This window comes from Periplaneta americana, chromosome 7, assembly GCF_040183065.1.
Source record: "Periplaneta americana isolate PAMFEO1 chromosome 7, P.americana_PAMFEO1_priV1, whole genome shotgun sequence".
NCBI lineage: Eukaryota > Metazoa > Arthropoda > Insecta > Blattodea > Blattidae > Periplaneta > Periplaneta americana.
This window is the reverse complement of record NC_091123.1, coordinates 160,579,773-160,693,691: the sequence shown is the minus strand read 5'-3', so window position 1 is coordinate 160,693,691 and position 113,919 is coordinate 160,579,773. Positions and strand designations below refer to the sequence as shown.

The 113,919-nt window shown below is 35.2% G+C and overlaps 2 protein-coding genes and 1 non-coding gene across 5 annotated transcripts; all 3 read left to right on the top strand.

The window, feature by feature from the left end:
- The first annotated feature begins 13,037 nt into the window (after positions 1 to 13,037).
- Positions 13,038 to 27,485, top strand: LOC138703654 (uncharacterized). The gene is made up of 4 exons (XM_069831716.1): positions 13,038 to 13,702; positions 14,763 to 14,895; positions 19,067 to 19,196; positions 21,242 to 27,485. Exons 1-4 carry the CDS (start codon positions 13,044 to 13,046, stop codon positions 21,325 to 21,327), a joined length of 1,008 nt encoding a protein of 335 aa, XP_069687817.1. The 5' UTR covers positions 13,038 to 13,043; the 3' UTR covers positions 21,328 to 27,485.
- Positions 27,486 to 27,839: 354 nt separating this feature from the next.
- PICK1 (protein interacting with PRKCA 1) lies at positions 27,840 to 93,192 on the top strand. Of its 3 annotated transcripts, XM_069831712.1 has the most exons (11): positions 27,840 to 27,975; positions 28,974 to 29,192; positions 35,877 to 35,975; positions 42,484 to 42,600; positions 66,402 to 66,513; positions 69,781 to 69,909; positions 72,569 to 72,842; positions 74,310 to 74,443; positions 80,205 to 80,398; positions 80,489 to 80,741; positions 83,423 to 93,192. In XM_069831712.1, exons 2-11 carry the CDS (start codon positions 29,080 to 29,082, stop codon positions 83,513 to 83,515), a joined length of 1,518 nt encoding a protein of 505 aa, XP_069687813.1. In that variant the 5' UTR covers positions 27,840 to 27,975; positions 28,974 to 29,079; the 3' UTR covers positions 83,516 to 93,192. The 3 variants fall into 3 exon arrangements, with proteins under 3 accessions (XP_069687813.1, XP_069687814.1, XP_069687815.1); XM_069831713.1 differs by lacking the exons at positions 35,877 to 35,975; positions 42,484 to 42,600; XM_069831714.1 differs by lacking the exons at positions 28,974 to 29,192; positions 35,877 to 35,975; positions 42,484 to 42,600 and having other exon boundaries at positions 27,846 to 27,975.
- A 12,141-nt stretch (positions 93,193 to 105,333) lies between these two features.
- TRNAC-GCA (transfer RNA cysteine (anticodon GCA)) lies at positions 105,334 to 105,410 on the top strand. Its single transcript has one exon. It is a non-coding gene; the product is annotated as a tRNA-Cys (tRNA).
- The last annotated feature ends 8,509 nt before the right edge of the window (positions 105,411 to 113,919 follow it).

Genomic DNA, 113,919 nt, shown 5'->3' with positions numbered 1-113,919 from the left:
ATGTAATTAAACAAATTTAATCTTACGGATTATTATTGCTCATTTCCTTTTATGGTACATGAATTTTATATCTACAGAATCTTACTTTTCGACTTACCCTTATATTGCGACAATACAGTAGGACCCTGCTAATCCGAAATAATTGGGATTGTGACCTGATCAGTTTATAAAATATTCGAATTATTCAAAATCATTACTGGAACATAACATACGGTCACAAAACTTGACAGCAAGTAAACTATAGACCTGACGAGGAAATCATATTTCTTTGCATGCACATGCAAGTGATTGATATTTGTACAAACTGATCTCTAGATAATCAAAGAACAATGGAAACTAATTTTAAAGGCATATTGGTTCCATTAAGTTCAATGTTAATTGATAAATGAGTTCTATTCAGTCAATACTTAACATAAAAACACAATAAAACATGTTATAACAACATTTAAACAGATTTAAAAACAAATGTTTTCGCCAATTTTGATTGGCATCTTCAGGTCGTGTAGGTCGAATAGAACATGTTATAATAAGTGAACACTTGGTATATAAAGTTAAAAACATAAGTTAAAACTATAGTATAACTTAGAACAGAGAATAGAACTTCCTGCTTTCCATAATCGGCCACACGACCAACCTGTCTGTAGCATCATCAAATCTGTCTTGAAAACTGTACCTGCAATGACGGAAGAGTTTTGCCATTCCCTTGGATCACACACGTCTCTTTCAACATAGTGCTTCTACATACATAGTGGTGGCTTCTTGCTAAGTTCTATTCTCTGTTCTAAGTTATACTATAGTTTTAACTCCTATTTTTAACTTTATATACCAAGTGTTCACTTATTATAACATGTTCTATTCGACCTACACGACCTGATGATGCCAATCAAAATTGGCGAAAACGTTTGTTTTTAAATTTGTTTAAATGTTGTTATACGCTAAAGATCTACTCACCCAAATTGGTACACGCCTACTGTCCCGTACCGGCGATCCTAGATGTATTAATTTCCTTCGTCAACGCATTGGAATAGCGGTTCAGCGAGGGAATGCTGCCTCCATCCTGGGATCATTTCCTAACTCTATTTCGTTAGAAGAGATCTTTCTCATTTAATGTGTAGCGTACCTGCTTGAGCACGGGTAGAAAGTTCACAAGAACAAAACTTCCACGAAGAAAGGAGAGAGGATGTCCGATCTTTAATGAAGCCATGGTCGAGAATATCCACAAGGCGAGGTGCTCCCCATCGGCAACATGAAGATCAACTCTATGTCTGAGTTACGACGGCTGGCCGGCGTCAAGAGCATGGGCGATGCGGAATGCCCCACGCTGCTGGACATCGAGATCTGCAGCGAGCAGGACGACCCCAGGCAGCGCCCCAACTTCGGCGTCAAGTGCAAGATCTTCGAACTGGACGCTTGCCAAGGCATCGGAAAGGTGTGTCTTTTGTACATTCACAAGAGCGAGTGCGAATCCGATCTATAACGAGAGGACCCCAAGATCTGGCTGCTGGACAGAAGTTTCGAGTGGCACTACCTGGCTGCAGACTTCACGCAGTACTTCCGCATGATGCTGGTACACCAGGGTCTCCCCCAGTGGCAGTTCAAATTCACGCCCATGGACCTAACGCCGTGGGCTGAGCAAATGTTCGTGTTGATCGCACCGCATCTGCTCCAATCTGATGTGAATAACCCACTCACACAGAGCGTGGACTGGTGTGACATGCCGTATAACCACCTCGATCCTGCGATCTCCAAGACGAGAGCGAAGAGCTCCAAGAAGAAGGCAGACCCAGCCAAGATCAAGCCATCCTGAGCAACTCTGCGGGTGTACGAGTCATAACAGAGCGGCAGAAACAACTTCTGTAATACGATTACCCCACAACTCCTCTTCCCTAATCTGTGGTTCCACGTCGCAGCTGCTCCATGCCGAAACAAGTCCTACATCTTACCATTATAATTGTTGTGTATAAACTGAAAATTCTTAAAATCGCTAAGTCTTCTTAACATTGTGTTCGTATTTTTCTGTCTTTCAGTGATGCATAATAAAGTTTACTTCTTGTGTTATAACATGTTTTATTGTGTTTTTATGTTAAGTATTGACTGAATAGAACTCATTTATCAATTAACAATGGAAACTGTTATCATACATTTTAACAAACTCTCTTTTTTTTTATGATTACAGTCATTTCGTTCCTTAAAGACAGTATTGGATTTTCATCTCTTTAAAAAAACATAGTAAAACCAGTTTTTTGTTGCAAATATTGTTATTTTTTTCTGTACTTAAGTTCAGAAATTTGAGGACATGTAACCTAACCTAACCCATTTCGTAATTTTGGCTTTGATTGGCGGGGTTTTACTGTACTTTGAAATTGAAATCATAATCATTATCTGAAAATATTAAAATTCAAAAATGCAATGTGTATATGTATATTTAAACCAATTCCCAGTGGTAAAGGAAGACATTGTTAAAATAGGATTTTTGTACAGTGGATATATACTTTGCTTAAAGAAGATACACACTTGGCTTTAATGCTGTAGGGGTAAAGTTATAAAACTTTCATCACAGCAAAATTAGCATATGTTAAGTACTGTTAAGTTTTATTGTATTATTAGATGTTTAAGTACACTGAAGTGTGCACATCTTATATTCTAATGCTGCTTGTACAGTGTTAGAGGTGAATGGAAGGCTGATATTTGTGTAAAATATATAGTTATTAATGACACATACTTTGCTACATAAATATTGTATCAGTGTATATCACTGAAAATATGTGTTCTACATATTCTTATTAAGACAAATACACATTTTCGCATTAAAGGATGTAACTTACTTCTGAATCCTATATCGTTAATAAAATTATTGTTGTAAATGGGTAAAAACTCTCGTCCTGATTATCTCGGTTTAAGAACGGATGCCAGGATGAAGTGTTCTATTCTTCACCTCTGACAGAGTGAAAATTATTAGTGACACTAGTTTCTGACTATTCACATTCCATATGAAATTACTTAAATAGACATCACCTTACTTTTGAAAATAAAGGAGTTTCATATATAAATACAAAAGGCAAAAGGGTATTTGTCGAATACAGGGGGGAGAGCCATTAATCCTTCCCATTGAAGGCTTTAAGGAACCAACCTGGACAAATACCCAATGTCCCATCCCTACCTTCCCGTGGTGCAGCTGTTAGTAAGCATAATTTTACAAGCTGAACTAAAGGGAGGGGCTACTCATCAATTAGCACTGGTCAGCTTGATGAGTTAATGATCGAATTTGGTATAATCTTCCTCTATTCAATACCTAATTCCATCTTTATCCTTTCCTATCCAGTCCTCTGATTGAACTCTTACTTTCTTCGACCCCGATGGTATTAGAGCATTCAAGGCCTAGGGGTTCATTTCACTTTCCTTCCTTGCTTCAGTAAAGTCTCATTTTACAAACCTATGGATCAACAATTGGCTCTCTTCTGACAAAGGAAAAATTTTACACTCTACACAAAAGACACCAAATGACCTGGAAATGTACAAAAACTTGCCCAGACATGTTCAAACTTTTTAACAAGAGCCAGAACAGGTCACATTGTCACTCAATTGTACCTACACCGATTTCACATTTCTGATAATCCTACTTGTCTGTGGTGTAATAATCATGATGAAGATCTGGTACACATTCTTCTATACTGTCCATCCATAAACCACAAAAGAAGTAAATTAAAGTCATCAGTACCAGTTGCAGAAGACACAGCCCTGCAGTATATATTGACTACACCCCAACTCCGGCTATTAGCAACAGGCATCTATAATGAACACCGATCAAAATACCCTCATTTCTCGTGAAAAACAACTGAATAGACTACAGTGGACTATAGTAGACTTTATGTTGTCAGCAAACAGCTGGATACATTAAGAAGATTGATTGATTCCTACTCTTTCTACTTTTCTGTTTCTAGTGCTGACCTGCTATGGCACTAAAATCGTCCTCCAGTGGCTTAAGAAGGGAAAGCAGGTGATCAACAAGGTCACTCGGGGGGGGGGGGGGTGTTGTGTGTGAAGTAGTCACCAAAACTTTAAAATATGGTGTTCACTTAAATAGGCTACAACTTGCCATTTAACCAAGGGAAAAAATGGAACACTCTGCATCATAATCCACAGTTAATTCCCGATTTACCATGCACCTCATCTAGCTGCATTTAGATTGGCAACAGGCCACGACTGTTTGGCCAAGCACCTGCATAGAACTGGAATATATCAGTCCCCTAACTGTCCATTGTGCAATTCAAATCAAGAAATGGATTCAGAACATCTCAAAATCTGTGCTTCAGTGACTGACCATGACAATATCTTTGAAAAATATTGGAGTGCAAGAGGTCAAATGACTTTATTGTCAAATGCCTGGCATTAGAAAACAACATAATATAATACATTTCTTTGTTCAGCAGTCGTGCAATTGCAGACAGTAATTCTCTACAAATATTTCTATAAACAAAGGAATGGCTTTGATATGGCTACATGTTTCAAGATCAGGGACAGCACTACAATAAGAACTGCAGAACCGCCATTTAAATGGACCTGAAAAAATTAAAACTGTAAAACGTGCTTTTATGTAATCTAGTTCATTGTTTCATTTAGTTTTCCAATTCTCCTTGATTCGAGATTTTACTGTCTGTAGGAGCCTTGAACTGCTCGAGAATTTTAGCTGTGGTGTACTTTTCGGATCTGTGATCGGCAGTTCCTGGAGCTCAACGTAGGGTAGTCGGCAGCAGAAAACTGGTTTTCTTCACCGTCCCATAAGACTGCATTAGAGCTGCAACCGAAGCAGCTCTCTCCAAATATACAAAAGAACCGTCAACACCCTCAGCTCTTTATGACCTGCGTTAGAACACATAGGCTTCTGGACTACTGTATATCATTACAGATCCTGTGTGTTATAGTACTGTGGGTGGTGCGATGTGTCTAAGGAAAAATTTTATATTAAAAATGAGTGAAATGAAAACCTAATCGACCAATCCTTTTCGAAATTGCAGTTTAACTTAAGAAATTAGGACGTCCTACACAAAATTTAAATATTGAAATTTCTGGAAAAAGTCGAGGAAATCGTGTAGCCTACTAGTCATTTTAATACCGAAATGTGTAATGGAAACAATTGGCTTTTTGCTACGCTCATGAAAACACTTTCTCCCCATCCATGTATTCTGTTTAGAGGAGAAAATACATGAACAAACACCGAAGTGGAGGATTTAGTTAATTTGACTTTAAAAACTAGAAAAGCATGTGAGGCACATCTCCACTACGTGACTAGTTGTACCAGGTGGGAGAGGTGTAGTGCACGGATGGTTGGAGTACAATTTCAGGTGCATAGTCAACTTCGAGAAGGGGCTGTAATTACACGCGTTATCTGATTTAGATGCAATAAACAGCATGCGTTTGCTAAATATACTATTATGCAGAACTGCCAATCTTTGTAACTGCAGGCCGCTACTGTTCAAGACGCTAGACGATTCAGGATGACTTCACAGACTGAATAGGAACAAATATTGCAACTTTTTTGCAGCCATTCAGTGTTTAAGAATGTCTCATTTTGGTAGTAAATAGTAATATCTAGGAAGAAAATAAAGAGGTTTTAACATAAAAAGAGTAAAGAGAAACATCAGGAAGAGAGGAAGAGAAGAGAAAAGATTGCTGCCTAACACAAATTGCCCAATATGCAAATTATATATGCACGGCTAAGAAGTCAATCAGTGTAAGTCACCAAATCTAGAGAAAATGAGGGTTTTATTGTATTTATTTACATTCCCTGGTATTCGTACATCACTTCACAGCTAGAATATGGAACATGTCAAAAAAAATCTTCATAGTACTATATAAAGTCCTAATTATATAGTCACAATCTAATTGAAATACAATATATACAGAAGAGTTTTCCAATATACTGGGTGTTCATTTCAAAGTGTGTCATGACGTCACTGTTGTGAATCAGCGATTTGAAGCGAGTTTAGCTTTTATGTCAGAGAAGTTGCCTATTAATCAAGGTGTTCAATCTGAACTTGAGAACGTGTACAGTATAACTTGAACGTCGTAGCAACAGATGGTGGTCTATAAAGTCTGTGTGCTACCATAACCTCTTTCGAACTGTGTTTTGCGCGGGCAAGTCGTAGGCAGGGTATTTGTTATAATCGGTTGCGTACGGCAACATTCCACAATCCAAATCAAATGCTCCATGTCCATGTTGACCGCCGAAGTTAATGTCAACAAATACGTAAGTAATCGTCTTAACCCTCTCCACATATCCCGATTAGTAAGAAAAAAACTCACCTCAGTACATGTTTCCAAACTTCACATTCCTGCCACTACAGGTGTTACCATACATATCGGTAAGTACTCTTCAGAATGAACGCTGTACTTGCTAGGCAACTTCTCTGGCACAAAAGTAATATGCCTCTTTGGAAGTGTAGGAAGATTGAATTGTCTAGGCTCAATGACTAGCCACATGACGGCATACAGTGAGCCATGACACACTTTGAACTGAACACGCAGTAGTCTACTAATACAATACAAGGTTTTAGTATCATACAAGACAGAAATATTCATGAAGCTTTGTTGAATGTCATAAATTCACCTACAGAATAAAAGACGTGGCCCTAAATAATCTTTTGTTTTGAGTTTGATTTTTGATATCCATAGGGAGGCTATTAAAAATTTTTACTGCCATATAACACACTCCTTTTTGATAGCACGATAGAATTGCCGATGGAGTATGAAAGTCATTTCTTTGATGCGTATTTATGCTCTGAACTGTTGAATTAGTTACGAAGTTTTCACGATTACATACGTGGAAGTTTATTAATGAAAAAATATACTGACAAGCCATGGGCATTGTTTGTAGTTTTTTTTTTGAAGTGATGCTATAATAAGATTCCATAGCTTTGGGACATTCTATAGTCTTTTTTTTTTTTTTTTAAGTCACCAAAATCCATACCTTACTAATAAGAAATTAATGAACTGAAAACTAAACTTGTGCATTTAGAGTCTCGTCAACCAACAATATCTGTAGGATCTATTATCAATGAGACCACAAGTATGAGAAAAAAAAGTCAATAATCTTCATGAATACTGTTCAACAAATTCATGACATAGGCTACTTTGCCCCAATAATTTTTAAGTTTTTGAACTTAGTATACTGTCAACTATCAATGAACTGGCAAGACTGTTAAATGTAGGTAACTCTGTACACAAATCAGAAATACTACTAGCAATGGCAGAGTTGCATTATAGCAACTACAGCAACACCCAAGTGATCATTCAGAAAGTTGAAAATGATCATAAATTTTTGTAGCACCATGTCACAGAGAAGCTGAATTCTATGGAAATATTCAGCTTTGAAAGTGAAGAAGCTGTTAGCATAGTTCAAGCTATAGGCCGATGTTCCTGTTGATTTGGAGCTCTGCTCATTAAATTTCTGCGTGGGCTGATTACCTGGTTTTTCCGAGGTTTTCCGCAACTGTAAGGTAAATGTCAGGTAATCACATGGTGAATTCACGACATCTCATGATCACAGATTCCACTGACACTAAATTAATTTCTCTCATTTAACGATGCTCGCAACTGCAGAGGTTATAATCAGCATTGTCATTGTGCTGGAATTTTGTCCTGCAGGAGTTCTTTTACATGCCACCAAATCTACTGACATGAGCCTGTCACATTTAAATGCCATCAACATAAGTCGGGATCGAACTTGCAACCTCGGACACAGAAGGCCAGCACTCTACCGACTTCACCACCCGGGCTGACTATACTAAATAACATAGTAGGCTTGGTTATAGAGTACGATGAAAGAGTAATGGAACAGAGAAAAATTCTCTCCGGCGCCGGGATTTGAACCCGGGTTTTCAGCTCTACGTGCTGATGCTTTATCCACTAAGCCACACCGGGTACCACCCGTCTCAGATTAAGCTCCAACTCTTGGGTTCCCTCTAGTGGCCGCCCTCTGCACTACGTCATAGATGTCTATGAACGTAGGACCGAAGTCCACACATGTGCTGAGGTGCACTCGTTGTGAGTGACTAGTTGACCGGGATCCGACGGAATAAGTGCCGTCTTAAATCACGAAGCGATTTACGCATATATATATTATTTTAATGTACCGAAGTACATATGATATTTCCATGCAGATATTCTGCGTCATTATACGATGAAAGAGTAATGGAACGGAGAAAAATTCTCTCCGGTATCCGGTGTGGCTTAGTGGATAAAGCATCAGCAAGTAGAGCTGAAAACCCGGGTTCAAATCCCGGCGCCGGAGAGAATTTTTCTCCGTTCCATTACTCTTTCATCATATGATGATGCAGAATATCTGCATGGAAATATCATATGTACTTCGGTACATTAAAATAATATATTGGTTATAGAAGTTTAGATAGAAAGCTAGAGTTCCTGCCCATTGACGTTATAGTAGGAGCCAGCGATTTTGGCAGACGGATTTTTTTATTCTGAACTCCAGAGCAAGTTACAGATGCAAGGTCGGCTGATATCTCTGCAGCAAGCAAACTGAAGCTGGAATGGGTAGGACATGGAAGTAAACGTACAGGCCTGAGATCCGAGTGGACTTAGATGGAGTCGCTTCTAAAAACTATGCACATAGCCTATAGCTAAACTATAGAACTACAGTAGTCTATGTGTGCATGTACGTATATGAAAAGGGACCAGTTTCCGGCACACATTTTTCGAGATAATTTCAGTTGCCACTGCATAATCTTTTCCTCGTTACTATAAAGTATAAAGACAATTTACATAATAAAAAAACTATTCTATAATGAATAGACTGATTCAACTTGCATATCCTTAAACCCTATACGTAGGTTTCTGTTAATCCTTATTTAATACTGAGTTTTACGAAATACGAACATTAAGAGTTGCAAAATGGGAGGCAGTAATGATCAAAATAATTATACCGATTTATTTTTTTTAACCAGCTTTTAAATTTAAAACTACGACTCTCTCATAAAATTGGGTTAGACTATTCATCTCATCTCTCAGAATTGTTTCTAAAATGTATAAGGAATGTAAAAAAATTCAATTTCATGTACCCCCTTCAAATAACTTTTTTTTTTTCACTTCCTAATAGAGCAGACAGGAGAGAGAAAGGAGTTGACGGTTTTAAAAATTCACACTACAATTTGTGCGATTTTGATATAGCAGTTTCAGTATTATGAATTATATTTAAAAAAAAATAAAACATTGGATAACGTAGATAGACATAAACACAGTATAGTATTTAAGGAGGTAATGCAACACATTTCGATAATATACATTTAGTAAAATCCAAATGTAATTTCTACATATTCTGAATGAATTTTGTATTGGAATTTAGTATAGTCATCAGCCAATACCTCTAGATTAACAAACAACTTTTTAGTATCCATAAAATATTTAATGTGAATGGTAATTATATTTTTCAATTGGTGCAATTTATGCAGGGAAAATTGGTTTCTCGGATATTTTGTACGATTTTGAATATTTTACAATGCTTTCTTCTCTGTTTTATTCACAATGTGTTAAGAAATTATTGCCCTTACAATATCCATTGCAATCCTATTTATTATACCTTTATATAAATCTGACTTCCGCGGCATGCAATTTTACCCAATTAACCAAATTAATATTTTGATCAATAAGAAGAATCGTAATTTTACTAACATGAATTGGTTACGACCAGTAAAAGATCTCTACATTATTACTGGACAAATCTTGTACATTGATCTGGTAAGGGTAGGATTTTATATATATATATATATATATATATATATATATATATATATATATATATATATATATATATATATGCAATGCTTTTTTCCTTTTAATTTAGAAAATGTAGGAGGCATATTGTAAAATTATTGGAAACAAAAGTCATTTACATGTTTTTAATGTATTCTTTGAATCAAACTGTACCATGATGTTTTTCATAATAGCTCCGAATATGAAAATATAAACAACTACTCAGAACATTATCGCCAGTCATTCATGCAGCTCACATAAACAATATTGGCTCGCCTACTGGAAATGTCATCAAGATCACCTGCCAAAATCGCTGCCTCCGACTGTACTATGCAAAGTTGTGAGCAAGTTAAGTCTGATGACTTAAGTTTGGTAAGTTCTCAATTACTTTACATCACTTTAGGTCAATATAGAAAGAAAATTACTTTCTCTTAAGGCACCATAGGCTCAGAAACAGTAAAGAGAGAGGTAGGAGCAGGCATGTATTCTTAGTTTAGCCACTTAAATCATTATTAGCTATTATTTAAGAGATAAGCTAGGATATAGGGATGTTCAAACACTATGTGAAAGACAATATTTTCACTTTTTTGGAATTTTTTTTATGGTTTCTTCTCTAGTTATTCTGCAACACATTCAAATTGCCTTACCTGTTAACACCAATTGCAACTCTACAGTTACTCAATAGTAACAGAAAATCAATTCATATGTTAGCAGAACTGTTTATTTACATTTAAATAGGAATATGGTATGTGAAATTCACAATAAAAAAAATTAGTCACCATCAAGGGCGCATGCAGGACCCAATCTCAGTGGTAGCAAGATGGTTAGAAAATTAGAGGAAAAAGATGGCCCGAGAGAGAAAACTGAACATGAAAAATAGCCAGTTCTGAAATCTAAATTATCCTGCGCACACATTTTTGTTGAATTGTTTACCGAGAGGTTGAGAGAACATGTATCGAATAAGTAGAGAAAAAAAAAAACAGCGTAAAAAAATAATCTCAGTGGTAGCAATTTACCCCCTGTGGGCACCCTTAGTCACCATTAATTTTCTACTGAACGTCTAGTAGGCCTACATCATGAGAAACAAGTTTAAAATGCAGTGTAGTATTCCCACTCATAGAAAGTTAATTATCACACGTTTTCTTTTCGGACACTATTCCTGAAACATAATAAAGATCTGTAGGTCTACATGTACCACTACAATGACACAAGATTCTGTTGGTGGTGAAGTTCAAATAAAATAAAATAAAAATACAAAGACTTGATAATAAACCAAATGTCTGGAACACAGAGGTCAAGATTTAATTTCTAATTTAAAAATTATTATTGCCCTATAAGTCTAGACCTACTCGACCATAAGAAGCTATGCTATTACCATATTACCACAGTCACGAAGCTCAATACGTAGTAAATATGCAATCATTAGATAGTTGCTCACCACTAGGATCGCTAATATCGCCTCATTACAGACAATGCGAAATAGTACCGGCACAGTCTATTGTTTCTAGCACCCTCAAAACTCAAGCTTCGTGACTGTATATAGTAGACTGTGATATTACCACAGTCTAGTATATAGTCACGAAGCTCAATACGTAATAATAATAATAATAATAATAATAATAATAATAATAATAATAATGATTTATTTAACCTGGCAGAGTTAAGGCCATACGGCCTTCTCTAACACTCAACCAGGAGTAACAGTAAAGAGTAGTACTGTAGTAAATATGCATACATTAGATAGTTGCTCACCACTAGGATCGCTAATATTGCCTCATTACAGGCAATGCAAAATAGTACCGGCACAGTCTATTGTTTCTAGCACCCTCAAAACTCAAGCTTCGTGACTGTGATATTACTGCAGCCCTGTCACACAATGGTTATCCAAACACTATTCCTTAGAAACAGCATTGTAGAAGAAATGTTGGACACAAATGCCAGTATCAGCACAACTTTTAATATTAAGTTCCTTCACATTGAAAAAATTACATAATTATCACTCCATCTGCCAATTACGAATTAACTAAAAATATAAATGTGTTATGTCCTTACAATGATATCTGTATGTTTATTATTCCATTGGGTACATAGTCGGAATATTATAGGCCCTAACAATTAAAATATACATAGATATTTAAGCAAACAACACTGCTGGTCTTCATCCAACCATTCACAATAAGTCCGCACCCTTACATCAAGGCATTATGTTTAATAAAAAATGTTGAGTGACTTTCTGAGAAAGCCGTACAAGAACGCATACTGCTGGTCTTCAACCAACCATTCACAATAAGTCTGCATCCTTACATTAGGGAATATACGAAATACTAATGTTATAAGTGACTTTCCAAGAAAGCCGTACAAGAGCGTAAACACTGTTGATAACACTTTTCAAAACCTTCATCGTTGTCATCGTAATAAGGATCTCTAATTATACGTTCCCCTTTCGGGTCGAAAGACCCAAGTAAATGTAACTGCGCTTTTGAACCGGATGGCTTTTCTTCATTCAGCGCTCTCATATTATTTTCATCCATTCCAAATATAAAATCAAATTTGTGAAAATCATCTCTTGTGATCTGTCGAACCCTGTGTGAATACTCAATGTCATGGTTTTTCAAAATTTTCGTTGCACGCCGGTCTGGACGTGAACCAATGTGCCAAGAGCCAAGGGCAGCACTATCTACTTCCCAGTCATTTTGTTTTCCATTTTCTTTAATGAGATGCAAAAACACAGCTTCTGCAATTGGAGATCGACAAATGTTGCCTAAACAAATAAATAATACGCCCTTCTTTGTGCTAGCCATATCTCAGCTTAACACCTGTAAACAATCTCACGACGAATACCAAATTGTGATATTGGCACAGCCAACAGCTATTATAACAAAAATGCACTTTATATACTGCACGATAAGCGTTCAGATATGGTTCACGTCACCTCAGACCATATGGCTCAATGTCACAGACTGACGTTATTTTTTCAATTATTTTCATTTCTCAAAGACAAAAGAAGTTCGATATCTGCTGACTGCTGATCATCGTTGTAACAACTAAACTTCCCTGCAATAACATTTCTTTTACATAAAATTCATGAAAATGATTGCATTTTATGTTTTAATAGATTACATGTGATTAATATAAAAAAACACCAATATTTACAAGTTTATAAATTCTTGTACTAGTTCATTCGTATAAAATATTATGAGGGATATTTTGAAAAGGCGGTAAAATTTAAGTTGAAAAACAATTGAACTACAGTTCCACTGGCTAATGTGATGTGCAATATGGCCGAACATAATAATAATGAATTATTAGAAGATCAAGAAAGTGTACAGATACTGTATGAAAAATTCGTAATTTTAAATAAGGATTTACTGAATTTTGGTGTCAGTATTGAAGATTTAAAGGAAATATGCTTTAAGAGGAGAAAAATAGATTTCACTGCAAGAAATACTGAAAAGAATGAACGGCTTTCAGGTTTGATGATAGCTGTCACTCTGGTTGTAGCAGTTTTAGTCAGTATTTTACTGAAAATAATTTTCGATTCCATAATGAAGAACACTCTCGGTACTCGATGTTTATTACCGAACAACTACTTCGTTTGGGAAGCAACTAGACCAGAGACTGACTGCAATATGTGCAAGGATATTAAAAGTGTTTTGGTGTTCGAAAACATCACACGAGAAGAATTTAGAAACTATGCTTATTCTCCTAGACCAATGTTAGTGAAAGGTGCAGCGTTGCATTGGCCTGCAATGCAGACATTTACGTACCACTTTTTAAAAGAAATTTATCAAAATGTTGAAGGTGCTTATGAAAGTGTAGAGGAAGAATGTCAAATTTTAACATTTAAAACTGAGTTTAAGTCATTACAAGATGTATTTTCTATGCCAGAATCAAGAGTTTTGCAGGAAGAAGGAGAAAAGCCGTGGTATGTTGGATGGTAAGTTGCTAAAAGAATTGGATAGTGGATTGAGTAATTCCATATAAGTTACCTAACTTAACTCTAACCAAATAGGTAGGCCTAACTTAGTATAAATCTGAGTGAGTAGATTTCTCAAATGCATTCATAATTTCTCTCAATGCTTATAGTAAAGTAGTAAATTCAGCTGTTGATTTGGTTGTGATAGTCCGTTACGGAATCATGACTATGTGACAAGGTTAGTGGGTTAGTTGAGAGTATATTTAAGTGATGCGAGGCCGTGTTTCTTAAGTCATCGAAATCTTTTCACATATTCTTCGGCCTCACGTCACTTAAATATCCCCTCGACTAACCCACAAACCTTGTCACATACTACCTTGTAAAAGACCAGGGGTTCTTTGGTAATTACCGTTGTTTGTCAAAAGTATTTTAACAAGCTCCACAGAAGTTAATTTTCTAGATATATTGACCCGAGTGATTATGTTACTTGTAACCAATGACTTTCTAACAGTGTATTCAGTGTTTTGCACTTAACAAAGCTATTTTTTTAAATATCGAACATAAAGTTATTAGCCTGCTGTAATTTTATCCGTACAGAGTAGTTTATCAGAAATCTCATTTCTAACATAAGATCATTAAGTGCTTACAGTAATAATTATATCAATGGGCATACAGAACAGTTTTAGTGTCTAATGTTTGTACTATGGGCAGCCGGGTAGCTCAGTTGGTAGAGCAGCTGGCTACGGACTGAAAGGTCCGGGGTTCGATCCCAGGTGGTGACAGGATTTTTTCTCGTTGCCAAACTTTCAGAACGGCCCCGAGGTTCACTCAGCCTCCTATAAAATTGAGTACCGGGGTCTTTCCCTGGGGTAAAAAGTGGTCAGAGCATGGTGCCGACCACACCACCTCATTCTAGTGCCGAGGTCATGGAAAGCATGAGGCTCTACCTCCATGCCCCCCAAGTGCCTTCATGGCATGTTACGGGGATACTTTTACCTTTTATGTTTGTACTATAGGCCTATACGAATCCTACATTTCTGAAATAGGCCTATGCCTAATTTTGAAACTTTTTTATTTTCAGGAGTAATTGTCATCCAGAAGTATTGGCTATAATGCGGGAACATTACAGTATACCTCATTTTTTACCAGAAGATGCAGAACATGCTAATATGGATTACATCTTCATTGGTTATCAGCAAGGTGCAGTGATGCATGTAAGTTTTCAATGTTAGCCACAAACATCTAAAACTGGATAAACATTTCTGACATGCTTTTTCATAATAGGTAGTGTTCTAAAACATCAGCAGTCTCTTTATTCGTCCTTCTGATGGTCAATACTGTATGGAGGAACAGGTCGAGCAAGTGTCTTGTAAATTTTAAGTCTGGTGTGTCTGCACCTGCCATTCTTATTATAAACTAGCCGTACCCATGCGCTCCGCTGCACCCGTTAGAAATAAATATAAAGTAATTACGTAATTAAAATAGGACATTTGATCCAGGGAACATTCGTGTTTGATAGAAGGATAAATCGTTTAATATGTTACTTAATTTAAATTGCATCCAAATAATTAAAATGCGATCATTTTGGTCTAGAGACACTCATTGGTGCAATGACAATTCCTTTAACATGTTATTAATTTTTATTACATGCAACCATAGTTTAATGAACATTGACATCATTTAGATTTAATGTGTATACTTTATTTCACTTGTTATAGGTTCCCATTGAATTATGGTAATAACTTAATTTTAACCCTTGTTTTCTACGTATTCAGTAAATGGCGTTTGGCCCACTATGGTTGTGAACCCTTCAAATAACTTAAATTATATTATATAATATTACATTACATATATTATATTACCGGTATATTATCTTACATTACATTACATTATATTATATTATATTATATTATATTATATTATATTACATTACATTACATTACATTACATTACATTACATTACATTACATTACATTACATCATATCATATCATATCATATCAGAAGTTACTGTAATAACATTATAGCATTATGTCCATCTAGAGAAACTACACTTTCCAATGGTGAAATAGTAATTAATTATACAAATCGGTTAATTTAGCTTCCAATATTACTTCATACAAACACAGAAACATTCTCTGTAGGCTATCTTTCATAGCTTTGGATTGTTGCTGTCCAAGGCCCCTTATAGACGAAGTCGTTTCTTTTTTTATTTCATTATACGGCCTTAGATGGCAGTTATTTTAATTTTAAAACTCATTTATCTCATTAAATATCAGTCCTATCAAAATTTTTTAAGGAATAAAACTTATCGCAAATTATTTTTAAAGAAACTTTTGTTATGTAACATTTTTCACAAAAATCATTAATAAGCGAGATATTTCGATTTATTCAATTCAGGCCCCTTATAACCACCCCTTTTAAATAATGTATTATGAATGCCATATAGCCTAAAATCTAAGTTACAACGAACATAATTTATATTCCAATTTTCATCGAAATCCGTTCATCCATTATCGCGTGAAAAGGTAACAAACATACAGACAAACAGACAGACAGACAAAAATTTCAAAAAAGCGATTTTCGATTTCAGGGTGGTTAATTATATATGTTAGGACCAATTATTTTTGGAAAATCGAAAATTACCAGAAAAATTTCGGCTACAGATTTATTATTAGTACAGATGTAATAGTTCCATGTTGTTGTATTTAATCAATAATGACCTAGCTAGAACATCTTAGCAGGTATGCAGTTGAGCGTGCTTCCGAACAGGGGCAGCGGCATTTCCCCTAAGGTTAGAGCCCAGTTTAGGTGTGTGTGTATTAATCGAAAAAATGTCATATAAACATGCGTCCTATTCTCAATATTTTCTAGCCCCTAAATTTTCGATTAATATACACACACCTAAACTGAGCTCTAACCTTAGAAGAAATACCGCTGCCCCTGATCGGAAGCGCGCCCATGCAGTTTCATGGCCTACTTGTTTTGATGTTAATTTTGACTTCGTATGAAAAGAACAAAGTAGCCTATTCAATTTGTTTCTTGCTTTAATTTATATGTAATCATTTACATCTGGCTCAGCCCTATGTTTGCTTATTTTTTCATTAAATTATAATATAGTGAGGCTGCTATTTATTATTTCACGTATGTTTATTTCATACCGGTACTTCTCTTTTAAATTCATCCATTCGTTATACTACACATAGTTTAATATTCTGCCATCTTTATGTTTGTAGCTTTTACTACCTGGTCTATAATCACAAATACTGGTAATGTTGAATTCAGTTATGGCATATCCTTAGGTTAATTGGACCAAATTACGAGTCCCTTTAGATCTGTTTCTGACTCTGTTACAATACGAAAGAAAAGTTTGTGAAAAAAATAAAGGGTAAATTTAAAGATACGATGGAAGGTTATGATGTCATAGAGGACGTCACAAGGTAGTTATAATAGTTACATACAGCCATATTGTTTTTTTTTTTTTAATTGACAATTTCATTACATATTGAGTTAATGGCATTAAATTAAGCGTATATAATATTTCGTACTCACCATTCTGTTTTATTCACCATGCACTTCGACTATTCCTTCACTAGTATAATCTGTAACTAAATTAGTTTCACTACTAGCTATTTCTGAAGTCATTCCATGAAGCCAACAGTATTTAAAGCAAGTATTATTTGAGGGGCTTAGAACAAAAAGCAGGTAAGTGACAGAAACCTAGTTTTGAGGAAATTACAGTTAAAGTTCTACATGCAATGAAATATTATACACTAGTTTGGTGAAATGATGCCCATATAGCAGCACTGCACAGTGTGATCACGTACCTGATTTTATCCCAAAGAAACATCCTTTTGGGCTATAGTATGTAGTGATGATATTATAATATGTATCCACTTTACTCTTGGTTCGAATCCCAATGTCGGGAATAGTGAGTGAATAAAATATAATATAGGTAGTTAATATATTTAAGAGTAGAGTGGAATTGTGGATATGTAAAAAAAAATTGTAAAGAGAATAAAAGAGAAAAAAGAAAGATAGAAGGAAAGAAGAGATGGTAAATAGACAAGGATGAGAGGGGGGAAAAAAAATAAGAGAATAATTTTAGTTAATTCTCGTATAGCGGTAGTAGTGATGTCACCTATGACATCATACCTTTCCATCGTATCTTTAAAATTACCAAATAAAGCTTTGAGTACAAGTGCATAGAAACCATATACCCTCATGAGCTATTTGATGAAAAGTCTGTTACACATATTTGCAGGCAGTATGGTTCCCTACATCTAATGTGGATAGAGAGAAGGACTTTTCTGTCCACACGAAGATATTCATTTACTGTCACACAAATCTTCGTGGATACTGTAGAAACTTGCATAGTTTATATTTTGGCAATGCTGATATGTGTAAAAAAAATGTTTTATATTAACATAACGTAATACATTTAATTGACAACTTATTTCACGAAATGACCACAAAAATAGTGGCAAATTTAACATCGAAATCACTGATTTTATTCCCACAAAAAATATACAAGTTATTTTTGTGCGCTAATATGTTTTCGCGGGATATGAGCCGAGTTAAGATTTTGGAATGCTCCAAGCTTTCGACTGCTATCTCTGCAGCCATCTTCAGGGAAGTGATGTCCGAACAGAAAGTCGAAAGGTAATATAGATGTTAGGCTGTCTCAGGTGAAACGGGACTGGTTGGCGGATCGGCCAATCCGGGGCCGGGAATTGTCATCTCTCGTAAGCTCCTCCCCTCCCGGGATTCCTGTGTGAAGTTTGGCGGGCGGCAAGCCCTGTTCCGCCGGTTGGAATCGGTTGCCGTCCTCGGTCCGTAATCTTCATGACTTTGATTGTAAGAGGGCCTAAGTTGGTCCAAGGCCGGTGTCCATGCCTGACTGAGCTGGAGTCCACTGTCTCTATGATATCAAGCTGGAGAAAAACAACTTTAACAGAGACAGTGGACTCCAGCTCAGTTAGGCATGGACACCGGCCTTGGACCAACTTAGGCCCTCTTACAATCAAAGTCATGAAGATCATGGACCGAGGACGGCAACCGATTCCAACCGACAGAACAGGGCTCGCCGCCCGCCAAACTTCACACAGGAATCCCGGGAGGGGCGGAGCTTACGAGAGATGACAATTCCCGGCCCCGGATTGGCCGATCCGCCAGCCAATCCCGTTTCACCTGAGACAGCCTAACATCTATATTACCTTTCGACTTTCTGTTCGGACATCACTTCCCTGAAGATGGCTGCAGAGATAGCAGTCGAAAGCTTGGAGCATTCCAAAATCTTAACTCGGCTGATATCCCGCGAAAACATATTAGCGAACCAACGCCGAGAAAGCCTCAAATCATACAAAGTTATTTTTGTGGTTTGCAGATTGATTATATAAGTCGACTTATGTGGCAAGCACAACTGCGAGGGCACAAGACATGGAAACTTATACCTCCACCTGACTGTGACCACATTTGCTCAGGAATCAGTTTCAGAGTTGAACCTGGTGATATTGGTAAGTTAAACTCAAAACAATACAATACTGCTATTTACAGACCTGTTACTAAATCTACGTATTACTCTGTGAAGAGATTTATTAAATCTACATACTTAGACTTCAACAAACAAAATTTGATAACACAATCCCAAGAGAAAAAATGGAACTCTCTGCATCAAAATCCACAGTTAATTTCCGATTTACCACGAAAATCGTCTGTAGCTGCATTTAGATTGGCAACAGGCCATGATTGTTTGGCTAAACACCTGTATAGAATTGGAATATATCAGTCCCCTAACTGCCCATTGTGCAACTCAAACCAAGAAATGGATTCGGAACACCTCAAAATCTGTGCTTCAGTGGCTGGTCATGATAATATCTTTGAAAAATATTGGAGTGCAAGAGGTCAAATGACTTTATTGTCAAACGCCTGGCATTAGAAAACAACAACAACAATATTCCAAAACAGTTCGATACAGAGATTTTAACATAAAGTAATAATTAAACTCTTCATACATTTCTTAAAGGCCCTCTCCAATCAAAAATTATGTACATTTAATTTAAAAATTCTTATCTTCCAAATAACTGCAAAACAAATCCGACATCTCTAACTTTATTCATAGACGTAGATGGGAGGATAATATTAAAATGGATTTGAGGGAGGTGGGATATGACGATAGAGGCTGGATTAATCTTGCACAGAATAGGAACCGATGGTGGGCTTATGTGAGGGCGGCAATAAACCTGCAGGTTCCTTAAAAGCCATTTGTAAGTAAGTAAGTAAATATCATCATCATCATCATCATCACTGCTATTATTATTATTTTAACTAGGCCTAGCTTTTTTTTTCTTGTATTATCTTAATAAGTGCTTCATAGTGTTCTTTGACCCTGTATAGGGCTTTAATTTAATTTGTATTATTTTTGTCAGTGTTTGTATTTTTTTTTTTTGGTATTTATGTGTGCTATGTGATAGGATGGAAGAGAAGGCCTTATGACCTTAATCCTGTCAGATTAAATAAATAAATATGTGCACTGACAAGGGAAGGGTTTCGGCTCGAACAGGAATTTTTTTATTAAAAATTTGTACAGAGGCTTACCTCACAATGGTGATGAAGTCTGTAAAAGCATTCATTTGTGTAACTCTCCGTTTGGTTGGTATTGGGCAATACACTTCTTTAAAAATGTACATGAGGATTCTCTATAAAATGCATGAAACAGCATGGAGCAGAGCAATAAGCACAACACGCAGAAGCAACACCTGAACAATCTTCTGAACCACACTCCAGTGCTGAGAAATCAAATGCCACCTGAATTACATTTTTGAAGTCTGAGACTTGTTCACGATTCATGTAACCAGCTGACTGCCAGGAGCACTGAAGCATTGGGCTGTGTACTGGAGCAGACAACTGGTTATGAACAACAGAGTGCATTTTCATTATAAACACTCGATTTTCCAAGTTAAGTTCTGGATTCTCAGCAAGAGTCCTTATGCAATCTGTTTTCCTCCGAGCATATGTTTTGTATTGTCTAAGGAAATAGATATCCAGAGGCTGGAAATATTTAGTTTTTTTTTTTAGGTGGAATGATCATATATTCTATGTCTTAGCCTTGGAATGATTAATTTATTAAGGTTGTGTCCTTGTGCGCATTCAATGACTCTCACAACAGTGTACACTTTTGTTTAGCTGCAATATTTTCAGACAACGTTGAAGAAAAATGTTCTTAAATGGGCTTTAGACATTTTACCACTCGCACTAGCTTCTAGGCTAGGCTAGGCTTACGGGTAAGGTGTCCCATCCCATTTATTTGTGCAGAGCACTCCCCACCCCTCAACTTGTACAGTACTCTAACAGACAAACCACACGTTACACAAACGAATGCTTTTGGGAGCTTTACAGAGATGTAAAGATGGGCCTGTATACAAAATTTTGATACGAAATTCCTGTTCGAACCGAAACCCTTCCCTTGTGAGTGCTTACTTAAAGTGGGGTTCCACTGTTCACCATATTTCTGAAATTTATGAATTTGCTATAATATAATTCATTTTCTTTGCTGTTACAGTTCTGGTAGACACTCGACAGTGGTACCACGACACTCATGTAGATCCTGGGGAAATGAGTCTCACTGTCAGCTCTGAATATGGTTAAATCTATTTCCAAATTCGGATTTTGCTCATTCTTCATCCCAAAGAACCTGAAATGTGACTCTTCAACTTTTCACCCACGTTACCAAAATTTACATCATTTCAAGAGATTTTTATATGAATAGTTCAAGATTTTCTATAGAACTTCCTTAGTGTTATTTAGATATCAGTCAGTAAAATATAAACATAGTCATAAACTTAATTCTGATTTTAATGTTATTTTGTATGATATATTTTAGTTTTATTGCCAGTTTATAAATGTATTGAAGATTAAAACTATATTTTATGATTGGTCTTAGTATGAAATTTTCATACATAATGGCAATCTAAAATTTATTTGCAAGGACAGTGTGTCCATTCTTATATTTTGGCATTTTGCACAATTACAAAAATATTGCTAGTCATTGGGGTTGCTTTAAAAATATTGTGTCAGCACAGAATGGGACAATGTTCAACATAGTCATACAAGACAGAAATAGTGACAAACAATGGCATCCACTCAACTCTCAGTTATCTGCAAAATAATCAGTATTCATTGTTTTCATAAAATGAAACTAATAACATATTTAATACTAATTAAATATTTTGGGTGTAGATATTTGTTTCATATATTTATTTGGAAAAGCAGAAAAGTAATACAGGTACAAAACACAAATATGAATCTGAAGACTTTCAGTATCAGCGTTCACTAATGTTTTCTTAAAAATATTTTCTGAGTAAACGAAGTAAGTTTGTGATGAGAGAACATAGTATTTGGTAATACAACACGAAGTGTTTACCAGGAATCTATAGACCATTAAATCAGTTATAAAAATATGCTCTACCTTTGTTCATAGATTATGTAAACTAGTGCTGTATGTACAGAATATACTATCTTAGAAGAACTGGAAGTTTTAAAACAATCTCTTTTCTTCCATACTGCTCTGAATTCATGAATTTGTGTAATTATTATTGGTAGCTATTCTGTTTTTAAATAGGATGTTTTTATGTCTTGAATCTTCATCATCTTATCTTTTAGAACACAAATTTCAGTTTTTCATTCCTTTATATGTATTTATAAACAATACATAATTTGGCTTCTAAACTACTAATATAAGTTATGCTTATTTCTTCTGTAGTGGACAGTACTTTTTAAATGTAAGAGGTAGAGCATTAATATTTTAATAACAATTTACTTAAATTATATATTATTTCGTCCATTAATTTACATAGTCTAATTGTATGTATGGTTCTTTTACTGGTCACCTCATGTTGCATTGTCTGTGATTTATTTCCATGTAACTGCACTGTAATAATTGAAAGTTGGTAATCCTTCATTATTTCTACCAAATAGCACAATAAGGAATTAATATAATATCAAGTTTTGTAATTTTTTTCACGTGTGTACTGTGTATAAGAACTATAGACAAGAATATACATTGCTAACTATTGCTTTTCAGAAAATTTCATGAATGAAATCTGTAAGCTGCCTGTTAGAGGAAGTGTCAGAAAACATTACCGTAAAATTTGTCAATAAATTTTTTGCATTTTATTTAAAATCGTTTTGCTCTGGTAGTTTCATTTCCGCACTTGAAACTTTTGTCTTCCTTTTTATGTGAACGTGATATCGAGTTTAAATAATGTGCAAGTTATGTTCATTGCGAACTGACGAATTAAAAATTCATTGGGCTTGAAACATTAAAGATAGCCTACCATATTCGTGTTAATAATTGATATAAACTTATAGCAAATGCAGTGATTTAATGGTAATTTCATTAGCAGACGAATTCTTAAAATACATAATGTTACTGACATAACTTTTAGCATACTTTATTTTGGTAGTTTGCAGTCTTAGTGTAAACTTAATGATAATTGAAAATTTCTAAAAGCTAATAGTATTGGCTGTGTATATGTACATATGATAACAGAGGGAAATAACATTTCATGAAAACAAGTGAAAGAGAAAGAAAATTAACTTTTTTCATTTTGTTCTGTATACTTGAATACACTCTTTTAACATGTATGTAATCACTGATGAACTATTCATTTATTTAATGAAATAACTTAATAGTTCATCAGTGATCTTATTTCGTATTAAGCCTTATTTCAGTGTAAAGATTGAAACTTATGCTTCTTCATAAGTCATTCAGTAAAATCCCTCATAACCAGCACCCAATGAACCAGCAGTACCAAAACAACGACATTTTTGGCTGGGCCGAAAAAAAAAATGTTTAAATCTGCCACATTGCCACAACCTGGGACATCATTAAGGAGTTCGCACGAACTTTCATGTTGAGTGAATATTCTAACCTAAAATTAGTGTATCATTTAAGTTGTGTGATGTGATGTGTTTAATAAAGAAAATTTACACAGTTGTATGCTTATTTAGTTATGATCACGTGATTGAGAAATAAAATTCACATAGCTACAGTTTCATAAAATGCGAACAGGTAATTTTTGTAAATATTTATTCAGTTATCTGGTAAAATGTCATATCCATAACTAGCCTGATCCATTTGATGCTGGTTGAGAGGGATTCTATTGTACATAGTAATTTTATACTGTTTTCACTGATTCCATTGTGATTGGCTATATCCACAAAATGTGTTCAGTGGAGATTTTTTGTTTCTGTCGTTTTGTTTGCAGGATTATTGAAAGAAAATATACATTTTTTTACAGAGGTTTTTCATACAATTAAATGATAAATTAAGTAACATGTTAACTTACACACTAAAGTGTTTTCCCTATCTTATCATATACTAGTAAGAAAATAATTAATTTAATTTATCTCTTGCCATTCTGATTTTTCATTTTTTTTTTTCGAATAATTTTATATTATAATATATTCAAGAGTTATATTTTTTAAAGGAAATATTTTAAAGAATTTGCTGTATACTTTTTTTTGTGTGTGTTTGATTTTGGGTAAACAATCCTAGTCATTTTTTCTTGCACTCATATTATAAAATATTGCAATACTATCAAAACTATTTCTCCAGCATATTTGTTCATGAATTAAATTTTTTAATATTTCATGAAAACAATTTTCTGGTTTTAGGGAAATACATATTACAGTATATAAATTAGTTTTAAGTTACTTATATCACTACTTATGTAGAAGTCTTAGAGCTTTCAAAATTATCTTATCACCTGTTTAAATGTGAGAGTATTACGTTAATAATATGTGGGAAATGGAAGCCATGTAAGGAATAGTTCAAAGATTTTTATTTTTAATAAGATTCTTGTGTTTGTTCACTACTATCTTCAGCAGGTTTTATTGTTTTATAATATAAAAGTAGTATACTTTTAAGTCATGTTTAGTTACCACTTTCTTATATTTGTGTTAATAGTATTATATTTACTGAGCATAAAAAGTTGTAATATATATAGAAAAATAGCTTAAAGATAAACTTTAGAGAATTATTAATGATCATACTTAAATAAGAAAACTAATTAACACACATTTATCCCTTTCAACATACTTACAACTTTACAGCACTTAAATAAGATATCACCAGTGTATGACTTCTATTAATCTTATTTCATTATATTAAGTTTAAAAAGAACAATGGATTTGAAGAAGCTATTTATTTCATATGCTTGTGTAGTATTTGTCTGTTTATAATACACGATTAGACATTGAAAGAAACACTGCCAAAAATTATGTATATATTCATAAAAAAGAAGTAATTATTAGCCGAAAATGAAGTTATAATTCAATTTAGATACATACGAGGTGCGTCCATAAAGTAACTTTCCCACTCGTCCCACAGCTAGCAAACCATATGTTGCGCGAAGCGACTGCGTGTACGTGATAGAGTAATGTCCTGGCATGGTGCATGTGCTAGCGGAACTTCCCGAGTGCTCTCAATAGCTTCGTTGCATTGGTTGAAGATGGACGCTCCTATTCCAGTTCCCGCCGTGTGTGAAGTGCGAGTTTTTGAATGCACAGGGCGTAGCGCCGATTGAAATTGATCGTCAGCTGTGCCAGGTCTATGGGCAAGCAGATGGTGCGTTGCTGGTGTAGACCATTTTCAGCAGGACACCAAAATGTGCATGACGAGGAGCGCAGTGGGAGGCCAACCATCATCACAGACGACCTTGTGGAGCAACGCACCATCTGCTTGCTCATGATGTTAGGCCCATAGACCTGGCACAGCTGACGATAAATTTCAATCGGTGCTATGCCCTATGCATTCAAAAACTTTCACTTCACACGCGGCGGGAGCTGGAATAGGAGTGTCCATCTTCAACCAATGCAACGAAGTTACTGAGAGCACTCGGGAAGTTCCGCTAGCGCATGCGCCATGCCAGGACATTACTCTATCACGTACACGCAGTTGCTTCGCGCAACATATGGTTTACTAGCTGTGGGACAAGTGGGAAAGTTACTTTATGGACGCGCCTTGTATTTAGTGTAGAATTTATAGTATATTTGCATGTTTGTCAGTTCCGTTTCTTCAGTTTTGTTGGCATACTGCCAACTTCCACAGCAGTCAATTCCAATATGTTTTTCAGCAACACATTACCTTAGTTAAATTTTATTAAAACAATTAGTTAAAACTTTTTCATTTCTAAACAAAATAAAATGGAGAATACTTTGTTATCCATGTAGCATGACATGACTTTTCATTTGTGAAATAATTTATACTTTCAGTCTGTCCCAAGCAGAAACTACTCATTATTACCATGTTGGTACCACATAATAATGAACTTATACTACTTTCATTATAATATATGAATTATATTTCGTTAAGCTGCCATACACATATATTTTATTTGTAAATGCAATAATTCTTATAACTCTTATGAAAGTTCAATTTCATGGACATAATTAAGTGGGAACAATCATTGAAAATAGATATATATAGAATAAATTACTAAATCACTGTAATTCTATGGTGACGTTGCTCAAAAAGGCTTTCAAATATCTTATGTTTATTTCGATACTATAGATTTTTAGAAAATTCTTGTAGTATTTATGTTCTCTGACAGATCTGTAAAAATACTTCTGTACTGTTATGTAAATATGACTCAGATGTCATACCACTTCTGTGTTCAAATGAAACTTATGATGGACCCATTTTATGGATAACATTATTGTGTTTAGATGAACGTGTGAAGCTGTTTTCCAGTCATAGTGTCATGTGTTGCAATCAAATCAAAAAAATAAAACAATTGGTAATTAAAAAAGTAAAATTGAAAAAATCGTATTTCCATTGTTTCTATAATTTTGAGTACCATCTGATATTATATTGTTAATTAGCTAGATCAGTTGTCATACAAATTAGATTTTTTTCAGTATAAATGCCAGTTTAATCAAATCTCTGTACATACATAAGGATTTTTTAATAAATTTCATGATTAACTAAAAGCTAAATATAATGAGTATAGTGACATGGAGTATTAATACGAATGATAAAAAGATTACTTAAATCAAGTTAATATTAATAATCAAATGTTGGAAATTTGCTCAGACATCACTGCTCAAGTCATGTACAGTAGGCATATACGTAATTATATGTAGGTAAACTAATTTGTCAAATATGGGTTCTAATATTAGAATATTAAATAAGCATATGGCTGATGAGAGATAGAGTTTAATGACATTGAACAACTATAAAAAAATCGTTTAACTGTTTCTTCATTTCCATAATTTCATATGCAGCTTCCAAGTTCTTCCTCTCTGTTTTGAATTGATATAATTTATAATGAAATGAGATGATTAAAATATGGTCATACATTATTTGCTGTGTTTATGGAGTGACGTATGTTTGTGTGTTATGAAAGGTGAAATGTTTTAACTAATTATCGGTACTTTTTTTTTATTTATCAAAATACGTCAATAATATATATATGGCCAAATACAATAAAGCCATGTGCCAAATTTAAGAAATGTACAATATAAGAACAGGCCAGTAAACAAAAATCGATATAAAACAGTTCTGTGTAGCACAAGTTATTTTCTTCTTACGTATGTTGTACTCTCTTTTATCAAAGGTGGCTCTGTTTACGATGCTCAATATAAATTATCATTATAAAATGTTTTAAATGGGTGGTCTATTATTCTAATATATTTGTTCTTGCTAATATATGTTTCTAAAATACACATTTAAAATGCTTCCAGTTATATTGCTAAATATATTGCCAAAACTGTTCTGTTAAATTGAAATAAAGATATTTGTTTGATAACAAGTATTTTAATTTGTAACCTATATGTCCCTATATAGAATTGTCTTAGAAAAAAGTTGTTGCACAGATACTTTACAAGTCCCAGAAAGGAGGCAGTGTGCATGATCAGAGGACGAGCGACCTGGTTCACAAGTAAAATTAGTTTTGTTTCGTTGTATATCTGATATGCGCACTGCCTCCTTTCTGGGACTGTGCGACAAAACTTTTTTTCTAAGACTACATTTCACTGCTACGGTATATATATATTTTTTATTACGTACTGCACTTTTGGCAACGTTGGTGCATACCAACTTGAGAGGATAAAAGTACCAACTAAATATCGAGCTATCGATTCTCCTGTAAAGTGTAAACTTATCGAACTGAACTGCGTTTACCAACACGTCATGGTGGAGGTTTGTTTTGTATATATCTTGTAAGCAAGATTTTTATTTTTTGTTAATATGCTTGAGTATGAGGATGATTATTTTTTGGAAGAGGATAAAATGTAAGTACAAGACAATAGTGTCCTACACATTTCAAAAGAATGTTTCTATATCTTAAACAGAAACGTTCAGCACGATGAGTCGCAAGCATATTCTATTTGTTAAATTACAAGGTGTTGCCACATAGCCTATTACATTTTATGATTTTTGCATGCATAATTGCCTGGTTTGTAGACTGCTGCTCACATTGTGCGGTAACTCTGGATCCATAAATATTTAACTTATAATTGCATAAGTTTACAGTGTGGAGGTGAGGACTGAACCACATAAGTAAATCAAATAGGATTACCTATAGGCCTATTAACTTGACGTGAGACTGTAATTTAGACGATACTTTGGAATATAAAATTGGCTTGTATCTTATTAATTTTCATTCAATATCCTTTAGTTTAATGATTTAGGCATAGTGGTAATTAGAAGAACTCGGATAAGTAATTTTGTGAATTCGCTTACAAACGTGATAGGCCTAGACTTGTAATTAAGCCCGTTCCAAACAAAGGTCTGACTAACACATGTGTCATTTTTGTAAGAAACTCATGTTACTAATTTATCTCCTCACCAAAGCCTAGCTACCCAACCTTGTCACTGACAGTGGGACTTCTTGCCACTAATCTACCTCGTCATCAAACCCTCCCTAACTTTGCCACTATGGTTGAGAAGGGGAAGAGAATAAAACCAAATATGGACTGCACAAGTGTTTGTTATTTTCAAGTAGAATAATTTCAAAATTGATAAAAATTAAGGTCTAATGTGACTGCAGGTTTTGCTATTACAATTAAGTCCACTTGTTATGAGTGTCAGCACGCAAGTTAAAGCATGTTCTCTTTTATAATGTAGTTAGTTACTTTTGTTTTAATTTATATTGAATAGGCCTATCTGCTTGTAGGACTAAGTGTGAAGATCAGAAAACGCGCCTTTCATTTTCAAATTAGTAATTGCATCGCTTCTTAATGTAATTTCATGTTCATTTTGTTTGTTTATTTAATGTATTGTGTTTCAGCATGAATTTGTTGCAGTAGCACTTTTGAACAGCCTTCGTAGATGTTGTCCTCGCTTTGAAGTGGACCTTTGTCGTTTTAGTTGTCCAGTTTCTTCCAACATTGTGAATGTGGGCCAGTTACTCAGAATATCCATATTACACCCCTTTGCCAAGGACAGAAGCAGAGTACAACATTTTGTACCGTGATCTTCACTCTAGTGCCACCATGGAAGATCGAATGTATGTTTATTTACCTTAAAAGATTTTTTAATTAACTTATTTTTATTACTAGACAAGAAATGAACGAATTCAATGAGAAATTATCGAGATGGGCTAGACCTATTTGCAATTTAATTTAGTACAGATAATACAATATAAGTAATATTTGTTTTATTCAGTCTTATGACAAATCAATTATTAAAACAATGACATATATTTCATAACATGTAGTCATTGAGTTTTATACAAAGTAAGTTACGAACGTTTTCGCCCATTCAGGCATCTTCAGGTTCTGTTTAGGCTACAATATCTCATTATTAATCTGTATGATAATTACAATGATAGTCGATGAGATGGACTGTTTAAAATTGATCATGATATATAAAATGTACAAACATATGCATAATTAAAATGTAATCATGTTACAAGGTCATAAAATTGTGAAATTTGTGAACACGTGGTGTTTTACATTTTAAACTTCGTAATACTCTAATGGATAATGGCATCCTCAATGAAAATTTGACTCAAATCCGGAATCCCCTATACAACATTTAACCCCATCACAACGTAATATCCTTCTGCGTCAGCTGTCTACACGATCACATACATCGCTCGTGTCACATTACCCATAGTATCTAAAGCAGCAAGGTCGCCTCTTGTCTTCGTAAGTATGTTCACATAATTAGTATATTTCAATACTTTAAAATTTAAAAAAAAATTTTTTTACATTAAAGTTTTCATTACAGATAAACACTACTTTAGATCATAATGGTATATCACAACAGCCTATGCAGTTGCCACGTTTTAATAACGTGAGTACATTTGATAATTCAATCCAATCACACTCTTAAGTTTGAAGGTTTGCTCCTTTCTATTTCATAATTATATATTTCAGATACAATTCATATTTTTAATGGAATCTACAAAACAAGATCCACACTGAGTATTACGAAGTTTAAAATGTAAAACACTACGTGTTCACAATTTTCACAATTTTATGACCTTGTAACATGATTACATTTTAATTATGCATATGTTTGTACATTTTATATATATCATGATCAATTTTAAACAGTCCATCTCATCGACTATCATTGTAATTATCATACAGATTAATAATGAGATATTGTACACAGAACCTGAAGATGCCTGAATGAGCGAAAACGTTCGTAACTTACTTTGTATAAAACTCAATGACTACATGTTATGAAATATATGTCATTGTTTTAATAATTGAGTTGTCATAAGACTGAATAAAACAAATATTATATTGTAGCCTATTATCTGTATTAACATTAACAATCTGAATATTTACAACATGCTTTCTAAGTTAATTTAATTTAGACCTACACTGAAACTTATTTTCGTAGTAATGTCTATTTAATCTCATTTGTATGAGTAAATTCGTTTGATATGAGTTTTCTTGAAATAGATGAGGCTAATTATTTCTGTTGGTATTTCTGTATTATTGCGTTCCCATGTTAAGGTACAAATGTATTTACATTCTTGGCTTCTAGTCGAGCCATATGTTCGTAAAAGAAAAAAAAATGAGCGCCGGCACCACTTTAACACCGAAAATAAGGGTCGGAAGTTGCTGTGAAAGTGGAGACCTGCAGAGAGGTGCGGTAATCTGTGACAGATTAGGTTCATTTAGGCTTTTGGCATGCCTTGCCAGTTGTCTAAGAACGCGCCCTTTCTTGGTGTCTGTCTTTACGCTATTGTAAAGATTTACTTTTTTATTATTTGATGTGTAAGATATGAAAAGTAGGTGTTGCCTTGTCTATGTTTGTATTTTTCTATTTATTTTCGTTTTATTTGTAACTGTTTTGATTACTATCATTTCTATCTTTCGTGGCGACTGCAGTGCACTGGAAACTAATGGATGACAGTTCACGCCATTCAAGTTTGCAACTATAATAATCATAAAATTAACAAAAACAGTTAAGAATATCATGTATTGTATATATCTGAGCGATTTCACATTATTATTTTCAGCTTTTCATCTACATCTACATCATAATAAAATAAGCCTGTGAAGATATTATTTCTTACTATATGATACCTTGAAATGAAAACCAGCTTTCGTCGTTTATATTTTTTATCTACCTACTTTTGTAAGATTATAAACAGAGTACAGTATTTTCGTCTTTTTACAGTTAGGCCCTAAAGGATTTCGAGTCACAAAGTTTTCCTGTAATATAGCATGAAAGGCCATTGTCATCAATAACATCAATAGTTCATAAATATTTTCAACCAGCCACGAGATACATTGAGTCAAGCCTAAGGGATTGGCACTACTGTGTCTTGGTACTATAGTCTGGCAAACAGCCATTTCTCGCATTTAATGTTCTTACATTTTCACTGCACTACAATCAAGCAAGTGATCTTTCAAGTAACTAGTGCAGTATTTATTTACTGAAGTGGAGAGAATATTACCTGAACTTCGGAGCAGTTGCTCAAAATGTCCTCCATGACATTCTGTACACTTAGTGCAGTGATTCATGAAGTTTTGGGACACACCATGCATGAGATTGAGAAAACTGAATGTATTAATTGCCACACCGCAATCTTGCAGTTTAGTAAAAATACTGGCAACTTAGGTTTAAGGTTGATCCAGGACACAATGTGTGGGTTTTTCTAATGAGTTGTTATACTACGCTTGTACTTCATATTGTCAATCTCATTTAATCAGCTATCCGAATTCTATTGAGAAATATACGTAATTTTAAACATAGTTAGATACATAGTATAACAGCGCATTTTTCTTGTTGTAATGTATCTACTGAAGAAGATTTTGGAGCCATCGGCATAGCTCTGTCGGCTAAGACACTTGTCTGCCAGTCTGGAGTTGCGGTCGGGCGCGGATTCGATTTCCGGTCGGGCTGATTTACTGATTGGGTTTTTTCCGAGGTTTTCCACAACTGTAAGGTAAATGTCAGGCGAATCCTCAGCCTCATCTTGCCAAATACCATCTCGCTATCACTAATCCCATCGATGCTAAATAACTTAGTAGTTGATACAGCGTCCTTAAATAACCAAGTTATAAAAAAAAAAAAAAAAGAGAAGATTTTGTATGAGTCGTGTTTATTACGCAAGTTTTGGCGTTGCTTTCTAGAGACTATAGAACAATCAAAACATTCTGTTGAGAAACAGGTTGTGTTCTTGATAAGGATAAAAGTCGTACTGTACATGGATGGCTATAGTCCCGTCGCTCTAATTTCCGGCAGCCAATCATGTTGCAGGTTGGCTACATTTAAACTTGTGTGTCTTGTGATTCGCTGATGAAGATGTTATGCATTTCCTAAGATTGGATAAATACTTAATATAATCGCCCGCCATTTTGGCTCTTTTGTTGGCATTCGCAGAAAGCACACGAGGACGTTATTTGCTGCTCAATTATTTGCTGAATTACAGTGCGTTTGATTTATTATCATAGGAGCTACGACATGATAATGTTTAACGGTGTGGCAAATAAATTCCTCGTCTGGTAGCTCACCAACGAAAGAACAAAAATGGCGAACGATACTATCTACCTAGATTTTATAGAGCCTCCACTTCCTAAGACGTAAGCAAAGAGAGGAGTCACGCCGGGAATAACAGTGTCGCGACTATAATATGCAATATTAGTGAGGGTGAGGTGCAGCAAGTGTCCAGAAATTCATGCATCACTGGACCATGTGTATAGAACATAATGGAGGACATTTTGAACAACTGCTTTGAAATTGAGATAAGACTATCACCATTTTCTTAAATAAATAATTCACTAGTTACCAGTATGCAAAAGATCACCAAGAAATGGCAGCAGTGTTGGTCTCTTAGGTTTGACTCATCTTGTATTGCATTGAATTTGGATAGAAGATAATGCCATTAATTCCCAAACAAAATGATTTCTATAACAAAACATCTGTATTCAAATATGTTGTTAAATTTACAGCATACATTTGGTCCAAACTTGAGTAGTTTTCATTACTCTAAACATCCACTTTGTGCTGAAAATTACTATCACCATAAGCTTTAAAAGAACTCACGAGGTTTCTTAAATATTTTAGCTGGTCCTAATACCGCCCAAATGCTGAATAAATGTGACACTGATGGCCTAAATTTCCACACCGTTTGTAAAATTAATTTGATATTGATTTTCGAAACTCAAGTCTTAATGCATGCTGTGATGAAGTATGTATGATTTACACTACCATTTTTTTTTATTCATAGTAGCCTATTTCTTTATTATTGTTGTGCACTTTGATGTTGAGATATTGCATGAGCTGATACTTCTCCTCTCTTTCTCCTGTGCATGAATTTTTGCTTTTCGTAGGAAAAATGATAATCATTAACTACTTTTTCTTATACTCGAATAATGCTCCTTCACCTGTGACTTCTATAATGTAACTGTATAGGCTCATTCACAATGAAAATTACGGTAAAATCAAGAAGTCATACCATCATTCACGATGTGAACATAAATATAACAGCAAACATACTTGGTAACCATGACAACGACGCCATTTCCTCATATTCTGTCGTATACTTCAGTGCTCCACGATTGTGTTCTGTTTGCAAATCACATAAGCATAAGCAAGAAAGTTTGGAGTTTGCACACTTTCATGTTAACGTCTTACGGTAATGTTTATGTCAATGCTTATGTGAATCATTGTGAATGATCCCATTTGGTAGCCTGGGCGCAAACTTTTGTGTTTATGTTACGGTTATGTTTAATTTTCATTATGAATGGGCCTTAACCATTACAGAAACAAAGGGAAAGGGGAAATATTTTTCTATAAAATAATTCAGAAATATATTATTGTCCCAAATAATTTAAAAGCGAGTCAAAAACGACCTTGGGGATCTTTATTTATAAAAGTTTCATCTCCATTTCATTTGCTGTTACTCAGCTGTAAAGGGTAGTAAATTGTTAACCTTTATATGTCAGATGAATGTTTATAATAGCATATTATTATTGTTTTAAAACTTTTCCTTCAGTGGTTTTCTTCCACAGTAAATTATAAGTACTACGTGTGAATTGACAATTCCTGTGAATTACGGTATACTTAATTGAAACTTACACTTTATGTAAATTAAGTCGGATATTTACTTACATGGTATATAAAAATGCTCACATTGTATATTTTATAATTTACCCCAAGACCAGCCTCATGGTCTAGTAGTCAGAGCTCCTGGCTGAGGTCCCGGGTTCGATTCCTGGTTAGAGCACAGGAATTTTTCCTTAAAGGGGATTATTCCTGTGTTCGTCCATGGTCTGGAATTTTGGTTAAGTTTAGATTTAAGACCTCTCCTGGCACCACATTATCATAATCATCCTATCACATCATCGGGGTAATGTAACTCCGCCTTCCAGGTACCCCAACCTCAGAAGTGGGTTACAATTAAGCCACGGCCAGGAGAGAAGACCAGAAATGTCGAAAAAGACAACCTGGTGGCATTGGATTAAAAAAAATAATCTACCCCAATGATTTCAAATGTGCTATAAAATGGTGTACCCTGGTTTAACTTTCATTAAGGAAAGAAGGTGTGAACATGATATTTTCTCATTATGCTGTACATTTTATGTGTCACAGAAACAAAGTGACACGAAATGCATAAAATATATAGTGTAATGAAAAAGTGTCATGTTCATAACATATTTTTTCGTTTTCTTCTTGTTTTAGTTATCTTAATGAGTCTTACAATTTATTGTTTGTGTATATGTATAATATAGAGTTTAGGTTGCTTAACTTTAAAATTTATCACGCTGTCAGTTACATTACTAAAAGCATTTAAATGTTGACGTATTTATAGTAGTAGTAGTAGTAGTAATTTATTCACCATAAAGATCTTTACAAATCATGGCTTCGTCAATCTTATTTCTAAGTCTTAATCTAGTTTCTGATTATACTATGGACATATTTATGAATTTGTAGCTTTGTTATTGCAGGACATCTGCTGACATGATACAATTACACATTAGTAGGCACTTTCTGCAAGGTCTAAAGACGTAAATTCCTCTACAGTATATGGCATATGATGCAGCAGCAACCTGTTGACCATGCTTTTAAACTTCTTTTGTTTACTACTTATTATGGATCTTGGAATTTTATTATACATATTTATGCCTCTATGTAAAATACTTCTAAGATTTGTGGTTATTCTATGGGTGGACAGATGGATATGACTTGATGTTCTTGTTTGATACATGTGGTAGTCTGAATTCAATTTGAATTTTGCTTTGTTTTTATGAATGAAAGACACTGTTTCTAGAATGTATATACAAGGTACTGGCAGAATTTTGAGTTCCCTAAAAATTTCTTTACTTTGCGACCTTATAGGTGCTTGTTTCATAATTTTTATAATTTTCTTCTGTAACTTAAAAATTTCCGTAATTTTGCTTGTTGCGCCCCATAATGGTATGCCATACTGAATCTGGGAATGTACATAGCCAAAATACATAGATTTGAGAACTTCATTAGAGGTTGTTTTGTTTAATATTCTGAAAGCATATACATAAGTTATGTATATCATGAATGTCGTAATTGTTAATTTCGTCAGTATTAGAATGTTTTTGGTATAACTTAGCATTGGATTGTTTTGTTTAGTATTATGAAGTTGATATAAGAATAGATAGAATACTGTTTATATTTACGTGAATCTGGTTTTTGAGGTTAGGTGATGGTATCATAAGAGTGACTTTTTAACGTAACTTTTCATAAGTGACTCCAGTGCACTAAAGAACATGGAAGTGGAGAAACATTCTAACTTGCATATGAAGAAAGTAGAAGATGATAATGAAGATGATGAGTTGATAGACATGTAAGTAGATATTTTATTTTAAATTGAATTTTAATATGTAGAAGTTAGTTCTGTATGTGTGAAATACTGTATTTTAAAAAGTACTGTAGTCATTTTATGTTATTTTGGTTCCTTATTTAAAAATAATAAAATTTGATCGAAGACCTGGCAATACGCATTTCTCAACATCCTAGACTTAGTGGAACTATTCTTTTATCTTATTGACAATCGTATTGATGCTTTCAGTGCTTTAGATACATGTAGAATCTTTCAGCAATGAAAAATAATCTACAGATTAACTTAGTCCACTATTTAATTTGTATGTATATTAATTCCCATCCAAACCACTTAATTTGTATGAATATTAATTCCCATCCAAACCACAACTAAGTTTCTTTTGCTATGTCATCTACAGAAATACATAATAAACAGTTATACAAAGTATATCTAAGTAGATGTTACAGAATGATAGAGTGGGTTTAGAACACCAGTATAAATATTTTCCGTTGAATAAAATATGTTCAATTATACATAGTTCCGGTGCTGTGCCTTTCAATCTTGCCAATTCATAAAGATTTATGGGTCGCATGGAGGATGTTCTAGAATTTTTTTTATTACACACTTGTTTCCATGATGAAATGTAAGGTTACTCTGTATGGCATGAGTAAAATATTATTTATCACTAGGGGTGTGATTTTCTTATATTAACGATATATGCGAAATGTGTGAAAAACTTAATTTTATGTAAATTGTAAATTATGTTCTAGTTAATGACACTCGGAACTGCCGAGGTTATATCAGCATTGCCGGTGTGCCAGAATTTTGTCCCGCAGGAGTTCTTTCACATACCAGTAAATCTACTGACATGAACCTGTCGCATTTAAGCACACTTAAATGTCATCGACCTGGGCTGGGATCTAATCCCAATCTTGGGCATAGAAGGCCAGGACTCTGTTGACTTTAATTTTATGCATGGAAAATGCAAATTCCTTAATGAAAGTCCAAAATTCAGTGAAACATATCCTCGAATTTTCGCGAAATTGATAAAAAAAATCCACGAAATTACTTAATAATCACGATATTTAAAAAAAGAAACAGGCTTTGTGAAGAATTCGCACAAAAAATTACTCTTTCTTCAAAATAAAACGTGAAAATTTTCGTTATAAAATATACAATGAATATTTCTACATATTTGATCATTCAGCATTACATGCATGTGACATCTGGCAATGATGTATCCATAGTTTCAGGGACTACTTCCAGGGAGCAGAGAAAACAGACAATGGTTGTCTTTCTTCAACAACTGTCTTTGTGAGATCAAGAAGGTAGTGGCATCACCCCCTCACAGTGGAATGAAGTTGAATTATGAATTTACCGTAATTAATGATGGAAACAATTTTCTGTTGGTTTCAAAGGGATTGTTCCGACATTAATAAAAAAAAATGTTATTTTAATATTTTTTAAGTTTCTTTAGGGGGCCAAATATGCGCGAAATTGCTTGTTTTTTTTTTTTAAACAAAATATTTACCGAAAATAAACCATTTTAATCACCAAAATCAGAGTAAAATAATCACCATAAAATCACATCCCTGTTTACCACTAACAATGTTACACAAACAAATCAAATTAATTGCCTTTGACATCAGCACATAATTGTTCAGAGCTTTGGCAGGAGACTATTGGACTCAAAATGCCTAGAATATTTTGCAATATCTCAGGCCACAGTGATCCATTGTTGATATATCATCAACTGACAAGTTTCTATATTGATTTGTGATAAAAAAAGAAAATTTATTCCTGATAGTGGTCATCTTTTGCTCACATAAAAATACAGACGTGGACAAATTATTAGACAAAAACTTTTTTCTTGGAAACATAATATAATTCGTCATATCAACCATCAGTATAATTCACAGAGTCTCTATTGTTGTAAATATGATTGTTTACATCTTCTGGTATATTTTTCCAATGGTTAAGTATATTTTGTCTGGCTGTGTTGGTACTACTGGTGTTTTAATTATATACTGCAGAAGATGTTCAACAGTCTGTTCTCCTATGGCCTGCAAGAAGACCGGACATGAACGAAATTGAAAATCTGTGATCTGTACTGAAGAAGAAAGTGAACAAAAAGAGGCTTACAACAAAATATGGACTCATTTAAGCACTGTCTGTTATGTGACTAAATTATGCTGATATTCAAAGAAAGTGTCAAACTTTGGTTTCCAGCATCCCTGACAAAATCAACGTGTTAATAAAGAATAAGGGAATGTTCACAAAATATTAGTAACCTCCAGCCTCAATTTTCTGTTCATTATTTCTGTGCAAAATACATTTTCGTTCGTTATTTCTGCCGATAAATATAGCTTTGTTGCACATATAATGAATTTAGTCTAATAAATTGTCCACGTCTGTAGTATGCTTACATTTCATCACGAGAACATTAGTGTATGGCAGCAAAAACTCTGTGTCACATCCTCCATGTGTTTCAGTGATCTACACTTGCTGCCAAGGCCAAGGGAGCCAGGACCAAAATGTCACTTAATTGAACATAGATAGTGTAATGAAACATATTTGTATTGCTGTCCACCCACACCATCGTTTTGTCTTAGACTTACAAAATAACCATGCAAATGTGCTGTTACGAAGGTAAGATTATTATTTGTTTCTTTATTTAGTGTTGTAATGGCTGTGTTTTACTGTAACAGTATTTTCTTTTTTCTGTTACCATCAGTCCTTTTTAATATTCCTGAATATAATATATACAAATTAAGCACCAGCTTTTTCCTGGGGGTAAAAGGCAGTCGGAACATGGTGCTGACCACCACCTCATTCTAGTGCCAAAATAATGAAAGCATGAAACTTTACCTCCTTGCCACCCATGTACCTTAATTCATATGTGTGGTGATTGTAGTTCCTCAAATAAACATATATCATACTCATATCATGGAGCAGCACTAAGGCTGGTTCACAATAAACCGGAAACGAGAATCGAAACAAAAACGGTAAAATTGTTAAAATGTGTACAATTAAATGTGAGCATTTACAATTAACGAAAAGCTTGCCATAGCCCGGGATCAGAAACGGAGAGTTGGCCAAGTTTCAACTTTGGTGTTCACGTTTTCGATCACAGCCCACTAGATTCATTCTATTGCTATTTTGTCGTCTTATATTTGTATTAAGAAGACCGTGACATAACCTATGCATTATTTTATTCTGTGCTGTGCATCATGGAGCAAGTTTTATTTGATGAGATTCTAATATTGAGTGTTGAGGAAAATCCTCACGTTTACAATAAGCAGCGCGCCTCGTATAAAGATGAGAAAATGAAAGAGAATACGTGGCTTTCAATAGCTGCATCTTTGAACAACGATCGTAAGTGAATCATATTTTATTACTGTATTGGTTGTATTACACACTACATATTCATGCTTCAATTCAGTAACTACTGTTGTGTTCATTTTTGTTCCATTACAAATGTTTCTTCTCTAATTATTTTACGTTATGTTAGACTCAAAATAGGTTGTGATAATAAAGATGGATGGGCATATTTATAGTACCATACCTAATGAAATGTTTCAATTGAAATTTCGAAGTTGGTTAACCTGTGTTTATGTTGGCTGCCTTGTACTCATGAGAGAACGCCATTGGTCAATTATACACAAATAACATCAGAATGCGTAATATCTACTTTACATATAGTTATTGATATGCATATCGATATGCATAGTCGTCTACGTTCTCGGTTTATTGTGAATCAAAAATGTTCATATTCACGTCCTCTGCTTCTCGTTTTCATTCTGGTTCTCGTTCCCGGTTTCTTGTGAACCAGCCTTTAGTCAGATGGCTAGTGCATCAGTGTGTTGCAGTTTTTGACCTGGTTGAAGGTTTGCACACCCACTATCTTTATTATATTCTTTTAATTGAATTCAGATTGAATTTTTACTTCTTCCAGTAGCACTTCAATTAACTCTGTATGAGAAATTATTCATTTAACAGCGACACAACAGAAATATATTGTAATTTATTCCTCTATGATTCATTTCTATTCAGTTCAGCGAAGTGTGACAATTGGAATTCTCACTTGTTTCTTGGTGCACACTCTACATAGCAGTTTCACAAATGAAGCCATTAAGCTGTGTGTTGTTAATGGTGGTGGCAGTTGACATACAACCTAATAACAGAATGATGATTCTGTACATACAGGGTGCATAAAAAACACCTGACGGTTTTTGCAATGCAGTAGAAATCATACCCGCTGAATGTCGCTGCTGTAGTGGGTGTCCTTGTGTTGTGTATGTTTTGGAGTTCGGTTGAGATGGAACGTTGATCTATTGAACACCACATTGCTGCAGTAGTTGTTAAGTAATTTTTTTTCTGAAGTTTAGTTATGTAATTATCATTTTCTTACAATCCTGAATTTTAGTCCCTTTGTAGACAGTTGTGAAATTAGAGCATGTATGGCTTCCCTGGAATCAAATAATATGACAGCATTTTGGAATTTATTTAATCTGTAAGAGATTTTGCAAATATATACAGGGTGTTTCAGAAATACTTCGACAAACCTTGGGGGCATGTTCCTCACACCAAAACAAGAAAAAAAGTTCATATAAACATATAGGGTGGCACACGAAATGTCATACCATTTATTTTACACGTAACGCCTATTGATTTGTGTTAAAGCTTTACAAAATTATACAGAATTAATATTAGGATTTGGAATTTTATCTCTAATACAGAACATGTTCCATATTACTGCCGTTTTGCCTCATAACCTCTTGCAAACGAACCCTTACATTCGTCACCACTTTTCGACACAAGTCTTCAGATAGTGCACGGTACAACTCCACTAGAAGGGCTCTGAGCTGCACCACATTTTCTGGCCTCCTTTGGTACACTTTCTCTTTTAAGAATCCCCATAAAAAGAAATCGCACGGATTAATATCTGGCCTATGAGGCGGCCACATTTTTCCGCACCCATGTCGATGTGACATCACACGAAGATAAAACATCTCGTGCAGGTAATCCAGAACGGTGTTTGCAGTGTGTGGACGGCTCCATCCTGCATGAACTACTGAGTTTCCATAGGGAGACCTTTTGCCATGAGATGGTGGATAAAACGGCTTTCCAACATGGTTTTGTATCGAACTTGGTTGACAGTTTCATCGAAGAAAATTGGACCGATGATTTCGTGAATCGAAATTGCGGCCCATACAGGAACTTTTGCCCCAAACATTTCTTTTTCATGCAGCATGCGAGGAGGTTTCCTAGCCCATAATCGAATGTTTTGTTTACTCACAACACAGAATAACTTTCACCTTGTGTTCAACAGTCAATCGCCCGTTGTCCGCCATTTCACAAATTGATGTTTGTGCTCGTAGCTATGGTTACATCCAAACTGTGATGCTACCTATCGGATTTTCCATGAATTTTGGCATCCACTAGTGCAGTTAGAAACATCGAAACAACAATATCAAAATTTTTATGTGATAATTAAATGGTATGACATTTCGTGTGCCACCCTGTATGTCCGAAATGCTTTAGTTTTTTTAGTTATTAATGAAAGAACATAATGAAATATCTGTTAGATATTGTCAGCTTGGTAGCAAGTGTTGCAACTTTAATAAATTCAGAAACTCATAACAAATGTTCAAAATGTTCTCCTCTTGCTTCCACACATCCGTTGGATCATGTACTCCTTGACAACACATACCCATCTAGGTTACAATGGGTGCATCAGCAGACTTGTATCGATAACATCATTCGATTATTATTAGAGGGATAGGTTCACATAATTGTCTTGGAGTTATATTTAAAATAAAATTGGAATAGGAAATAAGAATTTATAAAACAATGTTAGGAAGTATAACAACTTATGGAGCAGAAGTTTGCGAGACTATTGAAGAAAACAAACAAAACATAAGAAACCTGGAAATGGGTTTTTGGCAATGTTGTTATCGAATAACACTAGAAGACCATATAAATAATGAAACAATTAGGGAATGAATGGTTATAAACACTTCAGTTATTGATACAATAGAAAAAAAAAGCTAAGATCATATGGACATGTACAACGGATGGGGGAAGGTTGTTGGCCAAATAAAATGATGGGATGGTGTCCTACATAACGAAGAAGAAGGGGAGCACCAAGACGAACTTGGTTAGGTAGCATAAATACTGCTACTAGTGCCACCATCTCTTGTACAGAAATTGATCAGGTTTAGGATTTTGCTAAAATGGGTTGTGTATTTGCAAATCTTTTCAAATATATTCCTTATTTGCATGATTTTCCTTCAAATAGGGTTCCTTAAAAGTGGGAATCAATTACATTGTTTTAATAGTAGTTCTACAAGTTACAGTACAGATTTATTAGTCTGGCGTCGTACATGTTTTCTTTAGGGTTATATTTGATAATATAAAAAAAAATGAACCAAACATAGCTTGCTTTGAATTTGTGCCTGTTATTGCATTTCATTGTTGATTGTGCTGTCTTCCTTCATGTGCTGCTTTCCTGATGTCAATTTTAATAAAGCAACCAAGATGATCATGATCACTCAGAAGGTGGTCATGATGATGATGAGGAAGAACAGAAGGCTTTGTTGGGTTTGCTGCGAACGCCACTGCATCTTTTGGCATACCAGAACACCATGTAAGTGAATTATCTCCTCTTGCAGGACTGACTCATTGCTAGCCTACTCGCTTGCTTAACCCATCCCGACATCAGCTACAGTAGCATGGAATTGAGTAGCGAGCACAACCTGCTATGCAGCACTGCGCCTGCAAGGAAGAAGCAGCAGCAGACCAATCCATCATATAGAGATTGCATAGGGTGCACCAAAATTCCAATGTAAAGTGTTTAGTTTTGGATAAAATGCATTTTTTACATTTATTCATTGCATTGTGAGCTGGATTAATTTTAGATTAATATTTAGAAGCATTCATAAGTAGTGTTTTAATACAGAGTTTTCGCACCCTTGCCGTATGCTAAGCATTACCGCTATTTTGACGTCATTGATGAAAGCCAATCAGAGCCATTCACCTCACATTATTTCAGTAGGGGATCCGCTGTCTCTAGGGGGATAACATGGACATGAATGAGGTTTACCATAGGCCTAATTCGGTGTTGTTGTTTTCTAATGCCAGGCGTTTGACAGTAAAGTCATGTGATCTCTTGCACTCCAATATTTTTCAAAGATATTATCATGGTCAGCCACTGAAGCACAGATTTCGATGTGTTCCGAATCCATTTCTTGGTTTGAGTTGCACAATGGGCAAAAATGGCAAGTTGTAGCCGATTTAAGTGAACACCATATTTTAACGTTTTGGTGGCTACTTCATTCAACTTCACACAACCCCCAGAATTCTGGAGGACCACACCTGCTGTTGGTCGACGGGTCCATTGGACCTAGCTGGGAGATCTTGTTGATCACCAGCTTTCCCTCCTTAAGCCACTGGAGGACGATTTTAGTGCCATAGCAGGTCAGCACTAGGAACAGAAAAGTAGAAAGAGGAGGAAGGAAAGTGAAATGAACCCCTAGGCCTCGAATGGTCTAATGCCGTCAGGGTCGAAGAAAGTAAGAGTTCAGTCAGAGGACTGGGTAGGAAAGGGTAAAGAGGGAATTAGGTATTGGTTAGAGGAAAATTATACCAAATTCAGTCATTAACTCATCAAGCTGACCAGTGCTAATTGATGAGTAGCCCCTCCCTTTAGTTCAGCTTGTAAAATTATGCTTACTAACAGCTGCACCACGGGAAGGTAGGGATGGGACATTGGGTATTTGTCCAATGTACGATGTATGTTATGCTCGAAAATCCTATTAGGCATTAATAAATTTAATATACAACGACATTACTCCTTATGTCATAAAGAACATGATGAATTAGAAGATAAGACAAATTAAAGTATGTTGTAATTACCAGTACCTAGTTGACAACTTTTAGTTTTATGTCAGTCATCATCAGAACTGAATAAACTGGAAGAACCAAAGACCTCACTAGTTCTGATGATGAAACTAGTCAACTAGGTAATTACAAGTTAAGTATATTTTAACACATGAAAGTGGTTATATTAACTATATTCCTAACCAATATGAAGTGTTAAAAGTGTGTAATCAAGATGAATAATCCAATTATTAGTGTAGTTTATTGTTAGAAACTTCCCTGTCCATTGTGCAACTCAAACCAAGAAATGGATTCGGAACACCTCAAAATCTGTGCTTCAGTGGCTGGTCATGATAATATTTTTGAAAAATATTGGAGTGTAAGAGGTCAAATGACTTTATTGTCAAACGCCTGGCATTAGAAAACAACAACATTTATTCAGTGCATTGTGAGCTGGATTAATTTTAGATAAATATTTAGAAGCATTCATAAGTAGTGTTTTAATACAGAGTTTTCGCACCCTTGCCGTATGCTAAACATTACCACTATTTTGACGTCATTGATGAAAGCCAATCAGAGCCATTCACCTCACATTATTTCAGTAGGGGACCCTCTGTCTCTAGGGCAGTGATGGGCATCGTGCCTCACTTGAGAATTTTTGCCTCATTGACCTTCACAGAGCTTATCGCTCTGAGTGACATCATCTTCACAGTCCCCATTCCTCCCTCACGTAGCTCGTAGGCGTGGGCAGGTTCTATATCAGTTTCATAAGCAATATCAGTGGTGGCATAATGGCATTATGAAAGCAGTGTGTACGCGTTAGAAAACGATTATTTCATGAGAAATGGGAGGAAGAGTTTTTTTGCTGTTTAGAAGGGGAGAACATACGATGTATGTTATGCTCGAAAATCCTATTAGGCATTAATAAATTTAATATACAGCGACATTACTCCTTATGTCATAAAGAACATGCTGAATTAGAAGGTAAGACAAATTAAATGTTATTTTTCGTACTATTCCGAAGAAAGTTTATGATCTTAACATTTGCATAGTATACTAAATACGACATTATACCTTAAACACGCTGCACTAAAAGGTAGCCTACGAGGAATTAAATGTTGTTTGTACGTATTATTTCCAAAAGAAATTTATAAAAATCAAAATAGCAAATGTGCGTAGAAAACGAAATATGATTTTCTGAAATTATTTTAGGTCGAGAATGTGCAAATCTATTAAGTAATCTTGAGAAACGCCAGAATATTCAAGAAAATAAACGTAGACAACGTGATGGAATATTATTGGCTAGTTACGCAATTTATCGCCTGTGATTTAAATCAATTCAGCGACGGAGAAACAGTAAAGAGGTTTATGATTAAAGCTGCTGAATTAATTTGCCAAATTGAATAAAAGTTTTCGAGTCTCTCACATTAACTAAGTGCTTTCCTAATAATAATTCGCCACTGACCACCTTAGCAATTATGATAAGGTGACGCAGGTCACAACAGTTTATATTTCCCATCCTATTCTGCAGTCTCCTCTGCTAGTAAACAAACTATTTCAAATCGAGTGCCTCACGTAACTGAAAACTGTGCCCATGTATGCTCTAGGGGAATAACATGGACGTGAATGAAGTTTACCATAGGCCTAATTCGGTGTTAAAACATGGCATCTCGAGATTTATCACTGTGGATGATACTACTCTACTTAGAACAGCTCAGGATGGATAAATTATTCAGACTGAAGTACAAGAAGACTCAGGAAAGAATTTTTCGTTGAGATTTCAACAGACAAAAGGTTAACTTGTGAGTACTCCTCCAAGCAAAAACACGCCTTTAACTCGCCATAACTCAGAAACCAATAAAGATTTTGAGTAACGACTACTTTTAAAAGTAATTTACATTCTTTCTCAACATTTCTCTCGCTTTGACTCCCCATCTGACATGAAAAATAAAAAAAGTTTACCACTTGTCAACTTTTGAAGATGTAAATGTCTATTCTGAACAGATCACATCGAAGTTAGTATATGTTTTTCTTACTTTTCAAAAAAGATTTTAATTTCGAATTTTTTTTTTTCTATGTCTTTCTTAGACATGGAGCTATCAATTAAAAAAATTACAGTATGATTGATTGGCTATTGTAGGAGTTACGACATGATAAATGTTAAAAAAGAGTGGGAAATATCTTATAATGATTCTTTCCGAAGTTTTACAAATGTTAATATACGCCACCAAATACGTCATTATTAAGGGGCGGATGTTGATGACCTATAAATCTACTTAAAATGATAAATAAAATGCTCTTAAAATAATGGAAAAATGACATAAAATTAAAAGAAAATAACGTTTAAATATTATCACTGTAGGCCTACTCGCACCACAACTTCTTAAAAATTAGTCACCTTGTTTCAGTGACTACCCTGTAAATGTCGGAGAGAGGAGGCAACTTCCTGGAATTTGACTAAGATAAAGGAAAAGAGCATGCAAAAAAAAGTGAAAGTTTTAAGGGAAAACTATAGATTTTAATGTTTTCGATCAAGGGTGGTCCATGTCATGCATTCTCCGTCTCCTCCTCCTTCTGCTCTTCATTTTTCTTACTAGACCTTCCAGATGGGGAGTATAAATGACAAAACAAATTGTGGACGCACCATGCATTTTTGCAGTCTTTGTATTAAAAATACTGTCTACTGTAGTACATCCCTTCCGAACCATATTGGGGACACAACGTCCTATTGTGAACGTGAAAGTTTCCCCCCTTCCAAACAAATTCTAAAGACACTCTCATACTGACAAAAGAACAGTAGCTGTCAAAACCCTCACTTAAACTAAGCTGTTGTCAAGCATTTTATATTACTCCTGTTGTGTGAGGTGAAGCCTTCAGTGAAATGAGGGATGGACTTTAGAGTTTGTTCCAAACTATAAAACTCAAACTACACTGTTATTCACTTATTCAGTAGGTAATTATTAGTAGAGCCTGCTATTCATCAGTTTGCTTAGAAAAAGATTTAACAGGCCTATATGTAAAGAAGGAAGTAAAATGCATTCAAAATGATCTTAAAGTTCTTCAAAGTATTAAAAATGCCGAAAAAAAAAATAAAAAATGACCTATTAGTTCAAAAACGTCAAAAATGCGTTTTAAGAAATTACTTTTTTACGTTGATATTAACATAGAAAGGATTTCTATATTAATAGGCATCTTCCTAATGTGAAAAATAAGAAGATGACTTTTCATCAACATCCACCCCCTAGTCATTACTAACCTCAAAATAGCGTTAACATTTAGCAAATGATGAAGGTGCAAAAACTCTCTAATGTCTTATATTTTGCACGGTGATTTGTTTAAAATTCACTAAGAAAGTTGAGGATGTTGCCTACCTTCAAATAAAGACAAAGTTTATGTTTAGAAATAATGAATGCATTTAGTGACATATTTGTAATTCTTACATACATTTTGAATCTTATTTATTTTAATCCGTTTTACTTCTCACGTAGTTGTCATATTTTACTTTAAAGGTTTTCTCTTACAGTTAATCATAATCAGTTATTTCACTTCTCTTTAAAAACACAAAAAAGTGAAGAATTTAATGCTAAATTAGCATTCTGAATATGACTGCATAATTTGTTAGGTTCTATATTGTATTTTCTCTGATGTACCATTGATTGAATGATTAGACCTTCGGTTTTCCATACTGGTTACCCAGGTTCGAATCGCTGCAGGTGCAAATGGAATTTGTGGTAGACAGAGATGGTGCTTGGTGGTGGGCTTTTGCGGGGTACTCTTTTTCTCCTATAGGCATTCCATCATTGCTGCAATAATCATAATTATCATGGACTGCTATATACAGGGTGATTCATGAAGTTTCTCCCCCCCCCCTTTGCAATGTTGCTTTCATTTAGAGTGGATTTAAATCACATTTTCGAAAATGCCTCCCTGAATCTGAAGGCAATGGTCCGAATGGGTTTGAACTGCATGTGTAGCATTTCGCAGCTTCACATGTTTGCTCCATAGTGTCACCGTGGCATCCAGAATGCGTTGAAGCAATTCGCGTGTTCGACCTTAACCTGATACTCGATGTCTTTCATCCACCTCCAGATGCAATAATCTGAGGGTGCACGTAGTTATGGCAACAAACATGCCTGGTGCTTTATTCATTACTAGCCGTACCCATGCGCTCTGCTGCACTTGTTAGAAATAAATATAAAGTAATTACATAATTAAAATAGGACGTTTGATCCAGGGAACATTCGTGTTTGATAGAAGAGTAAATCGTTTAATATGTTACTTAATTTAAATTCTACTTAAATAATTAAAATGCGGTCATTTTGGTCCAGAGAGCAATCATTTGGTGCAATGACAATTCCTTTAACATGTTTCTTAATTGTTATTACATGCAACCATAGTTTAATGAAGATTGACATATCATTTAGTTTCAATGTGTATACTTTATATTACTTGCTATATGTTTCAGAAGTTACTGTAATAACATTGTAGAATTATGTCCATCTAGAGAAACTACATTCCAGTGGTGAAATAATAATTAAACAATTAATTAGCTTCCGATATTACTTCATACAAACACAGAAACATTCTCTGTAGGCTATGTTTAATAGCTTTCGATTGTTGTCCAAGGCCGCTTATAGACGAAGTCATTTGTTTTTATTTCCGTACAGCGTCTTAGATGGTGTTATTGTAATTTTAAAACTCATTTATCTCATTAAATATCAGTCCTATCAAAATTTTGTATAGAATAAAACTTATCAGAAATTATTTTTAAAGAAACTTTTGTTATGTAACATTTTTCATGAAAATTAATAATAAGGGAGATATTTCGATTTATTTAATTCAAGCCCCCTTATAACCCCCCTTTTAAATAAAGTATTTTGAATGCCATATAACCTAAAATCTAAGTTACAACGAACTTAATTTATATTCCAATTTTCATATAAATCGGTTCAGCCATTATCGCGTGAAAAGGTAACAAACACCCAGACAGACAGACATACAAACAAAAATTTCAAAAATGCGATTTTCGGTTTCAGGATGGTTAATTATACATGTTAACACCAATTATTTTTGGAAAATCGAAAATTACCAGAAAAATTTTGGCTACAGATTTATTATTAGTATAGATGTCGCGTTTCGAAAATGTGTTGTAACACCGAATGTGATGCCATTAATTTATTTAGATTTTTTGTTCAAAATAACCTTAGTAATCACCTCCATAAACCAGGAGAAAACTTTGTGAATCACCCTGTAGATCACATCCCATGGTGCACTGAAGGCATTGCTATGGTGACAAAAAGATCATTGGATTAAAAAAAGTACGTTTTTTGTTTGTTTTGGAAAGCTCTGGGTAAATCTGGAGTGTAAATATATGTACACACAAGCTTGATAGCTAAATTAGTATTTCATATTGAAGACATAGGTTCAATCCCAGCAGGTCACTTTGAAATTCATGAGATAAAAATATTACTGGGGAAGTTTTCTCGAAGTATTTATATTTTTCCAGTGAATGTGCCAACATTTCTCCAATTAGCTCATTATATCATATCATTGGAAAAGAGAATGGATCTCACTAGTCACGTGATATAAGCTCTGAAACTAAGCAATCACAGAGAAGTAAAAATTTTTAGTACTGTTCCTTCTCCATTTCAAAGCGAGAAGAGTTGACAGCAAAAAAATAATTATTGCTGAATGTACCCTAGTAGCTTCTTAAGTTATAAACATTATAACTTTATAAATATTCATCCAACTCACTCTGTAAACTTAAATTTGAATAAATTCCATGGAGAAGTGACTAAACATTTTAGTAATTTTCTAGGTTCTGTTGCTCTGTAGTTCAGGGCATACATTGTCAGAATTAGATGCAACGCAGTAGAAAATATAACAAATATATTTGTTTAAATATTCTGTAGTATAGATGTGAGTCTTATCTACTTCTGTTATTTGCCCTGGACACTGACTGTAACAGTATCTAGAAAATTAGCAACATTTTTATATTATATATTTGGTGCACCATCTGCAGCAATAGTGTAATATTTCTGATAGAAACAATTTGTATAATGTTGAATTATTCTTAAATTTATATGACAGTGTTTATGTTCTTACAGTTTTTAGATATTTTCTATTGCCGAAATATATATATTCTTTTAATAGTAATTTATGCAATTAGGTTAGAGTACCCACAGTGAAACTTAGTTTATGCAGTTCTCATGTATATGTATAAAATTAAATCAATCCAAAAGTTTTGCCCCAGAATTTATTCTTGAGTGGAGAGTGGCGAAATTTTTTTTTATTTTGTGTGTAAAGTAGTTGCGTATTTTATTTACATACTTCGATTTTTCGAATGGTCCTTTGCTTTTTTTTTTTCATTCCATCTGAAAATAATAACCTATTTTTCTTGCCTGTAAACTTTCTGCGACATTTGTTGAAGCAATATTTTTACTGCTGAACTGGAGAATTAGCACGTTAGATTTGAACTGTGCCGTTACGGTTACGACCAAATTCAACTAAATACACAATGTTGCCAACATAAAAAAATGACTTTGGTCTGTAGTGTCATTAGAAGAAGAAATTTGTTTCTTTTTCTCTCTACCTCCTTCGTTCTGAACATTACTAAGAGATAGCACCACTGTTACTTTCATCTATTTCAATGATTTTTCCCTGGACCACCAATTTGTTTGGACGACATTTCTACATGAAGATTAAGACAGATCTTACAAGCGATCTCCAGTTACTAACAGTATGGTCATCAAAATTGTGTGTCCATTTTATCTCGAACTAAAATCTCTCTCGCATTTTCTTTAGTTTCATCACAGCCGAATGGATTTATCTCTTCGGTATCGATGTTTCTAGTCGGTCATGGCCTTTATGACAGTTTTTGTTTCGTAATATTGATAAACAATAATATAATTGAAGCAGGGAATAATTTCATGACCCCTAATTTTTTTTTTTCTTCGTAAAAGGCTAGGTATTTTATCTAGGCCATAAATAAAACTTCAACACGGTCGTAATTATGTACTTAACGCTTTGGCGAACATTAACCGGAAATTTACTTTCCGTTATTTAAATGATATTCTGTGAAACACATCTTTTTTCCCCTTTATTTCGTTGTTATCTTACTACATATGCATTTTCTTTTAGTGCATTCAAAACATCGTCATTGTACTGCATAAACCTTGCACTTGACTAATGGAGTGATTTGTTTAAGAATATAGTCGCGAATTTTACTACCATCATTTCGATTGTCTTTTGTTTGACACGGCTCAGTATGGCCCGGTGACTAGTGGCCAGTGAGTAATGCCGACTATCAACATTGCTCTAGTCTGCGTATTATCCAGTTGTTCCATTTTTACTTCTGGGATAAATTTCATCATCTGATACTTCTTTCACTACATATAAAATTCATTACAATGAAAAGATGGAATTTGAATCAGGTCAAATATGGGCTGTGGTGTGAGTTGCAGCATCACACATATTCATTTTCATTTCGCTGAGATTTCATTGGCAGATTTTCAGGGGAGGCATGGGAGGCTGTGCCTCCTCTAATATTTGCCAGAATACAATGACAGTATTGATTCCAGCTGAAGTAAGATCATTGACAAGTTATAGCAAATTACGGACTTTTTTCCTTTTATATTAATTTGACTATTCAATATGACTATGTCAAGCTGACCAGTTGGTGATGCACGCTCGCTATAGATAGCACAAATAATTCGTACCAAAAGAAGACAGATAGCGCTGTAACCTGTACAATCAACATCGAGCAGTCTGCAGTGTGTATGCAAGAATGGGACAGCAAAGACAACTATATGACTCTCCTTCCCAGTAACCATGACAACAGCAGTTCAACCAATAAGATAGCTGGTTAGCGGAGTGTTAAACCTGACTAGAACTCGTGAGAGGAGGAAAATTGGAGAAATCCTACTCACTGCTGACAAGCGTACTGCTAGTCTTGGCTGATTTCAGCTGTGTTCAGCTGTATTGGCAGCTCTTTCTCTCTTTCTTTCTTCTTGGCTTTAGAAAATCGCGTCATGTACGTGTATTGTTAGTTTTCTCTCTTTGCGTAAAGTTTTTCTCTTGTTTGCGATGTTCCAGTTTTTTTCTTTTATGTTATGAGGTATATTTATTTAAACAGTATATTAAATATTGATAGTTTAGAACTAAATGTAGATTTGTCTCTGACCTAATCAGTTTGCGAAGGAAGAGGATTGTTGAGTGAATTTGGCCCTAAATTTTTTAATGCATAAAATGCAACCTTTCAACACTCACGTCTTGGCCTTCTCAATTTTCAAAACCCACCATCCGCCACTGAGAGATTCCGACAAAAAGTTCCAAGTTACAGCATTGCATGGTAGATCTTCACTTTCTGCGGATGCAGTTGTGATGGGACAGATCAATAGGCCTATAATTTGTAAAACTTGGAATAGTTCCTGGAATGCCAAACTCATGCTTATATTCTGTAGTTTAGAATATAGGTCACACACGTTTTGATTTAATATTTATTGATTTCACTAGGGAACACTGTTTCTCTAGAAGTTGTTTATGTTTAACACACAATTTGAAGATCCATACAAGTCAGCCAGTTCTCGCAACATCCTGAAGTTCATGAAATCAGAAGACTTTGGATCACAAACTGATACAGCTTCACAGAAAACAGGATTTTCTTCAAACTTTCTTTTTATTTCTGATATGACATTATTGAGTATATTATAAAAACTTGCTCTCAGCAAAACCTTATCTTGTTGCTCTGAATCGGAACTCTTCAGCATAGCACCACCATCATCAGTAACGAAATAGTCTTTTATCAGAGATTGAGGTGGTTGATGATTTCTTTTTTCTTGTGCAGAGTTATTGATTTCGGAAACGTCTGTCATACAAACAGCACTAGAATAAAATTCTTCGAATTTTTCTTTGTTTCGGAGCTTTGAAAAGTTTTCTATCATTGCCTTAATGAGGGACGAACATTTACTAATATTCATTTTTGAAGACTGAGGTGCTTTCCATAATGAATTAGCAAGAGCAAGAATATCGTCTATATCAAATAAATTAAAGTGTCAAATTTTTCTAGCTGATGTAACAGTCCAGTAGCCTTCACAGCTTCTTTCTTTTTATCGCTGTCAGTTTTTTTTAGGCCCAACCTAACACAGTTAAATTGGCTCTTGAAAAAATGAACTCATTTTTGACTTTTTATCTTAATTCTATCGATTATAATTGTTGCTCTGGATCCATGGTTTATTTTTAATGTTGAGTGTTTTCCCTTAAAAAAACTAAAATATTTGCAAATTTTTTGGGTGGGCCTGGGCCCACCTGACCCACCCGCTGGCTATGTCACTGAATGTACTATAATTTCTCAAATGTTCTTCACTTAAGCTTGTGTGTTTATCTGAAGCACATTCTTGAACACAGAAAATGTTCTTTCTATATTACAAGAAGTGACAGGTGCATACTAAAGTGAAGAAATTTGGGACAAAGTGAGGTCGAATTGTAAGTATTTTGCATTTCTGCATGACCATGACCCCATCAGGAATTGATAGAACCCGCAACCTTCCAACATTGCAGCATTATGCCTGAACCGCGACACTATCATACGCCCCAAAATACACAAGTATTTACTTACTGGCTTTTAAGGAACCCGGAGGTTCATTGCCGCCCTCACATAAGCCCACCATTGGTCCCTATCCTGAGCAAGACCAATCCAGTTTATCATCTTATCCCACCTCCCTCAAATCCATTTTAATATTATCTTCCCATTGACATCTCGGCCTCCTCAAAGGTCTTTTTCCCTCCGGCCTCCCAACTAATACTCTATATGCATTTCTGAATTCGTCCATACGTGCTACATGCCCTGCCCATCTCAAACGTCTGGATTTAATGTCCCTAATTATGTCAGGTGAAGAATACAATGCGTGTAGTTCTGTGTTGTGTAACTTTCTCCATTCTCCTGTACCTTCATCCCTCTTAACCCCAAATATTTTTCTAAGCACCTTATTCTCGAACACCCTTAACCTATGTTCTTCTCTCAAAGTGAGAGTCCAAGTACGTAGTCTTTATTATAACAATCACAAAAACTACATTATCATTCATCTTTAGAAATTCATTTCCCTCAATGTATTTGCAGTTCTAACAAGAGCTGTATCAACACTTCACAATTCAACACAGAAGTATGCTAAATTGCAGTTTGCAAGCGTGCTTCTTCTGTCTTCCTTTTCTTTCAGTATTTTGACCTCAGGCTTGTGATGAGCAAGAGTTGGGGTTGGAAATTTTAGTGTAACAAAGAGACAATTTAGTGGAAAGTCCAAAGACTAGCTGATGTCCATTGTGCTTTCTCGGCCATATATGTTAAATTGTTTGTAAATATTGAAAACATCATACTATATTTGACATGTATTGTTGAAAACGAAACACTAATAACAATCTTGATCAAATTCAGTTGGCGCACTTTTGTCCTTTTTGCTGTGTACACAATGCCACTTTTGAAATTGCATGCAACTTAATTGGCAAAATATGATTGGCATGTGCAATTTTTGAAATTGCATGATTGATTGTTTACATTGTGCAACTCGACATTGCAAGCAATTTAATTTGTATCATGAACGAACACCTGAACATAAATTCTACTAATATGTATTAATCAGTGATGTGAATTAGACATACACTAGAAACCTCAACTAAATGCAGATAATCATCATCAACGTCCTTGCAGGTATTAGACCTAGTGGCCTGTTACGGTCTCCATCCATCTTTTTCAGGGGGTGTCCCAAAGATCGTCTTCCATGTGGTATATAGCGGAGAATTTGTCTTGGGAGTCTGGAACGGTCCATTCTATTGACATGGTTAAGCCATTTTTGTCTATAGTGGTTGAGATATTCATAAATAGGTGTAATTTTCAATTCTTTTGTAATTGGTTCATTCCTTTTGTGGTCAAGCAAGCTGTAGCCAGCAGTCCTTCTTAGAAATCTCATTTCCGCAGTTGTTAGGCGTTGAACATCTGAGTTTCGGACGGTCCAGGCCTCACTACATGCTAGAACTTTATATGCTTTTAACCTGGTATGTTTTTGGGTTTTCGTGGTTGTGAAAACTTGATGCAGATAATATGCAAGGAAAAAACTGATATGCTTCAGCCAGTATAATTGGTTTCCATTTATGATTTGATTTTTAAACTTATAATACTATTATTCATTACTGTCACCCTTAGACTTCATTTTCAGTTAAAAATTGTTTCAACTATTTTTTTGTGGTGATACATAAACTTGGTTTCACTGTGTTAGAACATTGATATAGCAATGACAGTTTTTTTTCGGATTTTACTTTTATGTCACATATAATTAACCACTATTTTATGTAGTAAGATATAAGAGAGAGATATAGAGCGTCAAAAAATATTTATTTATTTTGTTAAATGAGTAAATACATTTCAGTGGCATGAAGGCATATTCAGTACTTAAATAAAAATAATATTATGCTCTGTTACAGACATTTACTTCTTGGCGCCATAAGTGCTTATTATGTTTCTTACGAATTTTAGTTTTCTCTCGTCCACATCTGGAACCAACAAATATGAATTCATGTTGAATCTTTCGTACACTACTTTTAACACTTGAATATAAATAATTGATTAAATGGCGATCTTACTCGTGTTAATTATGTAAACATGTGCGGCTTACAGCTGTTTCGGTGCTACTTGACACCATCCTCAGAGCCTTCTGTGTCTCGGCGTCATCTCAACTTCGTTGCCTGTTGTGTGGGTGCGTTTGTGTGATGAAGAGTTGTGTCAAATAGTGTGTGTGTTCTGAAATTGATCTGTTTGTTGAGTATTTGATTAGGGTGTGTTTCAGTGTGTCTGTATATTTGATATTGTTCTAGTGCGTTGAGTTTTTGGTTTTTGGGTTGTATGTGTAGGTTTTCCATGTCTGTATTTATGTTACTGTATATGTGGTTGGCATTAGTTATGTGTTCGGCATATGTAGATGTATTGTGTCCTCTGGTTATTGCTTTAAGGAAGACAAAACAAAAACTCAACAAACACAAAACACAACACAAACACAAGAACACAAGAAATACATCACACTAACACACGAAAACAAGAACACACACAAGATCGCATCCTCATTCAGAAAACAGAAATACAACATAGCATACAGAAGAGAAAACACACTACAAAGACATCTCAATACACAAACAACGCAAACAAATAAATACAACCACACAGGCATATACAAGCTCACATGCAGTAGTTGCGACAGTTTCTACATTGGACAGACAGGCAGATCATTGCAAACTCGATACAAAGAACACATTAAAGCAATAACCAGAGGACACAATACATCTACATATGCCGAACACGTAACGAATGCCAACCACACATACAGTAACATAAATACAGACATCGAAATCCTACACATACAACTCAAAAAACAAAAACTCAACACACTAGAACAATATGAAATATACGGACACACTAAAACACACCCTGATCAAATTCTCAACACACAGATCAATTTCAGAACACTCACACTATTTGACACAACTCTTCATCACACAAACGAACTTTCGTGTATAACACTGCCACCGGGTGCATGCCCACTTGCAGTGTAAATAAATACATACATACACATACGAACACACCCACACAACAGGCGCGAAGTTGAGATGACGCTGAGACACAGAAGGCTCTGAGGATGGTGTCAAGTAGCACCGAAACAGCTGTAAGCCGCACATGCTTACATAATTAACACGAGTAAGATCGCCATTTAAGCAATTAATTATTTAAATATAAATTGTAAGATTGCCATAAATTGGGCATTTATATTTATTTTGCTATTCTGGACTTTGAGTGTATTCATGCAAATATATTAAATCCAATAAAACGGTTATAACAATTTTAAATATATTCTTTAAAAAGGCTTATGCTTTCAACCATCTTGAGACAGCTTTAATAGTAAGAATTTTAACAGGATTTTTGTAGTCCGCCTGACCCTCCTTCTCCAATAACAACACTGAAAGCAATGTGGGGAAGAAAAGTGGAAATATTCCACTACTTCCATTTTTATTAGAAATACAGGCTTTGCCAAGATGTGAATGTTCCCTCTTATATTATTGAAAGGTTAGCAGCTTCCAGCTTATTCAGAAACTGATATCTTTGCGAAAATGCCCCCAAAGTTGTATATAAATATTATGAAGCAGAATGTATATAGAACTTCTTAGTGATACTGAATGAGTATAAATTAGTCCCATTTAATCGTCATTATGCAATCATGTAAAACATTATGAAGCAGAATTCGTAGAAACTCTAATACTAAATATAAATTGGCTGAATTATATTATTTATCGATTTTGATTCAGTAGAAAATTTTATGAACATATTACCATAAAGACAGCATACCTATTGTTCTCAAAAATGTATTTTTATGCCCATAGTTTTCTCTCTTTCTTGTAACATATGTTGGTAGTGTGGAAAAAATTTCATTAATTATATTACCTAATTACTTTCTGATAATCATAATTAATTAAAGTTAAAAAGAATACATTGTAAGTAAGCATATTTTCACTATATACAATATTGTATTAAGATACATATATTTATGTAAACATGTTATACAGCCACTTGTTCATACCTGTTATTTTTTTTTTTTCTTTTCTCTCTTTTTTTAATTTCGAAAATAAAATGATTTCTTGTTACTTAAAAATTAATTTTTCCAACTGCCAGTTATTACCATGTTATATCTTAGTTTAAAAGTTAATATTCCTACTTTTGAAGTTTTAGACTGTAGTTAGTAAAATTGTAACATTGTCATAGCAAATTAACATTAAATAGATTTCCTGTTTCCTACTTTAGTAATACCAAAATGAGTTGTGTGCTAGCTTATATCATTGAAGTTAGTGACTATTTATATTCTAGTGTATCTTACTTATTTTCAAGTAGTCAATAGATGTTTATAAAATTTTATTGCACCTGTGACAATCAGTATAGAAGAGTGTTATCTCCTGATTTGTAAGGTTTTAAACAAATCTTATATCATTTCTTTATAGTTGATAACTTGATTACATTTTTAAAGATTCCGCCTTATATATTTTAAATTAAATACTAGTGAATTTCTAATAAATGCAGTTTTCATTGAATTTTTAAATCTCTGTATACAGTTGTCCACCTGTTTAGAAAATTGGGAATGTCAGAGGATTTATTAAATGACAGGAAAATGTCAGGAAATTGAGGAAGAAATTTGGAATTTTATTCTTCTACCAAATAAAATGAACGTATTTGCCTGTATCTGAAACAAAAGTAATTTTACCGAATTTTTAATGTTTAGATCTTCGATTGACCATAAAAATTGTGTCCTGTTGGCAAGCCTGATCAGTCATATTGCATTCACAGCTTTCCTAATCGTCCTTTATTTATGCAATAGATTATTATTATTTTTTTTTTTACTGGAGAGACGATAAAAGGCTGTAATATCACACATGCACAGTTTTGTGAATACAGAACGGGATTCAAATAAAGTGTCATTACATTGTGAGAAGAAAGTTGTTTGGAGAATTTGAATACTCCATTTTTTATTTTTAAATTAATTTAATTGGATTAAATTTACGTATTGAAATTAAATAAGCATTACATTGTGCATTTATTTTTTTGGATATCAAGTTTTAAAATGTATTTCAGAATTATTGTCATGGCCAGAAACTTCATTTCCAATTTAATTTTTAGTAATTTTGTGCCGGGGGGGGGGGGGAAATAGTTTTTGTGTCTGGAAAATAGAGAAATATCAGGTAATTTTAAATTTGGTTTGGGAGAACACCTTCTGTATACTTTTTAATTTATGAGTCCTGAACTCCTCAGTGTGAAGTTTCTTAATTTGAAATTAAAGATATAACTTACTGGACCTCTTTTGCTAGATAATTTAAAATCACATCATTACTTTAGCATTTATTTATCGTGAATTCGAAATCCATTTTTGTAAATGACAACAATTGATCATCGAGATATTTTATGAAGTTTAAAATATTTTATTAATAAAGAGTGAGACTGTACGATACTTCTATGCCTTGTCACATCTGTAGTAAAAATTATTTTTGTATTTGAAAACAAACTCCTCTACATAGTGATTCAGTATTACCATATAGTAATATAATAAGTAATTTTGTATGTTAATAGCTCTATAGTTGTAATATTAACTATACCACTGGACATTTTTGTATAGTGTTTTTCTACATAAGTTCCTAAAATGCTATATACATTTATAAATCAGTGTATTTATTTTACTAATAAAACTATATTATTATTTCAGATTTATTTTATTTCATTAAGAGCTATCATTTAAAAGCATCATTTTTAATACTTCTGAAATTAGCTGCATTACGTATCATTGTTGTTGGAGTGGTCATTTTCTGTGTGAGATTTCATTCCATTTCTTGGCTAATCATTACAAGTGTTCTCGGGAACAATTTTAGCCTAATATTTTATGTTTAACATGCGTGATACTGCGTTTTATGAACTTTTTTTATATTAAACAATTTGTCTTTTTATATTGTCATTTGGTTTCGGGATGGGGGAGGGGATGAGAGCAGTTATACTGTTATATTTTTAGACTAATATATTAGTCTGATCTTTCTAGGAAGCTGATTGTGACATTAACTTTGTAGGGATCATTATTTAGTCTCAATTTTAGGAAGATCTGTAGTGAAGGATATTTAAAATATGACACTTAAGAACATTTTGGACAGGAAGGAATTAACTAATAGGAAAATCCGATATTTAACTACATTTTATAAGTGGATAGTAAATTGTTATAATGTACTGTAAGACACAATATCTTTGGAAGACTAAAATCAGCATATTAAATGTAAAAACAACATTGAAATACACTTGAGAGATGTTGAATTTGAAACTTAATGTTACTGATAATGGCAGATACATTTTAGCAAATTGAATGCCTGCTACCCTGGATAGCATACTGATACATCCACGTGACAAAAATAACAAAATGTATTAAAATACTTGGGAGCTTTCCTTGATATCACTGGGAAAACTAATGGTCTGTACAAGAAGGAAATAAATTGTGTAGCTTAGAGAATACTGTGTGACAGTGGAATTAGTTTACAAGATCATCATGACGAAAAGAGGTACACTCAACAGATTGAGGATTGTTTACTGTATCTGTTACACAGCTATATTAGTAGTGATCCTACACTTGATATGATAGTATCATATATCAGACATAGTGCACTATATTTTATTTCATTCTTTTAAATATGATGGTACATAGCATCAACATGCAATATGACCAACACTATGAGATGCACTTGGGAATGATTTTAGTTGTCTTTTAAATTTTTTAACAAGCATAGGTTGGACAGGAATGTGGAGACTTAGAAAATATTGTTGTTCTCCAGATCTTATTCATCTGGAAAGTACATTAAATATGCAGCATGATCAAGTGAAACCTATTTATTCCACTTCATGGTGTCTGCTGTTCTTGAAGTATGACCACATGGTAATGTGACTTGATGGTCTCGTTATGTAAAGCAATCGAGAACAGTCACTCATAACGAGTGCACCTCAGCACATGTGTGGACTTTGGTCCTACGCTCATAGACATCTATGACGTAGTGCAGAGGGTGGCCACTAGAGGGAACCCAAGAGTTGGAGCTTAAACTGAGACGATTCTGTCCGACACCGAGATGGGTATCTGGTGTGGCTTAGTGGATAAAGCATCAGCACGTAGAGCTGAAAACCCGGGTTCAAATCCCGGCACTGGAGAGAATTTTTCTCCATTCCATTACTCTTTCATTGTATGATGACGCAGAATACCTGCATGGAAATATCATATGTACTTCGGTACATTAAAATAATATATACGATATGTGTAAATCACTTCGTGATTTAAGACGGCGCTTATTCCGTCAGATCCTGGCCAACTAGTCACTCATAACGAGTGCACCTCAGCACATGTGTGGACTTCGGTCCTACGTTCATAGACATCTATGACGTAGTGCAGAGGGCGGCCACTAGAGGGAACCCAAGAGTTGGAACTTAAACTGAGACAATTCTGTCCGACACTGAGATGGGTATCCGGTGTGGCTTAGTGGATAAAGCATCAGCACATACAGCTGAAAACCCGGGTTCAAATCCCGGTGCCAGAGAGAATTTTTCTCTGTTCCATTACTCTTTCATCGTATGAGAATAGTTTTGTTGTATATACAAGAAGTGAGTCTGTTAATATGGCTAGTGTTATTCCAAATCAGCCCAAAGGTGACTAGTGGCTGTGATTTAATTCTTAACAGCAGAAGCAATCAAAGATGTGTCTTACAGAGCAAAAAGCAAAGAAAAAATTTCAGATTTCTTTAAAAAATAGATGTATGCAGTAATATTATACTGCATTAAATATACTTCTGCAGTATGTAAGTACATAAATGTATGATTTATTATATTTAGTTCCTTTATATGTTACCTCCTAGTATTATCTTGTAAGTGAAATGGTACTCTGCTTGCACTTTTTATGTTATATGATAAATCGCAGACTCTCAAAATAACAATAACCCTGATATAACAATACAACTTGCTAGGACCCACAAATATCGTTATGCGGAGGTTCGACTGTATAAAATTATCACTTTATGTGGACTAAATAAAATTTAAGTATGGTTATAGATTACAGTGGCTCACTCAAATACGTAATTAAGTAATAAAAATGTTTCGATAATATATCAAGTTTCCTGTGCGGGCTATTCCATATGAAATCAATCAGTAAAAAACCTCGCATTTTTTTTATACTCTAATTTTTTCCCTATTTATACAAGGTGCTGAGGAGAGTGCATTTTCAAAAATATACTATCGAAAGTCAAACGGTTTTCGTACTATTGAGCGACAAATTTAGCGTATTTTATAAAAACAAGCCTCTTTCAGTGCTCAGAACTCTGGAACCATTTACTGCAGAACATTGAATGGGAGCTCATTTTGAAGCTGACATTTGATAGGTTATGTTAAGAAGTAATCCTTATTTTTATTGTACACAGAGAGACAGATAATCTGATTTTACTTACTTTTAGGCTTTTTGCCAATTTGTAAAAAAGGTAAAAAATATTGAGAAAAAACCTTGCATTATTAAGAGGGATTCGGCATTGTTTGCTTAGTGGTATGGCAATAAGTTTCGAGGGTATTAAATAGATTATTTTCACATGCCTGGACTTGAACAGCGCAGTACCGCACGCACTGGCCGAGAGCTGAAGATAAGCGAGCGTTGGGCGTCATTTTACTCCTGTGTTTATGAAAACCTGTGATAAAGCTAGCACAGCCATGACTGCTAGACGACACATCATGTGTTTATGTCTCCTGGCCTTGCTTGTCTCGGCTAGCTCCCGTCTCACAGTCAGCTGGTTAGTTCATGCGCATACTATTTATTTTCTTTATTTGATATTTTCAATACTTTCTTATCAACGTGCCATCAGTAAATAATATGTGTTTATTTTTACGTTCAATGCGGAATCTAACTATATATTTTTAAAATATTTTTTCCTAGGCAAAGGCGTCTTAATGAGGAAAAATCTAAATTTCTCCATTTGCATAAAAAGTAAGAAAATCTGTTTATATGTCAATATAAACTTTAATTTCTCAGCATCAAAATAAACCATGATTTTGATCGTTGGGTGAAAGGGTTTCAGAGCTACAACAGTTTAAAGTTGCAAATTTGATGAAAATACGATAAATTTAAATATTTTTAATTTAAACACTGTGAAGTTCTGAGCATTGTATCACAGTTCTCTACGTACAAAAAAAGTTTAATTGTATTTAGAAATTGTAAGGTCAGTTTTCTCTATATTTCGGTCGATTTGAGATGGAATAGCTCATGCATAAGGATCTGTTTTAATCCTACCATATTGCGCATTTGTGTTAATTCCTCGATTTGCTCTGTTACCATAATGATATATAGACTATGTCCGTCCAATGGTGAAAGAATTATCCAAATTGGTTAAGTATCTTCGGACATTACTTCGTACATATACACACATACACTCTCTCTCTTTACATATTAATATTGATAAACATTTAATATTCATATAGATTACAGTGATATCCATATAACAATAGTGTTAATTGAACATCTTCTGTTTGTTGTGCAAGGCTGTCTGAAATAAATGCAGAGTCTTTTGTTTTGAACTCATTGTATTAGTCTGATTGAGGCGGCATTGATGTAGAAAGCATTGTTATTTTAAAACTCATATATCTCGTTAAATATCAGTCCTATTAAAATGTTGCATAGAATAAAACTTGTCGGAAATATTTTTTAAAGAAACTTTGGTAATGTATAGGCCATTCCCTATCTTGTGGAACCTACTTGCGCTCGAGGGGAAGAAACAGTGCACTGGGACGATTTCCTCTCTCGTTACGTTCTCACTTGTATAGTTTACTTACTCCTACCATAGGATTCTTATTATGAGCTATGGCACATGTATCCATTTGGTTTCACGAGATAACAAATCAATAATATGCGAGATATTTTGATTTATTGACTTCAGGCCCCCTTATAACTCCCCTTTCAATGAAGATATTTTGAATGTCATAGCCTAAATTCTAAGTGGGATCCAACGTAATTTATATACCAATTTTCATATAAATCGATTTTGCCAGTATCTCGTGAAAAGGTAATGAACATACAGGCAGACATACAAACAAAAATTGATTTTTGGTCTTAGGAGAGCTAATTATGCAAAAGTGAAAATTACCAGAAAAATTTGGGTCACTTCTGTTATTACGCTAGTATCTATTCAGCCTCTTTATATCCAAACATTTAATCTATTTTATAAAATAACAACACCGAACATTTTACATTTAATATTATGTTGTCTTTTAAATTTGTTACTGTGTTTTTTTTTTTTTCGGGCCCTGTATTCCCTAATTTTGTTCTATGTATGAATTTTCGTTTTGAAGTAAGTATCATTAGAGTTTAAGTTGAATTTTAAAATACATTACCTTTTTGAATTTGGAGTTATTTTAATGTTGTGTTTTAATAAAAAAAAAAAAGCTGAAGCCAAAAGGCTCAAATAACTGCTGCTCCGTCCTATAAACTCACCACTACAATATACATTGAACACAGTGTTTAGTAAATTAAAGGATATTCTATGTAACGTTGCTTGGCTTAGCTATTTCTGTTACAACATGTTTACCAATGGCATTAAACTTCATTAAAGATTAAGATGGTTCGGCCACATAATCATAATCTCAGATGAAAGATTAGTCAAGGTAATGTTGGAGTGGAAACCAATAGGAACAAGAGCACAGGGAAGACCAAAAATCAAATGGAAGGATGATATAATAAACGACCTGAAAGAAATGAAGATTAAAAATTAGAGAATATATATACAAGATAAGAAAGAATGGCGGAAAATTGTAGAGAAGGCCAAAGTGTTCAGCAAATGCAGTTGTAGAGCCTAAGAAGAAGAGGAGGAGATTAAACTTCATAAATTTACGTACTATTTAAAATTTACACTATTAAAAAAAAACTTGATTCTCTCTTATTCAGTAGAAAAATATAGAGTAGTACATAATACTCTTATAGATACCATCTTCTGTTTCTTTCTTAATCATATCGATGGTGTATAGGTAAAAGGGCTTATCCCACAAAAGAAAGATTTTGTCTGGAACAACAAAAATTAAATTTTAACACTTGTTAATATATATCGAACATGGAGTACAGTAGCATGCAAATCAATCCGAACAACGTAATTACTTATGCAAAAACACTCAAACGGGATAAAAAAAGGATCTAAGACATACCTCAGTAATCTATGTGGCCTCCCTTGTTCCTAATAACAGCTCTGAGACGATTTGGCATGCATTCCATTAATTTCCCGCAAATATTCTTCATTTCTTCATCGCGAAACCATACACCAATGAGGGCAGAAATCATCTTCTCCTTTGTAGAACAATTCATTTTTTGCATTCTTCTTTTGCAAATTGACCACAAGTTCTCAGTGGGGTTGGTGTCGGGTGAGTTGCCTGGCCAGGGGAGTACCTGAATATTCTTCTTGTTGAAGAATTCTGTAGTTTTTCGAGACGTATGGCATGGTGCCAGGTCTTGTTGGAACACACCTCTGCCATCCGGAAATGATTTTTGCAGCTGGGGTACGATTCTGGTTTCCAATAAGTGAATATATTTGTCAGAATTCATCATTCCCTTGATAGGTATTAATGCTCCAGGCCCTTCATGTGTAAAACAACCCCAAAACATTACTTTAGGGGGTATTTGGGTGCTTGTTGGAGATGAGCTGCTGTTACTTTTTCGGATCCTTTCTGTACGTAAGAAACACGGTGGCCGTGGACCTCGAAATGAGACTCATCGGAAAAAAGTACATTCTTCCAGTCATTCACTGTCCAGTGTTGATGTAATTTTGCTCACATTAAGCGTTTTTTGTACATAACAGGGGTTAGCAGTTGCTTCTTAATAGGCTTACGAGCCCTTTGTTCAGCTTCCAAAAGCCTACACCGCACTGTTGTGATGTGAATATTCGCCCCAGTGGTAGCCATTAACTCGCGGGTTAAGTCGACAGCAGTTAGTCTAGGATTTAATTTATTTTTCCTGACAATTAAACGATCATCTGCAGGTGAAGTCTTCCTTTTCCGGCCACAGTTTCCTTTTTTCTGGGGTGTGATGGATCCAGTCTCCCTGTATCACTTTATAATCGAATTAACAGTAGCCAAATCGATGTGACATTCTGCAGCAATTTGCCTCTGTGTCATAGAAGAATGCTCTGCTAATGTTATAATTTTAGGCCGTTTTCGTGGAGTTGTATCCATTTGTGAAGACGACAGAATGTACACAGGATTGCTGTATTAAGTCTTCAACACAACTGAAATGCTTATAAGTACAAAACGACAGGCAAAATGTCACATATTATAAAAAAAATAATGACAGACCTTGAACAATGGAATTACACATACTACAGATGTCAATTAAAGCGGTATGAGCAGCTGTGAGGCCAAAAATGACAGAAAATGTAAAAATATATCGTGTTCGGATTAATTTGCACGCTATTATAAGTCCACTAAGGGAAAGAGGAGAAAGAATCGATCTGGTTCTGGTGATTGAGCCTCGGCATATCTCAGTGGTTAGAGCGCCCGGGTTCGATCCCTGGTGCCAGAGTGAATTTTTCTCCATTAATAACTAATGGTAACCATAACAGATAATTCTGTAGGGCCAAAAATTAATCTTATGTACAGTGTTATTAGTTACCTTATATGAAGGAATGGAAATATAATTATTAGAAACATAGCTTAACATTTTGTAATTAAATTTTAACAAATTACAGCAAAAAAAAAAAAAAACTCAAATTTAAAGAAATGAGGGTTAAGTTCTTTCACCAAAACACCACCGATATACTATAATGCTGGTGTCGAACTATGCGAAAATATTCATGTCAGCTAATTTTTTGAGGTTCTGATATTCTAGTAGGAAAGGCATACTTACAACATTATATTGAAAACATTGGTCTACTGATTTTTCGAAGTGCTTATTACTAACCGCTGTTATGTAGTTTAGCTTCTAAGCATTTACCTAACAAGACTATTGTTGATTTCAGGGGAATGACAGTTACCTCTGGTAGTGTCACAATTACTAAAGACAACTCCAATTTGATTGGCATCAGCATTGGTGGTGGTGCTCCTCTCTGTCCATGTCTCTACATAGTACAAGTAAATATGCTACCTTCTCCTCCTCCAAAATAAACTTCGTTGTCTGATCTGGTGTAGGATGCTTACACTTATTGTGATATTTGTAAGAAATAACTTCGTGAGTAGTGAAACTATTTTCCTTGTAATAAATTGTGCCATTATGTTAAAATATTTTAATTCCTGTATTTACACCATCTTCGTTACGGAGTATTTGTATAAGGAAAACTTGCACACCAAAAATTGATGTTTTTATGCTTAGGTTATTTTACGACGCTTTATCAACATCTTAGGTTATTTAGCGTCTGAATGAGGTGAAGGTGATAATGCCAGTGAAATGAGTCCAGGGTCCAGCACAGAAAGTTACCCAGCATTTGCTTATATTGGGTTGAGGGAAAACGCCGGAAATAACCTCAACCAGGTAACTTGTCCCAACCGGGAATCGAACCCAGGCCACCTGGTTTCACGGCCAGACACGCTAACCATTACTCCACAGGTATGGACTTATGCTTAAGTAAATGCTGTACTATTTAAGAGTTGTATTGTTATGTTAAGTGTTACATTTGCCTTTATTTACCACATAACCCATGTTTAGTGAATTAACGGATATAAACAGATTTTCTCCTACCTATATTTGTTACAATTGAGATATTTTTATGACACATTATTTAATGGAAATCTGGCTTTCAGGTAGTAGCTTCCTGTAAAGCAGGTTTGAATAATTTCAAGGAAAAATTATTCCGGGGCCGGGTATCAATCCCGGGACCCTTCACTTAGCACGCGAACGCTCTACTGACTGAGCTACCGCAGGAACCATACACTACACCATCACAATTTTTCCTTTGTATCCACACAACTCACATTCGTTACTGTGATACATTAACAGAAAACCACAATTTAAGTCACACAGAGTATTGTGTGCACTCATAGATGAGTTCTGGCGTCTTGTCAGCTCACACATTCGTTACTGTGGTACGTTAACAGAAAACTACAATTTAAGTCACACAGAGTATTGTATGCGTTCATAGTTGAGTTCTGGTGTCTTGTCAGCTCACACAGAGTATTGTGTGCACTCATAGTTGAGTTCTGGCGTCTTGTCAGCTCACACATTCGTTACTGTGGTACGTTAACAGAAAACCACAATTTAAGTCACACATTCGTTACTGTGGTACGTTAACAGAAAACCACAATTTAAGTCACACAGAGTATTGTGTGCACTCATAGTTGAGTTCTGGCGTCTTGTCAGCTCACACATTCGTTACTGTGGTACGTTAACAGAAAACCACAATTTAAGTCACACAGAGTATTGTGTGCACTCATAGTTGAGTTCTGGCATCTTGTCAGCTCACACATTCGTTACTGTGGTACGTTAACAGAAAACCACAATTTAAGTCACACAGAGTATTGTGTGCACTCATAGTTGAGTTCTGGCGTCTTGTCAGCTCACACATTCGTTACTGTGGTACGTTAACAGAAAACCACAATTTAAGTCACACAGAGTATTGTATGCATTCATAGTTGAGTTCTGGCGTCTTGTCAGCTCACACATTCGTTACTGTGGTACGTTAACAGAAAACCACAATTTAAGTCACACAGAGTATTGTGTGCACTCATAGTTGAGTTCTGGGGTACGTTAACAGAAAACCACAATTTAAGTCACACAGAGTATTGTGTGCACTCATAGTTGAGTTCTGGCATCTTGTCAGCTCACACATTCGTTACTGTGGTACGTTAACAGAAAACCACAATTTAAGTCACACAGAGTATTGTGTGCACTCATAGTTGAGTTCTGGCGTCTTGTCAGCTCACACATTCGTTACTGTGGTACGTTAACAGAAAACCACAATTTAAGTCACACAGAGTATTGTATGCATTCATAGTTGAGTTCTGGCGTCTTGTCAGCTCACACATTCGTTACTGTGGTACGTTAACAGAAAACCACAATTTAAGTCACACAGAGTATTGTATGCATTCATAGTTGAGTTCTGGCGTCTTGTCAGCTCACACATTCGTTACTGTGGTACGTTAACAGAAAACCACAATTTAAGTCACACAGAGTATTGTATGCATTCATAGTTGAGTTCTGGCGTCTTGTCAGCTCACACATTCGTTACTGTGGTACATTAACGGAAAACACAATTTAAGTCACACAGAGTATTGTGTGCACTCATAGTTGAGTTCTGGCGTCTTGTCAGCTCACACATTCGTTACTGTGGTACGTTAACAGAAAGCCACAATTTAAGTCACACAGAGTATTGTGTGCACTCATAGTTGAGTTCTGGCGTCTTGTCAGCTCACTTGAGTTGTGTGGATATAAAGGAAGAATTGTGACGGTGTCGTGTATGGTTCCTGGGGTAGCTCAGTCGGTAGAGCATTCATGTGCTAAGCGAAGGGTCCCGGGATCGATACCCGGCCTCGGAACAATTTTTCCTTGAAATTATTCACATTATTTAATATTTTTTGAAGAGATTGTTAAAAAAGTATGTCTCGGTAGAGAGATAGCTTTAAAAATACTTTTTACATAATTTCCAAATGAAAAATGCATTTGTACATACATAGATGGATCATTGCATGACCCATATAATAAGAAAACAATGCTGAGGTAGCGACAGCATGTCACATTTTCTCACAGAAATATCTAATGTACACTTTCTCAATATGCATATACATAGGTCCACCACTGTGGAATAACGGTTAGCATGCCTGACTATGAAATGAGCGGACCTGGATTCAAATCCTGGTTGGAACAAGTTACCTCGAGGTTTTTTCTGGGGTTTTCCCTCAACTCATTAAGAGCAAATGCTGGGTAACTTTCGGTGCTGGACCCTGGATTCATTTTACCTTCATCTCATTCAGACGCTAGCAGTTGATAAAGCATCGTGAAATAACTAATTTAAAAAATTATATAATCTAAAACATTTTACCGTAAATCTCTACTCAACACGTGTGCTCAGTCATTAGTGTTCCCCTCAGTTTCAATAAATGCTAACATTTATAGGAACTACCTTTTCCTCGAACTAGAGTCTATAATGTACTTGTAATAAGATCTGAGATTTCAATTCTAATCCTGAATAAATTCATATTATATTTCGTAGTCAGCTGAGGTAACTGTGCTTTCATAAAACTTATTGAACTCTCATATCTTTTTCTCAGTGCCTAATATTCTATGCTGCTCCAGTGTTTTGTCTGTGCTCTCACATCTGTAAGTGAAGTAAGCATAAAAAAGTATTTTGTAATTTTGAAGTGATTTGTGAGTTATAAAGTTTTTTTCTTGGATTGCCCTTCAATTAGGTATTTGATAACACTCCGGCTGCAAAAGATGGCACATTGCAAAGCGGAGATGAATTGGTGGGTGTTAACGGAGCTTCTGTTAAGGGAAAAACTAAAGTTGAGGTGGCTAAGATGATACAAGCCTGTAAGGTGAGAAATTTATATTAAACCTAATAATAATGTGTCATTTAATATGGTTGAGAGTGGAATAATTGTCTTGATACTCTGTTAGGCATTGAACATTTGAAATATTGTATAAATATTCTTTACTTTGACATTGCCATTTGCTAGAGCAGGGATCCAGAACTCACAGGGAGAGAGGTGGAAGCATGGGGAAAGCATTGGTTCCTCTTCCACAGTCCACTGGCGTTGAATGACTTCTCCGTGACTCGTCTACAATCATGTGGCGGATTACAATAAAAGTGCTCACGGAAAAAATGACGAAAGTATTTCCGACCATAATAATTATAACTAGAGCCTGGATGTTAGGCAAAATGCCTTTTTTAAACTGAGTGTATGTATGAAAGACCTATTAGAGATAAACACATTTCCACACATTTGGGGATGATAGACTCAATTTTTATTTTGCCTTTTCTGCCTATTTTAGCTTCTGTTGCCTATTTTAAGGTTAAATTCTTTTTTACCCTTTTTACGTCGTTATTGTATATTTTCCATATTTTTAATGCATTTAAAATAAACCGCACATAAATTATATTAAAAAAAAAAACAAAAAAGAATGGTTGTACAAATTAAAAATATATATTCACCTCACACAAATATTTGCTGAGAATCTTATTCTCCAGCAATACATAATATGTTTCCAAGAAGTCGTAAACTTTTCTCCCCTACCGATTCCATCCTTTATGTCACTTAACAAAGATGTTTGAACAGTATAACCCTCAATGCTCAGTAATTTCGGGGTTTACCAGCGAAAGAAAGGGGATGAGGAAAGTATTAAAAGCAAGTCTCCAGGTCTCGTTACTATTGTTGCTTGCTCACACAAGTCACGCGTACTTTAGAATCTCTAATCCCTTCTCACATCCCTCTTTTTGAGACAATACACAGTCGGTTTTTCCCGATCTCTGAAAGAAAGTAGAGACAGGAAGCTATAGCCGCTTCACTGTAGCAATTAGAATACTATGTTAGTTTGGAACTGAACTTGTATTAAACATCTCCAGTTTTCATGATTATTGCAATATTTATCATGCCGAAAGTGAGTGCATACTTAAGTAATAAACTACATGGTTATGTCCGCAAATTCGGTTCAGATACGCTATCTACTGATAGTACTATTCTGATGTGCAAAGTTTGTGAAAAAATAATGAACGATGAAGAAAGTATTTTATATTTCAACATTTTGCAACAGCGAAGGATATGACTGGAATTACCAAAATGGCATAGTGAGTTGCCTGTCAGAGAGAACGTTTTTCTTGGTGAAAAGATCTTTCTACTTCTAATGAAGTACTGTATTTGTCTATTTTTTGTCTGTTTCCGTGATTAATAAATACCTATTTCACTGCCTATTGGCTTCATAATCGATCCCACTATAAGATTTGAGGGTGCCGAATTTCAACCACAAGAAGTAGATCTGGAAAAGAAAAGACATTATGAACCCTGCTTTCCTTATCTGGAAGGGAAATACTGCATACCCGTTTGTCGCTGGGAAGTAATTGCCTTGCTCTTTGGTGCAAGGGGCACTATATCAAGATTTTGTATCAATTTCTTTCATCATTTCCATATCGATCTTTTGGAACTTCATGATATAGGCATTAATGTTTTAAGACATTCCTTGTTAATTGTAAATAACCATCTGTACAGCTCTATATATGAAAAATAAATTATTCATGTCGAGGATAGCTGCCCCCCAAAAATAAATTAAATTGAAATAAAATTTAAATTTAAAATAGAATATTGTTGATCTACAATTAATTTAGGTGCTGTTACCGCTCAGTACCCCTTTTTCAAGGGCAGCTATCCTTTTTCGATTCTTCTCTCTTAGTGCCTATATGCCTGCCAATTTTAATCAAAATAAATGCCTAAACATCCGGGCTCTAATTATAACAATTAACTGTTCACAAATGAGACAACATGCTTTGTGATTATTTTCCCCTTTTGCTCTTTAAACTAGGACTTTCCGACCAGTATTGCTTCGAATTCCACCTCTAGACAGTGAATACAAATCTTCTGTACCTTGTCATGTGGATGATGCGTGGCCTTGGGGAAGGAATGAATGACGTAGTCCGGCTCATGATGTATGCTACAGTTGGAGCACAGTTCTGCATCGCTGACCTAGAGTATCATTGTCATTCAGGCCATGGTACCATGTCTAATTATATTGTCAATGTTTTTAACATTGTAACATATGCAATGACTCAGACAGTCATGTGTGAGAGTAGTTGTTAATGACAGTTGGAACACTTGGCACTGATGATGTAAACATATTCTTATGAAACTGTTCCTTTGAAACTGTTATTTTGGAACAGTTTCGTTCATGAAACAGTTACAGTCGAAACTGTTTCTTAAAAAGAACAGTTTATCCCATCTCTACTTCAGACACCAATTAGAAGAATTATATAAGGGGAAAAATTTGACTTGATATGTAGGTTTTGTTTAGTCAACTGTCTGAAGACAGGTTTGAACCTCATAAATGTAGGTTTTGTTTAGTCAACTGTCCAAAGACAGGTTTGAATCTCATAAGTGACACCAATAAGACATCACTCATGAGACAACTAAGCCAGGAGATAATGGATTAGGGTGGCCAGTTCCTTTCCCTCAATATGAAATATTTAATGAAAAAATTCTCTTCCAGGACGAAGTGACAATCAATTACAATAAACTTCATGCAGATCCACAGCAAGGAAAGACATTAGATATTGTTCTGAAGAAAGTGAAGCATCGACTTGTAGAAAATATGAGCACAGCAACAGCAGATGCTCTAGGTCTCTCACGTGCCATCCTCTGCAATGATACATTGGTGAAAAAGTTGGAGGAATTGGAGCAGATAGAGATGATGTACCGAGGTCTTGTTGAACATGCCAAGAGAGTTCTGAAGGCCTTCTTTGATCTCTTGCAAGTTTACAAAGGTATCATCATAATTTATTACTGTAATTTCTTTATGGTTTTATTAATCCATGTTGAATCTTTCGTACACTACTTTTAACACTTGAATATAAATAATTGATTAAATGGTGATCTTACTTGTGTTAATTATGTAAGCATGTGCGGTTTACAGCTGTTTCGGTGCTATTCGACACCATCCTCAGAGCCTACTAGATCTCGGCGCTATCTCAACTTTGCTGCCTGTTGTGTGGGTGCGTTTGTGTGATGAAGAGATGTGTCAAATAGTGTGTGTGTTCTGAAATTGATCTGTGTGTTGAGAATTTGATTGGGGTGTGTTTTAATGTGTCTGTATATTTCATGTTGTTCTAGTGTGTTGAGGTTTTGGTTTTTGGGTGTGTGTGTAGGATTTGCATGTCTGTATTTATGTTATTGTATGTGTGGTTAGCATTAGTTATGTGTTCGGCATATGCAGATGTATTGTGTCCTCTGGTTATTGCTTTAATGTGTTTTTGTATCGAGTTTGGATGATCTGCCTGTCTGTCCAATGTAGAAACTGTCGCAACTATTGCATGTGAGTTTGTACAAAGACATCTCAACACACAAACAAATACAACCACATAGGCGTATACAAACTCACATGCAATAGTTGCGACAGTTTCTACATTGGACAGACAGGCAGATCATTCCAAACTCGATACAAAGAACACATTAAAGCAATAACCAGAGGACACAATTCATCTGCATATGCCGAACACATAACTAATGCTAACCACACATACAATAACATAAATACAGACATGCAAATCCTACACACACACACCCAAAAACCAAAACCTCAACACACTAGAACAACATGAAATATACAGACACATTAAAACACACCCCAATCAAATTCTCAACACACAGATCAATTTCAGAACACACACACTATTTGACACATCTCTTCATCACACGAATGCACCCACATAACAGGCAGCGAAGTTGAGATAGCGCTGAGATCTAGTAGAATCTGAGGATGGTGTCGAATAGCACCGAAACAGCTGTAAGCCGCACATGCTTACATAAGTAACACGAGTAAGATCGCCATTTAATCAATTATTTGATTTTATTAAATCTTCTTTGTGTAGAGCAACATTACTCAGATTTGGGCCAGTACCTTACTCATTGTTCTGACTTTGTATGACAACACTAAACGGCTGATCATTAGCATCAAAACAATACAAAATGTTGCTTATTTGAATTTGAAGTGCACATGAATTAAAATTACACCAATTTTCCTGCAAAGTATGATACCGGTACAAATATGTTTTATTATTAAAAGATATGCTGTCTATATGTCGGTTCCTTGTGTTACTTAATGTCATTGCATTTTAGTAATTTAGGTATATCTCTCATGAATTAATACACTAGTACAAAACTATATTGTATATAATTATACAAGGAAAAGTCCTAGACTCTTCTTGATGCTCATATCTTGTCTTATTCAACAGCCTTTGGAGATACGTTTGCTGGAATTGGAGTTCGAGAACCCCAGCCTAGAGCTAGTGAAGCTTTTCGTCAATTCGGTGATTATCATCGCCAAATGGAAAAATGCGGTATAAAAATGCTGAAGTCTGTTAAACCTGTAAGTTAAATAAGAAGCATGGAAACTTATTTAAATTATAGACATTGGTATTCTTGTCAGATCAAAGTGTTTCAATATAACTTTTATGTAGCCTTCCCATTGCTTCAGTAATATTTTATAATTCTTCATTTTTGTTCCTTTTATGTATAAACCTGTTCATAGGCCAAGAGCGAAGCATCCATATAAGCATTGCTTGCAATTTACAAATGCTGCAAACTAAGATTTATTTGCCAACTGTAACACAATATTACACAATGCACCAAGTACCATAATGAAATTATTATGGTATGTAAAAGTACCATAGTTTTATTTCTACCAATAGCCCAATATTATGCCATATTTTCAGCAATGGCAACATTTACGATTAAGAAATTTGGTTCCCTAGTATAATTCCATAAGTTGTAACTTTTATTACAAAACAACAATGTAACTTTATTGTTTCAACAATAATCACTTTCTATAATTGAGTTTAAACACTTCCGTCAACAATGGGATTTCCACTCCACACAGTAACACAGTATTCGTTATTGCACTCCACAGGCGACAATGACAATTTACTTGGATTATTGAGAACAACAATGAACTGTTAATCTTAACTAATGTTCACAAAGCACTATTTACAACACAGAACTGTCAGTTCTCAGTTCACAGTTCGTTTGCCTTGGCTAGTTCTCCTAGCTCAGTCACTCAAGTTCACAGTATCTCGAACCCAAGACCTTCAGAGACAGTCCACTGAACTTCGAACTCAGGTCCCCAACTGCGGTCCACTGCACTCGAACTCAGGACTTCGGACGCTCACACAGCTGCGGACACACTCAAGTCGAACTCCAGTCTCGAAGCTGGCTTCACTGCTACACAAGACTGGCTGGCTTGCTGTCCAATGATTACAACAACAACTGCTACTGCATCTAACTAACTGCTCAAGTTCACTCGCGTGTCGTATTTATAACTAAACCATAGTTTCCAGAGAATACGATTTCGCGATCAATCTCCAGATACCGAGAAGATGGTGCCTCTCGATTTCTCTGGATTTCTCCCCTCAGTCGCAGATGCATTACTTCCCCCCCTCTGCCGCGGTCGCCGTCTCTCCTCTCCTCTCCTCTCTATGCCACAGCACATACCCCAGGAAGCAGATGCGTGCACAACTTCATTTGCCACGCCAAGCCACCACCAACCTTGCCCTCCTTCTGTCGGTCGTCAGATCATATCCCGGCTGTCACAATACCTAAACTTCGTATGGAATAAGTGTTCGTAATTTACAGCTTGTTATATTGTTGTCTGTCATGAGCAGAAGTATGACGTAATTTTTTTAGTGAGGAAAACGAACAGAACCCCGCGAAATCTCGTGATGAGGAAACAGGAGGTTGTGTAAAACAGTTTTTACAAGAAATAACAATAGTAGGCTGTGATTGTGTCAGTGTGGTAACAACTTATTAACCATGTCAAGATCAAAGAGGATCAGCAGGCATTTACCCTCTGCAAGAACATTAATACATGTGTGACAGCTAGGGGTGTGATTTTATGGTGATTATTTTACCCTAATTTCGGTGATTTAAATGGTTTGATTTTGGTGAATATTTCGTAAAAAACAAACAATTCGTACATATTTCGCACTTTAAAGAAACTTAAAAAATAATAAAATAACATTTTTTAAAATTATTATTGAAACAAATCCCTTTGAAACTAACAGAAAATTGTTTGCATTATTAACTAAATTCATAATAATTATGAATTTAGTTATAAATTTCATTTGGCTGTGAGGTGGTGACAGCACTGTCTTCTTAATTGCAGAAAGGCAGTTGTTGCGGGAAAGAGAAATGACTTGTCTGCTTGCTCTGCTCCCTGGAACTGTGCATAGATTGTTACCAAATACCACACGCATGTAATGCTGAACGATCAGATATATAGAAATGTTCGTGTATATTTTGTAACTAAGAAAATTTTCACTTTTACTTTAAAAGAAAAGTCCTGCGCCGCGGCATCGCGGTCTAAGGCATTCCGCCTAGGACTCGTGTTACGGAATGCACGCTGGTTCGAGTCCTCATGGGGGAAGAAATTTTCTCATGAAATTTCGGCCAGTGTATGGGACCGGTGCCCACCCAGCATCGTGATGCACTTGGGGAGCTACGATAGGTAGCAAAATCCGGTTGCCAATATCAGCTATAACGGCTGGGGGGATCATCATCTAGGCCCTTCACGGGCTGTAGCGCCACGGATTATTATTATTATTATTATTATTATTATTATTATTATTATTATTATTATTATTATTATTATTATTATTATTTAGAAGAAAAAATAATTTTTCGTACGAATTCCTCCATGAAACGTGTTTTTTGGTGAAAATATCGTGATTATGAAGCAATTTCATGAATTTATACCTATTTCGCGAAAATTCGCGGTTGTATTTCACTTAATTTGGGGCTTGCATTAAGGCATTTGCATTTTCCACCCATAAAATTAAGTTTTTAACACATTTCGCTTATATCGTTAATACCAAGAAATCACACCCCTAGTGACAGTACATCTCTTTCATATGAGTAAAAACATAAGAGACAACTGTCATTCCTGAGCCAGATAATGCATAACATACTATAGTGAAATCTGTTCAAATCAGAATCTGAATAATCCGGAATTCTATTTCAGAACAATTTATTTGTCGAATAACTCTTCTCGGGTTCTCAGCCAGATGAGTTGGAGATTTGCTTCCAAGCTTTCGACGGCTAGCTCTGCCATATTCTTCAGGTAATGAAGTGATGTGGAACCATGTCTAGCTGGTATATATGCAATAGTAGGGCTTCCCGCTGCCCTTACCCCAATAAGTCTGCAGTAGTCCAACACAGCCTAGAAACTGGTCACAAGATAGATTTCGGTGCCACCACCATCTTGGACAAGACATCAGGTTACTGGGATTTGGTTATCAAGGAAGCCATCGAAATCCAGCTAGATGGCAATAATTTCAACAGAGACGGGGGTCTACACCTGAGTACAGCATGGAAACCTGCCATCAATACGCTTAGACCACCAGCACACGGCAGACAGTCGGGACCAGCAACTAGCTCCTGATTGGCTATCGCTTCCACCAACCAGAATGTGCCTGGCAGTCGGGACTAGGAACTAGCTCCTGATTGGCCCGCAGCGGGAAGCCCTATTATTGCATATATACCGGCTAGACATGGTCCCACATCACTTCATTCGGCTGCAAAAGGGTATCTGTCGGATACAGGGGGGAGAGCCATTAATCCTTCCCATTGAAGGCTTTAAGGAACCAACCTGGACAAATACCCAATGTCCCATCCCTACCTTCCCGTGGTGCAGCTGTTAGTAAGCATAATTTTACGAGCTGAACTAAAGGGTGGGGCTACTCATCCATTAGCACTGGTCAGCTTGATGAGTTAATGACTGAATTTGGTATAATTTTCCTCTATTCAATACCTAATTCCCTCTTTACACTTTTCTATCCAGTTCTCTGACTGAACTCTTACTTTCTTCGACCCCAACGGCATTAGAGCATTCGAGGCCTAGGGGTTCATTTCCCTTTCCTTCCTCCTCTTTCTACTTTTCTGTTCCTAGTGCTGACCTGCTATGGCACTAAAATCGTCCTCCAGTGGCTTAAGGAGGGAAAGCTGGTGATCAACAAGATCTCCCAGCTAGGTCCAATGGACCCGTCGACCAACAGCAGGTGTGGTCCTCCAGACATTCTGGGGGTTGTGTGTGAATGAAGTAGCCACCAAAATGTTAAAATATGGTGTTCACTTAAATCGGCTACAACTTGCCATTTAACTCCAATATGAAATGAGTATCATTAAGGTAAAATTATCCGGAGGTAAAATAGTCCTCCAATCAGATCTCTGGGCGGGGACTACTTTAATGGTACAGAATCATATTTATTGCCCATTGTGCAACTCAAACCAAGAAATGGATTCGGAACACCTCAAAATCTGTGCTTCAGTGGCTAGTTATGATAATATCTTTGAAAAATATTGGAGTGCAAGAGGTCTAATGACTTTATTGTCAAACGCCTGGCATTAGAAAACAACAACAACAACATCACTTCATTCCCTGAAGAAGATGGCAGAGCTAGCCATCGAAAGCTTGGAAGCAAATCTCCAACTCACCTGGCTGAGAACCCGAGAAGAGTTATTCTACATCAAACGCCAGGAAAGCCTCAAGTCATACAATTTATTTGTCCTGGCGAAGTTGGTATGTATTATGTGTAGTTTTTCGTGAATAAAACGGAAACAATATTTTGTGCAGACTTTATTTTGAAACAGCTTGTAATTTCAAGGAATATACGAACTATGCAGGTCACTAAAAAGAAAAAAATCAAGTTTTCTTTGCAAAAATTTAGAGGGTACGAGGGCCTGTCAGTCAAATTTTGTTACCCTGTTGACTAGGCAGACGAGTCCATTCAATGATTTTCACACCCATATACTGTTGTAGCTAGACAGAGCGCAAGCATAGTGATTTCCTGGTGAAAAGAAAAAGTTGCGTAAAATGTGGCTTTAACATTAAGTGATGACGTAAAATTTATCGAGTTAGAGGAAAATTAGAAATGAAGTGTATGTGAAATAATCTTGAAGTTCAGGTGTGACACTTAAAAAAATAAAGACCGTATCATGAATGAGTGGCTTGCGTCCAATATTGGTGACATAAAAGGAACCAGAAAGCAACTGTTTATGTGGAAATAAATGAACTGTTGTGGCAGTGAGTTCTTCATGAACTTTCAAAGAACATGCCAGTTTCTGGATCTATTCTGCAAATAAATTGCCCTATTTTTAACTCGCCTATCTGCATACCATTTCATGTCAAAATTTATATCTCTTAAGGTATGGTCACACATCGCTACTTTTGCAGCGTTGCAGTACAAAAAACTGCGCAAATCTCGTACTGCGATGTGTGAACAACGGTGCAACCCGAAAAGTAGCGGCTGCAGAACCTGGTGCCTGCTACTTTTTCATGCTGCACGCAGCTTAAAAGTAGCGACGTGTGAACAGGGTTCTCAGGGTTGCAGCTGCAGCATTTTTTATATCGGTTTTGTTGAAACTTTTGCTGCGGTTGCAACCAGTGTTGCCACCCAAATGTGCCAATGATACTTTTATTGTTTGGATATATTTTAATGTTAGATGTAATGAAAATAAATTATTTGTAACAGTTATTAAATGAACAACACAGTCTGAGCATATTTGCTGACGATATAATTAATTTTTTTAATTTTCCGTAGCGTAGTTTCAAACAGGAGAGTTGTCAACATTGATTACTTGAATATGCTGTTGGTTATCATTTAAGTATTTAGGAATTTTTAAAAGCTTTATAGTAAAAATAATGTCAATTTCTGAATACTAGTTAGGACAGAAAAGCAAATAATAGATAAGTAAGCTTTCGCATGAATTTCTTAATAATGCGAACATAACCACAAAATGTATATTGAAAAGTCAACACAGAGATGGAAACCTGCAGCATGACTGCAGCTGCAAAAGTAGCGCCTTGTGTGTGAACAGACTTGCAACCTCCAGTTGCAACTTTTGCTGCACTCGGGTTGCGCAGCACGAAAAGTAGCGTGAAGCATGCTACTTTTGGCTTACGTGTGAACACGACACGCAACTTTTGCAGCTGCAGTACCAAAGTTGCACAGCAAAAGTAGCGACGTGTGACCGTACCTTTTATGTTGTATTAGTTAAGTGCAAACTTAGTTAACGATAATATTGAAACACATGCTGCTATAAGCTACAAGAAAGTAATATTAATTTTTTTGCTCCAGATTTTATCAGACCTGGGCACATATCTGTATAAAGCCATACCTGATACAAAGCTGACCATCCGCAAATATGCAGATACCAAGTTTGAATATTTGTCATATTGTCTTAAAGTGAAAGAGATGGATGACGAAGAGTACAGTTATGGAGCACTCCAAGAACCTCTGTATCGTGTAGAAACTGGAAACTATGAATATAGGTAATAATCAAACATTTTTTTCCAACAGTCTGTCACATATTAATTAATTCTTTTGTATCATACGTTTTAAATATTTATTTATTTTTTTAGATTGATTCTACGATGTAGGCAGGATGCACGAGCGAGATTTGCACGTCTACGTTCGGATGTACTAGTGAAAATGGAGTTACTAGACAATAAACACGTGCAAGATGTAGTATGGCAACTTCAACGACTTGTGGCTGGGTTGGCTGAATTTCACGGAGAGACTCTTACTTTGCTTCAGGGGAACTCACTGTTTCCGATAGAAGTTGATCTAGCAAGATCAGCATTTCAGTACAAGTCTACTAGTCCTGTTGTCCAGGTCAGTGGAATGATTGTACATCAATTCTTTTTTTTATACTTCCTGTTTGTTTGGAATTATCCAAACTACTACAGCAGGAAGTACAGCGAATCAGAAAAACGAAGATATGGCACTGGATAGACAAGCATCATGGAAGGAAACACTTAAGGGCTAGACCAAAAAATACTTTTCACACAAGAAAAAAATATATATATTTTTTTTTCTTATCACCTTATTAGCAAGGTTGATACTGTTTATGAGATTATTTTTGAAGTAACTGTCTCTCATACAGGATAGCTTCTGCCTCAGGATTTGCATGAATGAATTTTTTATCATTATTCCTGCTACCCCTCTCATATTTTATAATCCTGTTGTCTGTGTTCTATACTGTTCTGATAAAAGTTACCTCCATTTGTGTTGTAAACTGCCAAAAATATCCTCACTACAAAATTAGAAGAGGGATAATGTGATGTTTTTTTTACAGTTGCGTTTCTGTAATGTTCTTCTCTTTCTTATTATCATTCAGATAAATTCCTGCAGAATTCTTATTATTTTATTAGTTTCATCATTACAGTTCTATTATTTTAATTACTAAGGCTAGGATTTTCATGATTTAACATATTTTTCTTTATAAGTTCAATGAGTTGCTAAAATATACAGAAATCCATCATGTGAAAAACAGTTAAATTAAGATCCTTTATTAGAGCATATTTGTGCATATTTTACAGTTTTATCCTGATATGGCATGTTTTAATGATCTATTGGTCATATTCAGCATATTTTTACCTTTTGAAGCGTTTTATACACTTGTATATATGCGAGGTTGGTTTCCTTCATTCTTTGTATTTCTTAGAAGTATATCCTTTAATTTTCCTCCCCTACTCTGTGAAATATGGAAAATAGACTTGACCCCAAATGGGCATGGGTCACAACAAATGCAGGTAGAGAAAGAAGTTGCTAGGCATCTCACTTGAAGCAACTGGATCTGAGAATAGGCAAAACTACTTTGTTATCAGATTTTAAAAAGAGAAGTTTTGTGTGAGAGACAGCAAAAGAGGTACAGAATAATTTTCTTTTGTTACCACAGCTAGGGCAGTGAAGCTTTCTATGTACAAAACTTTGTTAGCTGATAAAAGAAAATTATTTTCATTTGAAAATTTGCAGAAGGTATTCATTGCAACTCAGGTCTCATAATATAGATATAATGAAAGTTTATGAAAATAAGTTACCATTTTCTGTTTTGAATAAAATTTATATGCCTAGAATTTTTTTAAATTTCACCTTTTTCTCTTCTGATTGTCATTCGAGGTACAGTTTATACCTACAAAGTAAGCTATAAAAAATTATTTGAATTTATTATGGCATATTTTTAATATTATAGAGCATATTTCTGGAATTTTTAGGTCGTAAGTGCATATTTTATAGTGTATATTTTGGCGATTTTTAGGGCATAAAAATCCTGGCCCTAGCAATTACTTGTATGACAGTGTGTAAATGAAGAAGCTGAAATATTATGAATATGTATAAAATGTTACCATCACCCAAATCTCAGTAACAAGTTACATCATGTTACTAAATACAGTTAGTTGCTTGATTTGAACTAATTATGTTAATGTGCACTCTTTTAAGTTCTATCCCTGAATTTAATATTTCCTAACATAGCATTGTTAGATATAATTCTTGTCTGTCTTTTCCAGCCACAAAAATTTATTTCTTACATATCCATTGAATATTCACATACCATACAAATAAAAAATTATTCATAACATATAGTCATAAAGTTTTAATTATTACCTCGAAAAAATGAAGCTGCGACCATGAAACTTGGTGATGGTGTTAGTCCTTTTCTACATATTCACCCTTCAACGCGACACATTTTTCTCAATGATGGATGACTTGATGGAGGGCTTGGTTGTAGAAATCTGCATTTTGGCTGTTCAGGAAACTTTCCACCTCAAAAATCACCTCGTCGTCATTCTGGAAATGCCTGCCACGCAATGGTTTCTTCATCTGAGGAAAGAGGAAGAAGTCACTGGGTGCCATATCAGGAGAATACGGGGAGTGGAAACACGTGGATTCACCACCACCGAAAAAGGCGAAGACCCAACCATCATCAGGCAAGGTGATGCTGAATGTTTTTTGGGACATCCAAGGTGTGATGCTGACAGATTATGCTCAGAAGGGGCAAACCATCACAGGAGCATACTACCGAAATCTCCTGACGAGGTTACGGGAGGCTATCAAGACGAAGCGTAGCGGGAAGCTGTCCAAGGGGGTCGTTTTGCTTCATGACAACGCCCCAGCTCATTCTGCACAGGACACAGTCACACATGCTGCTTCTTTAGGCTATCAAATTTTGCCTCACCCCCCGTATTCTCCTTATATGGCACCCAGTTACTTCTTCCTCTTTCCTCGGATGAAGAAACCACTGTGTGGCAGACATTTCCAGAATGATGACGAGGTGATTTTTGAGGTGGAACGTTTCCTGAACAGCCAAAATGCAGACTTCTACAACCAAGGCCTCCGTCAATTCATCCATCGTTGGGAAAAATGTGTCGTGTTGAAGGGTGAATATGTAGAAATGGACTAACACCATCACCAAGTTTCATGGTTGCAGCTTCATTTTTTCGAGGTGATAATTAAAACTTTATGATGACCCCTCGTATCATTGCAGATAATTATTGTAGATTATTTTTGTATAGGATGGAGCTGAAGATGAAGATGACGATGAATTATTACAAGCAGATGAAGCCAAAGAGGAATTTGTTAGTCTAATTCCCGAACTCGGAGACTGAATTCTCTTCAAAGAAGTACAGATGTTACTTGGATATGAAATGTTGAAGAAAAGTCATTGAAGAATGTGTGATAGAAAATTGGCATAAGGAAATGTAATTCGTACATTTCAGAACCAGTTGATTTCTTTAAAGAGGTTTTCTTTAGTCTTGCTTATTATCCATCCTCTACTTACAATATTTTTGTGAAAAAGTATTGTACTTTTAAACCTTGTACTGATATTAATGTATAGAATTGAAAGCAGCAAGCTTCTCAGATAAATTACTGCAACAGTTGTATAACTGCTTCAAGTTACCATATTTTACTGAAATGGGGTTTGGATAAATAAAATAATTATAAAGAATTCTTATTCATTATACTTTATCGCACTTATTCTTTTCTAATTCAAGTATTTTAAATAATAATAATAAGTACATTAACATTATATCTGCATATAGCGTGTTTTTTTTTCTCCATTTCTCTGTACTGTTTCAGTTCAGAACTTTCGCCATGTTTGATAGCAAATACAGGTTATGAATATGACGTCAGTAATCCAACATCATCTTGACATGGTAACTCAATAATCATAAATCAGCATGACTGTTAATCAAAAGTTTTATCAGCAGATTACACATTTTTTAGAAGCAAATCCAGTCAATTGAGTGCAGTGGTGAAGCGAAGAAGTAAATACTGGGTAGACTGAAAAAAAATCTTCTTACCTTGCATCTTTTTATACAGGAGATGGTAATTTGGAGAAAAGTAGATGCTAATTGTGAGAAAAATAGATGCTAATTTTGATTAAAATAGATGCTAAAAATTCAGGTCCCTACTAAATGGATAGAGACAGTCAAAATTCTTGAATAAAAGGGGCTAAAATTCTTGGTTAAAAAGGATAAAAATTCATGAGTGAAAACGAAAATTTCTTGAGTAATCCTGAAATTTTCACCCTTTTTATTAAATTATTATGTTGCTTAAGATAATTGACAATTATAATTATATATTCAAAGTTTTACGTTGACAACAATTCTTAGATACTTAACATTATGTTTTAACATTGAAAGTTGTGAAAGTCTCAGGAATCTTCAATGCCACATCAATAAATTTAAGAATGCAGTTATATTGTCAGACTCCAAAGCAGCTATTCTATCAATAGTCTCTAAACACACACCTTCATCTCAAACAGCAGAAATAACTAAAATCACTCAATAAAAGAATTGTATTCCAATGGATACCATCCCATTGTGGAATCCTGGGAAACGAGAATGCGGATGCATTAGCAAAGAAGGGCAGCGCTGCTACTTACAGGCCTGTTACTAAATCTACATATTACTCTGTGAAAAGATTTATTAAATCTACATACTTAGACTTCAACAAACAAAATTTGATAACACAATCTCAAGGGAAAAAATGGAACTCTCTGCATCATAATCCACAATTAATTCCCGATTTACCACGAAAATCATCTGTAGCTGCATTTAGATTGGCAACAGGCCATGATTGTTTGGCCATATACCTGCATAGAATTGTAATATATCAGTCCCCTAACTGCCCATTGTGCAACTCAAACCAAGAAATGGATTCGGAACACCTCAAAATCTGTGCGTCAGTGGCTGGCCATGATAATATTTTTGAAAAATATTGGAGTGCAAGAGGTCAAATGACTTTATTGTCAAACGCCTGGCATTAGAAAACAACAAACAACAACAACATTGAAAGTTGTACGCAGACAACAGTTCTAAGTTTGTCATTGTAAGGTTTGTTCTTCTATTTGTTAGCGCACACGAGAACTGTGAAAAAAACGTTCACATTCAACATTAGAAACTGGAACCCATATAGCTTGGAGTGCTCCGTCCACAGAATCACTGTGATCGTCACGTAATGACAGCAAACCTTCTCGCACTGAAAGTCCAGGATTATTTTTAACTATGTCCTTCAGTTCATTGTATGCATGTACTGCTACGTCAGGTGACAGATTCTTTAAGGTTGGCACCTGATCAAAGAGAGGTTTCAAACTGCTTTCAGTTGCATCAGTGCTTAACAAACTGTAAAACAGTTGTGATGCCGGTTGAAGAAGTTTACGAGCAGGATCTTCCAGCATTAGTTTGCCTATTTTAACCTCCATTTGCCTTGCAGCACTCTTCATTTGGCTTTTCAGCTGACTTAAGTTCTGATTTAGCACACCACTGAAAGTACCCTCCGAAACCACTGCTAGTTGTTTCTTAAAGTTTTTCATCTTAGGGTGAACTTCCCCAGCGATTGGTTAAAGTTTGTCTCAAAATTAGTGAGCATTGGCTTGAGGAGAGAAGACAGTGACTTAACAAAAATAGCCTTTGCATGAATGATTTTCCGTTCATCTTCATTGAAACTATGGATGTGCATAGAAGCAGCACTGAAAGCTTCCCTCGGTCTGATTGAAGGAATTTGAAGAGAACTTTCCAGTTGTCTGCCAACCATTCTACTGATTCCAGCCAAGAGTTCCACCTAGTTGGAACAGGGAGAGGGAATAGATCTGCCTTGGAGCCTTTCAGCTGCAGAAAGTGCTGAAAAGAATGGTTCTTCTCTCTTGCATTTCTCAAAATTATTTAAGATGTGCCTACTTTTCTTTCTTTCAGTCGATAATTTAATATGCCCTAATTTTCTGGGGAAATGGAACCAAAATTGGAAGCGTCTTGATTTTACAAAAGAAAGCCATTAGAATTTTATGTAAATCAAACTATGTGGAACATTGTCGGCCACTTTTCAGACAATCACGGATTTTAACAATCATAAATTTGTATATATATGATCTAGTACTTTACACTCGACAAAATATCGACAGTTACTCATTAGTGGCCAATATACATGATCATGAAATTAGAAATAGTGAACAAATTAATATTCCATATTGTAGATTACACAAGAGCAACACAAACTTTTTAATTATGGGGATGAAATTATATAATAAGCTCCCCAGTGAATATTATAAATTACCAACCAATAGCTTCGAAACTAGATTTTACAATTGGTTATTAAATAATCCTTTTTATTCTGTTGCTGAGTTTTTCAACACAAATTTGTATGAAATTTTATTTTAATAAATAAGTTTAATTGCAATTTAGTTAGTTTTCTTTAATTTAAAAGTTTCAAATTATTTAATGTTTTCATTGTATTATTTAAATTTTACTGTTTCTTTTATTAGTGTTTTTTAAAATGTATTTATATATTTTTCAGTGTATTCTGACGAAGCCTAAAACTGTATGTCTAATGGCCAAATAAATTGAATTGAATTGAATATTAATTGCTGAAAAATTGCGAATAACGACAGAAAATATGCTAAATTCGCGAGTCATAGGATTTTCGCGATTATTTCGCGAGTTGAAATGTGTAATTATATGATATTTTTTATGTGAACCATGTTTTAAACTATGTTTATTTGGTATCTAGGTTTTTCGCGATTTTGCGAGTCACGAATTTTGACTGTCTCTACTAATGGAGTGTAATTCTGATGTTGGTGATAAATGATAGTGAATTTGTTGAAAGCCCTCTCATTAAAGAACATTGTTTTAATACATAATATAAATCTGTGACGTGGAATCCCTTGCTTTACTTTCCTTCTAATAGAAGCTGTGCTAAGAATTTTTATTGCTCTTAAAAATCCATTGTTCCCAACCAGATTTGAATTCGCATACTGGTGGATATGGTAGTCATTGCATTACCTGGGACAACTAAAATACAAATCTGTCTAGATTGGTGTTTCTCAACCGCCAGGCCCTGACATCAATTATACTGAGCCACGAGATATTCTCCTGGAATTTGTCATTTTATTTTCCAAACACTTTTCATGAATAAACATTTTATAGTCTAAATATTTTTTAGGAACTAAATAACGTCTATGTAGCAAATATCAATCAGTGATCAGGACACTTATTTTTGAATGATTGAGAATTTTTCAGACTTACAAACGTTTCAATATATTTTCCCACCACATATATTTGTGAAAATGCATTTTCTGCCACTGTGATTTAAACGAAACAGAGGAACCACCTGCTGCAACTTTATGGTTGTCTGCTTTTGGATATCACTTCGATTCATCCCAGAATTAACAAGCTAACAGACAGAAAACAGCAACAAAGTCTCACTAGCATCGCTAAAACCTTAAAAATTCTCAGGTGCAATAAAAAATATAATATATTATGCATTAAGGTTCACTTTTTCGATCTACAGTAGAACCCCAATTATCCGTCACCCTATTAACCAATTGGCGGATTATCCAACTGTTTTTGTTTCGCTTTTATTTCAGAACTAATTTACACGAAATACTGTTTTGTATATTATATTAGTACAACCCTGGCATAAGACTGGAAGTTACAGGATCAAAGACACCCACAACCATGTCCTTTTCGCTTACACCACCTTATAAACAAACGCAGAATAAGGCTCTTTGCATCAATGGTGGATTTTAGATGACCAGCAAGAGCCGTAAGTTCGTAAAAGCCTGATACAATCCATCACTGACTTCCTCTCCGCTCATACCATACCGAAACAAAACTGTCTAAGCCGGGGAATGTGGAGTTAAAGGGTGATCTGCAGTGACTCAATCGAGTTAATAATGCCCAGGTCTGTATTAGTACGTATTTTTTCAAGAGAGCGTTATGACAATCCTTTATCGTTACACACTATGGTCTACTGTTCGAATTTCCGTACTATATAACTTTTATTTTCTTTCAATTGTTTATTTTACGACGGTTTATCAACTTTTAAGGTTATTAGCGTCAAAATGAGATGAAGGTGATAATGTTAGTGAAACGAGTCCAGGGTCCAGCGCCGAAAGTTACCCAGCATTTGCTCTCAATGGGTTGAGGGAAAACTCCGGAATAAATCTCAACCAGGATTTGAATCTGGGCTCGCTCGTTTCACGGTCATGCGTGCTAACTGTTAGTCCACTGTGGTGGACCTACTGTATAATTTCTATATAAAATGTCTCCCACGGGTGTCAAGAGAAAATGTATTGAAAAACGTGCAAATAATTGAATGGTTTGGGAAAGGGAAACTATGGCTCATATCGCATCAGAATACGAGATTGGAGTTATAACTGAGATATTTAATAAAAAAACAAGGATAGAGTATATAAAGTATGTAAATCTACAATTGAGACCATTATTCCTATTTTTCTGTAGACAGCCATTATAAAGAGTTTTCTTGCCCCTTAAAAACCCGTTGTTGACAACCAGAATAAAATTAGTGAACTGTCCACTATTTAGCATCTTAAACACAACACCACGGAGAAAATTACGAAATATTTATGGTATGGATTATCCGATTTTTTCGATTAACCGTTCAGCCCATCCCCTTCATTACCACGGATAATAGAGGTTCTACTGTATTATAATTACTGCTGTGTTAATCTGCTACGTTTTTAAATTCATAATATTAATTAGTGTTGGAAGTACTGTTTAAAACTGGAAGATTCATACATTTTATACTTACATTGCATATAAAAACATTTGGCATGTACGTGTGTAATAAAGTGTTTCGCCAACATATTGACACCGTTCTGCTACTTTCCCTGCTTAGCTGACTTCTGTGGTGAGTTAAAGTGCATAATCATTCTTTCCATTACCTTTTCTTTTTCAAACCAACATCATTAAAATCAATTTAATAATACAATGATTAGTGTTATAAATTTTATAATTTTTTGGTGATCAGAAAGGGATAAGAAGTCAATGACAATTAATTATCATAAATTAATTTATGCTCGACCATGCCGAAATGTAGTAATTATACATCTGATAGCAGCCCTTTAATGGACCTCATTAAAGTACACCTATTCACTAAAGTTCAGGTGTTCCACCAATCAGAAAACACCATTGTAGCAATATGAAAGCGCAAGTATCAATTATTCTCGGATATGCAATCGAAAGACAACTAGCGAAATGTCACGGAGGCTGGAAATCCAATACTGTCGCAGAAGGTTATGTTCTGTTACTATAATAATTAGCGTTAATTGTAAATAATATTCAAATAAATTCAATTTGTCATCTCGTTTTTCAATGTATAAATCAATTTCAAGGTTATATCAAGATTAATGTTTATTTTACTCTCTAGATTATATCAAGGTCAATATCGACATTTGTTTCTCGGAAAAAATCAATACTTTCGCATCTGCGCACATCTCACAATTTACGAGATATTGCACAAGGTCAGTTCCACTCCCCAGTCAGATAAGAATAACATGAATACTTATGAATAATTTAAAGTTAGAAATATAGTCGAGCATAAAAAGTCGTATGAAACTTGCCTATAATGGTAATTAAGATGCTCGTATGAAAATTATGAAACTCGCTTGTGCTCGTTTCATAAACATACTCGCGTCTTAATTACTGCCATTATAGGCTCGTTGCATAATGTACTATAATGATGTTGGCTTGAGGAAACTACAACATGCTACAAAATTTAATTAATCAAGTAATTGATAATTAATTAAATTATTTGTCAACATATTACGCCATTTTCATTGTGTACCTATACTCTTTTTATATCTTATGATTACGCCATACTTAATTATTAATACTTGCCTTAGTTAAATGTATGAACTTTAAAGAAATTGAAAAAGTATTTGCGAGTAAATTTGTTGAGATCGGCTGCCATCTTATAGAAAAAGAATTTACCAGGTCACAGTCTGTTAGAGGTTGAGAATCACTGGCCTAGACAGATCTCAATGTAGAAAAAGAATGTCTTCCCTCTATGACCGCAATTCAGTCCAGTTTACTACTTACCCAGAAACAAAAAGCTTAAAAAAAGTGATTTTACTTGTTATTTTCTTATGTATTGTTATCAGAATGAGAAATTGAGTAATTTATGACTATTTCTGTCGCCGGGAGAAAAAAGGTCTTAAGTAAAAATTTTATACTTTTCAGGAGAGCAGTAAAAAGATTGAAATTGGTGTCAATTATAGAGTTTTTTTGATTAAGAGGTTTTTCCTGGATATTATTTGTTTATATTTATTCTAAAATAGGTAATGTTTCTCATTTAACAATTTTCTTGTTTACTTCCAAAAATAGCCGCACTTAAGCCCATTTAATACTAGAAGCCAAACTGAGTAGAAGGGAATATGTAAACATAAGACCTTTTTCATGTCAAAATAAATGAGAAATGTAAATTATTATGAATGCAAAATGGGTCTTAAACAATTATAGGACTGTTTACCCTGGTGCTTAAAGTTTTAAAACGAAAGGGCATCAGTATGTGATAAAATGGCTAAAATACAAGTTAGAGCTTTTTAATAGGAAAGTAAACACGTGATAGTTTGTAAGGAATAAAGTATTAAATATTCTTAACTCCTTTATTCTGTGTGTGCTCGATTCAAAAAGTACTTAGGACATTTGGTAACGCTCTATAAATCCAGTCAGGAGTCTTATTTGACTTTAGCCGTTTTACCCGATTGTAGAGAATTGTTTCTGCTTTCAGAAAATATCAAAATCTCATTTTCACAAAAAATTAACTTAAGACCTTTTTCCTCCCGGTCACAGATTTAATTGCTGAGAAGTAGGGTATGATCTTGGTAATGAAACCTTTAAGTAGTTCTCAGATGTCACAGATATGAAATCTCAAGACAAAGGTGAAAATTAAAAATTCTGCTTTGTAACTGTGAAAGCCTAAAATCTCATATTTAATTTTTGCTTTACTTATATGTAAATATCATTCCATGGAATGTCGTGTTTGAAAGGATGTTAAAACCTTGTTACCTTAATAGAGTACAAAAATATTTTATTTTATATTATGTATCTCACCAGGGAATTTGCGACAAAATCAAGCCAAAATGCCCCTTGAGAGTTCATACACTGGTAAATACAGTGAAGGAAAAGTGATGTACAAATTAGTAGCTGCCAATTCAGACTTTAACATACACACAAGCAAAGAAAAGTTTTAAATATATTGTTCAAATACTGGTGTAACCTTTCTGTTTGTAGTTATAATCGTGTCGCTGTTATTTCCGGTGTGACTCCTCCCCTTTGCTTACATCTTAGGAAGTGAAGGCTCTATAAAGTCTAGGTAGGTAGTATCGTTCGCCATTTTTGTTCTTTTGTTGCCGAGCTACCAGATGATGAATCTATTTGCTGCACCGTTAAACATTATCATGTCGTAACTCCTATGATAATAAATCAAATGCACTGTAATTGAGCAAATAATTGAGCGGCAAATAACGTCCTTGTGTGATTTCTGCGAACACCAACAAAAGAGCCAAAATGGCGGGCGATTATATTAAGTATTTATCGAGCCTTAGGAAATGCATTACATCATCAGTAGCAAATGACAAGACGCACACGTTTAAATGTAGCTGACCTGCAACATGATTGGCTGCCGGAAATAAGAGCGACGGGACTATAGTGAAGACAATGCATTATCACACCTTACACTACATTGTCTACTATGAATTGTATGTTATACTGTACTATCATTAAACACAAGTGGAATGTCAACAGAAATTCAGTATTGTATAGAAAATCGAGATAGAATATTTATATTTGGTCTCCAGGCCTAGCATATGAAGAAAAGTAAACGTTCATAGAGAGCCATTTCAAGTATGCATGCTCCATTATTCTACACACAAATTATTACACAAATACAGATTTTAAACTACTTTTAGAAGATGTTTTTTACACTGTAACATTTCTTCTATAGTACAGATCTGTGTATGAATTATCAAGAGGCATTTTGACCTAATGATTTTGGAAAGTTCGCGTCTGAATCTTGATTTAGGACATTGTTACCATATTATGTTATAGGAATTTAAGAGTGAATTTTTTTTAAATCTCTTTAATATTATTTTATTACATTCCATTTTGTTATATTTTTTCTTAAGTTTTCCATATTAACTATTTGTACTAAATGAGTTGCTTTTTTATTATATTCCAATGTATTTTACTTTCTTTTTTCTATTATGGTATTATTTTCATGTTGTTTAGTGTCGTTTTTGTTATGCTATTATTACTATTATTATTTTTTTTGTAATATGTTAATATTCTGTTCTGTAATTTTTTGTTAAAGTTTCACTGCTTGTATACTTTGTGACCTGGTAGAGTGTAAGAGAACGCGCTATGGCCTTAACTCTGCCAGTACAAATAAATTATTATTATTATTATTATTATTATTATTATTATTATTATTATTATTAATGTTATAAAGTCATGGTTTATTTGAATATTTGCTAATAATCTGGTGAAATTTAAACATTAAAGAAACATTAATAATCTAGTTGATTTTTTAAGTCATGATTCAAATAGACTTCGGTAATGATTTGCCAGTGTGTGTGACTTTTAGAATATGTGCACCATTCAATGTATATACATAAAGATCATATAATTAGAAATGTATATATTTATCTTTGTTTTTAATTTGATATTTTATTTGATATACTACAAAAATTATTGTAAAAGTGAGGATGGTTATAAATATTGTTATGAGGCATTATATTGCATCATTATTGGTACTGATTTATATCAGTGCACTTTTTTTCCTGTTGGTTTCTTGCATTCATCTCTTATTTTTTGCACATTAGCTTTAACAGTATTGTATTAATAATTATGTACACTTGATAGTAAATTTGAAATCTTTTATTTATTTCTGTTATAAATTCTATTGTAATGTCCGTTTTCTCACTTCAATTCTGTTATTACTTCTGAAGAAGGAAGATTTATTAAATTTAATTTTTTTAAACTTATTCCATGTTGTTTCAATAGAATTGAAATAATATGTATCTAGGCAATGCATACAAACGATGAAAGAGTAATGGAACGGAGAAAAATTCTCTCCGGCACCGGGATTTGAACCCGGGTTTTCAGCTCTATGTGCTGATGCTTTATCCACTAAGCCACACCAGATACCCACCCCGGTGTCGGACAGAATCGTCTCAGTTTAAGTTCCAACGCTTGGGTTCCCTCTAGTGGCCGCCCTCTGCACTACGTCATAGATGTCTATGAACGTAGGATTGAAGTCCACACATGTGCTGAGGTGCACTCATTATGAGTGACTAGTTGGCCGGGATCCGACGGAATAAGCGCCGTCTTAAATCACAAAGTGATTTACGCATATCATATATATTATTTAATGTACCGAAGTACATATGATATTTCCATGCAGATGATGCAGAATGTACTTCGGTACATTAAATAATAAATAAATAATATAAATGCATACAAAGTTATGTTGTCCTTTCCCAGCTATTAAACACACTATACAGAGTGCAGAAAAATTCAACTGGTAAACTTGGTGATATGTAATATTTTTAACAACAAATCCATGTCTTGAATGTCACCATTCATCGCTTGAGGACATCAGATTTAATGATATTGTGTCACTAGTAGGCAATACATTACACTGCAAGTTGTGCCCTACTTTTTTGCTTGCAAGGCATTTTCTTTGGGGTCACTTGTGCATTGTTGTGTGTGAGAAATTGGTGGAATCTAAAGAGAATTTCTGTGGCCGGGAGAAAAAAGGTCTTAAGTCAGAATTTTATACTTTTCAGGAAAGCAGTAGAAAGATTGAAATTGGTGTCAATTATAGAGTTTTTTAAATTAAGAGGTTTCTCCTGGATATTATTTGTTTATATTTGTTCTAAAGTAGGTAATGTTGCTTATTTAACAATTTTCTTGATTATTTCCAAAAATAGCCGCACTTAAGCCCTTTTAAGACTAGAAGCTAAACTGAGTAGAAGGGACTATTAAACATAAGACCTTTTTCGTGTCAAAATAAATGAGAAATGTAAATTATTAGGAATGCAAAATGGGTCTTAAACAATTATAGGACTTGATACCCGGCCCTGGAACAATTTTCCCTTGAAATTATTCAAATCTGCTTTACAGGAAGCTTTACCTGAAAGACTAGATTTGCATAATATATATGTCACTGTGTACGTTAACAGAAAACCACAATTCCAAGTCACACAGAGATTGTGTGCACTCGATGTGGGTCTCTGGCGTTTCGTCAGCCCACGCGAGTTGTGTGGATATAAAGGGAAAAGTTGAGATGGTGTCGGGTGGAGTTCCCGGGTAGCTCAGTTGGCAGAGCGCTGGTATGTTCAACCAGAGGTCCCAGGATCGATACCCGGCCCTGGAACAATTTTCCCTTGAAATTATTCAAATCTGCTTTACAGGAAGCTTTACCTGAAAGACTAGATTTGCATAATATATACGTCACTGTGTATGTTCACAGAAAACCACAATTCCAAGTCACACAGAGATTGTGTGCACTCGATGTGGGTCTCTGGCGTTTCGTCAACCCACGCGAGTTGTGTGGATATAAAGGGAAAAGTTGAGACGGTGTCGGGTGGAGTTCCCGGGTAGCTCAGTTGGCAGAGCGCTGGTATGTTCAACCAGAGGTCCCAGGATCGATACCCGGCTCCGGAACAATTTTTCCCTTGAAATTATTCAAATCTGCTTTACAGGAAGCTTTAACTGAAAGACTAGATTTTTGCATAATTATAGGACTGTTTACCCTGGTGCTTAAAGTTTTAAAAGGAAAGGGCCTCAGTATGTGATAAAAGGGCTAAAATAAATGTTAGACCTTTTTAATAGGGAAGCATGGAAAGTAAACAAGTGATGTTTGTAAGGAATAAAGTATTAGATATTCTTAAGTCCTTTATTCTGTGTGTGCTCGATTCAAAAAGTACTTAGGACATTTGGTAACGCTCTATAAATCCAGTCAGGAGTCTTATTTGACTTTAGCCGTTTTACCAGATTGTAGAGAATTGTTTCTGCTTTCAGAATGTACAGAAATCTCATTTTCACAAAAAATTGACTTAAGACCTTTTTCCTCCCGGCCATAGATTTCATGGCAAAGATTGTTGTTAGGTACTGCAAACTCCAATTAGGCAAATGCCAAAAATTTTTAAGGACGTCTGCCATTTCATGCTGCTCCAGTATGCAATGCATGCAATCAGCCTGATGAATTTCAATTTGATCAAATTTTATCAAAATATTTTTATATTTGCTTTGGTGTAGATTTAAAGTATGTGGCATATGTTTTTGTTTTACTCTTAAATGATTTTTATAAGAATTGTAAGAATCTTAAGTCTCAGCCCCATTTTTATTTGATTCGTCATAAATAAGGGCTGCCTAACAATCACATTACTCTCTGGCCTTAAAATCTTGCCTCAGATAACATGGCAACAGAATGAGTTATACCTTCATGCAAGCTGGGCAGTATTTGAAATACATTTGTATTTTGTAATTTGTAAGGATTTTCGAAAGTATTTTGTATTTAAATACATAAAATTGATAAATTTAGGAATGCAGTTATATTGTCAGACTCCAAAGCAGCTATTCTATCAATAGTCTCTAAACACACACCTTCATCTCAAACAGCAGAAATAACTAAAATGCTCTCTCAATTATTATCACTCAATAAAAGAATTGTATTCCAATGGATACCATCCCATTGTGGAATCCTGGGAAACGACAATGCTGATGCTTTAGCAAAGAAGGGCAGCACTGCTACTTACAGACCTGTTACTAAATCTACGTATTACTCTGTGAAGAGATTTATTAAATCTACATACTTAGACTTCAACAAACAAAATTTGATAACTCAATCCCAAGGGAAAAAATGGAACTCTCTGCATCAAAATCCACAGTTAATTCCCGATTTACCACGAAAATCGTCTGTAGCTGCATTTAGATTGGCAACAGGCTATGATTGTTTGGCCAAACACCTGCATAGAATTGGAATATATCAGTCCCCTAACTGCCCATTGTGCAACTCAAACCAAGAAATGGATTCGGAACACCTCAAAATCTGTGCTTCAGTGGCTGGTCATGATAATGTCTTTGAAAAATATTGGAGTGCAAGAGGTCAAATGACTTTATTGTCAAACACCTGGCATTAGAAAACAACAACAACATAAAATTGATGTATTTTGTATTTCGAATACTCAAAATACTTTTTTCTTCTTCTTGTTCTTCAAGTTTTGGATTTGGATTTGAAGAATGAACTTTTGTCTTATTTGCCTGCCCACTTCAGGTGTGCTAGCCATACACTTACTTTTCTTGCCACAACTGATTTCCTTAATGCCATAAAGAAATCTCCAGTAGCATCAAGGATCCATCACCCAACACTTGCTAAATGTTCAGCATTATGGAATGCGTCTAGGAGACCCAAATCCTCAGAAATTATATCAGATGTCTTGAAATATTCATTAAAGTTTCCTTGCCCAACTCAATGGAATTCTCTTTATGACTCAATCTCTCAAATATTGCAATTCAAACATGATATAAACAGTATATGCGAAAAATTGGGATTGCCAACCTTTAAAGATGTTGAGTTTCAGTACCTTGAAGAATATTGTGCAGTTCTGAAACCCATTGTCGTAGCCCTTGATTTAATGCAAAATGAGAAGACCTGCTATTATGGCCAACTTTTGTCCACATTAATTTCCCTCGAAAACAGATTAATATTCTGTTATTTAGCAATCTACGCCATGTATTCCAAGTAACTCCAATCCTAGTAAGTTTGCTTTCATCAGGATTTAAAGCAATGTTTGATCTGACCCCAGAAGCAAATTGAGCTATTTTGACAGCTTGCTTCCACCCATCATTGAAGATGAGTTGGCTACCTGACACTGCCTCACCAAATGATAAGAGGATACGGAATATGTGCGTGAAATCAGCTGAGCAATTCTCTGCTACACCTTTGGTCAGTTCAGACGATGAAAACAATTTTTTGTGTTTTCAACTCAAGTACAACAGACTTTGAAAAGCAAAAAGAAAAGAACTTACCTACTGCGGAGTATGAGCTCATACAATTTTTCAATGGCAAAAGGACAACCCTGTGCACTCTAGAGAATTACCCAACAGTGAAACAAGCTTTATAAAGTATAATACAAGTTTGTGTTCCTCTGCGCCTGTAGAAAGACTGTTCTATTTTACAGGATTTATTCATTCACCAGCAAGGGGATCCTTATCTGATAAACTTCTTGAGAAACTGTTTTTTTTTTTTTTTTTTTAAGGGAGCAGTAATTATTCAGATGTGGCACAATTTCATTGCTGACTGGGAAAAGGAAGAATGTTCAGTTACAGTGTTTATATAAAACTTCGAGATAAAAATACTTTTAATCAGTGGCGGCCGGTGAGGTATTCTGGTGATGGTGCCAAAAATGAAAAAAGATTGTATGCAAATTACCCTAGTGAAATTGATGATCACAGCTCACGTTTACATTATGTTAAATAAAACATTAATTAAACCAGCTATTTTACCAGATGTACAGTTAATAATGCATCTAGTAACAGTTACAATAACATTTCCGAAACTAATAACGAAATTTACAGATACAGATAATGCAAAACTTTCACAGTATTGTTAGTCAAATACAAATAACTTTTATAACTAGTAAAATTAGCGGCAAAAACACACAAGATAAACAGTGATATAGATAATAAACGAATATGTTGCACTTTATTTAACAGGCCGATGAATCCAAGGCAGCGGCCTGAATAACACATGTTCATGTCCTGCACAGATCTCATGTATCGTTAACAAAAGCATCAATACTATAGCAACAGTGTAGCGATATTTAGTTGCCGCAAAATAAAACAAATATTACACAACATTAACAAACAGTTTTACATAATATGAAAAAATATTTATCTTTCTAAAAAGAACCATGACTATCTCTGCATTTAATATAGTTAAATGGATAATACTTTACACATTCAAATCCAAGTTATGTGCTTTAGTTTTGAATTGGCAACATTACATTAACATTTGGCGCGGAACTTTAACTTGTGTTTTCGTGCAAGTCTGCGGATGATGGTTCCTGCCTAAAGTCTTCAACAACCCTGCCATCTAGCGAAATTTCTGCATTACTGTGCTCTAGCAGGCGGAATATTAATTACTGAGTTAAATTGAATTCGGCTCAGAGTCTGCCATAAGAAACGCATATAAACTAGAATCAGTAGCCTTTTGTACAGTGTTATATGGACGTAGGCAGTGCCACACCGAAGTGGCTCCAACGTTCGGAGCAACGCTGCAAGAGTGCGTCCCGATCTGTGCGCCCGCTCGTTCAGATGAAATACGAATAAAATGTGTAGAAATAAACTATTACAACTGCTTTTTTAGGATATTATTTTTTGTTTCTTTCATTGGCGGTGCCATGGCACACTGACACTACCCGAAAAGCCGCCCCTGCTTTTAATGTTAATATAATATTTTAGTTTTTCAGCAATATTCTTATTTCTTTAGGCCTACATATTGTATCGAGTATTTGAAATACAAATGTATTTTGCTTAATTTTTTTTTTAAAAAGTATTTTGTATTTGTATTTCAAATACTTGGATATCAGTATTTTGCCCAGCCCTGTTCATGTTAATCTCTGCATATGGTGACAGCCAGCACACTGCTGTGATGTAGCCTATCATCTCTTACAAAAGACAAAGAGAGAAGTATCTTTGTCACATTTCCCATTAGAGCATTTCTAACATTGTACTGAGACATGAAGTTAATAAGTAAATTAAAATACATGAGATATCTTATAGCATTGCCATCCACCTGTTGACAATATCGAGAAATTTTTGGACAAATTCTTCCATTAGCATCACAGTAAAAATAATCCAGAAAAGAATACTGGTAACCAAGCCTATTCTGCAAAGGTGTGGTGTTGTACATTACAAGTAAATTGTCTAGTAATTAGTAAAAATACTAGAGTTTCTGTTCCACAAAAGACTTTTCTACAGTAGTACTTTACCACTCCATACTTACAAATTTTATGAACTTGATATTATGGAAAGGTTTGTTGGCAATGCTAGAAGAGATATAAGATGGGGATTAAACGATATCTTGGAAGATCTGGATTTTGCTGACTATATCTGTTTGCTCTCCCATACTTTTGGTGATATGCAGAATAAAGTTAATACTTTATTAGAAGTAATAAAAGGGGCTCATATGAAAATAAACTTAAAGAAAACTAAAGAAATGAGATTAAATAGTAAAAAGACAGATAAAGTTATAATAAATAATAATACCATTGATACTGTTCAAGAATTTAAATATTTTAGTAGTATAATTGACAAGGATGGTGGAGCCTTTGAGGATGTAAAAAACCGAATAAAAAATGCAAATAGTGCATTTGTCCAGTTGTACCCAATATGGAAATTTTATATTATATCTAGATCTACAAAAATTAAAATCTTTAACAGTAATGTGAAATCAGTCTTATTATATGGCTGTGAGACATGGAAAACAAGTAAAATTATTCAAAATAAACTGCAAACATTTGTTAATAGATGTTTACGAAGAATATTAAAAATTAGATGGCCAGATATAATCACAAACTCAGAACTATGGAAGATAACAAATCAGAACGAAATCACAATAAAAATCAAAATACGAAAGTGGAATTGGATAGGGCACACAATCAGGAAAGAAGATGGAGCAGTAGAAAGAATGGCTTTGGATTGGAACCCCCAGGGTAGTAGAACAAGAGGAAGGCCAAAAAATACATGGAAGAGAACAGTTTTGGAGGAAATTGCTAGGGAGGGTAAAACATGGAGCGAAGTGAAGAAGTTGGCTACAAATAGGATTCGATGGAGGCACTTTGTGAATGCCTTATGCTCCTCATGAGGAGATGCAGGAGTTTGATTGATTGATTGACTTACAAATTACCAATGAAGTTTAATGATTGTGTTCCACAAAAGTACTAGTATTTGTAACTTACTAGTGAGTTGTCAAGGATTCTCTACCAATGAAAGGAGACTAATACATACATGTACTAATGCGATTTAAATATATTTAAGGGACAAAGAGTACTTAAGCATATAAATGTTTACAAGTTTATTGAACCATTGATTTTGTTTTGACAAATGAAACTCCTAACAAGTACATAGTGATTCATATAAACCTTTACAATTTTAATGACATAGCTTCTGAACCAATAATAGCAAACGTGAACAATCTGTTCTGAATTGCAGAGTAACTGTGAAAGATTCCTCAGAGTAAATGTTGAAAATGTCACACTAACATACGACAACAAAAACACACACAAGATCGCATCCTCATTCAGAAAACAGAAACACAACATAGCATACAGAACAGAAAAAACAATACAAAGACATCTCAACACACAAACAACACAAATAAATACAACCGCACAGGCATATACAAACTCACATGCAATAGTTGCGACAGTTTCTACATTGGACAGACAGGCAGATCATTCCAAACTCGATACAAAGAACACATTAAACTAATAAACAGAGGACACAATACATCTGCATATGCCGAACACATAACTAATGCAAACCACACATACAATAACATAAATACAGACATGGAAATCCTACACATACAACCCAAAAACCAAAAACTCAACACACAGATCAATTTCAGAACACACACACTATTTGACACACATTTCAACAATCGAACGCACCCACACAACAGGCAGCGAAGTTCGAGATGACTCCGAGATCTAGTAGGCTTTGAGGATGGTGTGAAGAAGCACCGAAACAGCTGTAAGCCGCATACGCTTACACAATTAACATGAGTAAGATCACAATTTAATCAGTTATTTATATTGAAGTGTTAAAAGTAGTGTGCGAAAGATTCAACATGGAAAATGTCTTCTTGCATCCATACACAACTGTACTTATTGCACCATATTCCATGAAATTCTCCGAAGTATATCTTCGTCATTGCTTCTGATTTCATTCCTAATGGCCTCAGGGAGTTCAGCAAGTGACCTCGGTCTATTCTTATATACTCTGTCCTTAAGTTAGTCTGATGCATTAATTAGGTGGTGATTCCGAAAGTAGGCCCTACTTGACTACCTGTACTATGTGTTCTGTTGCTCCTTAATTAGGAGTCAGGAAAAGACATGAGAAGCAAACTTTCAAAACCCGCCCATTTTCAGAAAATGCTAGAAATATATTTCACCATAGAAAATATTTTGTTCATTGCAGAGATGTAAGTTTTTGGCATCTGAAGTGTATTTTCTAAAAATGGACACATCAAATTTTGAAAGTTTGTTCCTCATATATATTGCTTTCTTCCTTTTAAGGTTCAGTATAGCTTCCACGATTTCTTTTGTGGAGATGCGTCTGTACTCCCCTTCTTCCAGTGGGGGCCGTTTGGGAAAAGCATAGCTGTCCCCATCTGGGTTCAAGATGTTTGTGAAATGTGCTTGCCACATTCCCATCTGAATGTTTGTGGTACTAGTATTTATCATTTTTTTAAAAAGTTGTACCTACGAATCTATCATAGTAGTGACCACGGTCCCTGGCCCTTCCTCTGCATTGGCATTCTCTCTCCTCGTCCCTTCTGAGTTCATACCTCACAGCTGCAATAAAATAATTCCTTGCCTCCTATACCGTCTCAGAAAATCTTAGCAGTTGCTGAACACATCGGAATACGTCTCTTAAACCTTCTATCAAGCATATTATGAGTTCAACGGTCTCTCGTAAACTCATTCTTAACTACACTACCCACGTTTACCCCAAATTATCTGCAAATTTCGTTTAGCAGAACGAGGATGCTCCATTCGTTTTTCGATCACAGAAGATTTTAAATAATGTTCAACCACAGAGCTCAGATGTTGGTATATTGTTGACTACAAAGCCATCGGAATAGTTAAGCAACGAGTTAGTTCTAACATGATGGTTCTATCATAGGAGTAACTCCGATCCCTGGCCCTTCTTCTGCGCTGACAGTCTCTCTCTTCTCTGTTCTTCCCTTACAATTGCAATGAAGTGATTTCTTGCTTCCTCCACAGTCTCAAATAATCTTTCTTACTTACTTACTTACTTACAAATGGCTTTTAAGGAACCCGAAGGTTCATTGCCGCCCTCACATAACAATGCAAATCTAGTCTTTCAGGTGAAGCTCCCTGTAAAGCAGATTTGAATAATTTCAAGGGAAAAATTGTTCCGGGGCCAGGTATCGATCCCGGGACCTCTAGTTGAACGTACCAGCGCTCTCCCAACTGAGCTACCCGGGAACTCCACCCGACACTGTCTCAACTTTTCCCTTTATATCCACACAACTTGCGTGAACTGACGAAACGGCAGAGACCCACATCGAGTGCACACAAACTTTGTGTGACTTGGAATTGTGGTTTTCTGTTAACGTACACAGTGACATATATTATGCAAATCTAGTCTTCCAAGTGAAGCTCCCTGTAAAGCAGATTTGAATAATTTCAAGGGAAAAATTGTTCCGGGGCCGGGTATCGATCCCGGGACCTCTGGTTGAACGTACCAGCGCTCTCCCAACTCAGCTACCCGGGAACTCCACCCGACACCGTCTCAACTTTTCCCTTTATATCCACACAACTCGCGTGGACTGACGAAATGCCAGAGACCCACATCGAGTGTACACAAACTCCGTGTGACTTGGAATTGTGGTTTTCTGTTAACGTACACAGTGACGTATATATTATGCAAATCTAGTCTTTCAGGTGAAGCTCCCTGTAAAGTAGTAAAGGGTAGCTCAGTTGGGAGAGCGCTGGTACGTTCAACCAGAGGTCCCGGGATCGATACCCGGCCCCGGAACAATTTTTCCCTTGAAATTATTCAAATCTGCTTTACAGGGAGCATCACCTGAAAGACTAGATTTGCATAATATATACGTTACTGTGTACGTTAACAGAAAACCACAATTCCAAGTCACACAGAGTTTGTGTGCACTCGATGTGGGTCTCTGGCGTTTCGTCAGTCCACGTGAGTTGTGTGGATATAAAGGGAAAAGTTGAGACGGTGTCGGGTGGAGTTCCCGGGTAGCTCAGTTGGGAGAGCGCTGGTACGTTCAACCAGAGGTCCCGGGATCGATACCCGGCCCCGGAACAATTTTTCCCTCGAAATTATTCAATCTTAACAATCTTTGAACACGCCTGAATACGTCTCATAATAATCTTGTTATGAAGTCAGCTGTGTCCCTTAGACTCATTCTTAACTAAACGTATTGTGTAGATCTGTAGATCTGGTGTAGAATTTTGGCTTTTCCATTCACTTTTAGATCACAGGCTATTTTAAATAATGTTCAACCACAGAACACAGATGTTTATATTGTTGACTACACAGCCATCGGAATAGTTACGCGGATGTTCTAACACGATGGTTCTATCATAGGAGTGACTCCGGTCCCTGTCCCTTCTGCGTTGACGGTCTCTCTCTTCTTCCCTTACAATTGCAATGAAGTGATTTCTTGCTTCCTCCACAGTATCAAATAATCTTAATCTTTAAACACACCTGAATACTTCTCGTAAAGTGTCTATTAATCTTATTATGAACTCAACTGTGTCTCTTAGACTCAATCTATAGTTACGCGGGATGTTCTATTTCCAACGAGTTAGTTCTAACACGATGGTTAGAAGCGTTGCTTACGAGATTAAGCATTAAGCATTGTGTATCGTGAAAACTCTTTGATTAATTTTGCATTGTTGATCGAGTATGAAGATTATAAACATGCGAAACATATTACAGTCTTATTTGAGATTTATTGATGACTTGTTAAATAATAGTATGCAGATTTTCAGCGTCATTCAATGGAATTTACAATTTTGTTTCCCGAAAGTTTGGATTTGTTCAATTAAAAATTTTGCTTTCAAACTACAATCTTCATCTAGTTCATTTACTTTGGCAAGTTGACTGTTTTCAGTTCCGTGTTTTTCCTTCAGATTTCGTTCTCTCTAATTTGTTTTAATTGCTGAAAGTGAACTACCGATTATTACTGTTAAATACGAGAAAAATTCGTACCGGCACCGGGAATCGAACCCAGGACCTCTCAGCTCTGTGCGCTGAGTGCTTTTACCAACTGAGCTATGCCGGGACACGATCCATGGCGCCGGCCGAACCCCTCTCGTAGTGTTATTTTACGGCCTTACTACCTGCATTTGAGACGATACACGTCATATATATGCAGGAGCGCATATTAAATGACTTTATGGCCATATTCAATATCAGTTTAATGAAAACTGCTAATAGTTTATATACCTCATTGAATATTACACGACTAGTGTGAACTAGTGGGCGAGACCTCATCCATATGAATATATAGAATATCAGTCTTACTAATAAACCGTGTATAGTTTTTATACCAGACTTATCCAGAGTTGAGACAGAAAACGTTACTAATAAACCTTGAATAAGCTATGGACGTATAATCGGGCTGTAACTATACAGTGGGAATTGCTTTGCAGTAGTTATATACACGAAACCCCTTGTTTAAGCGTTGTATATAGCGAAAAAATGGCCGCCCCTCTAACAGCTGTTCGTATCGACTGTCATTTTATGATGATGGTTACCTTGTAACCACAGAAGAACAAACCAAAGATCATAGAATTATTAGAATAATATTGCTGTAGCTTTTACTCTTTGACCAAAATGTAGTGTGGTAATCGATTAGAGCCAGTTGTACTATCGATATTTAAAACGCCACACTACAGCACTCTACCGGATGCAATAGAGAACCTCAGATATTCTATTACCTTTCATAAGGAAGTAATGACGAAACTATGACGTATCTGTGTAACAGTTATACTGTTATACACGACGTATGTACTGATTATTAGTAAGGAATTTACACACGACGTATAAACGAGCTACTCATTGTATAAGTATAAGACAGTTAAACGTCTGTATATAGAGTTTTTATTAGTAAGACCGTTAATATATATATATATATATATATATATATATATATATATATATAAACTGTTAGCAGTTTTCATTAAACTGATGTTGAATATGGCCACAAAGTCATTTAATATGCGCTCCTGCATATATATATATATATATATGACGTGTATCGTCTCAAGTGCAGGTAGTAAGGCCGTAAAATAACACTACGAGAGGGGTTCGGCCGGCGCCGTGGATCGTGTCCCGGCATAGCTCAGTTGGTAAAGAGCACTCAGCCCGCAGAGCTGAGAGGTCCTGGGTTCGATTCCCGGTGCCGGTACGGATTTTTCACGTATTTAATAGTAATAATACAACTGACTAGTTCACACTAGTCGTGTAATATTCAATGAGGTGGGCGAGACCTTTCATATGAATATTTGATATATATGAACTACCGATGTCTTCTACTTTCAGACATTATTATTATTATTATTATTATTATTATTATTATTATTATTATTATTATTATTATTATTATTATTATTATTATTATTATTATTATGTGTAACAAATATAACACGATACACACAAAATAAAGTACCGGTAAATAACGATAAATATATTTTTGTTCAGAAAAATTCAGGGGATGCGACACATCACCTGCATCCATGCACACTACGCCCCTGGTCCAATGTTCCTGTTGCATGGGGAAATTCAGTTTTTGATCGAAGGGGAAGTGAGGATGAAAACAAGGATTAGAGATTAAAGAGGCAGATAAAATAGATTGTTCAGGTGATAATAATATTGAGTTGCCAATAGAACATGATGATAACGTTGAGTGTGACAGTAATAGTAGAGTGCGTGATGGTACTAGAGCCCGTTGGGAGATTAAGCCTCCGAAAAGCCTCATTGAAGAAGTGTAACATTTCTTTGTATAATTATATTGAAATGAAATATAATAGCTGATTATATTCTATTTTTTAAGGGGAAGGAGTGTTGTGTAAGGATATTTCTTTTCTCGATGTGAACATTCTTTTGATAATTGTTGACATTGTTAGCTTTTGTTTGTAGAATGATCTAGAATACAGAAAATATTTGTATTGTAATGAAAATCAATCTCCATCATACTGCAATTGAATTTACACACAAAAAATTCATGTTGCGAACGAAAGAAAGAAAGCAGACGTATTTTGAATTCAGCGTATTCCGAATCTCACCGAACCGGTGGACAACAATGACGTCATTCTGCAGCGATACGCATCCGCGGAAATGACATCACAAGCAGACGATAAGTTAGCCACGCAGACGATACCAGAATTGCGCGCGTAAAGCCCGGTTCAGACGGTGCAAGTTTCTGTGATGGCAGCTTTTCTATGCCAAGATACTCCCTATACTGTCATATGGACTGGACATCACATGGACCCGGCTAAACTACAATGACCTCAAGACCATGGAGAACGTCAAAGCAAGGTTCTTAAAAGCAACACTGGGAATCTCAAAATATGCACCCTCCAGAATGGCGTACGAACTCGCGCGAGAACCCTTCCTGATAGAGGAACTACGAAGCAGACTCATGCTGCCATCTACCGCAGCAGAACTTCGACTACGCACGGTCATGCAAGAGAAGAAGGCGGAAATAGAAAGTGAATTCTATGGAACTGACGCGATGATCAACCGCAACTGGACAGGGCCGAACAACAAGCTACGAAGCGCCATAACAAGGCTAGCAGTTCACGGTTTTCACCACAAACTGTGCAGAAGATCAGAGTACCACGAACCTTCCCCCGAATGCGTGTGCAAACTGTGCAACGAAGCGTGTCCAAAATATCATTTTAGTAAATGTGTGAATAGAACGAAGTCACTGGTGGAATATAGTAAAGAGAAGTAACTCATACCAAACTAAATTGCACGTTTGTGCGCACTTCTTTCTTATTATTCCAAGGTGGCTGCGCTGATGGCTGCCCTGCGTGGTCACTTGCTGGCTCCCGTGTTGGCTACGGTGACGGTAGTTGTTCACACGGAGTTCAAATTGGAAAATCATCTGCGGTTTTATCTGTTGCCAACACTCATAATCAAAAAGAAACTAAACCGTGAGTGCAAAACAGCTAAAGTCCGATATTTAATTGTTGTTTCTTAGAAACTAAATAGGCTAATATAGAAAGAAAAAACAGATTTAGTTGGAAAACAACGAACATGGCGAAATGGTTTCAGAGGTGATATTATATGATCATCTTTGGTTCCAGCCTGCAAACCATCACGAAAAATAGCAAGGAACCTACCCCTCGAAATCCAGCAAGCTAGCACCGTCTGAACCGGCTTCAGTATACTATGTATGGCGCGCGCAATTCTGGTATCTTCTGCGTGGCTAACTTATCGTCTGCTTGTGACGTCACTTCCGCGCATGCGTACTTACTGTTCTCCAACCATGAGATCAACCGTGAAAGGAATGTGCTTACTATTGCGTCGTCTATTGCAACCACAGTCTAATAGATACAGTCGCGCAACTCATACATATAAAATATGCCAACATTTGACAGTAGCCCTCTAGCGGCAGGCAAGTTAAAAGTGTGCACACTACATATGATAACACATCAGAAAACGGGTTTCGCGTAATTTATTTTATATTTTTATGCTATACAATAAGTGTATATGGTTCTTACTAATTCTACTTTAGAATCCTGGAAGAATTTCACACGCAGTTAATCTACAAGTTTCAGAAGCTGGGAATAAACGTAATTCTTTCTGCTCCTTACAACTGAATCATGGCCCTGATCACTTATCATGGTTTGAAATAATATAATTGTTTGTACGTGGACGGTTAATTCAATTCATTCCTAAATATATTTATAAACCATTGTAACTCTATATTTCCTTTGAGAAGAGTCAAAATTGTAGGGCATATCTCGTAGGGTACATTGCGTGGTGAACTCCTCTCCCTATTTCCTGAGAAATTAACTATTTTCCATACCGCAAATTGGGGTAAACTCGGCCGCTGAGGTAAACTTAAAAATAAAAAAGGGGAAGATTTAAACCTTAATTTGACAGACATTGATTTAAGAAGTTCATTATTTTTCAATTCTTTTTTCTTATTATTTTGAGTCGCTAATAGTGCTGATATTATGGTTTAAATTTTTATGGAAAGTTTACCGCATTTTACATTACAATTCCCGTTTTCACACATAAGCTTAATTTTAACTTACCCTACCTATATAATACGTAATTTACATGCACTTACTGTTATTATGACGTAGGTGAGAACAAATGAATACACAACTTTGTTGAAAAAATTGTAACTTCAATTAACTCAGAAAATGTAGGCCTAATTTTATTTTCAGAGCAGAAGTGGTGTAAGTCAAAAATGGGTAATGAGGGTTAAAGTAAACATTCTGTAAAATACAGCGCAAAGTAGCAGTTAATATTGAATTTATTTAAACTATTAGTAGTCAGTGAATAGCACGAAGGATATATTAATTGCTACTTTGCGCTGTATTTTATAGAATTTTTACTTTAAACCTCATTACCTAATTTTGACTTATAACACTTCTGCTCTGAACGGCTCAAATAATCACTGGCAATGTAAAATCAACACCAGTAACAGTCATGCAAATTATTACAGAAAATATTGCTTTTTATATTAAATTAAAAAAGGCTCTTTTATTTCTTGAGAACTTAATACGTCTGCCACATGAATCTACACCAACAAATCAGAAATTTATCAACACAGTCTGGATTTATTCAAGAACTGAATATTTTGCAAAAGGATTATAATACGCCATGAATTCTTGAAAAAATTAACACCATAATCCCTACTTGAATGCAATATAACATTCAACTTTTGAAAAATATAAAGAAAAAAAAACACGAATACAAAAATTATGGAATTACTTGCATTAAAAACTGTAGATACATTATCCTAAATCGGAATGGTTACACATTTACACATGATCTCTGCAAAACAATAATATACTGTAACAGGTATTTACTTTGTTTTTATTTAAACTCTCCTTCCTGACATACAAATAGACTGATAACTAATAATTTGTGTGCCTCGTTTTATCGTGACAACGCTTTTTAGTTCTTTTAGCACTCTGATTATTATATTATTTATTTGTTATATTAAGAATTTTAGATAAGGGCGCAAATAGCCATAGTAGCTGACGCGCCCTTCTTAAACCCTACTACTACTAATACTACTACTACTACTACTAACTAATAAATGTTTTATAGAACACAATACGTAGGCTACCTACAGCGTGGATTATAGGTTATGACTGAGTTATGATTTTCTCTTGGTCTTTAGGAAATCTGAAGAACGACAAATTCGGAGATTTAAACTTGTTGTTACTGCAATTTTCATTTTAATTGCACACATTATTCCGACGCATGATTAAAACGTTATTATAACATTCGCGTACCTTTAAAACACGTGCTGGCTGTATTAACCGTATGATCAGTGCCTTGCCTGCCGCTTGAGCACTAGTGTCGTGAATGTTGGCAAAAAAAAAGTGAAGTTGCGCGACTGTATATGTTAAGCCTGGTTCAGACGGTGCGTGCAGCGAATAGGGATTATAAAGAATGAACACTGAGCTAATTTGCCTGTGTTTTGTTTCTCTGTGCGCCAGCGGCTAGTTCCACTTTCAAGCGCTAGAGGTAGTGTAATCGAGCATACGCTAAGTTAATAATTGAGAATAGAATTAAGGCACCGGATCCAAACATCGCCTACCTTATTGCATAATCCAGTAACGCTTTGCTTCAAATAAATTCAAGTTAACAGCTTTTCCTTATTTCTCAGTGACAAACTAGTTGTAATAATAATATTTTATATTTCAGATATCATAAATTATATTATAAAATAATATAATACATTATAAAATTAAGATCGAATTCGTTTAATATTTGTATATAATATAATATAGGTATATGGTTTTACTTCTCGTAAGAGTTTTGTTTTTCCATTTTCAGCGCTATCAAATCATTACATATTTTAATTGTTGTTGGGGTCAACGTCTCAACTCTCATTATAAAGGAACTCTAGAGTCTAGACATTACAGTTAATGAAGGATTTATTATTTTATGGATCCAATTTATTTTATTTGAGTATATAATGTACCTAGATGTATTAATTGTATGTGTTATATTTCCGCTGTGTCGACTGCTAGCTGGTGTGATGTCAGCGCCAACTCTAGGGAGAAGGCAGAATCTGACGCTCTAGCTGGCTTGAAGGTCATTGAAATCAGTCCAGCTACATCAAAGGTACCGACGCGAAGTGTCCATTCTTTATAATCCCTATTCGCTGGTGCGTGTTTCTGTGATGGATTCCAAGGTGGCTAGCAGGCTGGGTGCCGTGGTGGCTACGGTGCTGGGTTCCGTGGTGGCTGCGGTGATGGTTTTCGTTCACACGGAGCGAGCTGCCTTGCATGCTGGATCCAAAGAGTTTGAAGTATTACAAACTCTTTGGCTGGATCCCAGTTTGGAAGTTGGAGATGCTGGCGCGGTACGATTTGTAAACATCAAATATGGAAGCTGTATGTGAAGCTGTCCGAAGAAGACGTTTAGTAGCCTTTGCTGTTTTGCTAGCTTTGAACGCTGAGGAGACGGATCAAATTAAAAAGAGTAGAATGTGGAGTCGAAAATGGTTACTACGTAGAAATACTGGCCAAGATGTCTTAACAATGCTATTTGTATAGCATATAAACATGTTTCTTCTCTGTAAGCCTCAATTAAAGTTCTAACTTGGTCTTTAGTCCAACCGTGGGAATTCATAATCAAAATTTTCGACTTGCTCTCTTAAGGGGAGAGGATAGTATTTTTCAAAACTTTTTTTCCTATTTGGTGTAAATTATTAATTTTTTGTATGTAGAGAGCTCATAGCTGTAGCAACTCAACCAATTAAAAATATTTTGAAAAAAAAAATGATTTGGGGGCCCAAATTTGAAAAAAAAAATATACCCAATGCAGGATTGTACTAAAACCGATATATCTAAACCGTCTTCAAAGATAGATTCAAACAGTTTTTGCAATGCATTTGCAAAAGTATGTTCTACAAACTGTCTGTAACAGAAATTTGATATTAGTCCCTACGTTGACAAAATAAACAATTAAAATTTAATAACAATTTTATGATTTCCTTTCTTGCAAACAAACGCACGTATTTTTAAAATGAAATCAATTAACAAAATTCTGTTACAGAGAAAAGTTTCCGAATAGTCTAAAGAATGTGTGTTCTAAATATCATGCATGTATCTTTAATAGTTCAGAAATTATATTCATTTTGTCTGGCAATGTAGCAAAAAAAAAAATGAAGTTACTGGAAACCAATAAACGCGGGCGTGTGATTTAAAAATCCATAGCGCAGGAAGTTTAAAAATGACGTCTCAACATCCGATAAGGGCACAAATACCCACAAAATGTTATGCAATATATTCCACACATATCATAGGGTATTTTAAAGAAAAAAAAACAATTTTTTGAAAATTTAATTTACCGGAAACAACAATAAAAGTGGGCGAGTGATTTAAAAATCCATAATGCAGGAAGTTTAAAAATGGCGATCCACACATATCACAGAGTATTTTAAAGAATTTTTTTTTTTTTAAATTTAGCAATTTTTCATAAAAAATTCCGTCCTCTCCCCTTAAAATAGTAGCTTCTGCAACCTTCCCGAGGTTGTTCCACACTGTTGTTTTCTCGCTGTCAAGGTCCCAGAACAGTCTAGGTAACACTCATGATAAATAAGAAACTAACCATAAGTGGAAAACAACTAAAATTCTACATTAACAATAGTAGATGTTGCAACAAAGCAATTAAAAAAGAAGTTTAAAACAACTAAAGTTCTATATTTGATTATTCTATCCTTAGAAACTAAGAAATACATAAATAAAAAAGATTTAGTTGGAGAACAACTATTTTGGTGACACTGAACCAGCACAGAAGCACGCAGGAAAAATAGCAAGGAACCTACCCTCGAAATCCAGCAAGCTAGCCATCCACGGAGCCACCACAGCGCATTATTAACGGTGAGTGACCACGTAGGCGACCCATCCGCGCAGCCACCTTGGAATCCATCACAGAAACACGCACCGTCTGAACCGGGCTTTAGACTGTGTTGGAACGAAGTAGATAAATAATATTACCGTTATAACGTCAGTTTAAAAGCCATGCGCTCTCCTGCATATGTTATTTCCTGTATGACGAGATTAAAAGACCAGGAGATTAACTGTGATGTAATTTTGTAACTAGGTAGTATCAATATGTCTGCATCAATGTTATGGTTTGTGCTATGAGAGCTAGCCAATAGACATAAGAGTATCCACGTGTGTGACCTTATGACATCTTATCAACATTCATTCACAGCATCATCCCCCTTCCCTTCATTCCCTGGAGACTTTCTCGTGGTTGGAGCACAGTAGTGGGACGCGTTCCTGTCTAGTCGCTTCTGCAAGCTGAGCTCATCGAGCGTATTCCGAATCTCAGCGCTGAGCAATCTGATGGCATCACGGAATCACGGTGTTCCGAATTTCAATGATGACGTCACTGATGCTGCACCGGTGTCGCACGGGTCCTATCAGCTTGCAGAGGTGGTCAGCGTATTCCGAATCTACTGGATGTTCATTTCAAAGTGTGTCATAACGTCACTGTTGTGAGTCAGCGATTTGAAGCGAGTTTCAGCTTTTATGTCAGAGAAGTTGCCTATTAATCAAGGCGTTCAATCTGAACTTGAGAACGTGTACGATATAACTTGAACGTTGTAGCAACAGATGGCAGCCTGTACAGTCTGTGTGCTACCATAACCTCTTTCGAACTATGTTTTGCGCGGCCAAGTCGTACGCAAGGTATTAGTTATCATCGGTTGCGTACGGCAACACGAATTTGTCAGCAGAATGTGTTTAGGCTCCCGCGAATGTAAAGAAAAACATTATCTGTGCGGAATGAATGGAAGTTGGTAGGGTTGTGCCAGAAAGATTAACAAGTTAGATTATTTTATTTGACGCTTTTTGCGTCTCACATTGCGAGGCACGTTATCTGGTCTACATTTTATGATTAATGTGAACCCCGCTGTCTAATAAGGGAAAAGGTGTGACAATACATGTTCGTGAAGCATAACTCTACTCGGAAATCTATTATTGAAATAAAGATACTTATATCAAGTAGAACCATCGAACTTAATATATTTCTACAACGAGAAGAACAAATACAAAAACAAAACTCGTGAGATTTTAAAACGTGTTAAGACTCCTGTCAGGGAAATAAAACAATCTCACATTGGTTCCACGTGTATCATTCACCTCTAAACATTTCCTCGCTCGTTTAATCATGCTGCGGTAGGTCGCATTCAGCATTGCGGGTGTCACAGTTGTCATTGCCTCAAGTAGGAATTGTCTCAGTTCAATAATGTCCCCGGGGCGTCTAGCAAAGACACGATCTTTGAGATATCCCCAGAGAAAGAAATCTGGAGGCGTTAAATCTGGCGATCTTGGAGGCCACACAGGATTACTGATGACTCTGTAAGAGACAATTGTTATTATTAGTATTATTATTACTATTACTATTATTATTATTATTATTATTATTATTATTATTATTATTATTATTATTAATTTCTTACCTGCCTGGGAACTGTCTCTCAAGAAATGTTATTGTACTATGGGCGGTGTGGGCAGGAGCTCCGTCTTGCTGGAACCATGCATTCTGCTTTTCGACGTCACCTAATTGATCAATAAAATCGTTCAAAATGTCATTTTGGTAACGATGAACAGTCAACGTCCCATTGAAAAGCACTGGACCAATTACTCTTTGCCGGGATAGGGCAGCCCACACCCCAATTTTTTTATGGTAAAAACCAACTTCTG

Bases quoted from the DNA above. Each gene is read 5' to 3' on its own strand.
- LOC138703654 (XM_069831716.1), top strand. From the start codon at position 13,044: ATGGCCGAACATAATAATAATGAATTATTAGAAGATCAAGAAAGTGTA. The intron at 14,896-19,066 runs GTAAGTTTTCAA...TGTGGTTTGCAG, and splicing joins AGCAAGGTGCAGTGATGCAT to ATTGATTATATAAGTCGACT. The intron at 19,197-21,241 runs GTAAGTTAAACT...TTGCTGTTACAG, and splicing joins AGTTGAACCTGGTGATATTG to TTCTGGTAGACACTCGACAG.
- PICK1 (XM_069831712.1), top strand. From the start codon at position 29,080: ATGTGGGCCAGTTACTCAGAATATCCATATTACACCCCTTTGCCAAGG. The intron at 35,976-42,483 runs GTAAGTAGATAT...ATTTTAATAAAG, and splicing joins GATGATGAGTTGATAGACAT to CAACCAAGATGATCATGATC. The intron at 69,910-72,568 runs GTGAGAAATTTA...ATTCTCTTCCAG, and splicing joins AGATGATACAAGCCTGTAAG to GACGAAGTGACAATCAATTA.